This window comes from Oryctolagus cuniculus, chromosome 1, assembly GCF_051225735.1.
Source record: "Oryctolagus cuniculus isolate XC-2025 breed Fujian yellow rabbit chromosome 1, ASM5122573v1, whole genome shotgun sequence".
In the NCBI taxonomy this organism is placed as follows: domain Eukaryota; kingdom Metazoa; phylum Chordata; class Mammalia; order Lagomorpha; family Leporidae; genus Oryctolagus; species Oryctolagus cuniculus.
Window position 1 is genome coordinate 32,622,240 of NC_142867.1, and position 144,179 is coordinate 32,766,418.

General features: G+C 42.4%; 1 protein-coding gene, 1 non-coding gene and 1 pseudogene across 20 annotated transcripts; 2 read left to right on the top strand and 1 right to left on the bottom strand.

Moving 5' to 3' along the window:
* Positions 1 to 2,398: 2,398 nt before the first annotated feature.
* On the bottom strand, positions 2,399 to 93,284 carry HIPK3 (homeodomain interacting protein kinase 3). 19 transcript variants are annotated; one of them, XM_051825509.3, is made up of 18 exons: positions 92,839 to 93,284; positions 58,336 to 59,437; positions 31,320 to 31,443; positions 22,012 to 22,131; positions 20,799 to 20,885; positions 19,813 to 19,997; positions 16,983 to 17,142; positions 16,468 to 16,591; positions 13,601 to 13,696; positions 11,597 to 11,718; positions 11,226 to 11,350; positions 10,972 to 11,133; positions 10,751 to 10,813; positions 10,163 to 10,459; positions 9,708 to 9,848; positions 7,422 to 7,660; positions 7,011 to 7,138; positions 2,399 to 6,333 (listed from the first exon to the last, which is right to left on the bottom strand). In XM_051825509.3, exons 2-18 carry the CDS (start codon positions 59,433 to 59,435, stop codon positions 5,857 to 5,859), a joined length of 3,750 nt encoding a protein of 1,249 aa, XP_051681469.1. In that variant the 5' UTR covers positions 59,436 to 59,437; positions 92,839 to 93,284; the 3' UTR covers positions 2,399 to 5,856. The 19 variants fall into 19 exon arrangements, with proteins under 19 accessions (XP_051681469.1, XP_089183764.1, XP_089183769.1 ...); XM_089327638.1 differs by lacking the exon at positions 92,839 to 93,284 and adding an exon at positions 84,619 to 84,757; XM_089327643.1 differs by lacking the exon at positions 92,839 to 93,284 and adding an exon at positions 84,531 to 84,606.
* On the top strand, positions 63,862 to 63,928 carry LOC127485130 (small nucleolar RNA SNORD42). The gene has a single exon (XR_007912313.1). It is a non-coding gene; the product is annotated as a small nucleolar RNA SNORD42 (small nucleolar RNA).
* An 11,949-nt stretch (positions 93,285 to 105,233) lies between the features above and the next one.
* On the top strand, positions 105,234 to 105,940 carry LOC100347801 (nucleophosmin pseudogene; annotated as a pseudogene).
* The last annotated feature ends 38,239 nt before the right edge of the window (positions 105,941 to 144,179 follow it).

A 144,179-nucleotide genomic window follows, 5' to 3' on the forward strand; every position in this document is an offset into this window, starting at 1 on the left:
TGCCGTCTATGGATTCCAGCTTCCTGTTGATATTAGACCCTGAGAAGCAGCAGGTGATGGCCCAAATAGCTGGGTCCTGGTCACCAGGGCAGGAACCCTGAACTGAGTCCCTGCCCCTGGCTCGAGCCCTGAGGCCAAGCCATGGCCATCACAAGCAACTGAGGAGTAAACTAACAGATGAGGAATCTCTCTTGGAAAAAAATATAAGACACAAAAACCCTATTGAAATCCATGCATAGTTTTTTTCCACAATACGTATTTGTCATGAGCTGTTTTAGGCTCTTTCAACTATGGAATGAAAAGTGTATTTTTTTTTTAGCAAAAGGCATGCTTACCCACCTCTATAATTGCATTTTTTTCTGTCTCTGCACACCACCTACCCACCCACACACATTATACACTTACCTTACTGACCAGCTTCCTGTTTTGCTCGTATTAAAAAATCATTCCTGACTTAAGACTTTTGTGCTTGGCTGCTCTCTTTGCCACAGGTCTTCTACATCTGCATGGCTAACCAGCATGCTGTTCATCACAGCTCGACTGTCACCTTTTCATGGAGGCATTATTTGACAGGCCCCTCGAAGTCACTGTATCACTATATTTTGTTTTCTTCATTTCTCCTACCTGAACTTACTACTTACTGAATTGAGTCTTTCTTACTCACACAAAGTAAGATCTGTGGGGCAGCACTGTGGTGCAGTGGGTTAAAGTCCCGGCCTGTAACACCAGCATCTCATGGATGCCGGTTCAAGTCCCAGCTACTCTACTTCAGATCCATTTCTCTGCTATGGCCTAGGAAAGCAGTGGAAGATGTCCCAAGTGCTTGGGCCCCTGCACCCATATGGGAGACCCAGAAGCTACTCCTGGCTCCTGGCTTCAGATTAGCCCAGCTTCGGCCACTGTGGCCATTTGGGGAGTGAACCAGAGGATGGAAGACCTCTCTCTGTGTCTCTACCTTTCTCTCTAATTCTTTCAAATAAATAAAATCTCAAAAAAAAAAAAAAAAAAAAAAAAAAGGAAAGAAATATCTGTGAAAGTACTTTCTGTTTTGTCCACAGACACATGACCAGTATACAGTGCCTGAAAATAGCTACTTCATAAATATTTTGGAATGACTCATGGCAGGGACTTACTGGCTGAGAAGTTTGCATGTGTTGTTCAAAGACCTTTTTCATCCTATTACATCCTAACCCTAGAAATGACTTTTTAAAGAGTCATTTAAATAGCTGGATAGTACTTAGTATTTCCAGGAGGCCAATTTACTTACTGTCAAGTAAACAGCAAAGTCTGGATTTCATCCATGTGTGTAGCCTAAATGAAAAGGCTTGTATTATTTTGAACAACTCACCTTCACAATGATTAAAACAAAAGAAACAAAAAAATATATATATGCTAGCTAACTAGAATTCTCATACCTGCTGCTGTCAATTAAGCCAACTACTTTGGAATACTGTTTGGCAGTATCTACTAGAATGAAATACATGTATAACCTATAACTTAGCAATTCCACACCTACATATATACCCAAAGAAACACATGCACATGTTTATCACAAGACAGGCACAAACACATTCACAACAACACTATTCCTAACAGCCTAAAGTGGGAACTATTCAAACAACCATCAACAACAAAAAAAAATAGGTAAGCTGTGGTATATGCACATAAAATAATACCATACAGAAATGAACATAAATGAAAAACTGCACACAACATGGATGTAGCATACAAATAAAATGATGAACAAAAAAAGCCAGACACCAAAGACTGCCTATGTGTTATGCATCAAACAAAAGGTGAGGGAGAGAATGGGAATGAGTATATGTTCTCACTGTCGTGTCCTGGTGCAGTACTCCCCGAAGGAATTCCTACTGATATCTCCCTAAAGCCAGATCCTTGAAGCGTGAGCTGGTATTGGAAGACATGACTTCAACTGACCTACTACAGTTACATCTTCTGAAGCCTCACGTTTCATATCTTAAAAATTCACAGGAATTCTCTATTCTTCATCCATGCATTATAAACATGAATATTTCCTCAAAAATATTTGAGCAAACTTAATATTCAAGGAAAATAGACCACTGTTATCGTGTTATTGCAAATACTTCAGGCACAATGGGTCAGACTTCAGATTTAAAAAAAAAAAAAAACCGGTTGGAAGTAGTTTAGTTATGGTTAGATCTCCTAGTTGATTCATACTCACTAACAGTGTGACTTTGAGCATGTTACCAAAACACTTCTGTCCATGCTCTCATTCAAACAAAAATATTAATACCTATCTCACAAAGTTACAGTGAGAGCTAAACGAGATGCCGTTAAGTTAGGTACTCAGTATTATTAACTTTTCCCTTCGCTACCCTGCAAGCAGTACTCAAGTGGAAGAAAAGTCAACAAGCTGTTTGCTGCAATATATATATTTTAATTCAAAGTGAATCGACAGTAATACACCATAAATTCTTATTTTGACACTCACCAAAATAGTCACCTGGAAAACCCGCTTTGTGTGACAAAGTACAGAAGGCTTGGTCACATTTAAATCACTGAGAACTAGAGAGAAATACTATCGCAAACCGTAATAGACATTACATCCATAAAAATTTTCCCAGTCCTTATTGAAATATTGCACAGTGCAATTGCTACATGGCAAACTAGTGTAGCATAGAAGTAAAAGCAAAAACAAACAAACCAAAGAAAGGAAGCCACAAGTCTAAAATTGTTAAACAGTTAACAGTTCAAACTTAGTAATCAAATCTATATCATTGGATTCATTAAAACAAATCTTCCTACACCTTGCAGTGTATGATTTAACTTTTACTTAACACAAACCAAGTTTAAAATTAGCAATAGATATTTTAAAAATGAAAAACTTTTGCAAATATAGTAAAAACATTTAATTAAACACCCTGAAGAAAAGAAAAACAACTAAGTATCATGATATTTGATAACAAACAATTTGCAAATTAAACTAATATGCAAATATGCAACTTGGAAATCATGCAGTGTTTTATTTAAGAAAGCATTAAAAACAAAGAAATCTGACTAAAATGGTCTTAAGTAAGTTCAGATTTTTCTGTTGATAGGCTAAATTTAAACTTCGTAGCAAGTTTTTGAAACTTAAAAATTTTAAACACACTTAAAAGTCCATGATTGTAGTCAGTTAAGAGCAATGTACTTGACTGGGATATGCCGTTATCAAACATTACTATGGTTTTATAAAAATGATGAAGTTTATGACTCGCTGTCAGTTTAACAAGATAACCTCAGCCTTAGAACTTGAATACAGCAAAAACGACGTTTTAAGGTCATAAACATGACCCTGAACAAAAAGAACTGCACGGGTTTTGTACCTGTTGTGATACAAGCACTCTTTTGTATTTGGTGTTTCTGAAACATCCATTGCCAACACTGATTCTTTTCCAAGGAGTGAGCAGATACCAGTAACTTGCTGGACTATAAATAAAATTAGAAGGCTACGGAGGGCAGCAAATGTACTTAAATAGTGACTCCATAAATTTATCATCTGTAAATAATCTTTTAAATTAATCTTAGGCTACTTCTTTATGTGTATTATATATATTTCTATATTATATAAAATGCATAGAATTGATTACTAAAAACACTGAAACTTGTGGGGAAAATTAAGTCCTTCATTTTCAGTGTGACTAAAAATGTACTGCTGGTTTTTGTTTTATGACCTAATACTGTAAATTTTAAAATCAATTTCAGGCACATTTATTTCATTGATGATTATTAAATAAAACACTGCTTGTGTTAATGGAGTAAAGAAAAGTTTATCCATTATTAGCTTATTGTCAATGCTGTACTAGTGGTATGCAATTCATTTATCAAAGAAATGCTATAAATCCAAAACATTTGGAGAGTTTTACACTCAAATGTTTTGTATTATTTATTCCAGTAAATGCTGTAGGATTATATTCCAGATTTTTAAGGAAAAAAGTTAAGTCAAGCCTGCAAGATACAGCTTTCTCAAGTGTCTACAATGCCAGTATGAAAATAAAAAATTAAGTTACACTGATACATCCAAGATTTTATATGCAGTGATGAGCACAAACATTAAGAGATAAAATACTGATGCAAATAACACACCCAAAATAACATATGCAATTATTTTCCATCATTTACAATACAGTAGTTACAATGACACTCCAAACAGAAAAGCAAAGTAAAAAATCAAACCCCAACTTCTATTTCATGTAATTAGACTTATACAGAAATCAGAAGGCTAAATAACAACTAGTTAATCACCTAATTTCACAGCTATCTGAAGTGGCAATCGTTATATAGCAGCTTATCTATGATACATTCAAGATAAATGATACAATTTATTACTTGCCTGTAAGCTAAAACACAGCCTCAGTTTAATACCTTTCCTTAAATTCCACCTCTATACTACAATATACTTGAGGTCTATGCAAAAAGTAGCTACCTTTTATATAGGAAATGGATGATTAAGTCTTTGGTGCTGTAAAAGCAACTTCATTTAAACATCACTACCACCACCAAAAAAAAAAATAAAATAAAATAAAATAAAACAAAACAAAGGGGGGAGAAAAAACGGAAAACCCCAAGACACACCTCCTAGGAAAAAAAAGCATGTAATTTCTGTCCCTGACGGAATGTATTAAATAAGCAAACACCACCAACAAGCCAAACAAATACTACAATGTAAAAATACTTAAAAAAAAAAATCCCTCTCACATGCATAAATGAAAAATTGCACACAAAGAACTCACATCTTTTCAAGCTTCAATAGTAAATATTCTGCTACTAGTTATTAAATACTGCATGGTTTGCCCAAGCTAAGATGAAACCACATCATGAATCAATGAGTATTTTGCATTTTCTTTCATTATCTACTCAAAGTCATGCCTACTGCACCTCTAAACGTTTTAAGTCCAATTATATAGCAAACACTCCCAAAATAAACAGATTGTATTGCAGTTTCACTTAACAGTATATAAAATGCTGTGCTGTGACAGTTATCAACTATCCATTAGATACTGAATCAATTTTTCTTAAGCACTACTAACTGCTTGCTTTTCTTGAAGTTAGATCATTCTGAAAATCAGACAGCAGAATTCAGCTATAGCAAACATGCTGCCCTCTTAATAAGGAAAAGGCAGCTACTACCTGAAATCATACCACACAAAACCAAAAATGAGCATTACTCTACCAAAAGAAAACAAAACAATAGGTCTGAATTTTAAGTGCTGCAGTCCTCAACATTTATATATAGGTAATAACATTAACAACCTCAAATATTTAAGGCACTATGTGTGGGAACGGTTTACAATGCAGCTGAGATTATTAGAACAACGTTTAAGAGCAAAGTCTAGGCAACCTTTTGCCCATGCAAAAGACACATGCAAATGTAAAGAACAATAGCTCAATTTCTTAGGTAAGTGACCCAACATTTATACACTAAGACACAGATAATACAATTCACTTGTATGCTGTAATTCTGATATATGTGCATCATTTGCTCTAAGTCTGTACACAGAATGGCTTCCCAAATGTGGACGTGTCTTGCACTAGTTAGAAGGCAATTTTATAAAAAATATCAGGAGCAAAATTGGACTTCTGCTCCCATTAAGTCACCTGTCTATAGAATTACTACATAAGAAGATAACATGACCAAAGACAAGTTATACCAAATGTGCAAAACACATTAAAAGTGAGTTTTTTTAAAGCTCAAAGTTGTTTAAATTGCACCCAAGTCTACATGATTCAAAAATAATTTTCTTGTGCCATGGCTAATATTTATTAAATACCATGTTTTATTTTTAATCAAATGTTTGTATCATTGAGCTTCCTCAATATACTGTTTTTGAGTTTTCACATATATGGATACTGGCTGAGTTTTGTTGGACTCAATGGAAATCCAGTATATGCAGGTGATGCTGCAATGTAAGAATGTGGTGGGAAGATTGGTTTGTACTGAGTCTGATGAATGGTTGGGGATGGTAACAGACGGGGATTTATGCCCACTGGGACTTGGTGGACTATGCCACTGGGATGGGAGATATTATAAGCTGGATGCTGTAACAAAGGTCTTGAGGTACATGGAGAGGCTAAGAGGTGGGCCACTGGTGCAGCACTACTGAGGGAAGCTGATGATGGGTAAGGAAGTAGCGCAGGCTGTCCTCCGATGTGCGTATTTCCAGCCAGATGGGCGTGCACTGCTGTGTGATTGGGACTTCCGTGAGAAAGAGTGAATGGATTACTGGTAACACTAGCAGGGATATAAGCTTGTTGTCTTCGATGCCCAAAGTTTCCATTCCACTCTTGATGCCCAGATCCGAAGTGCTGAACCTATCCACAAGGAAAAAGTGATTGAATAGCATGTAAGATAAAAGGAAATGGAGAAAGGGCAATTGTGAGCTACTCTCTGTGACTGATAACTTGTACATGGATCTCTCAGAGCTAACTTGTCCTAAGTAGATGAGAGAAAAATACCAATCATATCTAGACAGATAGATATTGATATTAAAATATAATATCTGCTACTACATTTTATAATATTAACACTGCCCCCCACCTCAGGGCAGGCATTGTGGTGTAAAACAGGCAAGTAAAATAGGTAAAGCTTCCACTTGGCAATGCTAGCATCTCATATGGGCACCAGTTTGTGTCCCGGCTGCTCCACTTCTAATCCAGCTCCAAGCTAATGGCCTGGGAAAAGCAGAGGAAGATGGCCCAAGTGTTTGGGCCCCTTCCACCCACATGGGAGACCCAGATGAAATTCCTGACTCTTGGCTTCAGTGTGGCCCAGCACTGGCCATTGTAGCCATTCTCTCATTCTCTATCTCTTTCTCTCTTTCTCTCTCTCTTTCTCCCTCCCTCCCTCTCACTCTGCAATGCTGACTTTCAAATAAATAATCTTTTCTAAAAAATTATGTTAAAAAATAACATTTTCTTCCCTTCAAGTGAAAAACAACTCTGAAATTTGAATCCCAAAAGACTCTTACACTGTTCGCAAATAGACACACCTGGCTGAAGCTCAGATGCGGCTGCTGGAATGCTGAGGGCAACTTTTGCTGACGACTGCCCGCCACAGGAGGCTGGCTCAGCCTTCCCGGGGCACAGCGTCCTTTCACTGACGGCTGGCAGGTAGAATCTGGCAATGAAAAAATATCAAAGTTGATGCTGTTTCTCTAATAAAAATTGGAAATATCTTTAGATATTTCATCCAATAGTGATTTGAGAACCTTAAAATTAAATAGAAAGGAGGGCTCATAGTTCCAAGCATTGGCTCACATTAGAAGATTTCTTCTGTACCACAGATAAAGCCAGGTCAAACTAGACATTCATTCAAAGACAGCTCTCAGCAGTCTAAGACTAATGTTCCTAAGTTAAGACTTTTTAAAAGACAATCTGGGAAACAGAAGAACTCATTTTACCTGTGTTAGCCATATGCTCATCAGTATTTAATCCATTTTCTAGTCCCATCGGTGGCACCACAACAGTACAAACAGCTGGTTTGGTTTCTGGGTCAGCAGAGGTCACCAGTTCTGTGTTTTGATGAGTGTCCTCCACAAAGCTGCTCCCTGCAAATGGACTATCATGCCCCGAAGAGTCTGATGATGTTGGCGAACCATCCACAGTATCACACCCACTTTCTTGCTCTTCATCCGACATACTACAAGGAAGCATTTTTATGAATGATGTTGTTCACAACATTAAATCTAATGTTAATACCTAGACTCCAACAAACTGAGAATCTTATTCAGGTATTTTATATATAATTATACCTTTGTCTTTGTCCAGTAGCCTTTGTTTCAGAAAATCTTTGAGCCCTCAAATTAATTCTCTTTTAAGACTGCAAAATCTAAATCTGTCCCCAGTCAGGAACTTCCTTTTTGCATTTAACTGTCTCTCCTTTCCCTCCCTGTGTAATCCTCAGGGGCAACACAGTTCCCAAGATTCCTTTATAAACTGCAGATAATGTCACTGAGACATAACAAAAGAAACACTGATCTTTGTATAAAACGCACAAGAATAAGCATGTGACTTGGATGTTTCAGTTCAAATTCTGCTGTCAGGATATTTGCCTTTTGTGGTGATCTGAGTCCCTTCAGCTAAGCAGTTACCTGAAAGTCTTCCCCATGTCTCAAAAGGCCTAGACAGAGTCCTATAATTCTCTTTTATTCCTGGTCCCCTGTGGCCCTGACAAGTTCTCTCTCCTTGGGATATCTACAGCATTTTTATCTGCATGAATCATTTATTTCTTAATCTAAAGCATCTTTTTTTTTTTTTTCAAAAATGTTTTGCTATTTATTTATTACCAAGGCAGAGAGAGACCATTTCAAACCACTGGCTTACTCGAAAAATTCCTATAATTGCACCAAGCCAGGGCTAAAGCCAGGAACTCAGTCAAGATCTCGCGCGTGCATAGCAGAAACCCAACTACTTGAGCCGTCACTGCTGCCTTCCAGAGTCTATATCAACAGGAAGCTGGAGTAAGGAGCCAGAGTCAGTATCAAGCCCTGGCACTCCAGTATGGGATACAGTTGTCTTAACCAGCATCTCAATCACTAAGTAAAATGTCTTATTATATGTATATTTTATTTTTATGTATATGTTAATACTTACAAGTATTTTGTATATAGTTTTATGTATACATATATATGTATAATTTTGTGTGCACCTTATATATGTATATGTCAACTTCCAAATCACATTATAAGCAACTTACAAAAAGAAGATGCACTAAAAAAACCTTTATATCTTCTACAACACTTTAGCTAAATGTTTCTGATACCATATTTCCTAAGTTAAAAGAGAAGACAAATGTATAAAATTGAGAACCCAAATTTTTTGAAGGTAAGTGTTCAGCACAGCAGTTAAATCACTGCTTGAGACGCTCACATCCCACATTGAAGTGCCTGGCTCCTCTGCTCCTGACACAATATCCTACTAGTACTTATCAGGGTGGGCAGTGGGTGATGGCTCAAGTACTTAGGTTCCTACCACCCACGCAGAACTCAACCTGAGTTCCCAGCTCCTAGCTTTGGCCTGGCTCAACCTTGGCTGTTGGGGACACTGGGAGAGTGAACCAGTGGATGGAAGATCTATCTCTGTTTCTCTGCCATCCAATGAAACTGAAGGAACATAAATTTTTAAAATTTTGTTGTCACCAAAAAACAATTTCCAAAACCTGAAATCATATTTCATAGAAATTGTTGTGTCCTGTCTCTTAATGTGTTAGTCCATCATGAGTTAGGAAAAATTTACTATAAGTTGCAATGCATATTCCTGACCAAAAGGAAGGCTCAGCAAGGAAATATGGAGGAAACCAAACACATCAATCAACAATGGTTAAACGAAAAAGAATCCTAGATCTATATTAGTGGACCAATCAGTATACTATTATTTAATTTTGCTAAAATAAATGTGCTTACTGCAAACTCAAGTTACAATAGTGATCTATGCAGCTGAAGTTGACCATCCAGCTTTTTTTTTACACTTTCCAAAAACATATGATTCCTTAAAACTCATTTTAGAACCCCAATTTCTCATTTCTACAGCAATAAAGAAAATGATCACTAAAAAGTGAGCTTGTTCAAGTCAGAAGTCATTGTGGCAAACCGGCAGGTATTTATTAAAGTAAACAAAAACAAAAACCAAGTCACAGGCTGCTTAGCAGACCTGAAACTTCTGACAGACTCCTATGGAAATTCTCTTACCTGTTGGGTCTCTTGCAAGGGGATGGGCTGGATTGCCCTGAGGAGCTGGTGCTCAGAGTACTATCAGGACTGCTTAACGAACACATCCGATCAATATTCAAAGTGCTCTGGCAAGCTTCACAATCTAGATTACCTTTACATCTAGTGGAAGAGGGAAGGGGAAAAACAAGCGTCAAAATGAGAAGATACCCTCCGAGCAGCCAAAATTTATATTCTTTAAGGATATGAAACGGGAATAACCTACGTAGATAACAATGCAGAGCATATTATAAGAGCTTATAAATGCAGGGAAAATGCTACAAAAATCATGTTCAATACTATTTAAGAAGTTCCCTCTTTTCTAGAACCCAACTGTCCCCAAAGGACAACTGCAAACAGTAAGTCACAGAAAGTAGTTTTTCGGCACACCAGAGGGCGCCATCGTCATCCACCATGGGAGCACGCCAGGCACTTACTCTCTGAGTGAGTGTCTCTGTGATGTCTCTTCCTCATCGGTGTCACTGCTAATAGTGATGACACTCACTGCAGGACTCGGGGAGTCAGCGATGATGATGGTTTGCCGCTGCTTGTCTGAAACCGATGATTCAGAGTCCTGTCTGGTAGATGTCTCACAGCAATCTCTTGCTTCTCCTTCGGAGTTACGATTGTCTCGTGTTTCTGTACAACTGACTTCCTCAACATCTTTCCCATTTATTATCTTTGGAGAAATGAATGCTGAATGTGGGATATTGGTATTCTGTAATGAATTACTCCTGAAACCAAAGGAATAATTTGAAATTCCTATCATCAAAATATGTACAGTGACATTTTTCTAGGATATATTATATGAACAATGCAAACCTTCATTTGTTCAAGTTCATGTACGTAACACACTAATAGGATGTGAGTTTTTTGATGTATAAAATATCTCAAGAAATAGTGTAGACTGCATTTACATACATTTAATTAGTTATATTTTGGTAAAGGTGATATCTGAGTATCTATAATTGCTACATTTATAGGTAGATAATAATAAATCAAAAGGGCAATAAAGACAATCTTACCAACTGAAAGCATTTATTTCCTCTCTTCCTGGCTCCCATTCCATTAGTTTTACCAAAATACCTCTGAGAAATTGAGAAGGGAGCTGGCTTAGTGTTTGTAACAAAGCTATCGAAAGAGGTCATTTTTGAATACAACAGAGTGACCCTCTAGTGTACATGCAAAATTCATTTTAAAGATTAATTTACAAAATGAAGAGGAAAGTAAAAATACCAACACCAACCTGTTCTGGCACGGTTTATTTTTCTTGGTAGTGGCAGGCTGAGGCCAGACAACATGTGCAATGCCCACACTAATTGGCTGAGGAGCCGATAAAGTTATCTGATTGGTTAGAACAGGTTGCGGCATCACGGAATTGTAATGACTGCTGTGTGAAACCATTTTCCTAAGAGGAGAGTTCAGAAAAATCAAATCCCTTATTTATCAAGAACTATTTTCCAAATTATTCACAATGAAATACCTTTGTCCTCAGCTTACCCCCAGTCTCCAAGCCTCTGTGATCCAGCCACACCGTCAGAGGTCAGTGTAGTAGTAGCAGGAGCCATGGGTGTTACCTGTTGCCAGGCAGGTACCAACATCTGCTGTGTTCTACCAGACCATGTCTGTTACACCAAAACAAAACAAGCTAGTAAGTCAAAAATAATGGGTCTCAAACTCAGAAGTATATTAAAGGAACAACTAACAATTATAAAACTTAAAGTCAGTAACATATACCCAGGAATGAATCCCCAGCCAAAGCACTTCCATTGTTTCTCAAAAATACAAGCTGGTATTTTACAAATATATCATGCTTCTAAATATGTGTAATTAAAATAGCACAAATGCAAAAATAAAGAGTTATGGCAAACCTGAGAAAGAACTCCTGGCCGGATCTGTAGTGGCTGCACAGCTGGGGCCTGAGTTACAAGTGGAACAGTATTATCTACCCTTATTGAGTAACTAGCAGGTTTACCATGTGTTGCAGGAATACCTAGAAAATAGAATAGTTATCAAATATGAGAGAAATGCCTCCTCTGATTTAACTTATAAAATTATTTTAAATGTAAAGAACAGCTTAAATTCTGATTGGTATTAAAACCACTCCATACATCAAATTTTCATAACACTAACAAAGGATTCTACTGGGAAAATAAGGTACTTCTCCATCTACCTTGTGGTAGATCATTCCAAAAGTTATTTTTTTTAAAAGATTTATTTATTTATTTGAAAGTCAGAGTTAGAGAGAGGCAGAGGCAGGGAGAGAGAGGTCTTCCAAGCGCTGGTTCACTCCCTAGATGGCTGCAATGGCCGGAGCTGCACCGATCCAAAGCCAGGAGCCAGGAGCTTCTTCCAGGTCTCCCACGTGGGTACAGGGGCCCAAAGACTTGGGCCATCTTCTACTGCTTTCCAGGGCATAGCAGAGAGCTGTATCGGAAGTGGAGCAGCAGAAACTCAAACCAGCACCCATATAGGACGCCGGCACTGCAGGCAGCAGGCGGCAGCTTTACCCACTACACAACGGTGCTAGCTCCTCCAAAATTATTATAAAGCTACTCTTTAAGTGCAGGCACTGTGGCACAGCAGGTTAAGCTACCATTTGCAATGTGCTCCACTTCTGAATCAGCTTCCTAATAATACACCTGGGAAAAGAGCAGAGGATTGCCCAACTACTTCAGCCCCTGCCACCATGTGGGACACCAGGATGGAGTTCCTGGCTTCTGGATTCAGCCTGGTCCAGATCTAACTGTTGTGGACATTTAGGGAGTGAACCAGCAAATGGAACATATTTTTTCTCTCTCTCTCTTCTTCTTCTTCTCTTCCTCTTTCACTGCCTTTCAAATAAATAATTTTTAATAAAAGCTACCCTTTCTGCATTAAGATGAACACTACAAATTGTATTAACATTTTTCATTAAACTTCTCATATTTCCTTTAAAAGTTTGCTACTATAGCCTTCTTTTCTTTTCAAACATTTCTGTCACTATGATAAAAGGACATGGAAAAGATGAATCTGGCTCAACATCCTGATAATCTAGCAGATAAATGCTTTTCTTGTCATACAAACTTTTAGTTTTGATCAGTATTTTCTTATAACTGTCATAGGAGCTTACTCTCCTGTCATCAAAAGCAAAATGCCACACAACTTCACAATTCAATGAACATGTTGGTTTATATAAAGGAAGAACACTTGAGGACTTCCCAGTGTTTTAATGGCACACTCATTGCAATGTCTAAAGGAAAAGCAAAAACTAACCTACTCTGCTTAATTTCGTGGCATAATGAAGCTTTGCCCAATGTGACTAAATCAACTAGTATTCCTAGTAGAGAGCTGCTGAAACTCCAGAACACATTACCATTTTGCTTACCTACTTGGAAAACTAGAAAACAGTATTCAGCCATGTTAATTATGTGAATTTCAATTTTGTTGTTTTACAAATAAGTCTTACAATACTCAACTTCGAGACAGCAAAACAGCATCACACTTCAACAAGATATTGAAACATACCCAAGATTAGAAAGCACTATTAACTAGAATAAATTCACTACTGGATAATTCCTGCCTACTAGAGCTTTTAATACGGGCTAGTATATTATTTAAATCTAGTTATATTTTAGATAAAGGTGATGCTGGTTCTCTTCAGTCATAAGAAGAAAATGTTACAATTATTTTCTCTTCCAATTGAAAAACAATCTTAAATTTTCACTGCACAAATGTATGTGTTGTGGTAAGAACAAAGCTACTTCTGTTGTTTATTTACTTCACAGAGACTTATATCTTACTGCCAGGGTGTTCTTCTACTCTGTACTCTACCTAAAAAGTAAGGTGTGAACTAAGTTTACAAAAATCTACTTTTTTTAAACTGATCTTCTTACCCCTTCCAAAAAGCATGTCTTGGCCAGCAAATTCTCCAAGAAACAGAATATAAGCACACCCAGGCAGTGTAGATATACTGCAGCAAGAGACAATGTCTTCAAGGAAAAAAAGGAGAATTTAGTTTGACAAGGATGAAAAGAGAGCAAATTCTCAAATCCAAACCAAAAAAAAAAAAAAAAAAAAAGCTTTGCCCTTAATTCTTTCCATAAGCAGTGTCTTGAGATGAGAGGAATTCTCCTGTATCTTCTCTTCATGAGATCCAATTTTTGATCAAATTCAAAAAGGGGTTAGAATCTCAACTTTCTGTAGTTACTAGGTTAGCTAAAATTTTATCTTTGCTTCAATAGATTTTCTTTAGCGCTTGGAGAACTGGGCACAAAAGGTTTATGAAGACTGTGCTAATGCAACAGGGGAGAATTTTGCTAGAATGTACTTAACTCTAAAATAGCAGTTTCTATCTGGAAGAGCAACCTTTCAGGTTGCTAACTAGTTTTTAATGCTTGTTTAAAATGTATGACTTACACTCAGACTTGTTGAAGAAAAGCATGGTTTACATAATCTTCCTACTAAAATAATTCTTAAAGTAAGTACAGATTTATTAATACAGTATTCTATATGCCTATTCCTATATATACATATTACAAAATCTAAAATATATTAAATATGACCTAATCACTATAGCTCTGAAGTAAGGTAAAAATAGTAAGTGAAAGATACAGACATTAAACATCTCAAAATCCAAACCAGAATGGGATCAAAATTACTATACCCAACAGCTGCAAAGTGATTATTTTAAAATGTTTTTTATAAATGGATTGCCGGCCGGCGCCGTGGCTCACTAGGCTAATCCTCCGCCTTGCGGCGCCGGCACACGGGGTTCTGGTCCCGGTCGGGGCACCAGATTCTGTCCCAGTTGCCCCTCTTCCAGGCCAGCTCTCTGCTGTAGCCAGGGAGTGCAGTGGAGGATGGCCCAAGTGCTTGGGCCCTGCACCCCATGGGAGACCAGGAGAAGTACCTGGCTCCTGCCATCGCATCAGTGCGGTGCGCCGGCCGCAGCGCACCGGCCGCAGCGGCCATTGGAGGGTGAATCAACGGCAAAAGGAAGACCTTTCTGTCTCTCTCTCACTGTCCACTCTGCCTATCAAAAAAAATAATAAATAAAATTAAAAAAAAATAAAATATAAATGGATTGCCACATGATGAAGTGGGTAAAAGGCTCAACACTAAGATTTTCTACAGAGATGCTGAGACTGATTGGAGAGAATGCTTTCATTTCTAAGGCAGAAACAACGAAACAGCATAGGTGCAGAACCTGTCTATCCTCTGCTGCAACTGCATCTGTTACACAAGCCAATGCATATTTTCTTTTTAACAGGCAGAGTGGATAGTGAGAGAGAGAGACAGAGAGAAAGGTCTTCCTTTGCCGTTGGTTCACCCTCCAATGGCCGCCGCAGCGCACCGCGCTGATCCGATGGCAGGAGCCAAGTGCTTCTCCTGGTTTCCCATGGGGTGCGGGGCCCAAGCACCTGGGCCATCCTCCACTGCACTTTCAGGCCACAGCAGAGAGCTGGCCTGGAAGAGGCGCAACAGGGACAGAATCCGGCACCCCGACTGGGACTAGAACCCGGTGTGCCGGCGCCGCAAAGCCAAGGATTAGCCTATTGAGCCGTGGTGCCAGCTCATTTTTAATTCTAATTGAAAAGCATTGTTCTTGACATTCAATGGGTTAACCAGCCTGAGACTATTTAAATCTTTTATTTGTTATTCCTGTTACAAGTCACTGTTACAAGTGTTGCCATTATCTACAAAAAGTTACTTTTTATCACGTGTAAGACACATAAAAATATAAAGGTAAGTCCAACTTCCCAGAAATGTTTTCAGAATGACGCTGACGTCTATTTAGAAATGTGCCTCACAGGTCAGGCATTATGGCACAGCGGGTTAAATCTCTGCCTGCAACGCACACATTCCCTTTTGAAATGCCTTGCTCAAGTCCTGGCTGCTTTACTTCAGATCCAGTTTCCTGCTAATGTATTCTGGGATGCATTAGATGATGACCCAAGTACCTGGGTGCCTGCCACTCACATAGGAGACCCAGATGGAGTTCCTGGCTCCTTGCCTCAGCCTGGTCTAGCTCTTGCTAAAGCAGGAATTTGAAGAGTAAACCAGAGGATGAAAGATATCTCTACCTCTGTTTCTCCCTTCCCTTCACTCCTCCCTCCCTTCCTTCCTCCCTGTCACTTAGCCTTTCAAACAAATAAATAAATAAATAAGATTTTGGGGAGATAAAGAAAAAGATACATGTCTCATATATTAAGTTTTTCCTATAAACAGAAGATAGGCTATAACAGGAATTTCTATATTTTTATGAAATATATAACTATATTTGTATATTCAGGTAATCAAAATTCAAGTTGATTTTGGTATACAGAGAGATTGTTAGAACCAAAGAAAAGCTACTCAGTAGTGTAGATTATAAGCTTATTTAATTATAGCAAGTAAAAATGTATTTAAAAAGAACTGATTAAAAATAGCATCAGGGAGCTGAACATACAGAACAGTAACACCCAGTAGAGGACAATCCATACCTTCTATATTCATTCATTTTCATTAAAGTATTTTTATAATGCTAGACTCCCATAGGAAATACAATTACTACATGATTCACTCTGTTAATGATGATTACAATGGAATTTGAATAAAGAAATGAGTGTCCTTGATCTAGAGGCTATTGAATAGCCTAAATTTGAAATGTCACACTAAATACACCAAAACTCTGCAACGTATTTAACAAACAAGTCCCTACATTTGTTTTAAAATAATGGATGCCAAAATTCAAATTTGAATAATCTGAATGGAAGATTACCTTGAATTGCTGGGGGACAGATGATCAGTGTCTGCTGAAAAGCATCGCCACAACCGAACTGAGCAGTTCCTGCCTGTAAGGGTATCCCATGGTGCACAACTGAATGAGCAGATGTGGTTAATGCCTGCAACAATCAATGTACAGCACATCACATAGAGCAGCACACATGCAATCAACACATTTCTTAAAAATGCTAATTCTATCATAAATATTGACTCAGAAGATGAAAACATAAACAAGCTGCTTAAATTAAAATTTAATTCCTTACTCTGCTGAGCTCCACCTTTATTAGAGTTCTAACACAGAAGGGTGGGTGGAAGACACAATGAATTTGAGTAGATGTGTGTTCCAAATGTTGCCTTGAACTTCCAGAGACTTAATAAAATGGTTATAGTGAGATCTCACCACCACTCTACTTTCAAACTGCCGACTCCAAACATCTGTACACTTCAGGAGCAAAATAAGTAACCATAAAATTTAAGACTATAAATAATTAACTATGATAAAGGTCTTACCTGACTTCTTAGCGTTCCAATTTTAGTAAAATTTGCTGTCAGAGTGGCAGTACTGCTTGAAGCAACTGGTCTTAAAAGTGAAGTTTTATTGTGATTGTTTGTGTCACACGAATTTGGGTGGAACTTACAAATATCCATAATATGAAAACAGGACTTCACACTGCAAAAGTGAAAAGTATTATATTATTTTCAATGTCTAGAATAGTTTAATGTACAATAACAAAAAAATTTCCAAAAGAAAAATCCTGATTTATATGCAATCTGCTTATTTTTAAAGAGAAATCCTATAACACTAAATTTCAAACCAAGCAAAAGTATATATTCTATCTGTAATATCTTTTAGTATTCTTAAATGTTTGTTGATTTATGTTTTCATCTATTTGACAGACAGAAAGAAACAGAGATATCCTCTATCTACAGGTTCTCTCCTCCAATGCCCACAAGCCAGAGCTGGACCCGGTCAAAGCCAGGAGCCTGGAATTTCATCTGGGTCACCCAGGTGGGCGGTAGGAGCCCAAGGACTTGAGGTATTATACCTCCCAGGATGCATTAGCCGGAAGCTGGACAGTCTAGTTTGGGCGTCCCCCAATGATACATGTGCTGAGATGTTGGTCTCCAGAGAGAGATATTGATCGGAGGGGCAGAAACCTTAAGAGCCTAGAAGGAAGTCCATAGGACACAAGGGCATGCCCTCAAAAAGGGACTACAGTAGGTTTTCATGCAATCCCTTGGTAGTTCTCGTGACAAGGTTGCTATAGAGACCAGCATCGTGGCACAGGGGGGTCAAGCCACCACCTGCAATGTCAGCATCCCATGTGAGCGCCAGTTCAAGTCCTGGCTGCTCTCCTGATCCAGCTGCCTGCTAATACGCCTGAGAAAGTAGAGGAAAATGGAACTCGGGCCCCTGCCACCCATGGGGGAGACCAAATGGAGTTCTGTGCTACAGGTTTCAGCCTAGTCCAATCCTGCCCCTTGTAGCCATTTGGGGAGTGACCCAGTTTATAAAAGATACCTATATGTGTGTGTGTCCCACTCTCCAACTATACCTTTCAAATAAATATATAAATTGAGGAGGAGGAGGATGCTATTATAAATCAAGCCTGACCCTCACCCTCTCTCTATTTCCTGATTAGAGATGTGATTCTTCTTCTAGTATGTGCTGCCTCAACCAACCATGAAGACATTTCTAAAGCCTACTCTATGTTGCTTTGGGAGGTCGAAAGTCCAAGCAGCAAACTGTGAGCTAAATAAACCTCTTTTTTTATAAATTTAGCTTGTGTCAAGTATTTTGTTATAGTAATTAAAAACTAATGTATCAGCAAAGCAAATGAAAGCATTTTTTGGAAGCACACAATTTTATGACTCCCACTCAGAAGAATTTTCCCTAAACGTCTTGATATCCACACCGCTAAATTAATGACATCAAAAATGTCATTTTCAAAGTGACTATAATGGAAACCATTAAAACATTTCTAAGTATTTGGAAGGGGAAATAATGGACTTTTTAAAATCATCAGTTTGAGGTTCAATCCATGATAATGGGTACGGGTTCATTCCTATCCTTTCTTCATTACTCTTCTTAAAATATTTGCAGAAGCCATTCTAAGTCATTAATTATAACTCTCTTCATATCATAAAAAGAAGTCTCGGGCTCAACAAATTCACAAAATTTGGTTAAGAGACCATTTGGCGGGCCGGTGCCACGGCTCACTAGGCTAACCCTCCACCTTGCAGCGCTGGCACACCGGGTTCTAGTCCCAGTCAGGGCGCCGGATTCTGTCCCGGTTGCCCCTCTTCCAGGCCAGCTCTCTGCTGTGGCCAGGGAGGGCAGTGGAGGATGGCCCAAGTACTTGGGCCCTGCACCCGATGGGAGACCAGGATAAGTACCTGGCTCCTGCCATCGGATTAGCGTGGTGTGCCAGCCACAGCGCGTCAGCCACGGCGGCCATTGGAGGGTGAACCAACGGCAAAGGAAGACCTTTCTCTCTGTCTCTCTCTCTCACTGTCCACTCTGCCTGTCCAAAAAAAAAAAAAAAAATCTGAAGGAAATGTTTTCTCTCTGTCCAGTCTGGTAGACACTGGCTGCATGTGGCTATTGCATGCATGAAATATGACTGGTGTGACTGAGGAATTGAAGCTTAAAGTTTGCTGTGCCCTATATCAGAGACCTAGGTTCATTACCTGGCTCCTGTTCCCAATTCCAGCTTCCTGCTAATGTATGAGAAGTGATAGCTCAGGTAATTGGGTTCCTGCCACCTTCATGGGAAACCTGCTCTGAGTTCCTAGACAGGCATTTGGGAGTAGGCCAGTGGATGGAAACTCTCTTTGGGTCTCTCTGATTCTCAAATTAAAAAAAGAAACAGAGCTGCCTAAGGTAACTGGTAAAGCCTTCAGAGTTCTTTTTCTTCTATCCCAGAAAAAATCCTATTTCTATCAGAATGCGGAGAAGGAAAAGGAAAAAGAGAAAGCAAGAATTCAAAAAAGGATGAACTCTAAGATCTACGAAAACTGAAGTGTAACTTAGAAAAACAGCTATTAACGTTTCCTTTTATATATTCCTACTTACTAAAGTAAAAATTGTGAAATAAAAACAAAACCACTCAGTCTTATTTTCAGTATGATATTGTGGAAAAGAACCACAATCCACACATATATTCAAGTACTCTGCCACTTAGCCAGCTTGAGAACTTGACTAAGTTAGCCTGATTTCTTTTGACTTAGTTTACTTCAATTTAATAAATTAAATCATTTTTATGGCACAGTGAACTTCTACACATATTAGTATTATTATTTTTCCAGATCTATTTTAAAGTATTATAAAGTAACATACTGGTTGCTATGAGGGAAATCTAGAAGATGTTTCATATTAACAAAGGGATGGTTCAGAGTCTCAACTGGAGTAATTCTTAAATCAGCATCAATCAGCAACATTTTCTTCAACAGACTAACAAATTCTCTTCTATCAGCTTTCTCAGCCAAAAGATCACTTCCTTCCAAATCCATCACTGTGTTCACCTAAAAAAATCAAAATTTTAAGCCAGCAAATAAAAGTCAGAGAGAATATTATATATTATAGCTTCATGGTTTAAAAAAATTAACAACACAGGAAAGAACAGAGAATTATAATTATTTAAAACAAAGAAGAACAACTGACATTATAAATACTCAAAATGTTTTAAGGTACCAAATAGGACTCAAAGCAAGAATAATTTTTTTATTAAACAAATATCCATTTATGATAAAATATCAGGGAAAGAAATGTTTGCTAAGATTTCTCCTTTTAAAGAAACCATATTTTACTTTCAAAGGACAAGAAAATTAAAATTTTAATGAAACCAAACACAATTAATGAAGATTGAAATATTAAAATCAATTTCATTTGAGAAATTTAGAACCAACAAGTATTCTAAAGCCCTTAAGAAAACATGGAACATGTTTTGGCACTCAAATCTATCTTAAGCATGTCTGGCCAGCGCCGTGGCTCACTTGGCTAATCCTCCGCCTGCGTCACCAGAACCCGGGGTTCTAGTCCCAGTTGGGGCGCAGGATTCTGTCCTGGTTGCTCCTCTTCCAATCCAGCTCTCTGCTGTGGCCCAGGAAGACAGTGGAGGATGGCCCAAGTGCTTGGGCCCTGCACCTACAAGGGAGACCAGGAGGAAGCACCTGGCTCCTGGCTTCAGATCGGCGCAGCATGCCGGCCTTAGCAGCCATTTGGGGGGTGAACCAATGGAAAGGAAGACCTTTCTCTCTCTCACTAACTCTGCCTGTCAAAAAAAAATAGCATGTCTGAGTAACAAATGTGACTGTGGTACTCACATGCGCTATATCATCCAGACTGTTGAATATGTACTTCCTGGCTTCTTTTGACTTCATTCCTGTCTCTGCCTCATGTTCCTCCAGTGTCTAAATACACATATCAAAGAACAAAAATATATTATTTCCCCCCCATGAATTCCTATGCCTTTAATCCTCACATATTATTCTAATATATTGAATATTCTAATGTAACTATCCATTTCAAAAGAGTAGTTATCAAAAACACACTTTTTAAAAATTAAAACAGCTTGGCTCAAGCCAAGAAAAATACTGTAGTGATTCTGTCAAACTGATAGGAATTAGATACTACTACAGTTTTAATGATCTTATGAGTATTTTATTTAATATTTTTTTCTACAGAGAAACCTTTTATTTAATAAATACAAACGTCATGCATTTCTTAAGTACAACTTTAGGAATATAGTGATTCTTCCCACCTTGCCCACCCTCCCACCCCTCTCCTTCCTACCTCTCTTATTCCCAGTCTTATTTTATATTACGATCTATTTTTTTTAATTAACTTTATGCACAGAAGATTAAGTCTATAGTAAGAGTTCACTGATTTGTATGAATTGTGAGTATTTTAAAGTTTATAGTAGAGTGAAGTTTCATTTGATTATTGCTATAGCCCTTTTATTTTCCTGCTGTACTACGGTCTTTGTAATATTTGTTGAACTCTTTATTTAGTAGAGTTATTAAGCCTTTGACTATAATGTAAATCAAAAATAATTATCAAAAAATAATAAAATATTAAGCTAAAAATTATGAAATAGTCAGAGGCTACATATAAGCTCAGCTTAAAAAAAGAAATTATAACAAAGCCCTTGAACAATGTAACTAATAGTTATAAAAGTTGACCATTAAGAGTATACTGTGTCCACGAAGATCCCAGCCTACGTGGGACATGTAGTGAGTAGTTAAGACTCAGTGCCTATCCTATACAGCTTAATAATGCAGAACTGAGTGGAAAAGATAAACACAACACAAATACACACATATAGGGTTTTAAAAACTTAAGATGAGGTAATAACAATATTGCCACATTAGAGAACAAGCTAAATCATTATGAGGAAGGAATTTCTTCTTAAAGAAGAAAAGGTCAAACATTAAAATTCAAAAGAAATACAGCAGGGTTAAAAATAGGCACAGAAGGTATTATTCATGCATAAGGCATTTAAGAAAACTGTTTTTCTATTTTTTTTTCATGCATTACCTTTAATCTCCAACCAGAATGAGACATATCTGTTTCTCTACAAAAAAATCTTGTGGATTTTGTACCCACATTTAACAACTGTTCTCCTGGTAAACCTTGAGTCTGAGAAATGTATCGAATCTGAAAAATAATTTACAAAAACAAAAGAGTATATTCTTTCATACAGTAAGAAGTAGCTTAACATTTTTTATCACTTACATTAATTAAGTAATTATATACTAGGTTCATTTGATCAGGAATTAAAAGACAAAATCTATATCCTCAAGAAATGCATTATCTAGTGGGGCATACACAAGAATACACTGTTCTGAGTACCACAGTAAAGTAATGTTTTAAAGAAAGACAGCAAAGACCTGAAACTCAATCTAGGTCTCCCATGTGGGTGCAGGGGCCCAAGCACTTGGGTCATCTTTCACGGCTTTCCCAGATGCATTAGCAGAAATTTAGATCATAAGTAAAGCAGCTGAGACTCACACTGGCACCGATATGGGATGTTGCCCTCACAGCAAGCAGTTTAATCCACTGTGCCCAGGAAACCCAAACTGAGGTTCCAGTTCTTGGCTTGCGCCAGGCAGATCCCTGGACATTGTGGGCATTTGGGGAATGAATCAACAAACAGCAGCTCTCTCTCTCAGTGTCACTGCCTCGCAAAGTTTCTTAAAAGTTTTTTTTTTTTTAATGTTTATTTTATTTTTTTATTTTGACATGCAGTTAGACAGAGAGAGAGACAGAGAGAAAGGTCTTTCTTCCTTTGGTTCACCCCCGAAATGACTGCTATGGCCGGCATGCTGTGGCCGGCATGCCGATCCGAAGCCATGAGCCAGGTGCTTATTCCTGGCCTCCCATGCGGGTGCAGGATCCAAGCACTTGGGCCATCCTCCACCGCCTTCCCGAGCCACAGCAGAGAGCTGGACTGCAAGAGGAGGAACCGGGACAAAATCCAGTGCCCCAACCAGGACTAGAACCCAGGGTGCTGGTGTCACAGGTGGAAGATTAGCCTAGTGAGCCATGGCGCCGGCTGTTTTTTAAAAAGGGGGTGGAGGCAGGGAAAAGGGGATGGTGTTGTGGCATAGCATGTAAAGCTGCCTGAGACATTGGCATCCCATTCAGTCGCCAGTTCAAGAGCCAACTGCAATCATTTGGGGAGTGAACCCAGTAGATGGAAGATCAACTGATCTCTCTCTTTCTCTAATTTTGCCTTTCAAATAAATCTTTAAAAAGTGGGGAGAGAACTGGCATTGTGTTATATAACATGTTAAGCTGCCACTCAAGATGCTAGCATCCCATATCCAGGGTGCTCCACTTCCAACCTAGCTTCCTGTTAATGCACCCGGAAAGGCAGTGGAAAATGGTTCAAATGTTTGGGCCTCTGCCACCCATGTGGGAGACCCAGATGGAGTTCCTGGCTCCTGACTTTAGCCAGGAGGCTGCAGTGGCTATTTGGGGAGTGAACCAGCAGATGGAAGATCTCTCTCTCTTTCTCTGTCACTTTGCGTCTCAAATAAATAAATCTTTATTAAAAGTTTTTTTTACACAGCATGTATTATTTACCTTTCCATTCTTATCTCAACACACTGCAACCTGAATGTTACTCTAAGTCAGTCTTATGACACAGATTAAGATAAGTAATGATCTGTTAAAATGAACACACACAATGATTACACGGAAGTCCTTATCTTCTTTTTTTAAAAGATTTATTTATTTATTTGAAAGTCAGAGTTACACACAGAGAAGGAAAGGCAGAAATGTGCTCACTTCGGCAGCACATATACTAAAATTGGAAGGAAAGGCAGAGAGAGAGAGGAATAGAGAGGTCTTTCATCCGCTGGTTCACTCCCCAATTGGCTGCAATCGCCAGAGCTGTGCCAATTCGAAACCAGGAGCCAGGAGCTTCCTCCACGTCTCCCACGTGGGTGCAGAAACCTAAGGACTTGGGCCATCTTCTATTGCTTTCCCAGGCCATAGCAGAGAGCTGGATTGGAAATGGAGCAACTAGGACTCAAACTGGCACCCATAAGGGATGCCAGTGCTGCAGGAGGTGGCTTTACCAGCTACGCCACAGGGCCAGCCCCCTTATCTTACTTTGATACTACCTTAAAAGTTCTGTCTACTCCATTCCCACGACACCATTCTTTTCTGGTTCTCATCCTACATCTTTTATGGCCTTTCTCCATTTGTTCTTTGTAAGACATTGCTTTTGTCTTTCTTGTCTTCACTCCACAGGTATTATCTCTAAATCTGTATCTCTGCCTCTAAAGTTCCTCAACTGCTTACTCAACAGTGTCCATCCACCTGGATTTTTTAAGTTCCTCCATCAATCCAAACAATTCCTTTCAATCTGTTAATCCTCACTAGCTCTTTCGTTCATTAATAGCACTACCACCCAAATAAGAAACAGGACATTTGTACCAGACAAGTACCTCTTCCTCATCTCTACCCAAAATGAAAACCCTAACAATTTTACCATACTAGTATCTTTCACAACTGTCCCCTCTTCTCCTTCCCTACTTCAGGTCTGTGATTCTGAGACAATTTCTCAGCCCTTTCAATTACTCAACCTGCCTCCATGTTCCCCTAATGTCATTATTCACACTGCTACCAAATATTCTAGCAAAATGCAAATCTGATTGTATAATCAGTTAACAACCCTTTACTGCATCCAGGGCAATTTCCAAACCTCTAACCACAGCTCGGAGGCCCTCTGGCTCTCCACCTTCCCTGTCCATTCACGGTCTCCTATGCTCCAGCCTGATCTCGCACTGTGCTCAGCTCTGCCTGGCCAGTTTCTCTTCCCTGGACTGCTCCTCTAATTCCTACTTACTAACAAATCTATTTTCTCCTTCACTAAATCCATATTTAAAACTTTATTCCTTCTTCCAGATCTTCTATAAAGCCATTCCTGACCACCCTAAGCAAAGGAGAGCACTGTCCTTGGTGCTACCATCACACCTGGACCATAACAATTCTAATGTATTTATAAAAGCACTGTATATTCCTTCCCATACGGTGTGTCCCCTGACAACAGAGCCTATGTTTTATCTGTGTTTGTGCCCCAACTTCAAAAAGATGACAACTAGAATCTCCACATTACTAACTAGTCTCATTTCATCATTGTCCCTTCCCTCACCTCCCACCTCTCAAGTACCTAAACACCTTATCTGGAAGAAGCAGAAAATGAAAGGAAAAGGTTCTCAGAGTTTGGTACCAAGATATCAGATATGAAAGCCATCAATAGTTCGATTTCAACAAAAACATATACAGAGCATCTATTATGTGTCAGATGCTGAACACATGCAGATGAATAAAACATTTTACCCATCTTCAAAAGCACATAACTCACTATAACAGATAAATATTTAAGCATATAATTTCTGATTAAGCTAAAAGTGCCACTGTCATAAAGAAAACAACCTGCTGGAAGAGCACAAAGAATAGAGCAATTGATATGCCTAAGGTATTCTAATGGCACTGCGAAAACAAAACACAACACAGCCAAAAAAAAAAAAAAAGTGGCAAGGAAAGCTCTAAGTTGATTTTGGCCTTGAGCTTATTACTGGTCATAATGCCTGCCCAGTCTTTTGAAGATGCTCCATCTATAGCTCCCAATTCATGAACTGACTGCCTCCTTGTCTCCAGTGAATGAAGAGCAGGAACCTAATTCTTAAGCTACTTATTCATGGGCTTGTGAATACAACTAGAAAGAAGCTAAGCAAATCAGATTTACCATTTAGAAATGTGAATGAACAAATACCAATTACTGTTGGGGGATGAGCAGAAAGGTTAATAGATAGAGCTGGATTTTGAAGGCCATGGAACCTAACCAAGGATATAAGTAGGCAGAAACTCTGGGTAGGAAATCAACATCAAAAGAGATAATAGCATTTGTCACACAACTGAGGCACAGCAATGGTCAAGCACCAACCACCAAGTTCAAATAATACCTATCAGTTCCTCTTGTGCTGCCTGATTCTAAAAGCAATTTTCAGCTTCACAAAACCCAGTTGTGTTATAGCTCCATTCTTGGGTGTCTGTGATAATCCACATGTACAAATAATACGTTTGTCAGACAAGTACCTCTCCTTCATCTCTCCCCAAATCGAAAATCCCAACAATTTTACCTCACTGGCATCTTTCATAACCACCTCCCCTACCTTCTCCATTCCTACTTCAGGCCTTCAATTCTGAGCCAGCCTGAGTAGACTTTTTTGCAATCCAAATACCCTAAAAAAAGGTAGAAATCTTGAAAGATGGTCCTGGCAACAGAGCTGAAATGGTGCCCTTCATTTTTCTTACATAATATAAGGCTTGAAATATAAGTTTAGAAGTTTGGGGGCTAGCATTGTGGGATAAAAGATTAAGCCTCCACCTGTTACACCAGCATCCCTTCTGGGCACCCATTAGAGTACCGGCTGCTCCTCTTCCAATCCGGCTCCCTGCTGATACACCTGGGAAAGTGGCGGAAGACAGCTCAAATCCTTGGGCCCCTGCACCCACGTGTGAGACTCAGAAAAAGCTCCAGGCTCCTGACTTGGGCCTGACCCAGCCCGGCCACTCGAGCCACTTAGGGAATGAACCAGCAGATGGAAGACCTCTGTCTCTCCTTCTCCCTCTCTCTAACTTCACTTTTCAAATAAACAAAAAACATGAAATGATAATTTTCAACATTGTGTCTAGTTGTAGAAACTAAAATTCAAAAAGAAATTGCCTTGGAAAAGAGTTAAGAAATGATAAAAGTAATTAAAGGGCTAGAATAGTAACCCAATAAACTGATAAACTGAACATATTTCCTGGGTCCTCAAATCTGTCTTTTAAGTGTATAATACTTATAGTGCTATAATTAAGAACTCTTTTTCAACTCTTTTGTAAGCAGAAAAAAAAATGTTGTACTAGAAGATCAAATACAGATTGGACATCAACAAAAATAAAGCTACAATATATTTCAGAAGCCTTTATTTTAGTAATGCTTCATGTGAATATGAAATGCACATATTCTGCAGTGTGGGGTATAATGTGCTATGACTATGTCATTAGGTCAACTTAATCAATCATGTATTCAAATCTATAGTCCTAATGACTTTTTTTTTCTATTCTATTGATTATGAAGAGAAATAATGCTAAAATCTCTGATTGTGACAATCTATTTTTCCTTTTGGTTCTGTTAATTTTAGATTTAAATCATTTTCAAGCTATTACAACAGGAACAAATGACAGAATTGTTTGTTCATGTTGAATTGAATTTTCCAAACTGGATGATTTTCTCTTCTTTATAAATAATATTGACAGGGGCCACCATTGTGGAGTAGCAGATGAAGCCGATTCCTGCAATACCAGCATCCCATATGGGCACCAGTTCAAGACCAGCTGTTTCACTTACATCACAGCTCTCTACTAATGCGCCTGGGAAAGCAGCAGAAGATGGCCCAAGAATTTGGGCACCTGCACCCACATGGGGAACCCAAAAGAAGCTCCTAGCTCTTGGTTTCTGACTAGCCCAGCCCTGGCCATTGCAGCCATTTGCTAAGTGAACCAGCAGATGGAAGATCTCTCTCCCTATATCTCTCCCTCTCTTTCTAACTCTGCTTTCCAAATAAATAAAGAGACAACAGTCACGGTTCATATAATTGGATCCCTGGTATCAACATGGAAGACGAGGATTCAGCTTGTAATTCTCCGAGCTTTGGACTGGCAAAGGCTCAGTCATCACAGGAATTTGGGAAGTGAACGAGAGAATAGAGATCATTCTATGTACTTCTATTCACCACCCTAACTCAAATAAATAATTTTTAAAAAATATTTATTTATTGAAAGGCAGAGTTACACAGAGGCAAAGGGAGAGAGAAGGGTCTTCCATCTGCTGGTTCACTCCCCAGATGGCCACAATGGCCAGAGCTGCAGCGATCCGAAGCCAGGAGCCAGAAACTTCTTCTAGGTCTCCCACCCTGATGCAGGGGCCCAAGGACTTGGGACATCTTCCATTGCCTTCCCAGGCCATAGCAGAGAGCTGTCATAAGTGGAGCAGCCAGAACTTGAATCAGCGGCCATATGGGATGCCGGCACTGCAGGCGGTGGCTTTACTTGCTATGCCACCGCACCAGCCCCCCACCCTAGATTTTAATCACCTAATTTAGAATGTGAGGGGACTGCCTGTCTGTTTTCTGTCGCTATCCCAGTGATAACTGATAAACCACGACATTGCAGTTAAGGTGTAGGGACTTCTTTCTCATTTTTTTTCCTTACAGTGTAACTCTGATTTCAAGTAAATAAATAAATCTTTACAAGACTGTTAAATCTGGATAATACTTGTCCTATTTTTTTTTAAACTCAGGGCTTTGTCTTTAAAATTACCATTATGACTCGGATGAGTCAGTTCATTTTTCTGGACCTCAGATGTCTCATAAAATGAGAGGGAAGCAATAACTAGATCATCTCTGGGGTCCTTTTCAGTACTAACCGAAGTTGTTCAAGACTAGAATGGAAAAGTTCAAATCAGAATACCACTAGCGTAGTCACTGGAAACTGCCACTAGAGGGCGCCCTGTGTGCAGAGTGCCGCGCATGCCAAACATTGCCATCCACAGAGCCAAAGGTGTATTTCTAGCATCTGACTGGCGCCTCAGCACTGGAGGACTGCCGGCGTCTCTGATTAGATCACCGACCCTTTGGGAGCTGCCAGCATCTGCGCAGTTAAGTAAATTGGCTTAAAAAAAAAAAAAGAGGGAAACCAGCAAGTATGAAAAATTTTTCAGAAACTGTCTTTTTAAGGGTATCCTGCACACGGAGGAGGGAAGGCAGAGAAGACAGAACATGTAACCTGAAAGGGAAGTTTCATGGGGAGAAAGTCATTGGAAGTCAATGATAGGGGCCTGTGCTGTGGCTTAGCAGGTAAAGTCACTGCCTGCAGTGCTGGCATCCCATATGGCAACTGGTTCAAGTCCCAGCTTGCTCCACTTTCAATCCAGCTCTCTGCTATGGTCTGGGAGAGCAGTAGAAGATGGCCCAAGTCTTTGGGCCCCTGCACCCGTGAGGGAGACCTGAAGAAGCTCCTGGCTCCTGGCTTCGGATGGGTGCAGCTCAGACCGTTGTAGCCAACTGGGGATTGAACCAGCAGATGGAGGACCTCTCTCTCTCTCTCCCTCTCCCTCTCCTTCTCTCTCTGTGTAACTTTTTTTTTTTTAAGATTTATTTATTCATTTGAAAGTCAGAGTTACATAGCAGAGAGCTTGATTGGAAGCAGAGCAAGCCTCGACTCGAACTGGTGTTCATATGGGATGCTGGAGCTTCAGGCCAGGGCGTTAACCCACTGTGCCACAGTGCTGACCCTCTGTGTTAACTCTTTCAAATAAACAAATATTTTTTAAAAAGTCAATGATAACATCTAATTTGATAATTAATAATAAATGGCTTTTAGAGATATCGCAGGAACATTTATTCAAATTAATTACCTCTCATATTCCTTTTATTTATTTTTTTGAAGATTTACTTATGTATTTATTTATTTACTTGAAAGGCAGAGTTATAGAGTGAAGGAGAGACAAAAAAGAGAAAGCTCCTTCTTTTAAAAGCTGGTCACCTCCAAAATGGCTGCCACAATCAGGGCTAAGCCAGGCCTAAAAAGCTTCATCTAGGTCTCCTACATGGGTGCAGAGGCCCAAGTACTTGGGTCATCTTCAGCTGCCATCCCAAGCAAATTAGCATGGATCTGAATCAGAAATGGAACATCCAGGATCTGAGTCAGAAATGGAACATCAAGGAACATATGGGATGCCAGCATCACAGGTAGCAGCTTTACCTGCTACACCACAATGTTAGCCCCTCTCCTTTGGATTTAGGAACTTGAGCCCTGTAGGCTTGGCCCCTGCCTGCAATGCCAGCATCCCATATAGGCGCTGGCTCATGTCCCGGCTGCTGCTTTTCCAATCCAGCTCTCTGCCTATGGCCTGGGAAGGCAGTGGAAGAAGGTCAAGTGCTTGGGCCTCTGTACCTATACGGGAGACCCAGAGGAAGCTCCAGGCTCCTGGCTTTAGATCAGCTCTGGTCATTGCAGCCATCTGGGAAGTGAACCAACAGATGGGAAGACCTTTCTCTCTGTCTGCTCTTTCTCTGTGGCTCTACCTCCCAGACAAACAAAAATCTTTAAAAAAAGAAAAGAAACCTAATCCCTGAAAATCAGAATTAAGGCAAAATATGATTACGTTTCCTTTAAAATGTTATATTTCCTATTAAAGTTAATATTAATAATTAAGTTAATATTAAGTTAATATTACTAAATAAAAATATTTATCTCCAGTAAGCCAATTATAGAAAGAAAATATTAATATAACCAATTTGTTGATGTTGACTAACATTCTCTATTAAAATATGACAATATATTTCCTTAATAGAGGAGATGCTAAAGGCACAGTGGGTTAAGCTACCACCTGTGACATTGGTTTTGAATACCAGCTACTCTGTTCTGTTCCAGCTCCCTGCTAATGTGACTGGGAAAACAGTGGAAGATGGCCCAAGTTCTTGGGCCCCTGACACCCATGTGGGAGACCCAGGTGGAGTTCAGGGCTCCTGGCTTCCACCATTGTGGCCATTTAGGGAGTGAACCAGTGGATGATAGCTATCTCTCTCCTTCCCTCTCCCCACCCCTGCACCCATAACTCTCTTTTAAACAAATACATCTTTAAAAGAATAATGAACAAGATGACAATTTCTCCAAAAATGTTGGCACAAAAAATCAAGACCCTAACAACACTCTATTAGCTTAAAGAGGCTAATGAACATACCTGAAAACTTGAGAAAAAATGTGTTTCATGAGGTAATTTATTGAATTCTATTAAGAATTGTGAAATAGTGTTAAACTATACTTTCAGCACCATTCAAAACCGGATGAGAAAACTGAAGAGGGTTCAAATGTCTGGGGAATGAGTGCTTAACACCAACAATAGTTCTTGGTTTAAGATTAAAAATTATAATGCCTTGTAGGATTTTTTGACTCCTTGGGAATAGCTGACATTTCGTACATATTAACAAAGCATTATGAACGAAATGAACACAATCCAGCCCTTTATATTTCTATAGTGCAAAAATGCCATGTAAAAATCTCTTCCAAAAATTTTACAAAAACTGGTTTGGGACCTGTGGATTATAATTTTGCTTATAGAAACTTACTGCAGCATTATAAGAGAGTTTTTAAAACATAGTAGAATTTAAATTACCCCACGTTTTTGTACCTTATTTTAAAAAGATTTCCACAGGTATTGTTTAACTGGCACCATACATTCCTATAAGTCTGTTACTGTTCTACCAACTCTCCCAGATTACCTGATCATACTCCAAGGCTCCTGGGTAGAGCGGCCATCCAAGGAATAATTCTGCAATCACACATCCCAATGACCACATGTCTATGGCTTCACAAAATGGCAACCCCAATATAATCTCCGGAGCTCTGAAATTCAAAAAATAAAAAGAATTAGGGTAAGTACCTGATTTCATATGACATTACAAGAAAAGTTAGTAAAATAGTAGAGGAATAGCCTTCTGTTCACAGAAACTTGTCACTATTTCAGAACTCTTTGAAACCTAACCATAATCTTGAATTAGGCTGAAAAAAGCATGATGGATATAGCATTCCTATGATGAAATCTCTTCACCATATTTCTTTTTCCCATATAGCTTTAATAACATAACATTTTAAGAAAAAAAAAAACAGATTTTGTTTTGAGATTATCACAGACTAGAAATAACATACTAGAAAGAAAACTGATAGACTATTAAATACATGCACTATGACATCAACAGAAATGAAAAGTGCTGTTTAGGGCATCTGCCATTCTATGAGTCTGCTGTATATCCTACTTCCCATTTGGATCATTCTCTCCTTTTTAATTCTATCAGTTATTATTAGCAGACACTAGTCTTGTTATGTGATCCCTTTGACACTTAATCCTATCATTAGGATGGATTATGAACTGAAACTAATCACTCTGACTAGTAAGATGCCATTGGTACCTGTCACCTTGATGGGATCGATTTGGAATCCACTGGCACGTTTCTAGCTCTACCATTAGGGGTAAGTCTGAGTGAGCATGTGCCAAATTGTACATCTCCTCCCTCATTCCCACTCTTATATTTAACAGGGATCACTTTTCAGTTAAATTTAAACACCTAAGAATGATTGTGTGTTAATTAAAGAGTTCAACCAGTGCTATTAAGTAGAACAAAAAAAAAAAAAACTAAACGGAATAAAATAGTAAGTTGTTCCTCGACAGTCAGGACAAGGGCTGATCAAGTGTCCATTTCACTTCTACACGTTTCCTTTTAGCACCTTTTAGGTGCTCAGTTAGTTGTCACAGATCAGGGAGAATTTCAAATTTTTTAGTGTAGGAAATTTCAATATCCTATTAATCAAACTATAAAATCTTAGATACAATAGTTATAGTAACGGAAAACTAACTCAAGTGAACTAGAAACGCATTTTTAACTGTTGTCAGTTCAGAGCCTCTGAGAAAATTACACATGGCAGAAGTTTGTTGAGGGAGATGTTTATGAAGGACACAGGGAGGAGGCAGGTGCAGTTGAGGAGAGTCCTCAGTCTAGAGCAAGTCTGACACCTGAAAAGGTAGGCAAAAAAAGAATTGGAGACAAAGGACCTCTGACAGCAGTATACTTAACTTACACGAAAATACTAGTCCGAATCATAATCTCAAAGCAAACATTAACTGTTACAAGAGCCCCCATCGAGTAAGAAGAGCCCAGTTTCAGTAAACCTCCCAGGTCTGGTCTCTGGCTGTGAGTGGCCTAGAGTTAAGTGTGGCCTCAGCCTGAGCATTGCAGGGTACCTGAGGGTCCAACAGGTGAAAGCTCTCAATCAGCTGCTTCACGTAGAGGCCCTCTAAGGGGGGTGTGAAGGGAACAACTCCATAGTTGCTGCATCTAGTTTCCCACAAGATTTTCATTTCATTTTGCTACACATATATATCATAAAGAAAATACAATAAATCTCTTTACCAAGACCCACAAAAATGTGACCAAATTTCCTCCTGTTAACCCTAGTATGTCATATGTTTTCTATGTCTATCTTCACATGTAAAGATTTGGGAAGCAATACTTTAAAACACTTATGATCTAGATAAAACCATCAGATATGAGGTGTGAGTATTTGGCACAGCCAACAAGACACAGCTGAGATGCCCATATCCCATACCAGGATATCTAAAATGCCTACCTAGTTCGAGTCCCAGGTCCATTCTGGATACACCTTCCTGCTAATGTACACTCTGGCAGGCAGCGGCGATGACTAAAGTACCTGGGTCCCTGCCACCCATCTGAAAGACCAGGATGGAGTTTATGGTCCTTGGCCCAGACCTAGTTGCTGTGCATATTTGGGGAATGACCCAGAAGATGGAAGATTGCTCGCTCGCTCACTCTCTCTGAAGCTCTGTCTTTCAAATAAATAAATATTTAAACAAATTCAAATTTATCAATTTCATTAAGAGCAAATTTTTTTGTTTCTCTAAAACCTTAAAAAAAATTACTGTTGGGTATTGGCATAGCACTTAAGACACTACCTGGGACACTCACATCCCACATAACAGTGCCTGGATTCAGCTCCTGGCTACACTTCCTGATTCCATTTTCCTGCTAATGTGTAGCCTAGAAGGCAACAGGTGATGGCTCAAGTAGCTGTCCCTGTCACACCCACAAAGGAGGCCAAAAGTAAGTTCCTGGCCCCTGACTTCAGCCAGACACAGACCCAGCAGGCATCTGGGGAGTGAAATCAGCAAATGGGAGATCTCTGTCTATAGAAAAGAAAAAATAAAATCATGGGACAATGACATAAAACAGTTAAAATTTTAAGTTGGGTAAACAGGACTCTAATGTTTTATTCTCTGACTTTCATTAGAGCAGTAGAAAAAAATGTTTTCATTCTCTGAATCAAATAAGAAAGTAGGACTGTCACTCAAAAATATGGCTATTCTGGAACATTTTTATTTGTGTTATTCCATTTTTCCATATTTTTCCAAATAGTCAATTATTGGCAGAAAAAAAAACAGTTTTGTTAGGAAAAAAGGGTGTCTGAACTCAGAAACTCAGTATGTCTAGTTCTAGAAAACAACTGTATTCTTAGAGATAGAGATCTTGGTTTACTACCATGAATGCAGATACACTATGAATTTGTGTGCTGATTTCATATTCAAGAAAATATTGGTCATAATATGGGTCGTAATGTAGTTTTCCTACACAGTGAGAACAGTAAGGACAACATGAATATCTAATGTGCTTAATAGATTCATTTGTCAAAGGTAATAAACTAAGCATAATGCTGATATGCTTCAGCTTCGTGAGTTTAGTGACTGAACAACTTAGGTCTGGTTGGATCTGAAATACTGACCAGATAATTCCTAAAAAGACAAAGCTCAGGGTCAGTAGCTGATGATTCTGTCAGGTAACAGCACTCAGTGAAAACGAAAGCACAGTCATCCAGGCCTCACATGAACGCTCCTCTACAACGGTCTTTCTCCGCACTTCTCTCTACTTTAGAAAGTAAGAAGATACCAGAGAAATGTAACACAAACGTGAAGATGAGTAAATGGTAAACTCACACATAAACGACTGAAATAAGAGCAGTTTTCTAGGAGGTAGAGGCAGGTGTGGATGGTACTTCTTTTAACTGTTTCAGAATAGTTTTAAATTCACAAACTAAAAACTGTACAAATATGGAAAGACTGACAGTACACCCCACATCAAGCTCCTTTTATTAACATCTTATATTAGTGTATTTGTCACAATCTATAAACCATATCCAACCTCCCCTATTTTCTAATCCAAACTCCCTATTATCCCTCCCACTCCCTCCATCCTCTAGTAATTAACATTCTCTGCTCATATTGTTTGTTTTCTTAGTTCCCACATACAAGTGTTTCTGTGTTCAACTTATTTCACTTAACAGCATCCTGTAGTTCCACCCACTTTGCTGCAAATGACAGGACTTCATGCTGTCATGGTTGAATAGTATTCCATTCCATATTTCACATTTTCTTTATCCATTCTCCTGATGGACACCTTCATTGATTCCATACTTTGTCTATTGTGAAAAGTGCGATAATAAACATGGTAGTGCAGGTAAGTCTTTGACACAATGATTCCACATCTTTTGGACATATACCCAGGAGTGGGATTGCTCAGTTGTATTGCAGTTCTATTTCTAGTTAAATAACAGACTCCTTTAGATATTATTTATGTACCACACAGTTTATCCAATTACATGCTACAGTTCAATGGGTTTTATTACATTCAAAGAACTGTGCAACCATCACAATGATAGGCTATTTCCTATATCCACTAACATCACTCCCCATCTTTACCAATTGTCCCATCCTTAGGCCACTACAGACCTATTTGCTTTAAATTTCCATGCTCTGAACATTCCATAAGTAGAATAATATGTAGTCTTTTTCTGATTAAATTCAGTTGGCACCATGGTTTCTGTGTGCAGGAGTTTTCAGGAGTTCGTCCATTTTTATTGCTGAATACTATTCCAGCAGATACAAAGCTTTATTCACACGTTCAATAGATGTCAGACATTTAAGTTGTATCCATTTCTCTGCTGTTATGAAAAATAAAAAGCAAACCAAAGAGAGGCCATGGCAGTTCACTAGGCTACTAAGCAAGAATAGACTCCAGCACACAGAAGGTCAGAGCAGAGGGCTTCCATCAAGAACAAGTACTGACTAGGATGAACTGGCCAGTACAGCCAGAAAATGATTTTAATAGAATAGAGGCTAAGAAGGGAAAAGCAGGTACTAGTATTTAAAGAAACTATTGGTTTTTCTTCTGTGTTCAATGTAAATGGACTTATGATTTAGATAACCTTATACTACTTGTTCTTCAAACTTTTCAGACTAAAATAAAACAGTAAGAACTTCTTAGCCATTTACTGGCAATCAAATATTAAAAGAACACAGATCATGAGTACAATTTCCATTAAGTTGTCTTCCATAGGAACTTTATGCTTCAGTGATACTAAAAATTTAGGTATCTATGAAGAAAATCCTGGTAAGACAAATACTGGAGTCTGGTAAGGAAACACTGATTTCATATAGTGAAAATCAACTACTTAAGCTAGATTTAAACACTCACTGAGCAGACACGCAGCTCACCCTCTCAGATCAAGTAAAATTTAGTTTGGACCTTTACTGATCTTACAAAAAGAGGATCAGCTAAAGGAGTAAGTAAAAGAATATATATAAAAGCAATTCAATATACACCTTTCCCTAATCTATTCATACTCCCACTGTTCTAATTCGAATTCCCTTCCTTCTCAGACCTCCACTGCCTCCCCACCCTCATTCCTGACCGAAGTCCCCCAGGCTGCTTTCCCGAAATAAATAAATGCAGTTTAACAGACAGCTTCCACAGTCTCGTCACATCCACTGGCCCACTTGCATCTGTCAGTGTCATGCTTCTTATCTAAGGCATCCATGCTCACTTGATGAGGTAAGCTGCGCTACCAATTTCCCATTCTCTCACCCCCAATAGCCCCCTGTCATAGGACAATTCCACAACACCCTTGATTGCATGCCCTTCAGCCATCATCCCTTTCTCTGTTCTGCAATCCTTCTTGAAAGCACTGTTTGCACAAGCTGCCTCCAATTCTACCCCTATCTTAAACTCACTCTAATCAGGCTTTCCTTACCCATCATTCCACCAAAATCAACCCTGTCAAGATCACCATCAGCCACCACGTTGTCATGTCTTCGTTTACTTGACTTGCACTGTTTCACACAGCTGATTATGCTTTCCTGCTTTAGAAACTGACTGCACTGGTCTTCCAGGACACCAGGAGAATCTTCTGTTCTCTTTAAACCACCCCCTACTCCCAGCATTCTTTTTTTTTTTTTTTTTTTTTTTGGACAGGCAGCGTTAGAGAGAGAGAGAGAGAGACAGAGAAAACCGTCTTCCTTCCGTTGGTTCACCCCCCAAACGGCTGCCACGGCCGGCGCTGCGCCGTTCCGAAGCCAGGAGCCATTTCATGTTCCCAAACTTTAAAGGTGCCCCAAGGATAGATCTTTAGACATCTACCTTCGTCATCTGCATTCACTTCTCTCAGGTGATTTCATCCAACCACAAGGTTTTAAATATCACATCTACTCTTAAGACTCCATCTGCAACTCCAACCCAGGCCTCTCTCCTTAATTCCAGACTTGTGCATCTTGTCTACTCAGCACTTTTCAAAGGTCTGTTAGGTATCTCAAATTGAACATGTCTAAAGAGAGAACTCTAGATTCCCCCTAAACCCAATTCTCCTCCAACCTTTCCCAACTAAGTAAAAACTCTCAAGACTCAAATATGTAGAAATAAATTTGATTCTTGTCTTTCTCTCATTTCCTACAACTATCACCATCTATTCTCAATCCAGCAGCCTGAGTAGTACATTTGATACACAAATCAGACCCAATTGTTGCCCATCTGCGTGAAAGTCAAATGCCTCACAATGTTCCTCAAAATCCAGCCCTTACTATTTCCAGACATCCTCCCAATTTGCTTGTTCTGATCCGCAATGCTATTTGAAACCATATTTCCTATATCAAATTTTTTGCACTTAAAGATCTACCTGAGGGGACCAGTGCTGTGGCATAGCATATAAAGCCACCGCCTGCCATACTGGCATCCCATATGGGCGCCAGTTCAAGTCCTGGCTATTCCACTTATGATCCAGCTCTCTGCTATGGCCTGGGAAAGCAGTAGAAGATGGTCCAAGTCCTTGGGTCCCTGCACCCATGTGGGAGACCTGGAAGAAGCTCCTGGCTCCTGGCTTCAGATCAGTGCAGCTCTGGCTGTCGTGGCCAACTGGAGTGTGAACCAGCAGATGGAGGACCTCTCTGTGTGTGTGTGTGTGTGTGTGTGTGTGTAACTCTTTCAAGTAAATAAATAAATCTTAAAAAATAAAAAGATCTGAGAAGAAAAACTCCTAATCCCTTCATTCTTATTTTGTGTGTATGTTCTAAGGTCATTTTATTAGAATCAGCCCTGACTACCTTAAACACAAAAGTAAGCCAGTGCCGCGGCACAATAGGCTAATCCTCCACCTGTGGCGGTGCCACCCGGGGCGCCAGATTCTGTCCCAGTCGCTCTTCTTCCTGTCCAGCTCTCTGCTGTGGCCTGGGAGTGCAGTGGAGGATGGCCCAGGTCCTTGGGCCACAGCAGCCATTGGGGGGTGAACCAACGGAAAAGGAAGACCTTTCTGTCTCTCTCTCTTACTATCCATTCTGCCTGTCAAAAAAAAAAAAAAAAAAAAAAAAAAAAAAAAGGCAACAGGGGCTAACATTGTGACATAGCAGGCAGAGCCACCACCTGCAGTGCTGGCATCCCATATGGGCGCTGGTTCGCATCCCAGCTGCTCCACTTCCAATCCAGCTCTCTGCTATTGCCTGGGAAAGCAGTACAAGATGGCTAAAATCCTTGGGCCCCTGCACCCGCATGGGAGACCCAGAAGAAGCTCCTGGCTCCTGGCTTCAGATCAATGCAGCTCCAGCTGTTGCAGCCAATTGGGGAGTGAACCAGCAGATGGAAGACCTCTCTCTCTCTCTCTCTCTCTCTCTCTCTCTGCAAAACTCTTTCAAATAAATAAATGGCAACAGGGGTAGTTGTTTGGCCTAGTATTTAAGACCCTGGTTACCCACAGCAGAGTGTTGGCTTCAGCCCATCCTGCACTGGCCCATTGCAGGCATCTGGTTAGTGAACCTGCAGCAGAAGTTCTCTGCCTGCCTGCCCTCCTGCCTCTGGCTCTTAAATAAATCAACTATATATTGGGAAGGAAATGTCCAGAGTTTTCAAATCTTATTATATGTTTCATCTTTTGTTTAGATAGGGAAAAATGTTTACAGCTGTTATAGCAGGGGGGTCTACAACAAGAAATATATATTTTCCAACATTTAAATGATTTAAGTTTTTACAAATCATTTTCAAGCTTCTGTGGCTGTAGATTCTCACTGTGAATTCCTTGCTTGCTCATGCTTAAGTGTAATTGCAATACCAAATATACAAGTTTAGTACTTTTGCCTGTTAGTGATTGTTTCACATTCAACATTTTGATTGTGATGTTAGATGGTGGACAAATACTGTGGATGTGAATGCGGGAAGTAATTTTAATCACGTGTAGTTGGTCACAAGCCCTAACATTCAGTAATTATTGCTGTTTATTTAACAATGCCTTGTTGCTTTCTATGCATTAATGTTTGGGTTTAAAGACTGTATTTAAATTGACCAACCTAATGTTACACTACTTTGAGGTGGCCAAATGTAAACTAAAAGCCTTAATTAAAGTGGTGCAATTTTGCATAACTTAGCATCAATAGTATATTCATTTCCAATTTAATGAGTATCCTTTTCCAACATTCCACAGAATGATGCCTTTTTTACAACCAACAAAACGTCAACAGTCTTAGAAACACAAATAAGGGGCCTGTGCTGTTTGGCACAGTGGATTAAAACCCCAGTCTGCAGCATCGGTATCCCATATAGGTACCGGTTAGAGTCCCAGCTGCTCCAATTCCCATGCAGCTCCCTGCTACTGTGGCTGGGAAAGCAGCAGAGGATGACCCAAAGTCCTGGGGCCCCTGCACCCTCATCGGTGACCCTAAAGAAGCTCCTGGCTCCAGTATGGCCCAACCCTGACCATTGCGACCATTTGGGGAGTGAACCAGCAGATGTAAGAGAGAGTTCTCTTCCTCTCTCTGTAACTCTTTCAAATAATAAATAAATATGTATAAAAAAAAAAAGAAATGAAAAGAAAGGAAGGAAGGAGAGCATTAGACACACCAAGAGTCCCCCATAGCCTGGAATGGGTGGAAGGCCACAGACTTAATCCAAAGGGAATCTCTCTCTGTGTCTCTACCTCTCTCTAACTCTGTCTTTCAAATAAATAAAATAAATCTTTAAAAAAAATAAAAACAATGACTGACCACTTTTATAAATGTTTTTCTTTTTTTATATGTTTTTCTTTCTAAGTTATAAATGTCTTTATATAATATGAGAATTGTTTCCATAAGAAATAACAGCACTATCAAATAAGACATTCACTCATATGGTTTTTAAGACTGTAACTGCAACTATCCAATAACATGATGTAATGTAATCAAAGCACACACTCTTAAAATAGGCACTCATTCAAATGTAGTTTGTGTTGTGGGCTAAAAATATCACAATTAAAAATATCCTTATAGCAAGTCCACTTAATCTTTTAAGTATGCAGGACAATGATCCAGAGCAAAGCACCAAGTACAAAGAACAGCAGCAGTAATAAATACTTTCAAAGCCTATTAAATTTTAAACTTGAGATGTGGAGGAGAGAACATAGTAAAGACTTAATATTCATTACCAAAATGCCAAATATAGTTTATAGCCTAATACCAAAAAAAGCTAGACGCATCAGGAATTTGCATTTTAGTCTACGACTGATCAATAGCTAATATTTTGCAACACAAGAGTGAGAAAGCACTCCAGTACTATTTGCTTCCTGTTTTACCTACAAAGAACAGTGCAAAATCATTAAAAATTCTTGTGGATATGGAAGAACTGAGAAGCTAGGCTAACCTGATAACATCACTAACAAATATGCAGAAAAAAAGCCAAGGAACTAAATTAGTAGGGTAATAGGAAAAGTACATGAAAAACACAAAGAAAGAAACATGGCAATAACTAAAATTGGATATGTCCGTTCTTTACATTGTGGTCTACATTCTAATGGAAATAGAAAACTTAATCTGATTATCACAGCTTACGTATGTGTGCCACTGCATTAACACTGTACTGAAGTTCTGTTTTAAGGTTTTGATTTTTTTTTTTTTTTTTTTTTTTTTTTTTACTTATTTGAAAACCAGAGTTACAAGCAGGAGACACCGAGAGAAAGAGAGATCTTCCTACCAGGGCTGGATCAGGCGGAAGACAGGAGCCAGGAGCTTCTTCCGGGTCTCCCACATGGGAGGCAGGGGCCCAGGGACTTGGGCCATCTTCCAACGAGCTCCCAGGCACATTAGCAGGGAGTTGAATCAGAAGTGGAGCAGCTGGGACCCAAACCAATGCCCATATAGGATGCTGGTGTCATAGATGAAGGCTTAACCCACTGTGTCACAGATGAAGGCTTAACCCACTGTGTCACAGTACAGGCTCCTTTCACCTGCACTTTGCAACACTATCAATATTCCATTCTATGAGGTGACAACAAGATAAATGTACCTGTTTCAAATTTATAGGTAATTAGGAAAGAGGTACAAAACAATGCAATATTCAGTTTGACTACAAAATACACTAAAATTATAATATATCATCAATAACATGCAACAGCGGTCCAGTATTGCAGCAGCACTGCGGGTTAACCAGCCACCTGTGACACTGGCATCCCATATGGGAATGGGTTCAAGTCCTGCCTGAGACACTTCCTATCAAGTGGGGAGACCTCGATAGAGTTCTGAGCTTCTGGCTTCAGTCTGGCCCAGTCCTGCAGTGATGGCCATTTGAGGGGTGAATGAACCAGTGAATGTAAGATATCTCTCTCCCTTCCTCACCCCATCCCCGCTTCCTCTGCTTTTCAATAAAATAAATCTGTAAAAAAAAAAAAAAAAATAATGAAAGGCCAAAAGGAGCTCATTATATATAAATAAGGTATGCTTAGACTAAATTAACTAAAACCATTTAACTGCAATAAATGATTTAATCATCTGGCTTGGTGTTGAGTCCTAAGAGCAAGACAAGACACTGAGTCTTCATATTAGGAGTCAGATTCTGGGTTAAATGTTTTATATTTTTTATCTCATTTAATCCTAACAGAAGCCTCTGAGACACATACTACATTATCCCACTTGAAAGATGAGGAAACTAAAGCCCAGAAGTAACTTTTCAAGATCTCTCACTTAATGGGCATGGCCGGCTTGTAAACAAACAAGCCTATGCAGTCAAAGTACAAGCTTCTCAACACCACATACAGAAATACAGCGGGTAAAGCCCCTGCCTGCAGTGCTGGCATCCCATAAGGGTGCCAGTTCAAGTCCCAGATACTCCACTACCAATCCAGCTCTCTGCTATGGCTTGAGAAAACAGTATAAGATGGCCCAAGTCCTTGGGCCCCTGCACCCATGTGGGAAACCCAGAAGAAGCTCCTGGCTCCTATCTTGGGATTGGCCCATCTCCAGCTATTACAGCCATTAGGGAGTAAACCAGCAGATAGAAGACCATTCTCTCCTCTCTTCCTCTCTCTCTGTAACTCTGCATTTCAAATAAATCTTTAAAAAATAATTTTTACTTTATGAACTATTAAATGTATTATCAATTCCATTATTTAATTATATGACCACAAACCTATGCATTAATGAGGAACCAGCACCATAGAATTTACTATTTCTTAATTGTCGCTAAACAGCCAAACAAATTTTTTCTTATACTTTTATAACTACTGATATTGACATCATTTTAGACTTACAGAAAAGAGTAAAAATTGTACAAAGAATGTCAATAATACCCTCAACCAGATTCCCCAAATATTAAAACTCCATTGGTATTATCCTTTTCTTTTATATGCACACAAATTATAGGGTTTTTTTTTTTAAGATTTATTTATTTATTTGTAAAGGCAGAGTTAAAGAGAGAGACAGAGAGAGGGATAGGGACAGGGACAGAGACACAGAGGTCTTCTATCCATGGGTTCACTCTCCAAATGGCCACAACAGCCAAAAGTTTCTTCTGGATCTCCCTCGTGGGTGCAGGGTCCCAGGCACTTGGGCAATCTTCTGCTGCTTTCCCAGACGCCAATAACAGGTAGCGGATCAGAAGTGGAGCAACCAGAACTTGAACTGGTGCCCATATGGGATGACAGGGTTGCAGGTGGCAGCTTAACCTGTTATGCCACAACACAAGCCCCAACAAATACAATTATTTATTTCTGAGCCAAGCTGGATGTAAGCAGCAGATGTACTACTTATCCACCAAACCACCAAACACTTCATTCAGCGGGTACTTCCTAAAGGCAACACCTTACTTACCCACTGTATATTCATCAAAATCAGGAAATTAACATTAAATACAATATTATCATTCAAATTTTATCCAATGTCCCAATGATGCTTTCCATTACAGTAAAATATAAGTTCAAAAACAAAATAAATCCCAGGCACCCATCTCTTTAGTTTCACTTATCTGAAATAGCTCCTCTGCACATGGTTTTCGGGAAACTGACATTTTTTAATAATATATGTTTTATTAATAATTTTTTAAGAATATCAGTCAACTTATATTTATCTTCCACTTCTTCACAAGAAAATGCCATTTACTTTCAGTAGGAATACCACAGAAGTGATACCATCATACACTTAATATTGAAAATTTAGAAAATATATTCTTACCATCAGTTTTCCAAGGATCACCATTAATGCTTCTCACAACAGACTATTATGTGATGATGTAATCAACTAAGTTCAGCCTTTGGAGTAATAGAACTGAATTCAAAACCCCTCTAGGCAGTTACTTGTGAACTTCATTGCAAGCTCAATTCATTCATTTGCAAATGAGGAATCGACTTGCCTTTCCAGATTATGGTGACAATAAAACCAAGCAAAGCACTTAGCACATAAGTAATCTCTTAACCCAAAAAGTATTTGAAATTAAGAATGCTTGAGTAATTTCCCATGGTCAATATGTGATAGTGGCAATGGAAAACTAAATTTAAACTGTAAACCTTATAAGGAACAAAATACGCCCACTACATACAATCCAGGTGATATTTGCATCAGTTGATTTTCCTAGACCATTATCAGGGAACTGGATGGAAGTAGAGCAGCCAGAAAACAAAATGGTGTCCATTTGGGATGCTGGTGTCATAGGAGACAGTTTTACCAGCTATAGCATAACGCCAGACAAAAAAGTCAATTAGATACAAGGCTCTGCCAAAATAAATTCCCTTTTAATATACATTTTAAATGACATTATCAGACACTTGATAACATACAGAATAGCCAACTTTTTGTCACTTCTTTATCTAGACCAGTGGATTTTATTTATTTATTTTCTTTTATTTGAAAGGCAGAGTCAGAGACAGAGCTCTTCTATATAGAAGAGCTGCACTCACTACCTAAATGCCTGCAACAGCTAGGGCAGAGCCAAGTCTAAGACAGGAGCTTGGAACTCAACCTGGGTCTCCCATATGGGTGACAGAGACCTAAGTGCTTAAACTAGCACCTGCTACCCTCCAGAGTAACTAATGCTGAATTCAGAACAGAGCCAACAGTCAAACCTAGGCACTTCAATATGGAATGCAGGCATCCCAATCAGCATTTATTTTACTGCAATATGCCTGCCCCTAAACCAACAGAATTTAATAATGTGAAAACAAGACTTGGGGCCAACATTATGGCTTAGTAGGTTAAGCTTTCACCTGCAACAAAGGCATCCCATAGGGGCGCCAGTTCTAGTCTCTGCTAAAGGCCTGGGAAAGCAGTGGAAGATGGCCAAGTGCCTGGGACCCTGCACCCACGTGGGAGACCTGGAAGAAGCTCCTGGCTCCTAGCTTTAGATCTGCCCAGCCCCAGCTGCTGCAGCCATTTGAATAGTAAGTGAAGACTGACTCACTCACTCACTCTCTCTCTCCTCTTCCTCCTCCTCTCCCTCTCCCTCCCTCTGTAATTCTGTATCTCAAATAAATTTAAAAAAAAATAATAAAACTCCACATACATAATCTTCAACATTAATAGGAAAAGCATAATTTCCAAACAGAACAAATAATCCAAATAAGTAACAATTCCAAAGAACCACCAGGAACCACTGAGAAGCTTTCAAATATACTGAATTATATTCTAATAAAGATATTGGCAATACACTGAACAACTATAAAAGCTAGAAAAAACACACACAAAAAAAGAGATGAATGTATCATTAGAGTGATAAAAATGTGTCAGTGAAGACACATCACTTGTAACAAATGTACAATTGTGGTACAGGGTGTCCAAAGTGGAGACAGTTATATCTACATAGGAACAGGAACTACAGGAAACTCTCTGTACCTCCTGTTTCAATTTTGCTAAAATTGAACTGGAACTTAAAATTTCTCTAAAAAATAAAGTCTATTAAAAAAAAAAAGTTGTATGGTTATGGGGCCAGTGCTGTGGCACAGCCAGTTAAAACCCCAGACTGCATCAGCATCCCATATAGGCGGCGTTTTGAGCCCCTGCTGCTCCAGTTTAGATAAAGCTCTCTGCTATAGCCTGGGAAAGCAGTACAAGATGGCCCAAGTTCTTCAGCCCCTGCATTTGCACAGGACACCAGGAAGAAGCTCCTGGCTACTGGCTTCAGATCAGTGCAGCTCCAGCTATTGCAACCATCTGAAGAGTGAACCGGCAGATGGAAGACCTTTCTCTCTCTGCCTATGCCTCTCTATAACTCTTTCAAATAAATAAATAAATCTTTAAAAATCAAACAAACAAAAAGAGCCAAATAGCCAGGATTTGATGGAACAAACTCTCAGAGAAAACAGAAAACTTATTATACAGAGCCATACATTTCCCTGGGGTTGTTGCCAATTCACAGTGAGGCGTAAATGCTAGACACAAAGTGTGGCCTATAGCTTAAAGCTTTATCATTGAGCTAGGAAAAACTAGAGTTCAGAACATACCAGAGAAGTGAGGCCTTGGCAGATATCCCAGGGTTTTCAACTAAAGTGATAAAGGGCTACAACCTAGGAACAAGAGCAAACTGAAATACAATAGTGTCTCTTTGAATAAAATTATCTACCCACTCTAACTTTCAGAATAAAACATATTATCAATCAGAGTGCCTGGCGTAATACCATCCAACAGAACTTTCTGCAATGATGGAAATGTTCTCTGTCTGTACTCTCTGGACTATCTGTATGTGTGGCTACTGAGCACTTGAGAGTTGGTTTATACAACTGAGGAAATGAATTTTAAAACTTACTAATATTTAAACAATACTTTATTAGCTACAAGTCATTACTACCTAGTATACTGAATATAGCTCAAGAATTTTTTCATACTCAAAGTTCAGTGTTAGAAAAAATAAAGTTAATTTCCAAACAGGAAATATAATCAAAAGCAAAAAAAAAAAAAATTAACAGAAGCATCCTCACGGTTATCCTGCTACTGAAAAGTATTAAAATGATGAATAAAATTGATAAAGTGAAGTAGGCAGGCATACAGGTTAAAATCCATTAGGTTTGTGAGCTGGAAGACCACGCCTTCACCACGCCCTTGTGTGACCTCACACCCTGATACTTTCACCACGCCCCTGTGTGACCTCATGCCCCTACTTGGCCACACCTGAGTGCCCACTGGCCAATCAGCTTAATTAACCAATCTCCTTTGGGAGTGGGTTAAAAGCCTGGGACGTGGTGTATCCGATCTCTCTCTCTCTCTCTCTCTCTCCCCTCTTTTCCCTGGCCTCTAGCCAGGAGGGGGCTGGCTGTAGCCCTGCACCCCGCCCCCAGGCTGCATGACCTTCAAGCCACCCGCCCTAGGCTTCCTGGACTAGATGCTCCTCCACGTGGCCAGTTCCTGGTGCTCAGTATGAACCCGGATTTACCCCCTCTCTCTCCCTCTCACTCTCCTATGCATCTTTTGCACTAAATAAAAGCTTAAAATGCACCATGCTGCCTTGTTCATTTATGCCGGTATTAAGAACCCTTTCAGGCTTATTAATATTGGGGATTTATTAATAAGCATATGGTGATATCGTATGGCACTCCAAATTCCACTAACATATGTGGCACCCCAAATGGCATGGGAGACCCAGAAAACGCTCCTGGCTCCTGGCTTCAGATAGGCCCAGCTCCGGCTGTTACAGTCATTTAGACAGTGAACCAGCGGATGGAAGACCTCACCCTCTTCCTCACCTCTGCCTCTGCCTCTCTAACTCTGCCTTTCAAATAAATCTTTTAAAAAAAAAAAAATCTTGGAAATAAATGATAAAACAAACATAGCAAACTATTAATGCATGCAAATATCAATGTTTGCTATATAATCCTCTCAAATTCTATTGTATTTTTGGGAATTTCACAGTAATATATGTGTGGGTGGAGAAATCTTAAAATAGGTCAGTATGAAAATACACGTGGGCCAGCACCACGGCTCACTAGGCTAATCCTCCGCCTTGCAGCACCGGCACACCGGGTTCTAGTCCCGGTTGGGGCACCGGATTCTGTCCTGGTTGCCCCTCTTCCAGGCCAGCTGTCTGCTGTGACCAGGGAGTGCAATGGAGGATGGCCCAGGTACTTGGGCCCTGCACCCCACGGGAGACCAGGATAAGTACCTGGCTCCTGCCATCGGATTAGCGTGGTGCGCCAGCCGCAGTGCGGCAGCCGCGGCGGCCATTGGAGGGTGAACCAAAGGCAAAGGAAGACCTTTCTGTCTCTCTCTCTCTCACTGTCCACTCTGCCTGTCAAAAAAAGAAAAAGGAAGGAAGGAAGGAAGGAAGGAAGGAAGGAAGGAAGGAAGGAGGGAGGGAGGGAGGGAGGGAGGGAGGGAAGGAAGGGAAGGAGGAAAGGAAGGAGGAAAGGAAGGAGGAAAGAAAGGGGGAAAGGAAGGATGAAAGAAAGGAAAGAAAGGAGGAAAGGAAGGATGAAAGAAAGAAAGAAAGAGAGAGAGAGAGAGAGAGAGAGAGAGAGAGAGAGAGAGAGAGAAAGAAAGGAGAAAATATACGTACAGAGAAATAGAAGGGAAATACACAGAAGGGGAGCATAAGAAGGGGACAGCATGAGAAATACACAAAACAAATATGTAAAACTGAAACCCCAGACTGAAAGAAGAAAGAAAAATATTGAAAGAAAGATACTGCCTGAGAATTTTCTAAAACTGATAAAGGCAATGAAGTCCCAGATTCATGAGTCTATACAGGGGCAGGTGCTGTGGCGCAGTTGGTTAATCCTCCGTCTGCTGCATCAGCATCCCACATGGGTGCCGGTTCTAGTCCCGGCTGCTCCTCTTCCAATGAGGCTCTCTGCTGTGGCCTGGGAAAGCAGTAGAAGATGGCCCAAGTCCTTGGGCCCCTGCACCCACATGGGATACTTGTAATAAACACCTGGCTCCTGGCTTTGGATCAGCACAGCTCCGGCCGCTGCCGTCATTAGGGGAGTAAACCAACGGATGGAAGACCTTTCTTTCTGTCTCTCCCTCTCACTGTCTGTAACTCTACCTCTCAAATAAATAAATAAAATCTTTAAAAAAAAAAAAAAAAAGAAAAGAAAAGAATCTATACAAACTCCAGCAGAATTTCACACACAAAGCCTAGGCTTATCAGCCATTTGCTTAAACAAAAGACAAAGATAAATCCTCATAAGCAGCCAAAGGGGAAAAAGGACACCTTGCCAAAGAAGTCAAATTTCTATAGAAATAATGAAAGTCAGAATATAACAGAATGTTGTAACTGCAAAAGCATACTTAGGGGAAAATATACTTTGAGAGTGTTTTCTGTAGAAACTTTCAGATTGAAATTCATCTAGAAACGCAAACGACCAGAAACAGACCCTTTAAGTCTAAGCAGCAGGATTTATACTATCAAGTATGATAATGATATTGTGATATTAGCAGAACAGACAAAATGATGAACAGAACAGAAACAAACCCACATGTGTGAGGTCACTTAATTTATAAATAAAATTTTTTTTAAAGATTTATTTATTTTATTTGAAAGCAGAGTTGCAGAGAGAAAGAAGAGTCTTCCATCTGCTGGTTCACTCCCCAAATGGCCACAATGGCCAGAGCTGAGCTGATCTGAAGCCAGGAGCCAGGAGCTTCTTCCAGGTCTCCCACAGAGGTGCAGGGGCCCAAGGAATTGGGCCATCTCTACTGTTTCCTCAGGCCATAGCAGAGAGCTGGATGGGAAGTGGAGCAGCCAGATGCAAACCAGCACCCACATGGGATGCCAGCACTGAAGGCGACGGCTTCACCCACTACGCCACAGCAGCAGCCCCATTTTATAAAAATTTTGCTAATGTCAAATCAGTAGTGCTCAGTCAAGGGACAGCCACATGAAATAAAAATTTCTTAATCACTACCTCAAACTGTACACAAAAATCAATTATAGATGGATGGCATATTGAGTGTGAAAGGCATAACAATAAAGGTTTTAAAGGAAAACAGGGGACCTGCGCTGTGGCTCACTTGGTTAATCCTCTGCCTGTGGCGCCGGCATCCCATATGGGCACTGGGTTCTAGTCCCAGTTGCTCCTCTTCCAGTCCAGCTCTCTGCTGTGGCACGGGAGGGCAGTAGATGATGGCCCAAGTGCTTGAGCCCCTGCATCTGCGTGGGAGACCAGGAGGAGGCACCTCGCTCCTGGCTTCGGATCGGCATAGCTTGGACCGTAGTGGCCATTTGTGGGGGTGAACCAACGGAAGGAAAACCTCTCTCTCTTTCTCTCTCATTGTCTAACTCTGTCAAATTAAAAAAAAAAAAAAAAAAAAGGAAAACAGATAGGGACTTATGTTGTGGCACAGTGACTTGAGCCACTGTCTTCGATGCTGGCATTCCACATGAGCACCGGTTCATGTCCTGGATGCCACACTCCCAATCCAGCTCCCTACTTATGTGCCTGGGAAAGCAGTGGAAGATGGCGCAAGTGCTTGGATCCCTGTCACCCTTATGGGATACCTGGATGAAGCTCCTGCCTTCTGGCTTCATACTGGTCCAGCTCTGGCCATTGTAGCCATCTGGGGAATGAACCAGTGGTTAGCTTTCTGTCTCTGTCTCTAACTCTGCCTTTCAAATAAATAAGTAATTTTTTTATTAAAAATTAAACAGCTTAGTTATCAGAGTAGGTAAAGATTTCTTAAACAAGATACAAACTGCATTCATCATAAAATAAACTTACATAGCTTCTATTTATGAAGTATATACAATGTCCTAAGAATATAGTAAGTGCTTTGTGTGAATTATGGAGTTTAACCTTCACAACAAACTTTGAGGTAGCTATTAATGCTATTACATTACAGAGGAGTAAACTGAAGCTCAGAAAAGTTTAAAAACTTGCTCAAGGTGACACAACCACCTGGCAAAACAAAATTATGAACCTATGAAGAAATAAGTAAAATACTTACACACTTGTCATTATTTAGCACCATCAGATATAAATATATTATTTCTTTTGTTTTATGACTTAAATCCTATCCTTGGTCAAAAACAAACTTCATATTTAATGCCTCATAAAAACCACTGCAAAACATAGTTTCCTTATCCAAAATACTATAGGGTTTAGAACAGTCAATAAATCAATGGTATTCTCTCTAAAGGGTTTATATGCTAATAAAAAGTAATTCAGCGCAAATAAAACCTTTAATAAATGTAAATACATTCTTCAGTCACGTTGCATAGCTTCATCACCACATTATTCAAATATAAATCATCTCAATGAATGTTTCTTCTACTCATTTTTGAAAGTATTTTGTTTGCCAATGGAATACTGCTTTGAGATGACTTTTGTAGACTGCCAATTTCTCCAACTACATTTTACCATTTACAAAGAATATATTATTCTTAGATATAAAAGTGTTATCCTTAGATAGAGAATAATTCTATTTTTATTTTTCTATTACTCAAAATCAAGCACTCATAAAAATATACATAAATGATAAATAAAAGGTTATTTATATATGTCAATATTCCAATTCTCATTTTAGCATATTGGATTTCAGTTACTGCTTCCATAAAGTAAGACTTAATGTCTGTAAATATTTTCCAGCTTATGCATCTCAACAGCCTTGTAATACAAATGCTTCAATCTTTAGGAAATACTGATGACTGATTTAGCTTTGAAACACACACATACACACACACATTTAATGTCAAGCACAGGGGCAACAGACAATCAGAGAGCTGGCAAGGAACAGAGACACAAGATTCATGTCATCAGGGACTGAATGCTACTAAATGCTTCCTGAGCACAGAAGCATACTACTCATACAGTTTTGTAGCACTGAAATCCCATTTGCATTAACTTTTGTGAGTCTTTTTTTTTTTTTGAGATTTATCTTATTTATTTGAAAGACAGAGAGACACACAGAGAGAGAGAGAGAGAGAGAGAGAGAGAGGTCTTCCATCTATTGGTTCACTCCCTAATTGGCCTCAATGGCCCCAGCTGTGCCCATCCAAAGCCAGGAGCTTCTTCCTGGTCCCCCACATGGGTACAGGGACCCAGGACTGGGGCCATCCTCCACCACTTTTCCAAGCACATTAGCAGGGACCTGGATTGAAAGTAGAGCAGCTAAGACTCAACCAGCACCCATATGGGATGCCAGCACTGCAGGCCATGACTTTAACCCACTGCGCCACAACACTGACCCCTAAATTTAAATTTTTTTGAGACATTATCCAGCCCAGGCTGTAGCAGAGCAAGTAAAACTAACGCCTGCAGTGCCAGCATCCCAAATGGGCACCGGTTCGAATCCCAGCTGCTCCACTTCCAATCTAGCTCTCTTCTGTGGCCTGAGAAAGCAGTGGAAGATGGCCCAAGTCCTTGGGCCCCTGCACCCACGTGGGAGACCTATAAGAAGCTCCTGGCTCCTGGCTTCAGATTGGCCCAGGTTGGCCGCTGCAGCCATTTAGGGAGTAAACAGTGGTTGGAAGACCTACTCTGCCACCTCTCTCTGCCTCTGCCTCTGCTAACTCTGCCTTTCAAATAAATAAATAAATCTCTAAAAAACCAAGAGAGACAGTATCAAGAGTGAAAAATTAACCAAACCACAGAATGGGCAAAACATAAGCATATTTGCCAATGATATTTCAGATGAATCTAACATCCTGAAAATATAGAGAACTCCTACAACTGAACAACAAAATAATAAAAACCCAAATATTCGAAATGGTAGTATTCACAAAACCAAAGGTAGACAGGAAATATAACTGAACTCAAATCATAGTTCTGAAACGTATCGGGGCGGGTAAAGCCGCCTATAGGCGCCTATAGCCGGTAAAGCCGCCTATACCACCAGCATCCTGCTTGGGCACCGGTTGGAGTCCTAGTTATTCTACTTCAGATCCAACTCCCTACCAATGCGCTTGGGCAGGCAACAGAGGATGGCTCAAGTCCTTGGGGACCCCTGCACCCACGTGGGAGACCCGGAAGAAGATACTGGCTCCTGGTTTTGGACCCACCTAGCCAAGGGCTTTGCAACCATTTGGGGAATGAACTAGCAGATGGAGGACTTCTCTCTGTCTCTCCCTCTGTCTGTCTGTAATTCTGCCTTTTAAATAAATAAATCTTTTTTTAAAAAAAAGATTCCTTATTTTTAAAAAAATTATCACCAGATATTACTGGGCAAGTTGTTTAACATCTCAAATCTTCACTCCTTATTTGAAAAATGAATACAGTATTGCTAATTATTGTGATTGTTATAATAGTAAAGGAGTAATTACATAAAAAATTTACCTAAAATTTCCAGCACTGTGGCTGGGACTCAGCAGTCAGCAAATGTTATTATTCCATGAACTGTTTTTACTTTTCCATTTTCATCCTCCCACTTAAGAGTTATCTACTAGTATAACACATAACAGAGAAAACAAGCCCTAAAACCTTGTTTAATATAGTACATAGTGGCAAAAAATTAAAATTCAAAGTTGATGGGAGTGGAGGAACACCTGTCATTTCAAGTGCCAGAAATATCCCTATGGTGACAAGAATGTGAAAAACAGAGCATTTTCACATGCTACTTGGTGTGATTATAAATTGGATATTGGACACTTCTAGAAGGAAATATGGCAGTTTTCCATCAGCAAAAGGTACATGCTTTTGATATAACAATTCTCCTTCTAGAAATGTACCTACAGGGGTCCACGGACATACAAAAAGATTCTCTGTGGCTAGAAAACTACATGTACAACATACAGAACTCATTAAATAAAGTATAAAACATACTTTATAAAATCATAAAGTAGAACTATAACATAATGGAAGAAGCTTCCTGTTTCTTTTTTCATGTCCTCTGTTATTGCTTTGGATAGTGAGCCTCTATTAGTTATATAATTTTAAAAATATTAAATCAAATAATTTTTAGCTTAGCATACTGTTTTTTATGTAAGCACACATAAATTTTTATAATTCAATCTTCTCATTAAAAAAACATTTGCTATTTTTAATGTCAAAGTTTAACACATATTAGATTCTCTCTCCTAAGTAATACAATCTCACCACAACAGCTGATATCTAAATTATTCACTGGCCACTGAACTGGCACTCTTCCATGATAGCACACTCACTGTTAATAACATTCAAGGTACCAAATTCCATTCACAGGAAGATGCTGAGACTCAACAACTAATAGGCACATACATTTTGAGGAATGTGAGGTCAGGACTGACATCTAATCCATATCATGACATTCTGTTGTCATAGAATATTCACAATGCTATATGTACATTTAAAACAAGGCTAGGTGGAACAAAGGGAAAATACTGATAAGCTTTAAAATTAAAGAAGGAATAAAAAAAATCACCAAAAGTCTTTTTTTAACCTATGAATAACTTTTACCAGGTATAAACAATGTTAGAACAGTCTTTCAACTTGATGTAAAAAGACACATTAGCCTGGTTTATATGGCATTATAATTATTTCATAGTTTACACCTACAATGTTCATAACTAAACAGACTTACTTTATGACCAAGCTTTTGAAAATGCTTTTATCCCTTGCCTGACTAGCATTATTTAGGAATTATATATTACTATCTAATAACCTAATATCACATCAATAATACACAAGGATAGTAATAACAGCAACTTTAACCCATTAATGTTCAAACATATATAGTCACATACAGTAAGTCAATCAGTGATAATAGATTAAAATTCTGGGTTCTTGGGGCCAGCACTGTGGTGTCACAGGGCACGCACCAATTCAACTCCCAGCCACTCCACTTCCAATCCAGTTCTCTGCTATGGCCTGGGAAAGCAGTGGAGAATGGCCCAAGCCTTTTTTTAAATTTTTTTTAATTTATATAAAAGACAGAGTTACAGAGAGAGAGGTAGAGCCAGAGAGAGAGGTCTTCCGTTCCATTGGTTCACTTCCCAAATGACCACAACGGCTGCAGCTGAGCTGATCCAAAGCCAGGAGACAGCAGCTTCTTCCAGGTCTTCCACACCGGTGCAGGGACCCAAGGTCTTGGGCCATCTTCTACTGCTTTCCCAGGCAATAGCAGAGAGCTGGATCAGAAGAGGAGCAGCAGGGACTCAAACCAGTGCCCATATGGGATGCTGGTGCTGTAGGCTGGGGCTTTAACCCCCTGCACGACAGCACCGGCCCCTGTGCCTTAGCTTTAAAAATGTTATGGGCTGTATTTCACATTCTCTGCTTTAAGAAGTTACACCTAAAATATAACTATTACAGGATTTTCCAGGTTCCTTTGTTTCTTTTTTTCTTTGTTTTTAAATGGATAGCTTTAAAACATGGTAGACACAGATAATACTCTTAAACATGATATTCCTATTTTTACAATTGAGAAGAAAGGTCTGGCCGGCGCCACGGCTCTGTTGGCTAATCCTCCGCCTTGCAGCGCCGGCACACTGGGTTCTAGTCCCAGTCGGGGTGCCGGATTCTGTCCCATTTGCCCCTCTTCCAGGCCAGCTCTCTGCTGTGGCCAGGGAGTGCAGTGGAGGATGGCCCAAGTGCCTGTGCCCTGCACCCCATGGGAGACCAGGAGAAGCACCTGGCTCCTGCCTTCGGATAGGTTCGGTGCGCTGACCGCAGCGTGCCGGCAACGGCGGCCATTGGAGGGTGAACCAACGGCAAAGGAAGACCTTTCTCTCTGTCTCTCTCTCACTGTCCACTCTGCCTGTCAAAAAAAAAAAAAAAAAAAAGAGAGAGAGAGAGAGAGAGAGAGAGAAGAAAGGTCCAAGGAAGTCAGGCGTTTATCTAAATACACATAAAATTTCAGACAAGAAAGATCAACTATAATAAAATATCATTCCCCTCAGTATATTAAAAAATATTCTAGTAAAAGGCACTTGGATATGGAATACAGACATCCCAAACAGCTTAATCCACTGCTCCACAATGCCCACCCTCTACAGGTTCTTTGAAACACGTTTATTATTTGTTTAATAAGGTTCCTGACCAAAAATAACTTTCAGGAAGCAGAGAAGAAATTGCCAGCCTTTTCAGCCCAATACCGAGCTTTTTTGGAGATCAAGGGTGGGTTAGTGATAATGCTCAAGAATAGTCAATTCTGGCTCCTCCTCTACACAGATCAGCTCTCCCCAGGAGACCTTTTTCTGCCCCTCAGGTCAGGGTCAGTGCTCTCCTCTGGGCTCCAAGCAACAGCACACACCCCTACCTTAGTATTTCTTGAAACAAGACTATTTTCCGGATCCATTTCAATGATGGAATCATTAATCATATAAATTAGTGAACACGTGCAAGTCGCATCTGTATCCCTACAACCCACACAGTACCAGCACACAGAAAGAATTCAAGAAAAATTTGTGGGCTTAAAATAGCGTGCATTTAGGTCTATCTAACTTGCACATTTAGGAATGCTACCAACTGTCTTGCCTAATTCACTAAGAAGAGAATTGGAAGAAGCAGGAAACAAAGAAAAGCATCTTGACAAAATGATGCAGTGTATATGCATGGAATTCTACGATAAAGTATCTTATAGAAAAGTTTTAATTCAGTAGTAATTAATGATAAATTACTCAGCAAAGCAGCAGACTCTGTGAAACCAGTTACTTTACACACACACCCCCTCCTCTTTTCCGGCTGCTGTGCTCTGAAATGACTCAAAACCACAGGCCAAAATTCTATATTTTAAAAAAAAGAAAAAGAAATTCATGACCTGAATGTTGTCACCACACCTCATAAATACACTTCTGCTTCTAAAACCTTTTATGCATTCAACAGTCCTATGTGTTCTTGACAGAAACCATACTCAAGCAGCCAAATTTAGAACATGCTGACCTTGAACAAATCAATGTCCTTACCATGTACTCCTGGCTTCTATCACTACAAGAGCAAGACAGCCTCACCATCTATAGTAGTCAACAATTTCTGGCTGCTGTGCCCTGTCTATTTTAAGATATCCCTACTACATTTCTGTGTTGCACAGTTCAAAGAAACAGAATAATACGAGAGCTTGTATTTAAACACAACTCGTTTACCTTGGAAATCAGGGTATGTGTGTTCCTACTGTGCTTAGCTCAAAAATATTTTATTTGGTAAGTTTACACTTCTTTCTTTCATTTCAAAAATACATTTTTAACAAAGAGTGGAAATTAAATGTAAGGCACTGTTCCTTATTTCCTATTCAGATTCAGTAATCTAGGGGAAAACTAAGTCAAAATTAGCAGGGTTCAAAAATAAAGTAAAAACAAATATTAAAAGAGATTGATTTTGCAACTTTCATGCAAAATTATTCTGACTTTTGGAACAGTAACTGAGTAAGAACCACACTATATTTTAGCAATCTACGTTAATATTTACTGAATTCTCTAAGACCTTGATCTAATTAGCATAAAGCCCATTTTTTTGGTATTTACTCCAGCTGCATCAATCAAAAAGCACTACCTTATTGTTTACAAATATTTACTTTTTTTTTACTTCAAACACAGAACCTATAATTTAGCACAGTAATGGTTACCTTCTGTGAGATGACTAAATTGTTTAACTGAAATTTATATACAAACAAAAATCAGAAACTACTAATTACACTTGGCTATTATTCATTGCCTTTTTCTTCATTCTCAAAATGGAGGCTAATATTTGTGCAAAGGCCTAGTGCTAGATACTATCATAAAATATTTAACATTTTAGATCGCTTTTTAAAGGATTTGCTTATTCTCTTGAAAGATTTAACAAGTCAATAAACATTCTCACATATAAAAAATAAATAGGAATTTTTTTTACTCAACTAAAATATGTAAAAACATTTTAAAGGCAGTTAAATATCACATCGAGCTAAATATGATATGCAGAATAATGCAGGACCCAAGAAGACATTTATTAACAAGTGAACTAAACATAGGATCCAGGCAGCTGGAGCTGGGAGTTTACATAATATGCTAGCTGATTACTAAAAACTCTTAAGAGAGAATTCATAGAGAACAAAGGAAGTGGGGGGAGCATTACTCTTCTACCATTGAGTAAGATTTTTAAAATAATTTTACTAGGGGTGGGTGACTGGCATTGCAGCTAAGATGCTGTTTAGGACTCCCACATTCCATACTTGGAGTGTTTAACTTCCAGTCCCAGCTCTACTCCCAACTGCAGCTTCCTGATAATGTGCACCCTGGGAGGCAGGATCCTTGACACTCACAATAAGAAACCTGGATTGAGTTCCCAGCCCCAAGTTTCAGCCTGGTCCAGCCTCGACTGCTGCAGACATTTGGGGACTGAACCTACAAATGAGAGTCTTTCTCTTTTTCTCTCTTCCTCTCTTCATAAAGGCTTCCACCTAAATTAATCTTAATTCTATTTTCCACAAATGTTTTAAAGTATACTCATAAATAAATCAGACAAGATCAGTTTAGTTGAAAATTATTTAAGAGGATGGGCATTTACCACAAGGTAAAGATGCTGCTTGGAACGCCTTCATACCCGTATTGGTTCACTTGGGTTTAAGTCCAAAATCCACTTCCAATTTCAGTTTCCTGCTAAAGCAGACACTGGGAGGCAGCAGTGATAGCCAAGTGCTTGGTCCCTGCCACTTATGTTGGAAACTCAGATTGAGCTCCCATATCCTGGCTTCAGCCTATTCCACCCTGAGGTATTACAGGTATTTGGGAAGTGAACCAGTATCTTTCTTTTTTTCTCTGTCTGCCTTTCAAGTAAATTTTTTAAAAATAAAAATTTTTATATTTAATTAAAAGTTGTTTACTTGGGCATAAAAATTTTTGAACTCCACATGTACAGAGTCCTCATAAAGTTCATATTATAAAAACATTATGCAGGGGCCAGCACTGTGGCATAGGTTAAGCCTCTGCCTTGGGTGCCGGCATCCCATATGGGTGCTGGATCATGTCGCAGCTGCTATTTTTCTGATCCAGCTCTCTGCTTATGGCCTGGGAAAGCAGTGAAGATGATTCAGCCCAGGCCATTGTGGCCATTTGTGGAGTGAACCAGTGGACAGAAGACCTCTCTCTCCCTCTCTCTGTCTCTAACTCTGTTTAAAAGAAAACATGAATGGATTTCAAAATGTTTTGAACCAAGTTAAAATTTTTAATTCTTTTAATTCCATCTTACTGACATTTTTAGGTATTCTTACATTTAACCAAAGCAGAATTTTTTACCACATATACACACATAATTATTTTAGAAGTTAAACATATTTTAAATAATCAAAAAGTAGTTGTCACCTACCTGTAGTACCGAGATTGTAGATATGTTGAACAAACAGTCTTTGATACATGACTGGCTGATCCAAAATCTATTACTTTAACCCTATACGGCAGCCGAACAGGATCCACCAACATAATGTTCTCTGGTTTGAGGTCAGCATGAATTAAACCGAGACTTTTCAATTTTTTCAGTGCAGTAGCCACTTGTTGTAGAATGGGCCGAATCACTTTTAGAGGCAGGGGACTGAATTTATTTTGTTTCAGAAAGTCATACAAGTTTTGTTCCAGCATCTCAAAGACTAAACAAGTATGGTTACGGTGCTGAAAACATTCATAAGCTCGTACAAAGTTATATTCATCCGCATTTTCAGTACTGAGCCTTGCTAATATGCTCACTTCTATTTGACCTTGACGTGCATAAGAAGGGTGATTCTTCAAAATTTTGATTGCTACAATTTCATTTGTCCCTCTTTTCCAGCATTTAACTACCTGGCCAAAAGTGCCTCGACCAAGAAAATCAAGGACTTCGTAAGTGTTTTTCATGGAGCATAAGACTTCATGCTGTACTAACTGATAGTCACCTTCTCCAGTGGTACAATTCTGTTTGGATCCTGTGGGAGCTGTCACGACTGTCACTGGATTTCCCATGTTGGTTTGCAACATTGCAGGAAGTATGGACAATTCATCAACAATCTGCATTGCGCTGCTGTGATTGTCCAACTCCTCACTCTTGCGCTTCAATCCACATCGCTGGGTGCCTTCTAGGAAATTTAACCTGTTCCGCCACACCCCAGGCTGAGGTGCCTCCACTTGAGCTTGCTGCGCCTGAGCTGCTATGACCTTTGTAGCACCTGCAGTGTTTTTTAAAACAACAGCACTTGTCTGCAACGAAAAGTTGTGTCCTCGAGGTCTATTAAAAGACGGTGTCTTTGTCTGAAAAGCACTGCCCTTCGTGGGAGGATGAGAATTTCCACAGTTTCTACCATTCACATAGGTCCGTGGATAGTTTCTTTCCTGGAATACACAACTGCTTGGCTCTACTTTGAGTTTCTTCACACTACAAAAGGCACTTGACTGAGTTTGATAAACATATGGTGGGTAGACCAAGACTTGTGAGGCCATACCTTTAAAAAAAAAAAACAAAAAGAAAGAAACAGAAGAAGAAATATTAACAACAATTTTTTTAATCTCGGGAAGAAAATTAAGGGTCAAATCTATAATCCGCTCAAAAATATAAATTCATTAAGATGCTTTTTCAGCAGGAAAAGATAAACATCTTCGATATCTACACTTCAGTTGATTAGTGTTCCAGTTATTTTGAGTATTGCAAAACGGGTTGGGAATAAAGACTCAAGCGAATTACTTATTCAATAAATGTTTATTAAGAAGCTACAATAGCCAAGATATTTCAGAGAAAATGTGCCGCCCATTTTCCCCCAAAAGGAAAACTACACATTCCTAAGCCGTTCACATTTGGCAAAACTAAAATATTCCAACACCAAATTAAAGTTTAGGAACCAATGACATGCAAGCCGGCGCCGCGGCTCACTAGGCTAATCCTCCGCCTAGCGGCGCCGGCACACCGGGTTCTAGTCCCGGTCGAAGCGCCGGATACTGTCCTGGTTGCCCCTCTTCCAGGCCAGCTGTCTGCTGTGGCCAGGGAGTGCAGTGGAGGATGGCCCAAGTGCTTGGGCCCTGCACCCCATGGGAGACCAGGATAAATACCTGGCTCCTGCCATCAGATCAGTGCGGTGCGCCCGGCCGCAGCGTGCCGGCGGCGACCATTGGAGGGTCAACCAATGGCAAAAAGGAAGACCTTTCTCTCTGTCTCTCTCTCTCACTGTCCACTCTGCCTGTCAAAAAAAAGAAAAAAAAAAAAAAAGGAACCAATGACATGGAAAGAAAACATGGTTTATAGTTATATTCCTTAAACCCGAAGTTCAAGCATTGTCTCAAGGGGAAAAAAAAAAACACCTATGCCTATTTTAAATATATATATATATATATATATACACACACACATAGCGATGTTAAGCAAAATGAGTATGCCCATTTCATGAACAGCTGATCCAATAGTCTACTTACTAAATAAACTATTAATTGACCTTAAAAGGCATTATTACAAATTAATGACTCTACCCAATTACATTCATATTGCCTCTCAAGTTTATTATACGGTTAGATTCCTTTAAATTGCCTACAATCAACTGCCCTTAGTTCATTCAACATTTCAAACTGCAAACCATTTTAAATCATGGTAAGGTTCCCCAAAATAATGACATTCTATGTATTTCACCCCTGCATCCAAAAGACTAAGTTATTGAAAGTAAAATGCCAGACATTCTAATTACACAATCAATATGTGTATAATAAATAATATTTGACTCTGATTTAACTAACATTTTTTACTGCCATATTTCATTTTTTTCCTTATCCCTTTTAGAATTTATAATATGAAATCAATCCAGCAATTTTACATAGCAACTCAAAACACATAACAAAAAATCCTCAGCATCATCTAAATAATGTAAAAATAAGCAGCCAAGCCAGAAACAGGAACTTTCCTTGATGCTCTTTTTATTTAATGCCCTTCTGCACAACCACCCTTGAATGCCTGGTGGACTCCTTTATGTAAAGAACAAAGTAATGCAACACCTTCTTGCTGATGTCCTTCCTAATACACACACACTCACAAATCACCCTCAGGCAGAGCTAAGCAGCTGTGATCTCATAGAAGTACCTGTGCTCTCATTTGCACTCATGATACCACATCACATTGTTACTCTCAGTATATAAAGATGTCTTTCACACTAGATCTGAATCAAAGAACCCAATACATAGAATTGGCATTCAACTACTGTTAGATGGTAGAATTATTTTCAAAATACCTTCATTTTCCATATTTAAAAATATATATTACATTAATAGTGTAGTCTCCTATTATTTTAGAAAATGCCAAACATCAATTGTTTAATTTAGGGGCTAGCATTATGGCAGGTTAAGCCACCACCTGAGACACTGGCATCTCATATGGGTGCCGGATCAAGTCCCAGCTGAACCACTTCTGATCCAGCTTCCTGCCTGTAAAAACAGCAGATCACCCACGTGGAGACCCAGAAGAAGCTCCTGGCTCCTGGTTTCAGCCTGGCCCAGCACCAGCCTTTGCAGTAACTAGAGAGTAAACCAGCACGTGGAAGACTTCCTTCTCTGTCTCTCCCTCTCTGTAACTTTCAAATAAATAAATAAATCTTTTAAAATAAAGTCTTCAGTTTAGAATAGTGACCACCACAATACATAACAGCTACAATGAATATAGTAAGGGTTATTTCTTATTGGGCACTTACCCAAATATTTAACGAAGGTTTTATTTATAATATTTACTCATAGTAATATCCTGTCAATTTTCTGTTCAGTATAGTTCTAAGGAACTAGGTAATACGCTCAAGGTAACATGCTAAGGTGCAGTAATGCCTTCAGATAAAAGGCATTAATTTTTATCTCCTTCAACTTCCTAAAAAGTTTCTTGTGTACCACTGACAATATTTCTAAATGACCCAACATTAAGAATTCAGCTTTGAAATCTTATTGGACAAATTAAGACCTGGTATTCACTGTGTAGAAGACTGTAAATTAAAATCCTTGAGTTCAAAACCTTTTCATCTACATTCTTAAAATGCCATTCACATCTGTTCTACACCATGACACAGAGATGATTTTAAAATTCTAATTTATCGTTGTGTGGAAAAAAAAAACCGCACTGGATACTCGTACTAAATACATCAAACTCATTGTTTAATGTACTTTTTTATCCCCCCAAATTTAATGTTGCCATGATTCTAATTTCCAAACCACTTGCGTAACACATACCCACAGACTTAAACAGATAAATAATGAAACTCATAAGAAATTTGTTAAAAAACTATTATATATACTCATGGATTTAAAGGAAAGCATGTACATAAACAGGAAAAATATGAAAAGTACAGAAGAACTGTGTATATCTTACACAGATGGTAGAAAAGCAAGTTGGTAATATTTAACAAAACTGCAGATGGTCATAGCCTCTCACCTAGAAATTAAGGCTACTCACAAATAGTGCAAAACTATTAATTGCAGGGGCAGGCCTTGTGGCACAACAAGTTAAGCTGCTGCTTGGTATGCCAACATCCCACATTGGAGTGCCATTCCACCTCTGAGCCAGCTTCCTGCTAATGTATCTTGGGAGGCTGACTCAAGTGCTTGGGCTTCTGTCACTCAGCTGGAAGACCCGTATGGACTTCCAGGATCCTGGTTTCAGCATGGCCCAGCCCTGGCTGTTGTGGGCATTCGGGGAGTAAATAAGCAAATAGAAGGGGTGTATGTGTGTGTCTGTGTGTGTGTGTCTCTCTCACACACACAGATGTGTCTCTCTGTGTGTCTCTCTCTCACACACACAGACACACACACACACACACACACTCCATCACTCTAATAAATCTTTGGTGCTGGCATTGTGGCATAGCAGGTAAAATGGGCAGGGTTTCGTGCACCAGCTGCTCCATTTCTAATTCTTGGGCATCTGCCACCCTCATGAGACCGATGAGAAAAAACTTCTGGTTCCTGACTTCAGCCCGGCCCAGCCCCAGTCACTGGGGCCATCTATGGAGTGAACCAGCTGATAAAAGATCTCTTTCCCTCCCTCTAACTCTGCCTTTCAAATAAACATATAAGTATCTTTAAAAAATAAAATATTTTTAATAGAAACAAAAGAAGGGAATCTAGGCTTTGCTTTAAGAAATACAGAAGAGGACAACGTGTATGGGGCTATGGACAATGAGATTTGCCATAAAATGTTATTGATACTTGGTTATGGGTATATAGGGGTTAATAAAGCTATCCTATCTAATTTCAAATATGTTTACATTTTTCCTTAACAAAAATTTAAATATGCACCTAAAATTCCACCCAGAGAGATGTTGATTCAGTAGGTCTGTGGTCTAGGCATCCGCAAGTGTGAAAGCTCCCAGGGATATTTTGGTTCACACCAATATCTGAGAGCCAGGTAACTAACTCATCTGGACAAAAACGAGGTGAGTTCTAGCCCTCGCAATTCAAGCTCTCACATCTTAAAACACAGGAGATGAAGTACTAGGGAACAGAATCAATGCATACCGCTCTAGTCCAATTCATTCCCTGTTAAATCAAGTTATTATGTGAACAACAGCTGAAATTCAAGTAACTGACCCAAAGAAATTAAAGAAACTGCTCCAACTTCTGAATTCTGCTGTTCCTGCCCTTTATTTCCCTTCCCAAGAGCCCCAACCAGGGCCCACTAAAAGAATCTAAGAAGAAGTCATTATCCCTCACTAATTCTCAACCACTGTCTCTATTAGAGCAATCTCAAACAGTAAGACTTTAGAAAATAATGACAGGACTATCAAGAGTAGAGGTGGTGGAGCTGGAGATGGTAATAATAAATCACAAAGAAAGATTACTAACCAATCTGTCCCTGCTATATCCAACCATTAAGTCTTTCCTTTCTCCAATCTCCATCATAAAAAGTTATGAGTTGCATATGATGGAAAAATCTGAATTTCCTGAGACTTACGATGTCTTCAAAGGAACCACTGATACACATGTGGACGAGGCACCTACTGCAGGGCTTGAGGCCAGAAGTGACCGATTTCTGAATCACGCAGCTTCGTTTTCTTCTCTCTTAGCTCCTGCCCCTCCTAAAGTCAAAGCCAAAGCAAAAGCCTTGAAGGCCAAAAAGGCAGTGCCAAAAGGCGCCCACAGCCACAAGAAAAAAAAGATCCACACATCACCCATGTTCCAGCAGCCCAAGACACTACGCCTCGGACGGCAGCCCAAATATCCTCGGAAGAGCGCCCCCAGGAGAAACAAGCTTGACCACTATGCCATCATCAAGTTCCCCTGACCACTGAGTCAACCATGAAGAAGATAGAAGACAACACACTGGTGTTCATTGTGGATGTCAAGGCCAACAGTCACCAGATCAAACAAGCTGTGAAGAAACTCTACGACATTGATGTGGCCAAAGTCAACACCCTGATCAGACCTGACGGAGAGAAGGCATATGTTCAACTGGCTCCTGACTGATGCTTTGGATGCTGCCAACAAAATTGGTATCATCTGAACTGAATCCAGCTGGCTAATTCCAAATATATGTTTTTTCACCATAAAAAAAAAAGTCATGAGCTGACAAGAGTATTTCATATCTGATGTTAATGAATTTTAGAATACTGTGTTCCCAGGAACTGAGGAAACACATGCATTCCAAAATATCATTTGCTACGATACTACTTCCTATTATTTTTCACTGTAACACATACTATGTTTCCTCTGCAGCTACATTATTCACGACTTTGTCATTTGTTCTTATCAGTCGATTACGGAATGAGATTGTTTAAGTATTTATTTGAAAAGCAGAGAGACTGAGAGAGAGGAAGAGTCACAGAGAGACAGAGACCTTCATCTGTTGGTTCACTCCCCAGATAGCCCCAAAAGCCAGGTCTGGGCCAAGCCGAAGCCAGCAGCAAGTAACTCCAGCCAGGTCTTCCTCAGTGGTGGCTGGTGCCCAAGTAAATGGGCTATCTTTTGCTGCCTTCCCTGGCACATTAGCAGGAGACTAGATTGGAAGCAGAATAGCCAGGACTCAAACCAGGACTTGCATATGGGGTGCTGGCATCACAATCTGAGAGAACCTGCTGCACCACAACACAGGCACCAGGAATGAAGTTTTTGAAATTATACTCCTAGTACTCTAGGGCTGCCCATAAAACATAACTCAGAGGTTAGTGAAGACCCTGTTAGAGCAACTATTAAGCTTCTTTCATTGCCTCAGGTTTCATAACCTCCCTTAAACCAGCTATAGCCTGAATATCTGTGCTGCCCTCAAAAGTCTTATGTTGAAATTAACCAATGTTAGAGATGAGGCACTGGGAGGCAATTAGGTCAATGAAGGCTCCTGTTCATGAAAGTGAGTAGTGCCCTTAAAAAATAAAATAAAGGCTTAAGGGAGCTTTTCCACCCCTCCTGTTATTTAAGAACCGAGACAGACAGAAGGTGCTACCTTTGAGGAGAACATACGCCTTCACCAGAGTTCCTGGTCCCTGGATTCCTCCTGGCCCAGCCCTGGCTGTTACAGGCATTTGTGGAGTGCCAGCAGCATCCTGGTTTCGACCCCCCCAGTCTCTCCCTCTCTTCCTGTCACTCTGACTTTCAAATAAATAAATAAATCTTTTTTAAAAATTTAAAAATAGAAGTATTATTGGAGTATTTGGCAAAGCAGTTAAGAGATAGGTTAAGATTCCACATCAAATGCCTTGGTTTCATTCTTGGCTCCAGGTCCAATTCCAGCTTCTTACCAATAGTCCCTGGGAGGCAGCAGGTAACAGCACAAGTGCCTAGGTCCCTGCCACCACGTAAGAGACCCAGAGTGGGTTTCCAGCTTCCCTCTTCAACTGGGCCCAGCCCAAGACATGGCAGACATTGTGAGTATGAATCAGCACGTGAGAACTCTTTGTCTTTGTCTTTTTCTTTCTCTAATAAGTAAATAAAATTTGTCAAAGTGTTACAGGGAAAACAGTGACAAAGACAAAGACCTCAGTTCTGCCTCAAGTAGAAGAATTTCCTTCCCACCAAGGCAGTGAGCAAAGCAAGATTTATTTAAGCTAGAAACTTCCTGCCTAGAAGCCAGGAGCAGGGCTCCGAGAGAGGAAGACCCAAGATACCAGATCATAAACAGAGCAGCAGGGACTGGAACCAGCACTACAACATGGAATGCGGACATCTGAAGAAGCCACTAAACCAGCTATGCCAAATGTGGGACCCAGCCTTTTGACCTTGAAAGGATGGAGAATCATAGTACTAGTCTATACGAGGCAACCTACAAACAGAAAATGTACCATGGAATTACATAACCAGCAATATCCAGTCAATAAAAAAGTAGCTTCTAGTTACAGTTTATCTCATTTCTCAATTACTTGGTTTAACATCCATGTTCGAAGAAGACAAAGTAACATGTTTCCTCAAAAATAAAAAACAGGATACACACACACAAAAAAAAACCAGGTTGGTAATATGCCTTGTAAATGAGTTTAACTATTCAATTAAATGTCAGTATTTAAATACCTATATGATGAACAGGCTCCTTCACCAGTATTCTAGCCAACAAACTACACTAAACCATTTCACATAAGAAACATTTCCACATAGGTGAACCATCACATATTGTAAAACTTCACAAACTAAACCTGTTTTCTGAGGTGGCCACAAAACATTTATTTGAAAATAATAAGGTCTTGGGCATTTTCCAGCAGTATTGTGGACAAAGCATCTAGAGAATGTGTTGACTATAACACAAATTGGCACGTTAAACAACAAGCTTCATCTGACTTAGCAAAACGTTCTAACTTTTGGAACAGAAAATGACCTGCTGGACATTTCAAAGGTGCCAGAACTCACCCTACCAGTATAAATCTGTCTTTTAACAAGTCTAGAAAAGAGTTAAATCCAACAAAATTACATAAGAATCACACATGATCTTTTTAAAACTATATAAAAATGGAAATACGACATGTTGGCTAAAGCAAAAAGTTTACTTACTGCTCTTCCTGGAAGCAAACTTAAGAGAAACATTTCAAATTTAGTTTATAAAGCTTAAGTATAAAAGCAAACTTTTTACTTACATTCTTTATACAAGGACCACTATCCGCCACTAGACTGTCAGGAAAAGCAATACAAAGGTTTTTAAGTTTGGATTACGAAAACTCCCTTACTAGAAAGCCAGATTTTCTACTTTAAAGAGAAATCTGTCAGAAAAGAATCACCATGGAACTTTCATTTCTTATAAAAATGTATATAACTGGGGCCATGTTGTGGTATAGCAGGTAAAGCAACCACCTGCAAAGCCAGCATCCCAAATGGGTACTAGTTCATGTCCTGGCTGCTCTACTTCCAATCCAGTTCCCTGCTAGTGTGCCTGGGAAAGCAGCTAAGGATGGCCCAGGTACTTGGGCCCCTGCACCTGCGTGGGATAGCCAGAGAAGACTCCTGGCTTCAGACTGGCCTAGCTCCAGCCACCGCGGCCATTAAGGGAGTGAACCAGCAGATAGAGGACACCTCCCTCCCTCCTTCCCTCCCTCTCTCTCTCTCTGTCTCTCTCTCTCTCTCACTTTGTCCCTCCCTCTAACTCTGCCTTCCAAATAAATAAATCTATGTAACTAACTTTTAGACAAAGATAAACATAAAATACTGAAGATTAAAAAGGCAAATGTCGATGATCCTTACCAGTGGACTCCCAACCTAATCTAACTCTGAAACAACTGAAATCAACAGATAACGTCAAATTCTAGATTAACATTTTGAGCAAATGCCCACTGCTTATACAGCAATATAAAAGGAAAAATTCTGCTACTAAGATTTCCATCAGAGATAATGATTGGAAACTCTAAATGAACATTTATAGAATAAAAGGTCAAGTTCTATCAAACTTTTCAAATGTTTGATCTACCCTAAACAACTTTAAGATTCTCTTTTTGTATTTCCAATAGTATAACATTCTACTATCACACTAGAATAATGTATACCACAAGGATTAAAATTATCAAAACCAATAAATGAGTGGCTACCGTCTCAAGGAAGGACCTCCACAAATCTTGTGGATGTAGAAATACTGTATTTTATTTCTCAAAGTTTAACTGTCATATGTATCTTGACAACCGAGGATGATCTTACACAAGGGCTTCAGGAAAAGCTCTGGTATCAATTCAGAACAAGAAAGAACAGAAATGAGAATGTGTTAAGAGAAATAAAAATTTCTTTCTTATCCTCATGACAAATTTGAGGAAAGGGACAGGGCAGAGACTTCTAAGTCTCCTTAGGAACGCCAGAAAGAGCTAAAGAAAAATCATGGGGCCGGCGCTGTGGCTCAGTAGGTTGGTCCTCTGCCTGCGATACCGGCATCCCATATGGGCGCCAGTTCGAGTCCCAGCTGCTCCTCATCCAATCCAGCTTTCTGCTATGGCCTGGAAAAGCAGCAGAAAATGGCCCAAGTGCTTGGGCCCCTGCACCCGCATGGGAGACCCAGAGGAAGCTCCTGCCTTTCAGATTGGCACAGCCACGGCCATTGCAGCCATTTGGTGAGTGAACCAACAGAAGGAAGGGCTTTCTCTCTGTCTCTCCCTCTCACTGTAACTCTACCTGTCAAATAAATAAATAAAAATCTTTAAAAAAAAATGTAATTTACACAAACCTAAAGAGGAAAAAAAACAAGCAGCTTCTCAGAACAGGACCCTAAAAGGAAAGGACAGAGGATTCTTAGAAATCTATTAGAACTTCTTTCTGTTCAGCTCTAATCATTAACTTTTTAAAGTGACACATTGTGAACTACCTGTAATAAGCTGTACAACTAAAAGTGCAAATTGATAAGGACTTACTTAGCAAGTCTTTTTCCCTTTAAGCCTCAGAGGAAAACTGAGTTCGCTTTACATTAGTATAAAAAGCCACATAGACCATACATGTTACTAAAAATTGTATATACCAAAATTACAAGAGAAACTTATTTCTTCAAATTTACCTAGTTGAAGGAATTTTAAATACAGTCTATCAACATATAAAAAGTACAGTAAGAAAGTTTAACTCAATTTGAAGTCACACAAGCAACTAATAAGTAACACATCTTAAGCTCAAAATTAAGGTTAACTATTAATCTCATGGAATCAAATACTAAATGCAATCATAGCACTGAAAAGGGCTACAATATAGTTACAGCTTATTGTTAGAGACTTATTTTCAAATAATAACTAAATATCTCCTACTCACCAAAACTAACGTCATGCCATTCTCAGACATTTGTACAGGAAGCTATAAAGTATCCCAAATAGGCAAATAATCATTGCATATTAATTATAAGAACACCAAACTGTTGTCTTATAACAAAGTTCATCATGTTAACACAATGTTATTTACTTATAGAACTTTACAAGCTGGATAAGTAAAAATCACTACTAAGCCACAATCATTATCTGGAATCACACAATGAGAATGGGTATACTAGATTAACATGAAATTCAAAATATTTTACCATAAGAGGTGGTGTTTAGCCTAGCAATTGAGCCTCACGCATCCCACATTGGAAAGCCTGGGTTCTATAACAGACTCCAGCTCCTAACTCCAGCCTCTTGCTATTGCAGACCGTGAGAGGCAGTGGTAATGATTCAAGTAGCTTACCTCTCACCCACATAAAGATCTTGATTGAGTTCCAGGTTTCTGGCTTTAGCCTCAGGAGATGACTGTGGGCATCCCGGGAGTGAACCAGCATGAGAACACTCTGTCCCTCTATATCTATATCTATATCTTTCTGCATCTCAAATAAAAAAGAATTTTGTTAAAAGATCTATTTATTAGAGAGGCAGAGGCAGAGAGAGAGAGGAGACAGAGTCAGAAGTCCTCCATCTGTGGGCTCACTCCCCAAATGGCTGCAATGGCCAGAGCTGTGCCCATCAAAATCCAGGAGAGCCAGGAGCCCCCTCCAGGTCTCCCACGTGGGTGCAGGGGTCCAAGCACCCGGTCATCCTCCACTGCTTTCCCAAGCCTAGCAGAGAGGTGGATCAGAAGTGAAGCAGCCAGGACTCAAACTGGCGCCCGTATGGGATGCTGGCACTGCAGGTGGCGGCCTAGTTTTCTCATTATTCATTAAGATTCTAATGAGCATTTTCATATAGTCTTTGTACATTCTTAATTTTCTTAGTATGGAATTCCAGAAAGGACACTTGATAAATATTGCTAAAATTTATATTGCAAAGTACAATAAGAAATGTAGTTTTCATTAATTACACCCAAAGAGACAAACAGTTTCAGATAAAAGATTCAAACATAAACAGCATTAAAAATGAGGATAGTGGGACCGGCATTGTGATGCAGAGGGTTAAAGCCAAAGCCTGCAGTGCTGGCACCCCATATGAGCACCGGTTCTAATCCCGACTGCTCTACTTCCCATCCAGCTCTCTGCTATTGCCTGGGAAAGCAGTAGAAGATGGCCCAAGTCCTTGGGCCCCTGCACCCCCATCGGTGACCCAGAAGAAGCTCCTGGCTTCTGGCTTCAGATCAGCTCAGCTCTGGCCATTGCAGTCATTTGGGGAGTGAACCAGGGGAATGGAAGACCTCTCTCTCTCTTTCTGTAACTCTTTCAAATAAATAAAATAAATCTTTAAAAAAAGAAAAATGAGAGTAGCACAAAGGGAACACATAGGCACAAATTTGGAAACAAGATAATCAACTCAGTTTGAAGTACCTGTGGGAAAAAAGAGATCCAAAGGCATTCAAAATACAGGCTGAAAATCACAACTGAATAAGGGTTTCTATGAACTCAATCATGTGAGGAATATATAAATGATATAAAAAAGAAAACTGCTGGGAGGCTTAATGAGGGCAATTTCACTAGAGTGGCATAGACAGAACTATACTGACAAGGGCTGAGCAGTGAACAGATATCCAAGAAGAGGCCAGGGTTCACAGTAAAGAGGTTGGGGAACTGGAATTCTAGCATAGTAGGTAAAGTCATTGCCTCTAATAAGAGCACCGGTTCAAGACCCAGCTGCTACACTTTTGATACAGCTCCCTGCTCATGCACCTGGGAAAGCAGTGGAAGATGGTCCAAGTGCTTGGGCCCCACACCCACATGGAAGACCCAAAGAAAGCTCCTGGCTCCATTTGGGGAGTGAACCAGTGAATGGAAGACCTCTCTCTCTCTCTCTCTCTCTCTCTCTCTAACTCAGCCTTTCAAATAAATAAATAAGTCTTTAAAAAAATTAAAAAAAAAAAAAAAAAAAAAACAAGGCACAAGCAGCTACAGTTCCACCCACAGTCTTGCATACCTTGGCCAGCAAGCACTAGTCATGCCTGCTGGGTTCCCTCTGGGTGTGGCTTCCCTCAGGTGGAATTCCCTGCCCCCTGCCCCTTTCCTTCCGCCTGTTCACCCCTTTCTCAACTGCTCCAGTTGGAGGACTCACTTCTCCACCAACCCCTCACCCCCAGAATGTATACAGGGTGCACAATTATGGTTACATCATTATATCCTCAGGCTTTATATCATAGCCAATTCTTTGGATGTCCATTCCCTCCAAAACCACACACCTAATTCCTGGGATAGAGAAGCTGGAGTGGGGAACAGATCCAGAGTCAAACCTAGGCATCAGGATACAGGATGTGGGTACCCCAAGCAACATTTTAACAACTAAGCCACACACCCACTTCCCAGTACACATGCATCAAATATCAAAATGTCACCAGACTGTCAAATTTTCACTTTTACATATTATATACAACAGGGGCAATACAATAAGTACAGTACTTGCCCTTTGAACACCTATGCTTTTAAGGATCAAAGTTAATTATTACATTAAATGTTAAATGTAATTAAATTAAAAATTAATGTTTTTATGTTGCATAAATGAAGTACAAAAATATCTATGTATAGCAGTCACAAATAAGTTAAGCTAGCAATTTCAACATTCTACATAGCACCTCAAGTGTTTTAGGCTTTTAAAGATTTATTTATTTCTATTGCAAGGCAGAGATACAGAGGAGAGTGTCTTCCATCTGCCGATTTACTCTCCAAGTGGCTACAATGGCCGGGGTTGGTTGGCTGAAGCCAGGAACTTCTTCTGGGTCTCCCATGTGGGTGCAGGGGCCCAAGTACTTGGGACATCTTCCACTGCTTTCCTGGCCATAGCAGAGAGCTGGATCAGTAGTGGAGCCACCAGGACTCAAACTGGTGCCCACATGGGATGCCGGCATAGCAGGGGAAGGCTTAATCTTCTAGGCCACAGCACAGACTCCCAAGTGTTTTCATCGTCTCTTCTTTACACGTGCTCGTCTAGAGACCTCTGTATTGTAAATTTAGGAGAAAGGAAATATACCTAGAAAAGGCAAACCTAACAGAATTTTCTCAGGCAATGTGAGAACTGTACATGTCCAGAAGGAATAACCACAGGAGCCCAACAGAGCTAGATTAACAATCATATATGCCAAGAATTAATTTCTCTTGATTTAAATACCCAGTATGTCTCCATAAGATAAACAGAATAAACTAGTAAGTTTTGATGGAAAAGCTTATCAAAAAACTAAAATTGCGGGGCTAGTGTTGTGGCACAGAGGGTAAAGCCACCCTCTGTAGTTTCAGCACTCCATATAGATGCCAGTTCGAGTCCTGACTACTAAACTTCTGATCCAGCTCTCTGCTATGGCTTGGGAAAGCAGCAGAAGATGGCTCAAGTCCTTGGGCCCCTGCAACCTCATAGGAGACCTGGAAGAAGCTCCTGGCTCTGGATCGGCACAGCTCCAGCCGTTGCAGCCAACTGGGGGATGAACCAGCGGATTGAAGACCTCTCACTCTCTCTGCCTCTCCTTCTCTCTCTGTGTAACTCAGGGAAAAAAAAAAAAAAAAAACAAAAACTAAAATTGATAAAATTGTTGCTAATAGTTTTTAAACTTTTTTTCATTTGTTTATTTTTATTTGAAAGGCAGAGAAACTGAGAGACCTCCCACCCAGAGGCTCCCGGCTCCCTACTTTAATAATGCCCACAACTCCCTGACCTGGGCTAGGTCAATGCCAGGAGCCCAGAACTCAATTCAGATTTCCCAGGTGAGTGGCAAGGACACAAATGCTTGGGCCACCACTGCTGCATCCCAGGTTGTGCATGAGCAAGCAGGAAGCTAGAATGAGACCAGAGCCAGGTCCCAGACCCAGGCACTCTGATGAGATGTGGACATCCCAAGCCACATCTTAACCTCTACTCCAAATGCCTGCTTCTGTTCACATTTTTTAAATGACTTTTTCTTTGCTTTTAGCCCTATGAGGACAATGAATATCAATACAACTTTATGATGAATTCTTTCTGATATTAAGGTTCCTTCTGTAAACAGTACATATTCAACAAAATGCAAGAATTCTAGAAGTCTGACTTGCTAGATTTAATTTAGTTATTTTTTTAAGCAGTGTTTTTCAACTCAAGTACATATACACAAATAAAAATTAAAATCTGCAGTACTTGGATAACTTCATTTACAATTTCTCAAATCTGGGCCATGTAGTAGTCTCTTGATTCACTTCATGGTATCCTGCTCTTAGTTGACATTCAAATATATATTGGATAAAACAGTTTACATATAAATATTATATTTGATAGATAGTAATTTTATTTTTTGTGGTGCAAGTCTGTGATCTACTTATAAAGGATATTTAAAGGTTTATTAAACATAGATTATAAATTCAGTATTTTTTAAAGATTTGTTTATTTGAAAGGCAGAGTTACAGAGAGGCAGAGGCAGAGAGAGAGAAGTCTTCCATCTACTGGTTCACTCCCCAGATGGCCGCAATAGCCAGTGCTGCTTCCATTCAAAGCCAGGAGCCAGGAGCTTCTTCTAGGTTTGCCATGCAGCTGGCAGGGGCCCAAGGACTTGGGCCATCTTCTACTGCTTTCCCAGGCCATAGCAGAGAGCTGTATCAGAAGTGGAGCAGCCAGAACTGGAACCAGTGCCCATATGGGATTCCAGCACTGTAGGCAGAAACTTTACTGCTACACCACAACACCGGCCCCAAATTCAGTATATTTGAATCCAGAGGGTTTTTTGTTGTTGTTGTTTTTATTTTTTTAAGACTTACTTATTGGGGCCAGTGCCGTGGCTCACTTGGTTAATCCTCCACCTGCAGCGTCAGCATCCCATGTGGGCGCCGGGTTCTAGTCCCGGTTGCTCCTCTTCTAGTCCAGCTCTCTGCTGTGGCCCAGGAGGGCAGTGGAGGATGGCCCAAGTGCTTGGGCCCCTGCACCTGCATGGGAGGCCGGGAGGAAGCACCTGGCTCCTGGCTTCGGATCGGCGCAGCACCAGCCGTAGCGGCAATTTGGGGAGTGAACCAACAGAGGGAGGACCTTTCTCTCTGTCTCTCTCTCACTGTCTATAACTCCACCTGTTAAATAAATAAATAAAACTTAATATATTGGCCGGCGCCGCGGCTCAATAGGCTAATCCTCCGCCTAGCGGCGCCGGCACACCGGGTTCTAGTCCCGGTCGGGGCGCCGGATTCTGTCCCGGTTGCCCCTCTTCCAGGCCAGCCCTCTGCTGTGGCCAGGGAGTGCAGTGGAGGATGGCCCAGGTGCTTGGGCCCTGCACCCCATGGGAGACCAGGAAAAGCACCTGGCTCCTGGCTCCTGCCATCGGATCAGCGCGGTGCGCCGGCCACAGCGCGCCGGCCGCGGCGGCCATTGGAGGGTGAACCAACGGCAAAAGGAAGACCTTTCTCTCTGTCTCTCTCTCTCACTGTCCACTCTGCCTGTCAAAAATAAAAAAAAATAAATTAAAAAAAAAAAAAACTTAATATATTAACTTGGAAGGCAGAGAGAACTCTTCCATCTGCTGGTTCACTCTCCAAATGTCCACAATAGCCATGGCTGGTCCAGGCCAAAGCCAAAAATCAGGAACTCCGTCTGTGTGTCTCCCAACAGAGGTGGTAGGAGCCCAAGTACTTGAGAGATCATCTGCTGCCTCAGGCACTTTAGCAGGAAGCTGATTAGAAGATCCAGGACTCAACCAAGCACTCCAATACAGGTGTCCCAAGCAGCGGCTTAAATCCGCTGCCCTGCAATGCCAGCCCCTGAATTCAGGATTATTCTTATTTAACGTAAAATTAAAATACACAACTACAACTAATACACTGTAGATGCACTTACACTGTCTCCATTGAAACTGTCTAATTATAATTTGGCCAAAAACACGTTTGCTTTCTTTTGTCTTGAAAATGTTGTGAAGCATAGCATCACAGTAGTAGGTTACATATCAGCACAACCTGTCCGTTTTCTGTGTCACCCTACCCTATTTAATCTCAATAGAATAAGTAAGAAATTACATTATTTAATGCCCTCAAAGTATTAACTTAATTTACTTAGGAACAAATGGCTCTAGAAACTCAGGTTCAATTTTCAGTATGTTATCACTCTATCTGTTATTAGTTATTTAAAACTGTGGCATTATATCTTTAGTCGTATAGCTTTTCCAAACCAACAAGACTTTCTTTGTATTAATAAACAGATAACATATAGCCAAAACACAAAAATGAAATGTTTAGGCTTTTATATATCTTGCTTTATAGCATAGAAAATATTTATTAGCACATGATTTCCTACAAATTTTTTAAAACTTAAATTAACATAAATGTGTTTAGTCAAATTTTTTTTCATTTCTAAAGTAAGATAACTAGCTAGTCAAATACATTCAAATTTTTTATTTCCTATCAAATTTTAAGACAACTTTCTTGGTAGTACTTAAGTATTTCAATATAATTTATGGGGCTGGCACTGTGGCGTAGCAGGTGGAACCGCTGCCTGCAGAGCCGGCATCCCATATGGGCGCCGGTCCATGTCCCAGATGCTCCACTTCTGATCCAGCTCTCTACTATGGCCTCGAAGGGCAGTGGAGTCCTTGGGCTCCTGCACCCATGTGGGAGACCTGGAGGAGGCTCCTGGCTCCAGATCGGCTCAGCTCTGGCCGTTGTGGCCAATTGGGGAGTGAACCAGCAGATGGAAGACACCTCTCTCTCTCTCTCTCTCTCTCTCTGCCTCTCATCTCTCTGTGTAACTCTGACTTTCAAATAAATAAATAAATCTTAATATATGTAATTTATAGTAAACAACTATAAAAATTTTTTTTTTTTTTTTTTTTTTTTTTTTGACAGGCAGAGTGGACAGTGAGAGAGAGAGACAGAGAGAGAAAGGTCTTCCTTTGCCGTTGGTTCACCCTCCAATGGCCGCCGCTGCAGCCGGCGCACCGCGCTGATCCTGGCAGGAGCCAGGAGCCAGGTGCTTTTCCTGGTCTCCCATGGGGTGCAGGGCCCAAGCACCTGGGCCATCCTCCACTGCACTCCCTGGCCATAGCAGAGAGCTGGCCTGGAAGAGGGGCAACCGGGACAGAATCCGGCGCCCCAACCGGGACTAGAACCCGGTGTGCCGGCGCCACAAGGTGGAGGATTAGCCTATTGAGCCACGGCGCCGGCTGAACAACTATAAAAATTTAAAAGAGGAAGTTATATTCTATTCATCTAATTATTGCAATGTCTATCGAGTCTAAACAACTTTTTTCAAATTAGAAAAGGTGCTACACAACAGATAAAGGATTAACAACTAGAATCTATAAAATGATCAAAAAACACCACAGAATCAAAACAAACAACCCAATAAAAAAATGGGCCAAGGACCTTAACAGACATTTTTCAAAAGAGGAAATCCAAATGGCCAACAGACACATGAAAAAATGCTCAGGATCCCTAGCCATCAGGGAAATGCAGATCAAAACCACAATGAGGTTTCACCTCACTCCGGTTAGATTGGCTTACATACAGAAATCAACCAACAACAGATGCTAGTGAGGATGTGGGGAAAAAGGGACACTAATCCACTGTTGGTGGGAATGCAAACTGGTAAAGTCACTATGGAAGACAGTTTGGAGAGTCCTTAGAAACCTGAATATAGCACTACCACAGGACCCAGCCATCCCACTCCTTGGAATTTACCCAAATGGAATTAAAGGGGAGAAAAAAAGAGCCATTTGCACCTCAATATTTGTTGCAGCTCAATTCACAATAGCTAAGACATGGAATCAACCTAAATGTCCATCAACGGATGACTGGATAAAGAAACTATGAGATATGTACTCTATGGAACACTATACAGCAGTAAAAAAAAAAAAAAAATGAAATCGGGCATTTACAACAAAATGGAGGAAGCTGGAAAACATCATGCTGAGTGAAAAAAGCCAGTCCAAAAGGGACAAATATATGTTCTCCCTGATCGATGGCAACTAAACGAGCATCTAAAATGATACCCATTGAAGTGAAATGGACACTATGAGAGACAATGTCATGATCAGCCCTTGTCTAGACTGTTGAGGAACAACTTACTATTTTATTCCTTTTAGTATTTTTGTTGTTGTTGTTGTTGTTGCTCTGTTTGTTCTACATAAGACCACTGGTTGAACTCTGTAATCAATGCACAATCATTCTTAGGCGTTTAAAATTAACAGAAAAGTGATCTCTGTTAAACACAGGAGTGGGAATAAGAGAGGGAGGAGATATATAGGTTGGCACATGCTCACTCGGACTTACCTCCAATGGTGGAACTAGAAATGTGCCAGGGGATTTCAACTCAATCTTACCAAGGAGGCAGGTACCAATGCCAGCGCACTTGGTAAAGTGATAAGTATAAATACACAACTGATCAGAAAGATAGGGTAAGTGTTGAAGAGATTTCACAAATAAGACCAGTGTAAGCAAATAATGAAGGATAGAATTAAAAGGGAAAGAATGATTCTGCGGGGGAAACAGGACACACAGCAGATTCATAGAATGGCAAATGCCCAAAACAGCACTCCTGCCTCAGAATCAACCCTTGGGACATTCGGATCTGGCTAAAAGGTCCATGAGAGTCTCACAGGCATGGAAAGCCATGACACGGTGGCAAAAAATAATCTAAATGAAAGATCCTGGTGAACAAGACCCCAGCAGAAGGAACAGGCCATCAAGGAGAGAGGCACCTTTCTCTGAAGGGAGGAAGGAACCTCCACTGTGATACGGCCTTGACTAAACAAGTTCAGAGTCGGTGAACTCAAGGGGCTTCTATAGCCTAGACAGCTCATGGCAAGAGCCTCGGGTGATTGCTGACGTCATAAATAAGAGTGCCAATTGTTAAATCAACAACGGGAGTCACTGGGTACATGCTCCCCATGTAGGATCTCTGTCCTCAATGTGTTTTACTATGAAACTTAAAAACACTACTAGTCAAACAATACTCTATACCTGTGCGGTTGTGTGAGGACAGCCTGTTGAAATCCTTGCTTAGTGTATACTAAGCTATCTTCTGTATATGAAGGTAACTGAAAATGAAACTTGATGAAGGGCGGGATGGGAGAGAGAGTGGGAGAGGGGAGGGCTGCGGGAGGGAGGGAGGTTGAGGGAAGCCACAATAATACAAAAGTTGCACTTGGTAAATTCACATTTATTAAATTAAAAAAATGCAAAAAAAAAAAAAAAAACAGCAAAAAAAAAAAAAAAAAGGTGCTACAGTACAAACAATTACGGGGGAAAAATTACATCTGACCAGCCATGGTTACCCTTCATTTTCAATGTTATACTGAAGAATCACTCTTTCACAATTTAGACCTTATTCTGAAGGAAAAAAAAATAGAACTCAGAAAATACTACATTTCCCTTTATCACTCTTCCTTAAAGTAAATCTCTACTTAAGGGAAATATTTCTAGTTGAAAAAGACCGGGTGAGCAGCAAAGAAAAGTGCAAAGTGAAGGAGTATCTGAAAACATAATCTTTAAAGAGATCTTTATCTCAGACTAAAGTGTAAGGGACTATAAATGGCAGGTATGAGACAAGTCTGGGCTTTAACTCAGTTTTTTCTAAAAACTAACCAAAAAAAAAAAAAATCCGTTAAATCAAACTCATTTGAACAGCCGTTCAAATATTGACTTCAAATTAATATGTTTGTTAATTAAAGAACTGCATCTTCCTTAAATTCTACATTTAAAAAGCCTTTCTAATTTCATTGAAGAAATGAAGAAATAATACACAAAGAGGAAGGGAGGCAGGGGAACAAAAAGGATCTAAAACACTGAAGTCAAGGGTGACAAACATGCCACTAGTTCACAAAGCTGCTCACTTACCAGACATCACCGGCCTATTCATCTTTCCCTCAAGCTATCACAATTTATCATTTTCTATGCTCAAGTAAACTCTCATCTCTGGCAACCTGGGCATTTAAATCAAACAGATTTTGACCTCCCACATGTAATTTAACCCAAGCTCTCCCTCATCACTACTACCCCAGCCCCCCCACCCAACCTGCTTCACTATCTATCATTCAGTTTCCCACAGGAGGGAAAATGTCTTTCAGAAAATCAGAAAAATCATTTAGTTCAAGGTAACAAAACATTTAAGGTCAAAAATATTCTTCTTTGCTTGTTTCATTTCAAAGATCCTCTGTTGGAGGAAGATAGCTTTCTTAAGACTTGGCATTAATATTACCTATGAAGGGCATGGTAAATCTGCTTAATGACTTAACTGTACCCAAACCACAAATGCTGCCCTAAAAATAAAATATTGTCAATACTCCACCAGTTCTTTTAATTTCCACACAAGTAATAAGAAGGAGGTTCTAGGTCCCTAGCATAATAGTGGTGTTTTAGAGTCAAGACAATAAGGTTGCCTTTGTTTAGTAACCCAAGTATCTACTGAAAAAAGCTCAAGGTCTAATTTGACAAACTTATGGAAAATGTATAACATGTATCTTCTAAGTATCTATTCTACCCTGGTCCTACAGTTACCAAGATAAGGCGACTAAGAAGAGCTACAACAAAGCAAGAGGAGGACACTAATGCTGTTTTCCCTTAAACCACTCTTAATTATACCAAGCCAACCACAAGTGACCTATACTTTCTTGGGTTGCCTTTCCAAAGAACCTACACTGATTCAAGATGTCTACTCCATATATATGTATATACTTATACATATATATTATCCTTACTTTAAGTTATATTAAGTGTTTGAAGATAGGCAGAATATATTTTTTAATCAGCTGGAACCAGAACTGGTAAGGACATTCAAAACAACTCCCTCAGACCTACTGTATGATATACAAAGGGGTGCCCACGACAAAGTTTTCAGTAAGTTAAAAATTGTTCTCCCTATTCCCTGAGAGAGATTATACTATATCCCAGTTAAGGTGTGGGGAAAGGGGTGTACCTTTAAAAAATAAACACACACACTGGCAGATTTCTCCATTGTAAAAAAAAAAAAAAAATCTAGTAGTAGTTTGTCTTCAGAAGTAACTTCCAAGGTAAGCACATCACATTAGAAGTCTAAACTTTGGACCTTAAGAAATTAGGACAGCTGCTACCCAGAAATTTTACAACCTGAGTATTTATTTTGGCAGCAACAATATAATCATCTATCTTGTTATTCTGAGTCCTCTAATAGAAGGGGTAGGGATAACAACTTCTGGAAGGATGTTACATCTAAATAATGCCATGACAGCTTTTGATCTCCAAACTCAAATGCAAAGTTGCAATGAAAACTTCATTTTGATGCCTCTGAATGAACCACCAATGCCTACCTTCATTCTGCAAGGTGAACTGCCATAATTAGAGCAGTATTTAAAAACTTAACCCCTCTCACCTGACAAAACTGTGTAAGTTACCAGAATAAATCATTCTAACATTCCAGTGGAAAATAATATGCAAGTAAGTATTCCATTAAATGGATGTGAATCAGGTTTGGGAAACAATATTTTAGCACTCTGAAGTTACATTTTCCCCTTCCTCTTCCTCTTCTCCATAAGCCTAGAGAGTTCACGTGTCAAATTTTAAAAACAAAAGTTCGATCGAAAAACTTACTCGATCAACTGTTGCTTTTTAAAGTTTTTTAAAATAAGTTTTTTGCAAGAAGCAAAAAAGGCTTCAATATTTTGCCTTCTACAAATACCTGTGTCCATGCCGCACTTGCCTACCTCCAACATCTGCTCCTTATTCTATGGTTTCCCATCACAGACCGTCCAGAAGATTATCGACAGCTTCTTTTCAGGCATGTTTACAAGAATTCTCTCATAGAAACCACCCACTTTAATGTGATTCTAAAACCCCATACCCAGAAGCCAATGCCTGGTTTATAAGCAAGATAATGACTGGTTCAAAGGAAAAAGTATTATGACAATAAACCAAGACTGGCTCACCATGTTAATAATCTGCTTGCCTAATATGTATGTTTAGCTTCTTTAGTCAGCAACGTCCAAACATAAATTTGAAACATTTAATGGCCAGTTCTGCTCTAGATTTCAAGCCCATCCTATGTTTTTAAAACAGTTTAAAAAAAAAAAGGTTCTCCACAAATAATTTTTTCTTAGAAATATTCCCTAGAATAGAGCAAGCAAAGGAAAACATTTTCCATGCAATGAAATGTCCAAAAATCGCTAATTTTAATACATCACCATCTTAACACAAAAAGTTTAAAAAATAAAATAAGCTTTAAACAGGCTAAGCATTATATTTCATATGTAAGAGTTTTCTACACTTTAGGAATACAGTCATAACTACTCCATGAAATGCCTTGTTGATTCGAAAGAATTTTATTTGGTTGGTTAAATTCAGTTAGTTTTAAGTGGCAAGAAGGCATAAGATAATCAATAAAACCATTAAAGCATTTTTAAAGAGTCCGCCGTATTGTTTGTTAAAATACTAAGCTTAATACTGACCTATCTAAACCTTATCATTGCTCATTGCTCATTGTATAAAATTAGCACTGCACTTGCAAACATAAGCAGAATCTAGACTTATCAAACATATGGTGGGTGAGACTTGCCCAGCTTCTGAAATACTAAATGAGAATACAGGATTAAAATATTTCAGTTGGGAAACAAAACCCACCGATCCTGTCGGTAACTTCATCACTAAAAGAAACCTCTTCTAAAAATATTAAGGTGTCACGATTAAGACTTCAAAATTAACTGAAACGGTCTGAATATAACTACTCCTCCTCCAGGAGGTGCAACTTAACAAGCAAATACATAAAAGAGTAAAAAGGAAAGAAAAATCAGCCAACCTTCCAGCTACTAGAAGCTGCGCATTAGCACAAGCACAGGCCGGTTTCCCAACTAAGTTTCCCAGCCCTGGACCACAGGACCATCAAAACACAGCTGACAAGAGAACCAACCGGGAGATTTCCCTGTCAACTGGGCGATCATCTGAAAACCTCTACTACTGCTAACAAAGTTCCTTATCAACAGAAGCAGCGAACCGACAGGTGGAAAAATAAATTCCCTAACCCAGCAGCAAAGAGGTCGGGAAAACACGGCCCAAGGACCGAACGTGTTATGACTGCGCCGTAACAGGTCCAAGGCAATTTACGCACACACCCTGTAGCGCAATTCCTCCCGCCGAGATAAGGCCGGGAAACAACAGGCTTCCCCGAGAGCCACATACCATTTTAAAACAGCCGTCTCCCCCCGGACAGGAAAACAGACATTCTCCTGCGAAGTCTTCGCGCGACTTCCCCCCAGCGCGGCCAAGGCAAGCGGGCGGCCGCCACCGTAACGAGAAGCCGGCAACAGCCTCGCCGCGCGGCCGCCACGCCTTCCTCCCGCCGCCGCTGGGGACGCGGAGCCTCGGATCACATTTCCCCTCCCCGACAGTCCCACGCACGCACGTCCCCAGGGTTGACACCCTCCGAACCGGCTGCTTCGCGACGCTGGGGACGCGGCCACAGAGCCCGGGACGCCGCCATCGGCTGCGGCGCCCAAGTTGCGTGCGTGCGCCTGTTTGTGTTTGTTTCCCGGCCCAAATGAAAGGAAAGGTCTCCGTAGTGACGGCCTATAGGACTGCGCGGGGGGGAAGAGAGGCCCCCTGTGGGACTAAACAAAACTTCGGTTGCTGGGAAGAACCGTTGCGCAACCTTGGCAAGGAGAGGCCAGGGCCGCCCGGCCAGGGCCAAGCGCGGCTTCCCGGAGGCTGCGCCACCGCGCGCAGGAACCACGCGCGGGGGGTCCCCAGCGTCCGGCGGTCCCGGGGGGCTGGCGTGGCGCCGGCCTCGAGGGAGCCGCCCAGCCCCGGCCCCCCAGAGCTGGGGCTGGGGTGGAAACGGGGAGCGCGAGAGCGCTGGGCACAGGGCTGGGACGCAGGACGCGCGACGAGCGCGGGCCGCTGCGAGGGGTTCCGGCCTGGCTGGGGTCGGGCTGAGGGGACCGCTGGCTTCCCCGGCCGCTAGCCCGGCGAACAGAGCCGATCCCCCCACCCCGGGCTGGGGGCGCCCCGCTCCCGCGTCCCTTACCTTCCTAGAGGCCCGCGCTCTCCCCTCTTCGGGCGGCCGCAGCCCTGAGCATGTCCGGGGTGGGGTGCGGGGCCGTGCCGGGGACAGGGAGCCAAGCGCTTCAGCAGGCGGCACCACCCAGCCCGGGCTCAGCCCCTCTCCGCGGCCGCTGCCATCTTGTCCTGGCGGCTGAGAGGAAACGGCGAGACACCCTCCCCCGACCGCTGCTGTTGCTGCTGCTGCTGCTGCTGCTGCTGCTGCTACTCTGCCTGCTAAGCGCCGGGCCCGTCTCCCTCATCTTCCTTCAGGGGGATTCGGGGTGGGGACGTCTTGGCTGTGGCGAGGGGCGGTGAGAGGCCCGCCGGCCGGCCTCCGGCTACTGGGGCCTACGGGCGGCGCAGGATGCGGGGCCCGCGGCGGTTGGGGCCCATTCCTGACGCTCTAGCTGGGAGAGCAGGAAAAGGAAAACAGCCCGAGAGGCGGCGACGGCGGGGCCCGCGACTCGGTCTCCTCAGGTCGCCGCGCCGCCGGCAGTCGTCACCGAGGCAGCTGTCGCCGGCCGCCCCGATCTCGGGCCCCTCCTCCGCGCCCGCCGGCCTCGGCCGCCGCCTCCGCAGCGCCACCGCCCGCCCGGCCGCGCTGAGCGCCGAGCCCGGGCGGCCCCGCTCGGCTCCGGCCGCGGCGCCTCCGCGAAGCCCCTCCCCGGGGTCCGCCCGCAGCCGCGCCCCTGCTCGGAGCCCGCCTGGCGGCCGGGACGGGTCCCACCCCGAGCTCCGTCCCTCCCTCACGGCCGCCCTCCCGCAAAAGCAGCATCCGTCAGCCCCGCTTTGCTGTTCTGAACCTCAATCTAGGCCCACTCCTCCAAAAATATACGTTTTAAAAAAAGAGCCCAGCACCCAAAGAAAGGCTGAAAATGCGGAAGCAGGATTTTGCAGGCCTTTTGAGACCCCGTGATCGTAATTCCCTCTTCCTCCCCCTTTAGGATTCGTGTCTTGGCAGCTGTTTTTTTGGAGTCCAAAAATAAGGAAAGGAGAAATGCTTAGTGAAATGAGTAATTCCATGTAAAATGGGTTCTTCTCGCTCCCCCATCCCCCCATCGTAAAGCCAGGTTTGAGAAAGGAGCCCAGGCCGGCTTGGAAATTTTCCAAGCATCTCTCCAGTCCTAAACCCTGTCACTGGGAAGTTCGCCCACCTCTGCGTTGACAGTTCTCCATCCAGTTAGTCAGTTCCACCCCCCAAAGCCTAGTTTTCACTCTCCTGGAGACTAGGAAATCAACAGAATGGCCTATTTCAACCCACGCAATCTTAGAACCACAGAATCTTAAAGGTGAAAGAACCCCAGCGACCCCTCACCCAAACTCACGCTACGAACTTTAGGTGACCTGACCAAAGTCACACAGCAAAGCCCGGGTCTCCAATCCCTCTCTTCTTATCTCTAGGAAACAACCTACCTTCTCAGCACCTGTCATTCAGAGTTAATTTTCTTTAATACCGGGTTCTTCTGGCTCTTTTTGCTCCGGATTCAGACAGACTCTTTTGGGAACCCGAACACCGTTCTCTCCGAAATGGAAGTGGCCTTTCCTTGTTTCCTTCCTAATCTTTGCTAGGAGGATTGATCTTCCCAATCTGTCTCTATCCCCAGACCTTTTCTATTGCAGTAACAGGGGCAGGGCACAGGGAGTGGCAACTTGGTGCACAGATAATACTATGCATTTCATCGCTGCTGCTTTTCAAACTGAACGAAGAGCTTTTTGGGGAATGCCATTGAAAGAAAAGATAGTATGCCCTGAAGCCCCTGAAAACAGGGGGGCCTATGAGGATGGCTTTCCAGGGAGGGAGCATAATCAGATAAAAAGGCTTGCAAAATACAAAATAGAAAAGCAAAACAAGGACTTTTCTTTCAGATAAAGGGCAGTATGTAAACCGTGCCCTTATTGTTTTGGGGTTTTTTGTTTTGTTTCATTTCTTAATAAGCAGCAGTCAAAGGAAATAGAAAAGGTTAAAATACTTAAAGGAGAACATTGAAATAGAAAATAGTCCACAAGAACTTGAAGTCTTCAAAATTTCTGCAAACATTTCTCTGGACCATCCATCTCTAATTGAAGGCTTCACTTCTCCATATTTGTGGCATTGCTACGTCTACAAAGAAGCTGAAAAGTGAAAGGAAGGAATTTTTTTCTTATAAGTACATTGGCGCACTCACTACACTATAAATTCCTGGATAGGATTTTGTTCCCTTCTTTAACCGTTACATTGCCAAGTGCCTAGCACAGTGGCTGACATATAGTAAGACCTTAGTAAGTGTTGCTAAGCAAGGAAATGAACACTGTGAGTTCTAGCCTTCCTCCGCTTTCTACCTGTTGCCACGTAACCTGATGTCTTTACCACTCTCAAATCTCTTCTCCCTTAAATTGGTTCTCAACAGCATTCACTCTGAACCTGAGCAACCAGAGATGTTCTTCCATCTGCTGTTTCTTCAAAGCCCCTGTTTTTTTTTTTTTTAAAGGTTTATTTATTTATTTGAAAGGTAGAGTTAGAAAGAGAGGGAGAGATCTACTATCCACTGGTTCACTTTCCAGTTGGCCACAACGGCCGGAGCTGAGCCGATCCGAAGCCAGGAGCCAGGAGCTTCTTCTGGATCTCCCATGCCGGTGCAGGGGCCCCAAAGACTTGGGCCATCCTCCATGGCTTTCCCAGGCCATAGCAGAAGCTCGATCAGAAGTGGAGCAGCCAGGACTCAAACTGGTGCCCATATGGGATGCCAACACTACAGACAGATTTACCCACTACACCATAGCACCAAACCCCAAAGCCCCCGATTTTTATGAAGTTTTTTTTTTTTTCTCAGAGTGCTAAGTTCCTTTTTAAAATACAAGCTACTGAATTGCATATGGAAAAAACAATTATACATAAAAATGGAACCACAAAATTTAATAATGTTTTTATTCAAAAATATTACTTAATACTATGTACCAGGCTTCACGCTATGTCCTGAGATACACTGGTGAAAAGGGAGACACTCTGTTCATCTGTGCTCTTTCCGGAAAGTCAGCTATTATACAATTAACTACAGAGTAGAAATAAACAGAACAGTTAGACCTAACCAAATGGAGGGGTGGGTAAGGAAGGCACAAAGAGGTAGGTTCACTTCCTGTCCTCCAGGACCCAACTAAGCCCTGCGGAAGAATCTCCTAACTTATCTAAATCAAATGTCCATATGATTAGTTTCCCTGTGCAGTATTTCTCTAAGTTGGAATTTTACACTTCCTTTGTGGTTATTTGTTTAATGTCTACCTCTTCCTCCATGCAAGGAGGGAGCACATCTTTCTTTGTACTCCCCAGCAGCAAGGCAGCAGCGCCTACATCATCAACAGGACTCAGTGCAAAAAGGAGAGACCCTTGGTCAAAACTGAAGAAGGATTTCAAGATGGTGACTGCAGAATAATCACCCAAGTACAGAAGCCTATTAAGCATAGGACCCTGAGCAAACTGCACAGGGCTGAATGAGTGAATTTATGAATGAAAATCGAGAGCCAAAGGATGTGTAGAAATGAACCCAAAATGAAAGATGGGAAAGAACAGTTGAGGCTACAGAAAAGATATGTACAAAAGCCAGGTGCAAAAAAAGACCATAAAGAACAGAAATTTTGTTAGAGAGAACAAATCGAAGCAGGTGGGGGTGGAGGGCATGGCTTGGACCAGATTGGGATGTAGCAAAGGAAGCTTTGAAGAATTTTAGAAAATGACACAACATGATCAAAACAGCAGCTGTCTTTGAGTGAAAGAACTATGGGTGGAACTATTTATTTTTCTTCTTTCCAATTTTCTATTTTTTTTTTCAAGTTTTCTTTTCAAGGACTGCCAGTCTCACTCAAAGTAAAAGTTAAAAGCTGTACAGTGGCCCAATATGGTGTTCAAAGACCCTGGATTTTACTCCAGCCACTCTCTCCCTCTCAGCACCTGCTAAGAACACTCCCCAAGCATTCGCCCACCTCCTTTACACATACCTGCTCCAGTGTTTCCCCAGCCTAACACCTTCCTTGACAATGAACATCACCCATACTACCCACAAACTTCCTGTTATTGTGTCCCTCCTTGGGCTTACCACCATCTTAGATGGTTGACCCTTATTTTCTGCCTCCAACACCCTCCCCAGGAATTTTCACTTGTTTTGTTGTCGGTCTGATCCCCACAGCACAGAACAGGGCCTGGCATATAAAAGGAATTTAATGAATATTTGTAAAAAGAAAGGATGAATTTTCTTTGTAAGCACCAAGAATCCTCCATAAATCCACTGTGCAAGTGTTAGGGATAAAATGGCAAAAAGACGACTGTGGTTCTTTGTCTCATATGGGAGAAGAATTTCCAATTGGACAAGGCAAAGAGAAAAGCCAGATGTATTTAAAAGCAAGATTTAATTAAGTCAGAGACCTCCAGACAGAGTGGCCTGGAGCAGGGCTCCAAGAGAGGAAAAACCCAAAGGGGCTAGTGGTAGTCGGTTTGTTAATACAACTTTGGGGAAAAAACTGTCAGTACAAGGCAAATCCATCAAAAGACCTGATTTGTAATCTTTTCACTCAGTCAGGCTTGCTCATAAAACAAAAGACCCACCTGAAGGGTGGGAAGGGTGGGATACTTAATTTGTTTTATAGTAAACTGGGAGCTCAGAAGGGTGGAGTCACTACTCTCTTGCTAGTCTCATAAGATGGGAAGCTCCCAAGGAGTGAGGCAGGTGATTTTGACCTTGCTAAAGATAACTTTTGGGGAAGAAAGCATTTTGCACCCTAAATTTCCACTGGGACCAATCTGACTGCCTATTAACCCATCTGACTCCTCACGCAAGCACTGACAACGATTTGAGATCACCCAAACATGAAATCCAAGACCTCTTTTTCTCTCTTATGTCTCCCAAAATCTGCCCCCTCAACTTCATTCCCTAAAATTACTGCAAAGGGGACCTGACTTTCTTGTATCTTGCATTTATGGCTTAACTGATGAGTATACAAGTATCAGTATAGAGAACTGGTCCTCCACAGCCTTGGCGGATGATGCTAGTACTTCTGTCCAAAGCACTGCAGTTTCAAGAAAAGCTTTTGAAACTTTATCCAGATTCAAGGTCAGCATTGTGGCATAGCAGGTAAAGCAGCTGCCTGTGATGCCAGCATCCCCTATGGGCATTGATTCAAGTCCTGGCTGCTCCACTTCTCATCCAGCTCCATGCTAATGGCCTGGGAAATGCAGCAGAGGATAGCCAAGTATACAGTCCCCTGCCACCTATGTCCGAGAACCAGATGAAGCTCCTGGCACCTGGTCCAGCCCTGGTCATTCAAACCATCTAGGGAGCGAACCAGTGGACGGAGAACCTCTCTCTTTGTCTTTCCCTCTCACTCTGTAACCTTATTTTTCAAATAAATAATAAATATCTCTTTTTAAATAAATTTACCTTTAAGGAGAAAAAAAAAGTCTGAGTCACCAACCCACACTCCCCTTCCTCAGAAAGTTGGCTATCTTTTTCCTACAGATTCTAGGTGTCTTTTCTTGCCCATTGGGCTCTGGGGGTACCCAGTCAACCAACAAGAGTTCCCCAAAAAGAAATTGCAAGAACAGTGGTTCACCAGAGGACTTTTGTCACCTCCCTTTCAGCAGATCTTTTCTTCCCAATGCAAATAAATGACCTTCCTCCTGGAGATCACCTTTGTATACCTGGGCCTCAGGGAGGGGCAGCTGGAATGGAAAAAGTTCAAGTGTATGCCACTCCTCGTTATATTTGCGTAACCAAAGAGCCACTCAAGTAACCCTTTTTACAGCCCAAATAGCAGTTTTCACTTTCTTAAAAAGTAAACAACTGAGGTCAGCCTTGTGGCAGAATGAGTTAAACCACAGGCTGCTACACTACGCAGGCATACCATACATGCCAGTCCCAGCTACTCTACTTCCTATCCAGCTTCCTGCTAATGCACCTGGGAAAGCAGCAGAAGATGGCTCCCCTGTATGCAAGTGGGAGAACCAGAAGCTTCTTCTGGCTCCTGGCTTTGGCCTGGACCAACCCCAGCCGTTGAAACCATTTGGGGAGTGAACCATTGAATGGAAGAGTTCGCTCTCCTGCTCTCTCTCTCTCTTTCCCCCCTTCTCCCTATGTATCGCTGCCTTTCAAATAAATCAAGGAAGGAGTGAAGGAAGGAAAAAGAAAAAAGAAAGAAAAGAAAAGAAAAGAAAAGAAAAGAAAAGAAAAGAAAAGAAAAGAAAAGAAAAATTGCCTATGTAGCCAGCACTGTGGCACAGCAGGTTAAGCCGCAGCCTGCAGCACTGGCATCCCATCCGGGCACCAATTCAAATCCTGGTTGTTTCAGTTCCTATCCAGCTCCCTGCTAATGTGCCTGGGAAAGCAATGGAAGATGGCCCAAGTCCTTGGGCCCCTGCACCCAGGTGGGAGATCCAGAAAAGCTCCAGGCTCCTGCTTTGGCATGGCCCAGCCTCAGCCATTGTGGGCCATTTGGAGAGTGAACCAGGGGATGAGAGATCCCTCTCTCTCTCTCTCTCTCTCTCTCTCTCTCTCTCTCTCTCCATATCTCTGTCTTATAAATAAAATAACTAAATCTTAAAAAAGAAAATTACCTAAAATACCCATATAGTTTATATTATTGTGTATATATAATCTAATATAAAAATGTGTATATAATATATAAATATATATTAGTTATATGTTACTTCTAGATAGTCATAAATTTAATTTCCCATGTTTCACCTTTTGGAACACTCCAGACATTTTGTGATGATTATAACTTGTTGGCTTGTTCAATTTCATCAACAGCTCCTTAAATATAGTCTAGCAATCATTCTTTGTCCACATTTTTCTAAAGCCCTCAGGGAATTCTTCAATTCCTTCCTCCAGGATAATGAAGATGCCAGCACACCCCCTCATCTGACAACCAAATGATGGCTCCACTATGGGGAATCCTTACAATCTGACATGTTATTCCCGTGCATTTTACCAAAATGCACCTTTCAAGTCTGGTTGAACGTGCTGCCCACAGACATCAGCTCATTGAGCGGAAAGGCCTGCCAGCGCCCACACCATTCACATTCTTCTCTCCTTCCACAGCACCTGGAGTCTAATTCTGGGGAGTAAAGGCAGTGGTGATACAATAAAATGGACTGATATGTTTTTTATATTTGAAAAAAGTGTTTAAGGTAATACAAATAAGCAAATAAAATAAAACATCCACCTTATTTTGATCCTGACATTTCCTTGTTCTTAAGCCATCAGAATATTATTTCATCTACTAAAAATATCCTTTTTTGTTTGTTTGTTTAAGGTTTATTTATTGGAGATATAGAGTTACAGATAGAGAAAGATCTTCCATCCTCTGGTTCACTCCCTAAATGGCCACAATGGCCAGAGCTGAGCTGATCCAAAGCCAGGAGCTAGGAGCTTCCTCCAGGTCTCCCACATAGGTGCAGAGGCCAAAGCATTTGGGCCATCTTCTACTGCTTTCCCAGGCCATAGCAGAGAGCTGGATCAGAAGCGGAGCATCCGGGACATGAACCAGCGCCCATATGGGATGCTGGCACAGCAGGTGGAGACTTAACCTATGATGCCACAGTCCCGGCTCCAAAATATCCACATTTTTTAGTTTGACTGTTGAGGCACATTATAGTGGGATCCCATAAAACACTTTTTTTTTAAAGATGCATTTATTTAATAAATAAAAGTCAGAGTTAGAGAGAGGCAGAGGCAGAAAGAGAGAGAGGTCTTTCATCTGCTGGTTCACTCCCCAGATGGTGGCAATGGCCAGAGCAGAGCCAACCCGAAGCCAGGAGCCAGAACTTCTTTCCAAGTAGGTGCAGGGGCCCAAGGATTTGGGCCATCTGCTACTGCATTCCCAGGCCTTAGCAGAGAGCTGGATTTGAAGTGGAGCAGCCGGGACTCCAACCAGCGCCCATATGGGATGCCAGCACTGCAGACGGCCACCCATAAAACATTTTTAACCACTTTTTTTTTTTTAAGATTTTATTTATTTATTTGAGAGGCAGAGTTACAGACAATGAGAGGGAGAGACAGAGAGAAAGGTCTTCCTTCTGTTGGTTCACTCCCCAAATGGCCACAACGGCTGGAGCTACACTGATCCGAAGCCAGGAGCCAGGTACTTCTTCCTGGTCTCCCATGCAGGTACAGGGGCTCAAGGACTTGGGCCATCTTCTACTGCTTTCCCAGGCCACAGCAGAGAGCTGAATTGGAAGAGAAGCAGCCAGGACTAGAACCGGCATCCATAAGGGATGCCGGCGCCATAGGCGGAGGATTAACCTACTGCGCCACAGCACAGGCCCAGCCACTTTTCTTGGCTTCCCTAAGGTCCTGCCAGTGTTCTTTTCCCTTCCCCTATCTTTAACCTTTTGTTTCTCCAAGCCCAGGCCATTTCTGCAGCCAGTGGAGCCTTCACAATCAAGTTAAGTGACCACTCCTTCAAAAAGCTTTGTTTGGGGACAGCACTGTGGCGTAGAAGGTTAAGCCTTGTGGTGGTGCGTTCTAGTCCCAGCTGCTCCTCTTCTGATCCAGCTCCCTGATAATGGGCCTGGGAAAAGCAGCAGGAGATGGCCCAAGTGTTTGGGACCTTGCCACCCACATGGAGGACTCAGATGGAGTTCCAGGCTCCTGGCTTCAGCCTGGCCCAGCCCCTGTGGTGGCGACCATTTAGGAAGCAAACCAGCAGATGGAAGACTGATCTCTGTCTATCTCTCCCCTCTCTGTAATGCTGTATTTCAAATAAATAAATAAATCTTGAAGAAAAAGAAGAGCTCTATCCAAGGTTGTACAGGGATTTGTACCCAAGGTGTCTGGCTTTAAGTATCTATCCTGAATTACAGGTTTCTACTTACTGCATTCTTGAAAATGTTTTTATAAAACATTTAGTCAGAGCAGACATTTGGTATAGGGGTTAAGATACCCATGAACAGGTCTGGCATTGTGGCACAGTGGGTTAAGCTGTCTCCTGTGAGTCCAGCATCCCATATGGGTGCTGGTTCAATTCCTAGCTTCTCCACTTCCAGTCCAGCTCCCTGCTAACATGCCTGGGAAAGCAGTGGAGGATGGACCAAATGCTTGGGCCCTTGTACCCATGTGGGAGACCTGGATGAAGCTCCTGGCTTTGGCCTGGTTCAGCCTAACTGTTGCAGCCATTTGGTGAGTGGACCAGCAGATGGAAGATTCTCTCTCTCTCTCTCTCTCTCTCTCTCTCTCTCTCTACCTGTCAAGTAAATAAATAAATGCCTGGGTTCATTGCCCAGTTCTGCTCCTGACTCCACCTTTCTGCTACTCTAGACCCTGGGAGGCAGCTGGGCTGGCTCAGGTGATTGTGTCGGGTTCCCAGCTCCCAGCTTTGGCTGCAAGCAGCCCTGGTATTTGGGAAATGAACCAGTGAATGGAGCTTTCTATTTGTCTCTGCCTCTAGAAGACATTTAAAAAATTTAACAAACAAGCAAATGTATGTCTAAAAAAAAGGAGATTACTATTGCCCTTGAGGATTAAATTGAAAAGGAAAGTAGAATTTGACAGTCCTCTGAAATGGTACGTGGAAGAGTCTTAGAAGTTCATCCAGTCCTCTCCTTTCACAGTTGACAAAGCAGAGTTTCAGTTAAATGAGAACAGAGGCCAAACAGGTTTCATTACTTACCCAAGACCTTCTAGGACCAGTCCTCTTACTTCAGTCATGTCATCCACACGTCAGAGTAACTGTCTGTGTTCCCCAAATAACAACTCCCTAAGATTCATCCCCAAATTCCTTCTTCCCTCTCTAGACCAGCGCTGGGGAAGCAGCCCAGTCCCCCGTATTCAGTGGCTGTCTAGCTCTAGTGAGCTGAAGTGAACTGAACGAGGAAGTGCTCGGGGATCTTCCTGGAGAGGCTGTGCTCATCCAACGGCAGTGGCAAGTTCAGTCACGTACAGCTATGTAGCAACCACAGCAAACCACAACCGCCACAAACCCCCTGTGTGCTAACACAGATTCCTCGGGGTTGGTGAAACATCAGGGAGAAATTCTCGGGGTGAGACTCTCTCCCGGTGCTGCTTCGTAACCTACAAACATATGTGCCAGTTCAGTTCTTGCAGGAGACAGGAAACAGGGAACTGCTCCCGGGTCACTGGTGTGGATGAATCTCAAGGTTGCTGTGCCTTTAAGACTTTCAGGCCAACAGAAAGGGTCTAGATGAAGCTTGGACTGCTGTGCCTTCTGTCTTCCTTGGTGCGTGTTTGAGTGATGTCCCTTCATGATATTGTGAAATATCTATTTGGTCTTCTTCCCTGTTTCCTGGCATACAAAACAACTCCTAAAATCCTTGGAATCTCCCAAGTAATGATATCTTCTATGCTGATGAGTGGGTTTACGGTAACTCAGTTTATCGGATTTATAGCACTAAGACAGAAGCCCAGGTCAAACAACCTGGGGCTTGCAGTTGGCATCTAAGGGAGGAAGGTCCGTCTCCGGGAGTGTGTCCCCTCCTGTGGGATCTGTCCTATCTCCAGGCTGACTGTGTCAGAATGCAACTGGAGGATGCCCAGCTAGAGTTTTGTGCAGGAAGGTTGCTTGCTTGGTGTGTGTGTGGGGGGGGAAATCTCCACATCTCGGGTATCATAACATAGCTGTGTTGTGAGCTGTGTTGTGTGTAGGAGAAACTAAAATAGCAATAGAGTTTGTTTCTCCTTCCATTTCTCTACACCTTACATTTCCCCTACATACCTGGTTTTTCTCCTTCCTTTGTTCACAGGCATCCTTTGAACCTGCTTCAGATTAGTAGCTCTGGCTACTAAAAGTGCCTCCCTGGGACCCTCCTGGTTCCCCTTTAATATGCAGAGATCCTTAATACTGAAATTACTTCTCTCTATCAAAACGCCAATTCCAGAGCTGGTGCTGTAAGCCTCCACCTGCAGCGCCGGCATCCCATATGGGCACCGGTTCAAGTCCCAGCTGCTCCACTCCTGATCCAACTCTCTGCTGTGGCCTAGAAAAGCAGTAGGAGATGGCCCAAGGCCTTGGGTCCCTGCACCCACATGGAAGACCCGGAAGAAGCTCCTGGCTCCTGGTTTCAGATCGGCTCAGCTCTGACTGCTGGCCCTTTGGGGAGTGAACCAGCAGGTAGAAGACTTCTCTCTCTCTCTGCCTTGCCTCTCTATAACTCTGTCTTTCAAATAAATAACTAAATAAATATTTTTAAAAAACCGCCCATTCCTCACGCTTAATCTTAAGAAAAGTATGCTAGTTGGCCCATATTTTATTTGATGTTTTAAAACCGCCAAAGCAAGCAACAGCCCAAACAAAGCCTCTGTTGGAATAAGAAGAAGGTCCTTCTTCTCATGCTGCTTTGGTTTCCATCTGTCAGAAAACTGTCTGCATATACCGTCTTATTAAGGCAACACATTTGCTGCCATCTGTCAGACAAGTGCCATGATGAACACAACCCTGGGACGTCTACAGTGAGACGTGTGGCCACTCCCACACAGCAGTCCTGCCTTCCTCACCCTTCCTCCCCCAGGAACAGTGGAAGGAGACTGGACCAGGAATCTAACTGTGACATACGTCACAGCCTTCATCTTTGAATTTGCCATAATCATGATTTCCCTTATAAGAAGATGACAATTAAATGAGATAGCAAGTGCAACACTGCTATATGAGAGGCGTAATGTAAAGACCTATTAGATCCAAATGTTAAAGACTATTTCGTTGCGAGCTGGTTGCAGAAGGTCACAGTGATCGGAGTCACATTGTTCAACCCATACTCTTGGAGCTCAGCTCCAGGAGTGGGGGACTGTCTCTGCTTCTGCCTTCCTTTCTCTTCCATTTTTTTTTTTAATTTATTTTATTGACAGTTGCAGAGAGAGGTAGACACAGAGAGAAAAAGGGGTCTTCTATATGCTGGTCTTCTATATGCTCCCCATATGGCTGCAACGGCCAGTCTGAAGCCAGAGGCTTTCCCAGGCCAAAGCAGAGAGCAGGACTGGAGGTGGACTTGAACCAGTGCCCATATGAGAAGCTGGCACTGCAGGCCAGGGTTTTAATTTGCTGTGCCACAGAACTGGCCCCCTCCTCTTTCTACAGAGAGGAATTAGTCCCTCTCAAACTGAGTCCTCTCTTCTCAGCTTTGCCACATTCAATTTTTTTAAAAGATTTATTTATTTATAAGTCAGAGTTACACAGAAAGAGAAGGAGAGGCAGAGAGAGATTTTCCATCTGCTGGTTCACTCCCCAGTTGGCTGCAATGGCCGGAGCTGCGCCGATCCAAAGCCAGGACCCAGGAGATTCTTCTGGGTCTCCCACGTGGGTGCAGGGGCCCAAGGACTTGGGCCATCTTCCACTGCTTTCCCAGGCCATAGCAGAGAGCTGGATTGGAAGTGGAGCAGCCAGGACTCGAACCAGCACCCATATGGGATGCCAGCACTGCAGGTGGCAGCTTCACCTGCTACACCACAGCACCGGCCTCTTCCACATTCAATTTTATAACTGGACCATAGTTTTGTTCAACTTTGAAAGGGGTTATTTTTGCCTGAGAGAATAGAATTGTGTTGCCTGAAGGACAGAATCTGAGTGTCTATGCTGGGTTCTGTCCAGCATAGACAGAAAATGTAGGATCCTGGCTGTCTGGATTCCTCCCAGTTAATCATATATGAAATGAAACTTATGCTCAGACCAAGTTCCTGTTTCTCTTACCTCCAATTGAACTCAAAATACCTGGTCTGCCTTCAACAAACATAAATATAGTTTTGTGTGTCATTTGTTTACTATCCATATGGTTAAATTACCATGTAGCCTATGTGTGTTATTAAATCTACATAAGATTAGAGACAGGCACCAGCTCCTGACTCAAACTTCCTGCCAATGTAGACCCTGGGAGGTGGCCGTAATGGCTCAAGTGATAGGGTTCCTACCAGCCATGTGGGAGACCTGGATTGCAGTGCCAGCTCCTAAGTTTGGCCCAGATCAGCCGCAACTGTTGTGGGCATTTGGGAAGTGACCGCTGCATGGCAGCGCTCTCTCTGTATTTCTTTCTGCCTCACAAAGAAATGAATAAAATTTATATATACATATATATAAAAACATGAAATTGCAGTATCTTTTTTAAAAATCCTTACTTATTTATCTATTTTATTTGAAATGAAGAGAAACAAACAGGGATCTGCTAACTGCGGGTTCACTCCCCAGATTCCCATAACAGATGGGACTGGGCCAATCCAAATCCAGAAGCCTAGGACTACATCTAGATCTCCTAGCAGGGCTCCAACTGCTCGAGCCTCTCAGGGTGTGCATTAGCAGGAAGCTGGAATCAGGAGGATAGCCAGGACTCAAACTCAGGTACTCCTATATGACATGTAGGTGTCCCAAGCAGCATCTTAAAAAAGAAAAAAAAAGATTTATTCATTTATTTGAGGGGCAGAGTTAGAGAGAAAGTGATGGAGAGAGAGAGAGAAAGGCTTCCGGGGTTGGTGCTGTGGCATAGAGGGTAAAGCCACCCCCTGCAGTGCCAGCATCCCATATGGGCGCCGGTTCGAATCCTGACTACTAAACTTCTGATCCAGTTCTCTGCTATGGCCTAGGAAAGCAGTAGAAGATGGCCCAAGTCCTTGGGCCTCTGCACCTGTGTGGGAGACCCTGAAGAAGTTCCTGGCTCCTGGCTTTGGATCAGCACAGCTCTGTCAGTTGCGGCCAGCTGGGGAGTGAACCAGTGGATGGAAGACCTCTCCCTCTATCTCTGCCTCTCCTTCTCTCTGTGTAACTCTTTCAAATAAATAAATAAATCTTTAAAAAAAAAATGTCTTCCATCTGCTGATTCACTCTCCAAATGGCCCAAATAGCTGGAGCCTAGCCAATCTGAACTGGCACCCATAGGGGATACTGGTGCCACAGGCAGAGGCTTAGCCCATTACACCACAGCACCAGGCCTCTCGAGCAGCCTCTTTTTTTTTTTTTTTTTAAGTTACACAAGTTTTATATATGAAATATATACAGATTTAGGAGCATAGTAGGACTTTCCCCCCATTCTCCTTCCTGCCCACATTCCGACTCTTTCTCCTCTTCCCTCTAGGAGTCCCATTCTTGATTTTTTTTTTTTTTTGACAGGCAGAGTGGATAGTGAGAGAGAGAGACAGAGAGAAAGGTCTTCCTTTGCCGTTGGTTCACCCTCCAATGGCCGCCACGGCCGGCGCGCTGCGGCCCGCACACCGTGCTGATCCGATGGCAGGAGCCAGGTACTTATCCTGGTCTCCCATGGGGCGCAGGGCCCAAGCACTTGGGCCATCCTCCACTGCACTCCCTGGCCACAGCAGAGAGCTGGCCTGGAAGAGGGGCAACCGGGACAGAATCCAGCGCCCCGACCAGGACTAGAACCCGGTGTGCCAGCGCTGCAAGGCGGAGGATTAGCCTAGTGAGCCACTGCGCTGGCCCTCCATTCTTGATTTTATAATGATCTATTTCCAGTGTTTAATGTTCATATAGTCAACCCTACCCTAAGTAAAGGAGTTTAACAAATAGTATGAAGAGAAAGAGAACAAAACAAAAGAGAACCTTATTCCTCAATGAAAGAGATTAGGGCTATAAACAATCATCTATTCTCAAAATGTGTATTTCACTTCAATATATTACATTTCAGGTATTCTATTAAGCCAGCCTCAAAAAGACAGATATCATATGTTTTCCCTGATCCAATGTAACCAAGCAGCATCTTAACCATGCCAAATGCTTCCTTCATTGTATACTTTCAGCCTTTTTTTTTTTTTTTTGGAAGATTTATTTATTTTGTTTGAAAGGCAGAGTTACAGAGAGGTGGCGGGGGAGAGAGGGAGAGAGAGAGAGAGAGAGAGGTCCTCCATCTGCTGGTTCACTCCCCAGATGGCCACAATGGCCAGAGCTGCACTGATCCGAAGTCAAGAACCAGGAGCTTCTTCCAAGTCTCCCATGCAGGTGCAGGGGCCCAAGGACTTGAGCCATCCTCTATGCTTTCTCAGGCCATAGCAGAGAGCTGGATGCTGGATTGGAAGTGGAGCAGCTGGGACGTGAACCAGCGCACATATGGGATGCCAGCACTGGAGGCAGCAGTTGTACCCACTATGCCACAGTGCCAGACCCATACTTTCAGTCTTAATACATTCTGTGTTTTATGTAGCACAAATACCTGCTCACATTTTCAGAATGACAGAGCAAACATTACTACTAAGATTACTATCGGGATTGATGCACCAATATGCATTTTTTTGTAGTGGAAAGAGAACACATTTGCAGGACAAAAAAAAAAAGAGAGCTGTAAAAAAAATAAAAAAGAGAGAGGGAAAACATTAGAGAGTCTATAAGATTATGGGAAACAATAAAATGTGAAAGCAAGAAATAAAAATGAAGTATTTTCCTACATAGAGTACAATTAGTTCATGTTGCGTTGAAATTAAATGAAACGTACAGCAAAACCTAAACAGGCGTTCTTCTTTCATCAGCACACAGGATATAAAGGTCATTTTTTTATAAAGGTCATTTTTGGTGTGCAAGTAGATAAAGAAAGTTCGTTTAAAATGAGAAAGATAATTCATTTCTCCCCCCCTAATTATTTGCTTACTTATTTACTTTGCTAGCTCATTACCCAAATGCTCACAACAGCCAGAGCTGGGCCAGGCTGAAGTCAGAGCCTAGAACTCAAAGTCTCCTATGTGAGTGGCAGAAGATGAAGCACTCAGCCATCTTCTACCTCCTAGGATGCATTAGCAGAAAACTGGGTGGAGAACAGAGTAAGTGGGGCCTGATTTGGCACTCTGACGTGGGGCATCCCAAGTAGCGCTTAACCCACTCTGCCACAATAACCATCCCAGACAATTCATTCTTATCTTAACAAGCAGGGGAATATTTCAAATCTGTGCAAAGGAAAATTTAAGTGGTTTACATATAATTTGTTGTATTTAAAATATAAACTATATGATGAGCTAAGTAATGATAGGAAAATAAAATTATTGACATAAATTATCTAGATTCGGAAAAAAAGATCAATTCAATTGTTTGACAGTTACATACTAAATTCAGAGACTAAACACATATGAGAGTACTTCAAAAATTTGTGGAAAAATGGAATTATAAGATAAGTTTAAGAGCACGCATGTGGCGTAGTGGTTAGGATGCTGATTGGGACACCCAAATCCAATATCAGAGTGTTCGGGTATGAGTCCTGACTCTGTTCCCAATTCCAGCTTTCTACTAATGTGCACCCCAGAAGGCAGCAGATGATAGCTCAAGTAATTGGGTTCTTGACACACCTGGGGGACCCAGATTGAGTTCCTGGCTCATGGTCTCTGGCTTTGGCCTGAATCAGCCTCAGCTTCTATAGCCCTTTGGGAGTGAACCAGAGGATGGGGAATCTCTGTGTGTCTCTATCTTTCTGCGTCTCATTAAGTAAGTATTTTGGGGGGCTGGTGCTGTGGCATAGAGGGTAAAGTTGCTACCTGCAGCCTGGTATCCCATATGAGTGCCAATTTGAGTCGTGGCTGCTCCATTTCTGATCCAGCTCACTGTTAATGTGCCTGAGAAAGAAACAGAAGATGACCCAAGTACTTGCACCCCTGCACCCACATAGGAGACTCAGAAGCAGCTGCTGGCTCCTGGCTTTAGACTGGCTCAGCTCAGGCTGTTGCGGTCATTTGGGGAGTGAACAAGTAGATAGAAGATCTCTCTATGTCTCTCTCCCTCTCTGTAAAAATAAATATTTTTTTACATTAGAAAAAGTTTATTTTGCTGACAGAATTTTTATGTCTGTGCATATCTTTTTCTTTTTTTAAAAAATTTTTTCTTAATTTATTTATTTGACAGGTAGAGTTACAGACAGTGAGAGAGAGAGAGAGACAGACAGGCTTTCCCATCACCCCCCAGTGGCCACTACGGCCAGAGCTACGCCAATCCCAAGCCAGGAGCCAGATGCCTCTTCCTGGTCTCCCATGCGGGTGCAGGGGCCCAAGCACTTGGGCCATCCTCCACTGCCCTCCTGGGCCACAGCAGAGAGCTGCACTAGAACCTGGCACCCATATGGGATGCCGGCACTGCAGGCGGAGGATTAACCTAGTGAACCACGGTGCCGGCCCCTGTGCATAGCTTTTTCATAATTCACATTCTCCATGAACTCTTTGAAGCATCCTATTTATTCAAATATTTGAAAAGTGGAAGTGGTACAGCTGAGACTCAAAGTGGTGCCTGTATGGGACGCTGAAGCTGCAGGCGGGCGCTTTACCAGCTCTGCCACAGTGCTGGCCCTAATTTAGAGATTCTTGAACTAACTTGTGCTAAGAGGTCTTGTGAGAGGGATCACAAATTAGAGACTGTAGAAGCATTTGAAATCTCCCCAGTCAGAGCAGCTGTCGATCATAGCATCAAATCATCCTTCACAGGCACTCTGCTCATCTTTCTGTGCCTTGGTTTCTTCATCTATAACAAATAGAATCATACACACGTAAGGTTGTCCTGGGGTGCTGGTATTGTGGCATAGCAGGTTAAGCTGCAGCCTGTGTTGCCAGCATCCCCTCTAAGCACCACCAGTTTGAGTCCAGGCTGCTCCACCTTTTATCCAGCTCCCTGCTAATGTGTCCAGGAAACAACATAGGATGGTCTAAGTGTTTAGTCCACTGTGCCCACATAGGAGACCCAAATGAAGCTCCTTGCTCCTGGCTTCAACTTGGCCCATCCCCACCTGTAGCGGGACATTTGGGGAGTGACCCAGCAGATGGAAGATCTCTGTGTGTGTGTGTGTGTTTCTCGGTGTAACTCTGACTTTCAAATAAATAAATAAATCTTTTTTTTTTTTTTAAGATTTTATTTGAGAGTCAAAGTTACAGACAGAGAGAGGGAGAGACAGAGAGGTCTTCCATCCACTGGTTCACTCCCCAAATGGCTACAAAGGCTAGAGCTGAACGGATCCAAACCCAGGAGACAGGAGCTTTTTCTGGGTCTCCCACATGGTTGCAGGGTCCCAAGCACTTGGGCCATCTTTTACTGCTTTTCCAGGCCATAGCAGAGAGCTGGGTTGGAAGAGGAGCAGCTGGGACATGGATCAGTGCTACAGGTGGAGGGGTTAGCCTACTACACTACAGTGCCGGCCCCTGTACATCTGTTTATGGAACAGATGCACTTTAAATACCTATTATTTTATATCACGGTCTGGATCATTAATTTTTTTATTCAAAAAGAAATTCAGACTATACTGTGTTTAATTTCACTTTGTGTAAATCTTCAAAACTTTGAAATTTTTTCCGTCTTTAAAAGTTTAGAGGGGGCTGGCGCCGCGGCTCACTAGGCTAATCCTCCGCCTAGCGGCGCCGGCACACCGGGTTCTAGTCCCGGTCGGGGCGCCGGATTCTGTCCCGGTTGCTCCTCTTCCAGGCCAGCCCTCTGCTGTGGCCAGGGAGTGCAGTGGAGGATGGCCCAAGTGCTTGGGCCCTGCACCTCATGGGAGACCAGGAAAAGCACCTGGCTCCTGGCTCCTGCCATCGGATCAGCGCAGCGGCCATTGGAGGGTGAACCAACGGCAAAGGAAGAACTTTCTCTCTGTCTCTCTCTCTCACTGTCCACTCTGCCTGTCAAAAAAAAAAAAAAAAGTTTAGAGGGGCTGGTGCTGTGGCGCAGTGTGTTAATGCCCTGGCCTGAAGTGCTGGCATCCCATATGGGCGCTGGTTCAAGACCCGGCTGCTCCTTGTCCGATCCAGCTCTCTGCTATGGCCTGGGATAGCAGTAGAAGATGGCCCAAGTCCTTGGGCCCCTGCACCCGTGTATAAATAAATCTTAAAAACAACAACAACATCGCTCTGGAGAGGGCGTTTAGCCTAGCAGTGAACACAATCACACCCCTCATCAGAGTGCTTGAGTCTGATACTTGGCCAATGCAGATCCTGGGAGCAGTGGTGATGCCTCAGGGAGAGGGGTTCCCTGCAACCCACATGGGACACCTGGATTGAGTCCCCAGCACCCAGCTTTGGCCTGCCATTGCAGACATTTGGGAAGTGAATCAAACAATAGGATTCTCTCTCTTCTCTCTCAAATAAATACATGAAAATTTTTTAAAAGATTGTATTTATTTATTTATTTGAAAGACAGAATTACAGAGAGAGGCAGAGACAGAGAGAGATCTGTCATCTGCTGGTTCACTCCCCAAATGGCTGCAATGGCTAGAGCTGAGCAGGTCTGAAGCCAGGAGCCAGGAGCTTTTTCTGGGTCTCCCACTCAGGTGCAATGGCCAAAGGACTTGGTCCGTCTTCCACTGCTTTCCCAGGTGCATTATCAAGGAGCTGGATCAGAAGCACAGCAGCTGGGACTTGAACTGGAGCCCATATGGGATGCTGGTGCTGCAGGTTGGGGCTTTAACCCTCTGTGCCACAGTGCTGGCCCCCAAATAAATAAATGTTTAAATTGACTGTTTTTAGGATTAAATTAGTTCATAGATATAAAGTACTTGCAACAGTTGCTGGCAGAGAACATGTTTTAAAAATACATATTTCATTTGCTTTCATACTAGTCTATTTTATCTCTTCCTATTATAGTATTAGCTCCAGCAGAACAGAGAATCTCATGAAACCTTGTGAAATGAATGAAAGGAATGTCTGCCTTTAAGACGTTGGCAACAAAATCATAGGCTGACATCATGTACTACCAGGACTTGCAGTAACCTTCACACAGAACAGAGCAGCTTCCACAGGAGCATGGAGGAGCCCTGGGCCATAGATGACTAGAATTCTAGTAGTCTGAGTGGACACATGGTGGCCACGCACTCATGCACTCAAAGGCTTGTGAGATTCCCAAGGAATGGGTATTGGGCTCCAGGTAAACACTTTTTCCCCCCTCTTAATTCAAAACAAAGAAATGCATATATCCACTGGATTGTTTGTGGAATCTTTTCCTCCTAAAACAGTGTATAATTTATTACATTTTAAAATATCAGCATTACATATATGAAAAGCTTTCAGCCTGAGCAAAACCCAAATCCCATCACTTATTTCCTATATGACCTTAGGCAAGCGACTTAATCTCTTAAAATCTCAGTCTCATCATCTATAAGTAAGGAGATAGTAATGCCTACCTTGTAGAACTGCTGTAAAAATCCAACTAGATGCCAGGAATTGGGCAGGAAAACAAAACAAAAAACAAGAAAGTCTATACAGAGGAGAGTAGGTTAAAGGGACATAGTAGCCAACAGAAAGAGCTCCCAGTGGCCAAAGCTGGAACAGTTTGAGCAACAAAATAAATGAAACATCACTGGGCTTTAACCCAAGTATAAAATAAATATCCATTAGTTTCTATGGATATAAACAAACAAACAAACAAACACAGGAGCCAGCATTGTGGTGAAGCAGGTTAAGCAGCTGCCTGAGGAGCTGGCATCCCATAGGAATGCTGACTAGAGGCCTAGCTACCCCACTTCTTGCCCAGCTCCCTACTAATGTATCTGGAAAAGCAGTGGAAGATGGCTCAGGTAAATGGGCCCCTGCCATCAGCGTGGGAGACATAAATGGAGTTCTAGGCTCCTGGCTTCAGCTTAGCCCAGCCATGGTTATTTCAGCCATTTGGGGAATGAACCAGAGGAGGATAGAAGATCTCTCTCTCTCTCTCTCTCTCGCTCTCGCTCTCGTTCTCTCTCTCTCTCTGCCTTTCAAATAAATAAATAAATCTTCAAAAATAAAAACAAGGGACCAGCATTGTGGTACAACAGGTTAAGTCACAGCCTGCAAAGCCAGTATTCCAAATGAGCCCCAGTTTAATTCCTGGCTGCTCTACTTCTGATTCAGTTCTCTGTTAATGCACCTGGGAAAGCGGAGGAGGATGGCCCAAGTGTTTGGGATCCTGCCACCCATGTAGGAGACCCAGAAGTTCCTAGTTCCTGATTTCGGCCTAGTCCAGCGTCGATCATTATCACCATTTGGGGAGTGAACCAACAGATGGTAGATCTCTCTATCTCTCCTTCTCATTCTGCTTTTCAAATAAGTAAAATAAGTCTTTTTAAAATATAAAAATAAATGCAAAAGAAAAGACAAATTTCTGTGCAAAAGAATTCCACATAATTTATGTAGATAATTGGCCCTCAAGGAGGGAGACTGTACCTCCTCATTGCAAGTGTTGCTTATACATAGTAGTGACTTCATTCTAAATAGTACAGTATCAAGAGTGGTGAGGAGTTGGGACTTGCATTGTGGCGTAGTGGGCAAAGCCACAGCCTGAGATGCCAGCATCTATATGGATGCCAGTTCATGTCCCAGCTGCTCCACTTCTGATCCAGCTCTCTGCTAAAGCCTGGGAATAGCAGTGGAAGATGGCCTAAGTGTTTGGGCCCCTGCCACCTGTGTAGGAGACCCAGTTGAAGCTCCTGGCTCCTGGCTTTGGTCTGGCCCAGTCCTGGCCCTTGAAGCCATCTGGTGAGTGAACCAGCCGATGAAAGATCTCCCTGTTTCTCTGTCTCTCCCTCTCTTTGTGTAACTCTGACTTTCAAGTAAATAAGTAAATGAAGAAGAAGGGGGGGAGGAAGAGGAAGAAGAAGAAGAGTGAGGGGAGTAACTTTGCAGTGGAAAACCTAGCAAATATCCCTAGCCAGATGATCAGAGTCAATACCACACTATGTCCTCCTGCCTCTGCCCCCCTGTAACTCTGCCTTTCAAATAAATAAATAAATCTTAAAAAAATTTAAAAATAGGTTTTCAGAAAAATAAATAAGGGGAAAAAAGAACCTATGGGAAACTTTTGAATAAAGTTCATAATTATCCACTGGTAGAATTTCTTCATTTAAAAAATATGTTTTTCCTGGTGTGATTCTGCCCTGCACAGCTGTCCTTCCCAGCAGTGGGCATCTCTCTCCATCCATCTGCTCTCCCACGTATGCGTGTCCCACCATCCCATGGAATGCAATGGATGTGGACATGAGCCCCCTGAGGCCCCATAACTATCTTTTCAATTGTGAACCAAAGTCTGACAAAAAGTGAACACAGGAAGTGGACAGATGTGAGTGCCAGTTATCTTTAAGAATGTGCCGTTTTGGTGCTGGTGCAAAGGACGAATCGCACGTGGTTGAAACAGAGACAATGGACTGGGAAGACTGTCCGCTTACAGTAACACTGGCAGCTCTGAAAATGCCTGCAAGGCCCATGGTTTCCCGTGGGGGCTCTGATTTGATGCCTCCTGTGGTCTGCAGCCTGAAGTGGGGGTCAGGGCCTGTGCATGTTAGTGGCCGCACTCAGTAGCCGTGGGGGGAGATGTGGAGTCAGACGATGGCGAGGGGAAGGACGTGAAGCTATTAAATATATCCAGAAACTGATCTGCCCCAGAGGTGGCGGCAAGGTACCGCAAGACAAAGCAAAGCTTGCTGCTGCTGAAGACAACGGAGAAGATGATGAAGATGAAGATGAAGATGAAGATGATGATTTGGATGAGGAGGAGACTGAACAAAAACCTCCAGTGAACAAATCTACGTGAGATACCGCAGGCAAAAAGAGACAAAAATCAAACCAAAATGGAAAAGACTCAAAACCATCAACACCAAGATCAAAAGGTCCAGAACCCTTCAAAGAGCAGGGGAAAAAAAAAAAAAACCTCCTAAAACATCACAAATACCTAGCTTTGTAGTCGACTTTAAAGTAAAAATGCAAGCCAGTATAGGAAGGGGTGGTTCTCTTCCCAAAGTGGAAGCCAAGTTCATCTATTATGTGAAGAACCCTTCTGGATGTCTGAGCAGGAGGCTATTCAGGATCTCTGGCAGTGGAGGAGGAAGTCCTTTCAGGAAATATTTTAGGGGCCAGTGCTGTGGTGTAGCAGATAAAGACGCTACCTGTGAAGCCAGCAACCCACATGGGAGCCTGTTCAAGTCCCAGCTGCTCTACTTCCCACCCAGCTTCCTGTCAATGTGCCTAGGAAAACAGTAGAAGATGGCCCAAGTGCTTGGACCCCTGCACCCATGTGGGAGACCTGGAAGAGGTTCCTGGCTCCTGGATTCAGATCAGGCCAACTGGTTCACTCCCCAAACTGCCAGGGCTGGGCCAGGTTGAAGCCAAGAGCTTGCAACTCCATCTGAATCTTCCATGTGATCCAAGTGCTTGGACCATCTCCCACTACTTTCCCGGGCACATTAGCAGGGTATACTCAGTATTTTAATAAAGTAAAAATGTAGGAGTCAGCACTGTAGTGTAGTAGGCTAAGCCTCTGCCCGTTGCACCAGCATCCCATGTGGGAGCTGGTTCATGTCCCAGATGCTCCTCTTCTGATCTTGCTCTCTGCTTCTGGCCTGGGAAAGTAGTGGAAGATGGCCCAAGTGCTTGGGCCCCAGCACTCATGTGGGAGACCTGGAAGAAGCTCCTGTCTCTGTCTCTTCCTCTCTCTATCTGTAACTCTCAAATAAACAAAGAAAATCTTTAAAAAAAAAATAAAGTTGGATTGTTACTGGCTTTATTAAATATTTTTATTTACTTGAGAGGCAGAGTTACAGAGAGTGAGAAGGAGAGACAGAAAGAGAGGCCTTCCATCCACTGGTTCACTCCCCAAATGGCCACAACGGCCAGGACTTGGCCAGGTGGAAGCCAGGAGTCAGGAGCTTCTTCCAGGTCTCCAACACGGGTGCAGGGGCCCAAGCACTTGGGCCATCTTCTGCTACTTTCCCAGGCACATTAGCAGAGAGCTGGATCAGAACTGGAGCAGCTAGGACTGGAACTGGTACCCATATGGGATGCCAGCACTGTAGGAGGTAGAGGCTTAACTTACTACACCACAGCACTGGTCCCAGGACTATTTCTCTCTCTCTCTCTCTCTCTCTCTCTCTCTCTCTCTCTCTCTCTCTTTAACTTTTAAGGATTTTATTCAGTGAGAGAAATGCATAGGAGAGTGAGGGTTATATCTAAGGGAGAAAGGGAAGTCTAGATCCATACCAAGCAGAGAGCAGGCCAGGAGCCACATGCAGCAAGGGTTTGTTAGAACTGTTACTCTTGCCGGCGCCGTGGCTCAATAGGCTAATCCTCTGCCTTGCAGTGCTGGCACACCGCGTTCTAGTCCCGGTTGGGGCACCGGATTCTGTCCCGGTTCCCCTCTTGCAGGCCAGCTCTCTGCTGTGGCCAGGGAGTGCAGTGGAGGATGGCCCAAGTCTTTGGGCCCTGCACCCGCATGGGAGACCAGGAAAAGCACCTGGCTCCTGGCTTCAGATCAGCGCAATGGGCCGGCCACAGTGTGCCGGCCGCAGCAGCCATTTGGGGGTGAACCAACAGAAAGGGAAGACCTTTCTCTTTGTCTCTCTCACTGTCAAAAAAAAAAAAAAAAAAAAAAACTGTTACTCTTAACATATACAAATATTTATATTTTAAAGTGTAAATTATCCTAGAAACAGTTCTATGGGGACTGCGTTGTGGCACAGCAGGTTAAGCTGACTCCTGGGACAACAGCATCCCATATGAATGGGGGTTCTATTTGAGAGGTAGAATTACAGACAGAGAGAGGGCAAGACAGAGGAGAGGTCTTCCATCCACTGGCTCACTCCACAAATGGCCACAATGGCCAGAGCTGTGCCAAAGCCAGGAGCCAGGAGCTTCCTCTGGGTCTCACTGGCAGATGCTGGAGCCCAAGCACGTAGGCCATCTTCCACTGCTTTCCCAGGCCATAGCAAAGAGCTGGATCAGAAGTGGAGCAGCAGGGACTAGAACTGGTACCCATATGGGATGGTGGTGCCACAGGCAGAGAATTAACCTACTGCACCATAGTGCTGGCCCCTGCTCCACTTCTGGTCCAACTCCCTGCTAATGTGCCTATGAAAGCAGCAGAAGATGGCCCAAGTGCTTTGGCCTCTGCAACCCACATAGGAGACCCAAATGGAGTTGGGGTTCCTGGCTTGCAGCCTTTTGGGGAGTGAGCCAGCAGGTGAAAGATTTCACTCTCTATCTCTTCCTCTCTCTATAACTGACTTTCAAATAAATAAATAAATAAGTTCTAAGTGTTTTTTCAGTCATTATATTTAAAAAATATATATTTATTTACATTTCATTTGAAAAGGAGAGAGAGAGAATCTTCCATTTGCTGATTCACACCCCAAATGCCTGCAATGGCCAGCGCTGGGCCAGGCTGAAGCTATTAGCTTAGAACTCCATTTCAGCTCTCACGTGGGTGGCAGGGACCCAAATACTTGAGACGTCACTAGCTGCTTACAGAGTGTTCATTAACAGGAAGTTGGATAGAAATTGGAGGAGCACTCTACTATAGGATGCAGGCGTCACAAGCAGCAAGTTTACCAATTTAACCCCTGTGCCAAAGGTCCACCCTGATAGGTAACAGGTGTTCTTTTAACTAAGAACAACAAAAGGAAACTGCTTACCAAAGATAAGGGAAATTCCTGCACAAGTAGAACTTTTGCTAGGACTCTCTTGCATTTTTTTAAGTAGTTAGGATATAAATTACACTAAATAGCTATTAAGTATCTGAAAGATTATACTAGTGTGTAAACCGTCTTAAAATATCATTTCTGCTAGAAAAATTAATGAATCTGAACTCAAGGTTTCAAATAGAAAAACACTATCCCTTCTTTCCAAAAGGGAAATAAGTTAATCAATGACCAACGGAGAGGAAATGTTCTTGGCTGAACCAGGCATGTGCTTTTTAGTTCAGTCTCTCTCTGTTGATCACAAATGTTTAAAGAACAAATTGACTTTCGTACTAATTCTCTGCTAAAACATTACAAAGACACACAGACATTCACATGCTTACACACCCTGGACCTGCTTGTTCTCATTGTTGTGCTAGTAGGGCTGATAGTATTTCACATTCTGTGGGCACCAGTCTTAAGCAAATGAGGAAGTCTGGCTTTTCCTCCATTTGCAAAACAAAGCCAACATTTTAAAAACACAGCCTACCACTGTTTCATCTGTGGAAGTGAGGAAACAGATGACTAGTTTAAGGAAATCCTACACTAGATATTTCTAAGTTCCAAAGATATCACAGTTGTTGGGCTTCTTTTTAAAACAAGGTTTTTTGTTTTTTTTTTTTTTTTAATAAGGTAGAATTATGACTAGTTAAATGTTAGTGCATGAGCACAGCCAGGAAATTTGATAAAAAATTTAACAAATTAGGGCATAGTCCAGGAAATCGCTTGGGGGTTATGTTCCTTGCTATAGATAAACATCTTCTGAAGGTTACTGGTTTTTAAAGAGTTCTCCAAAACTGGATCACAGGAAGATGGCACCATGCAGTACGTGACATTTTTGTTATTCTTTTCTTGTGCAAAGAGAAAAATATTCTGAAAACTAAGGAAATTAATTTGTAAACACCGAGTCAAGAAGGATTTAACATTTTTTTTCCTGAATCACAGAATCAAAAATATACTTGGATATTATTTAGTTTGCTACTACAAAAGTTTGCTTAAAGACTTTGTAGATCACAACTGCTAGGATGCCAAGAAAAGCATCTACAGATCCGTAGAGTTGAACCTCTTATCAAATGCAACAGAATAGTTCCCTGTGCTGTTGAAACACTGGGTTGTATTACAGCTTTGCATCTGTCTCTAGAAAAGGATTATGTTACAAAAGATCCAACTTTACTTACGTTTCACTTTGTTTCTGTGCTTTTTAGGTTTTTTTCTTTACAAAAGATTTATTAATTTATAAGGCAGAGTTACAGAAAGAGGAGAGAGAGAGAGAGAGAGAGAGATCTTCCATCTTCTGATTCAGTCTCCAGATGGCCACAGTGGCTGGGGCTGGGCCAGGCTGAAGCCAGGAGCCTGGAACTCCATCCAGGTTTTCCACATGGGTGCAGGGACCAAGCATCTGGGCCATCCTCTGCTGCTCTCCCAGGTGCCTTAGTAGGAAACTGGATCAGAAGTGGAGCAGCTGGGACTCAAACTGTTGCTCACATGGGATGCAAGCGATGCAGGCAGTAGCTTAACCAGCTGTGCCACAGTGGAAGTCCCTGTGTTTTCTAGTTCTCAGTGTAGCATGCTACTAAGATAGAAAATTCATAAAAAAAAAAAAAATCACTGAAAATAATGTATCTTGTAAAAGAGCAGTTTGCTCGTGTGCTGGACAAGTATTTAAAGGATTATTTTATTTTATAGGACCATCACTATAAATGTTTTAGTATATTCTTTATAGATAATAATTCATTCTAGGGGCTGGATCTGTAGCACAGTGGGTTAAGCTGCTATGGCAGCATCTCATATTGGAGTGCTAGCTCGAGTCCTGGCTGCTCACTTCTGATCCAGCTCTCTGCCATGGGCTGGGAAAACAGCAGAAGATAGTTCAGGTCCTTGGGCCCTTGTATCTACATGGGAGACCTGGAAAAAGCTCCTGCCCCTGGCTTTGGATTGGCACAGCTCAGGCCATTGCAGCCATCTGAGGAGTGAACCAGTGGATAGAACATTTCTCTCTCTCTCTCTCTCTCTCTCTCTCTCCTTCTGCCTCTGCCTCCCTGTAACTCTGCTTTCAAATAAATAAATAAATCTTTTAAAAAAATTCATTCTATTGTAAAGGAAAAAAATCTCACTAAATAAACTCAACTGATCATTCTTATCTCATAGCTACACAATTTCCTTTATATGAGGATTTTCAAAAAGTTGAGGGAGGGCCAGGTATTGTAGTGTAGGAGTTAAATTGTCATATCCTATACTGATGTCAGTTGGAATCCTGGCTGCTCTGCTTCTGATCCTTATCTATGCTAATGTGCCTGGGAAGTAGCAGGTAATGGCCTACATAGTTGAATCCCTGCCACCCACATGGCAGACCCAGATGGAGTTCAGGGCTACTGGCTTTGGCCTGGCCCAGGCCTAGCCATTATGGGCATTTGGGGAGTGAACCAGCATATGGAAGATCTCTTTCTCCATCTGTCATCCTGCCTTTCAAATACAAATGTAAATCTTTTGTTGTTGTGTTTAAAGATTTATTTCTATTTACTTGAAAGGCAGGGTTACAGAAAGGGGGGCGGGGGAGACAGAGAGAGAAAGTTCACTCCCCGAATGGCCTCAATGGCCAGAGCTAAGCCGATCCAAAGCCAGGAGCCAGGAGCTTCTTCCAGGCCTCCCACATAGATGCAGGGGCCCAAGCACTTGAGGCATCTTTTGCTGTTTTCCCAGGCCATCAGTAGAGAGCTGGATTGGAAGTGGAGCAGCTGGGACCTGAACTGGTATCCATATAGATGCTGGCACTGCAGGCAGATGCTTAACCTACCATGCCACAGCACTGGCCCAAAAATGTAAATCTTAAAAGAAAAAAAATTTCATGGAAAGGGGAGGCATCCTGGAACAGCAAGTTAAGCCACTTCTGGCAATACCTACAGCCCATATCACAGAGCTGATTTGAATCCTGTCTACTGTTGGTTTCCAATCCAGTGCCTGGAAGGCAATAGATGCTGGCCAAAGTGTCTGGGATCCTGCCATCCATGTGGGAGACCTGAATGGTGTTCCTGGCTCCTGCCTTCTACCTGACCTAGCCCTGGTTGTGGTGGGCATTTGGGGGATTGAATCAGCAGGTGGTAGATACCTCTGTCTTTCTTTCTCTCTCTCTTTCTCTATGTATCTTTCAAATAAATTTTTAAAATTTTAAAATATCATGGGGAATACATGTTATACAAAAACCAATAATGGATTTCAACTTTTTGCACCCACTAAACTTATCTTTTCATTGCATTTCTATGAACTCTTTGAAGTGTTCTTGTATTAGGTATATTCACAATAAGAAATTGAAAACTTAATATAGAAATCTTCCAAATCACTTTTGACATGAAATTTCTAAAAAATACTTTATTTATGGAGCCAGCATTGTGGCAAAGCAGGTTAAGCTGCCACCTGCAGTGCTGGCATCCCATATGGGTGCCAGTTTTAGTCCTGGCTGCTCCACTTCTGATCCAGCTCCCTGCTAATGCACCTGGAAAAACAGCAGAAGAGAGTCCAAGTGCTTGGACCCTTGCACCCTGTGGGAGACCTGGAAGAAGCTCCTGGCTCCTGGCTTCAGCCTGGCTCGGCCCCAGCCATTGCAGTCATTTGGGTAGTGAATCAGTGGATGGGAGACTCTCTCTCTCTCTCCTCTCTCTCTCTATAACTCTGCTTTCAAATAAATATTTTTCCCATGTACTGGTTCACTACCCAGATATCTTTTTTTTAAATGATTTATTTATTTGAAAGGCAGTTACAGAGAGGGAGAGGCAGAAAGAGAGAGAGAGAGATCTTCTGTTTTGGTTCATTCCCTCAAATGGATGCAATGGCTAGGACTAGCCAAAGCCAGGAGACTGGAACTCTATCCAGGTCTCCCACATGGATAGCAGGGGTCCAAGCATTTGGGCCATCCTCCACTGCTTTCCCAGATACATTAGCAGGGAGCTGGATCAGAAGCAAAGCAACCAGTTGAATTGACTCTCACATGGGATGCCAGCATTATAAGTGGCAGCCTAACCTACTAAGCCATGATTTAGGCCCCAAAATGAACTTTTAAAAACTAGAGACATACATAAAAGGCCAACTTCTTTATGTAAATATATGGGTCCTACAAATCATTAAGAAAAAGTATACCTCGATTCAAAAATGGGCAAAACTATTTATCTTACCTATACTCATATACTTGTGAAATAGTAGATACAAATGTATTCTCTGTACCATTTTTTTATGTTAGGAGAAGAGACAACCCAAACTTCCATCAATAGAAACCCAGTTGTAGGCATTAAAATAAAATGAAGCAGCTTACTGTGTACTAATATGGAACAACCACCAAGCCACATTTTGAAGAAAGCAAAGTCTATGCAATGTGGATAATACATTCCTAATAGTGTGGAAAGTAAAGACTCACAGACATATGCATACAGATCTGCAGTATCTCTGAAAGAACACATTAAAAGTCTAAAAGTTGTGCTGGTGCCGCAGCTCAATAGGCTAATCCTCCGCCTGCGGCGCTGGCACCCCAGGTTCTAGTCCCGGTTGGGGTGCTGGATTCTGTCCCGGTTGCCCCTCTTCCAGGCCAGCTCTCTGCTGTGGCCAGGGAGTGCAGTGGAGGATGGCCCAAGTCCTTGGACCCTGCACCCCATGGGAGACCAGGAGAAGCACCTGGCTCCTGGCTTCAGATCAGCGCAGTGCGGCGGCCTCAGCGCGCCGGCCGCGGTGGCCATTGGAGGGTGAACCAACGGCAAAAGGAAGACCTTTGTCTCTCTCTCTCACTGTCCACTCTGCCTGTCAAAAAAATAATAAAAAAAGTCTAATAATTGTGCACTCCCCAAGAAATGGAATGGCAAGCAGGATCCCTGGGAAGAAGGAAAATTCACTACTCACTGTGTATTCTTTTCCACCTTTTGAGGAAATCACTCATGAGGACAAGTCTTTGAGTTCCCACAGGACTTGCAGGATCTGAGGATTGTGGAGGAGGTTGACAGCTACAATTCCCACTCAGTGAGAGTCCCACTGAGTTACAAAGATGGGTGACAGCTGACAGCTTGGAGATGGACCAGGCAAAGCTTCAAGAAACCAGCCAATGTCTTTTGTGGAGTCATTTTTATCTTCAGCATTTCTGTTTTGCTTTAAGATTTATTTATTTGAAAGGCACAGCACCAGAGAGAGACAGAGACAGAGATTTTCCATGTGCTGGTTTACACCCCAAATGACCATGACAGCCAGGTCTGGGCCAGGCTGAAGCCTGGAGCCAAGAACTCCATCCAGGTCTCCCACATTGGCTGCCTTCCTGGGTACTTTAACAAGAAGCTGAATTGGAAGTGGAATAGCTGGGATGGAAACCTGCTCTCTGATATGCGATGCTGCCTAGCAAGCAGTGGCTTAGCCCATTGAGCCACAGTGGTGGCCCCTATCTTTAGTACTTTTTATTTCTTCAAAAAAGTTCCTACTTGGGACAGGTTAAGCCACAATCTGCAGCAGTGGCATCCCATATGGGCATGTGTTCGAGTTCCAGCTGCTCCACTTCCAATTCAGCTCCCTGCTAATTCTCCTGGGAAAGCAGTGAAGGATGGCCCAAGTGCTTGGGCTTCCGAACCTGCATGGGAGACCTGGATGAAGGTCCTGGCTCCTGGCTTTGGGCTGGCCTGATCAGCCCTGGCCATTGCAGCCATTTGGGAAGTGAATCAGTGGATGGAAGATATCTCTCTCTCTGTAATTATGACTTTTAAATAAATAAATAAATCTTTAAAAAAAGTTCCTGGAGTTGGTGCTGTGGCATAGCGGGTAAAGCTGCCGCCTGCAGTGCCAGCATCCAGCTGCTGCTCTACTTTTTTTTTTTTTTTTTTTTTTTTTTTTTTTACAGGCAGAGTGGACAGTGAGAAAGAGAGAGACAGAGAGAAAGGTCTTCCTTTGCCGTTGGTTCACCCTCCAATGGCCGACGCGGCCAGCGCTCTGCAGCCAGCGCACTGCGCTGATCCGATGGCAGGAGCCAGGTGCTTCTCCTGGTCTCCCATGGGGTGCAGGGCCCAAGCACCTGGGCCATCCTCCACTGCACTCCCTGGCCACAGCAGAGAGCTGGCCTGGAAGAGGGGCAACCGGGACAGAATCCGGCGCCCCGACTGGCACTAGAACCCAGTGTGCCAGCGCCGCAAGGCGGAAGATTAGCCTAGTGAGCTGCGGCGCCGGCCCCTGCTCTATTTCTGATCCGGCTCTCTGCTAATGGCCTGAGAAAACAGTAGAAGATGGTTCAAGTGTTTGGGCCTCTGCACCCATGTGAGAGACCTAGGAGAAGCTCCTGGCTCCTTGCTTTGGATCATCCTAGCTCTGGCCATTGTGGCCATCTGGGGAGTGAGCCAGCAGATGCAAGACCTCTCTCTGTCTCTTCCTTTCTCTACCTGTAACTCTACCTCTCAAATAAATAAATATTTAAAAATTGCAATATCCATCTTAAGTCAATGTTTTATGGAGAATACATAAACTACTACATACTTTTTGAAAATAAGTTTATCTATATTTACAGTATTTACTTAAATTGGCCAGGAAAAAAATAAGCATCTTGATGAATGTAAAAAAGTTGTATGCATGTATAATTACTTGTCTTATATCTACACCTGCCTCCAAATCATTTAGTAGGTTTTTTTTTTTAAATGTTTGCTTAATCTTTTTATTTATTTGAAAGAGAATGACAGAGAGAGAGAGGGATGGGGCATCTATTGGTTCATTCCCCAAATGCCCATAATAGCCTGGGCTGGGCCAGGCGAAAATCAGCAGCCAGGAACTCCATCCTGGTTTCCCACATGGGTGTAACGAGCCCAAATGTTTGGGTCATCTTCTGCTGTTTTCCCAGGTGTATTAGCAGGGAGCTAAATTAGAAAGAAAGCACCTGAAACTTGAATTCACTCTGACCTGGAATGCCTGTACTCCAAGCAGAAGCTTAAACTGCTATGCCACTCTGCTGGTACCTATGAAGCTTTTTTTTTTTTTTTTTTTTTTTTTTTTTTTTTTTTTTTTGGACAGGCAGAGTGAACAGTGAGAAAGAGAGAGACTGAGAGAAAGGTCTTCCTTTGCCATTGGTTCACCCTCCAATGGCCGCCACGGCCGGCGTGCTGCGGCTGGCGCACCGCGCTGATCCGAAGGCAGGAGCCAGGTGCTTCTCCTGGTCTCCCATGGGGTGCAGGGCCCAAGCACCTGGGCCATCCTCCACTGCACTCCCTGGCCACAGCAGAGAGCTGGCCTGGAAGAGGGGCAACCGGGACAGAATCCGGTGCCCTGACCGGGGCTAGAACCCCCGGGTGCCGGCGCTGCATGTGGAAGATTAGCCTAGTGAGCCACGGCGCCGGCCATCTATGAAGCATTTAAATTCATTGACCTCAAACACATAATCTTCATTTATCTCTTTTTTTTATTTTCTTATTTGGACCTTGCAAATTATGTGACTTATACAGCCATGGGAATACATATGTTCCTCTTTTGCCAGTTAATTTATTAAAATATTCTACTTGTAAGCATTTGTAATTGGAAAGATCATTTCTCTAACAGTCCATTACATGTTAGCATTATCCTGTAGTCCATTTTTTGGCAAAAGGTAGCTGAAATTCTACACCATTTTTCATGAAAGTGATAAAGCCAAGACATCCAATTAGCAAAAAGCTTCTTCCCATTTGAGACAGCAGCCCAATTTGTTGATACAAGTGCTTACTGTAAATTGAAAATGCTTATTGTTGATTCAAAATGATAAAGAAATTTACAAGGATGGCATTTGTATTTGTTGGCTGTGAGTTCCATACTCAGTCAGATATTTAAGAATCAACTCAAGCAGAATATGAAAACCAGCGGTAATTAAACAAATTTAGTAAACATTTGTCAGGACTTCTTACCAACTCTCCAGTAAAATGGGAATTTCCAGCTGTTGTGGGAAACTGACCATTCTCAGCCATTGAGGCATCCCTGAGATCCGCCTGTACGTTCACGGTGACTGAAGGACGCATCTCCCGGAGAACGCCCTGCAGAGCTTTAAAAGTGCGAGAAAGGAAACGTGACCTCATCCTTTCAGTTACACCTACCAAAATCTCCAAGATAAGTTTTATTTGAGTTTGTTTTCCTGACTGTTGAAAATAGGCTGCTTGCAACAGAGAGGTGTCAGATTGCTTCCTTATGTCAAGTTCAAGTTCAAATTTAGGAAGTCATTCTGCCATTAGAACATAGTGTACAAATTAACAATAGATCTCAAAGCCATGAACTCCTTTTAACATTTCTAAAATTTGCCCAGGTTATTCTTTTTCCCACTGCATTATAGGTATTTTATAAAAGAAATGGTTACTCCCATGATTAATTGGGGATAAAATAATTGACTGGAGTCAAGATTTGTGAGCAAATTTTTCAAGAACAGCAGGGACTTCTGGGCTCTTGGTGTTATGGCTACTACTAGAAACAGGGGGTCTTTTCAACAGAACCCTGAAGGAAAGCGGTTGTTGATATCCTCCCACAACTGTCTTCTTACATTCAAGAACTGTTGCCTTGCAAGAGCCCAAGCAAATGGGTCAGATCAGTTTTGATGGATAGGAATGCATAGAGCATGAAGTACTGCTAGTGGAAGAACAAGTCGGAAGAACGAAGAGGAAGTCTTGGAGTCCCAGTGGCTCTGGAGGGTATATTACTCCCTGCTGAACACAAACAGAGCAAAGTGTGGTTTCCAAAAGTTAGGGCTTTTGGATGGAGGCTATGTACTTGACCTATTTCTCACCTTGTTTAGGCCCAGTCCTAGGAGTCACATTTGATAGACATATCTCTAGAGAGTCCTGCCTATTATTGTCCTACATTGTAGGTGATTAGGTAATTAAGAAGGCTTGGACATCAAATGATCCCCCAAGGGGTGTGGAAGGATAACGTACCTTCCCAGATTACTTCAGTTCTTGGCAGAATCTTAGTTCCCTTACCTAAACACAAAGAAGGCCCAAATCATCCCAGATGGGTATGAGAGGTCTTTTTCGGCTTCAGGTTCCTATGCCTCTGTGAGAAAAGACAATGACTTATGAAGTATGTTACTGCCTGCCAAACACTAGATGGGATTTTTTTTTTTTTTTTTTTGACAGGCAGAGTGGACAGTGAGAGAGAGAGACAGAGAGAAAGGTCTTCCTTTTGCCGTTGGTTCACCCTCCAATGGCTGCCGCGGCCGGCGCGCTGCGCCGGCGCACGGCGCTGATCCGATGGCAGGAGCCAGGAGCCAGGTGCTTTTCCTGGTCTCCCATGGGGTGCAGGGCCCAAGCACTTGGGCCATCCTCCACTGCACTCCCGGGCCACAGCAGAGAGCTGGCCTGGAAGAGGGGCAACCGGGACAGAATCCGGCGCCCCAACCGGGACTAGAACCCGATGTGCCGGCGCTGCTAGGCGGAGGATTAGCCTAGTGAGCCGCGGTGCCGGCCTAGATGGGACTTTCTAACAATATCATCCATGATTTTGAACACCTGTCATTTTGATGGGAAACCTGGTACTAGCAGATCAGTTACACTTTCTTCAAGCGGGTACCAGAGAGATTTCCAAAGATGAATGAAGAAAGGTACATCCATGCTGGGAAGTCATCAATAGCTCGTATACTAGTTTGTTCTTCAGTTCTGAAAGAACTGTAATTAAGTACTTCCGATCTAATTGGATTTTCCCTAAAGAGATGATAAGCATTATGACTTATAAAGACCTTAATAATTTTAAATGAAGAGAAATATTTCATGTAAACAAAATGACTAAAATACACTTATGTTAATGACTCTCAAGAAATCCTCAAATGAAAGTCTTTGAACAAAGTTGCTTCTACTTAACAAAAACTTGTAAAACACTAACTTACTCATTCTTCCAGGCCCAGGACAGCTTCTACTCCCCATAGAATCTCCTTCAAGGACCGCAGTTGAAAAGATTTCTCCCTTGGGGCTGATGCTGTGGCACATCGGGTTAAAGCCCTGGCCTGCAGTGCCGGCATCCCATATGGGTGCCGGTTCGAGACATGGCTGCTCCACTTCCGTTCCAGCTCTCAGCTATGGCCTGGGAAAGCAGTAGAAGATGGCCCAAGTCCTTGGGCCCCTGCACCCACGTGGGAGACCCAGAAGAAGCTCCTGGCTCCTGGCTTCGGATAAGCTCAGCTCTGGCCGTTGTGGCCATCTGGGGAGTGAACCAGTGGATGGAAGACTTCTCTCTGTAACTCTGACTTTCAAATAAATAAAATAAATCTTAAAAAAAAAATAAATAAAGGTTTCTTCCAAGACAGTCGTTTGACCCAGTGGTTAATTTCCTACCTGGGACCTTGGATCTGGTTATCAGAGGGCCTGGGTTTCAGACCCAGCTCCACTTGCATTTCCAGCTTCTGGCTAATGTGCACCTTGGGGGGCAGCGAGTGATGGCTCAAGCATTTGAGTCCCTGCCTGCCATGAGAGATCTAAATTGAGTCCCTGGTCCCTGGCTTTGGCCTGGTCCAGCCCCAGCTACTGCAGGCATCTGGGGAATAAATCAGCAGATGGAAAAATCTCTCTCTATATATATATCTCTACATTTCAAATAAATAAAAATTGTTCAAAAGATTTCATCCTACTCTATTCATTCTGAACACAGAGATGTTATCTTTTAGTTTAGCACTTAATTATTCTACTTCAAGTTGTTTAAGATTTCAAACTCTTTGGAAGCATTTTTCCTGAAACCTCAGTTAAGCTTAATACAATATTAAACACATTTTTTTAAGATTTATTTATTTATTTATTTATTTGAAAGTCAGAGTTAACAGAGAGAGGCAGAGGCAGAGAGAAAGAGGTCTTCCATCCACTGGTTCACTCCCTAGATGACCACAACAGTCAGAGCTGCGCCCATCCAAAGCCAGGAGCCAGGAGCTTCATCCTGGTCTCCCACCAGGGTGCAGGGGCCCAAGGACTTGGGTGATTTTCTATTGCTTTCCCAGGCCATAGCTGAGAGCTGGATCGGAAGTGGAGCAGCCAGGTCTCGAACAAGTGCCCATATGGGACGCCAGCACTACAGGTGGCAGCTTTACCTGCTACGCTACAGCACCGGCCCCAACGTTAAGCACATTTTAACAGTAGTTGCTGTTAGCATTTAACACAGGAACACTGCACTAAAAATTATGTAATATGATCCTCATAATCACCCTATAACCATGGATTTAACTCTCCATTTTTAGAAGGAAACTGAGGCCCAGGAATTAAATTCACCACATAGTGAGCAAGTTGTGAAGTCAGAGCTTGAAACAAATGGTCTGAAGCCAGAGCCCAGTCTATTAACCATATTGCTATAGAAATACAAAGTGGTCTGGAGAGAAAAAAAGAAACAAATGACATTTTGTTCTGTGCTGAATAAAAATGCCCAAACTAGGAAGTTTTTAAAAAATTACATATTTGAGTAATGAATATAAATGCAAAAAATTTTCAAAATCAGTGTGTAATCATTTTATAGAGTTTTACTGAAGAGGATATACAAAACTGTGACTAATTATGTCTTTGGAAAGCTTATGTTTATTAATACTGGTAGAAGTTAAATGTCAAGTCTTGAACTCTATGGAATACTTTTTTGTGAGAGAGAAATAATCCTTATTTTCAAAGACTAGAAAATTTATTTATTTATTTATTTATTTTAACTTTTATTTAATGAACATAAATTTCCAAAGTACAGCTTACGGATTACAATGGCTTCCCCCCCATAACGTCCCTCCCACCTGCAACCCTCCCCTTTCCCACTCCCTCTCCCCTTCTATTCACATCAAGATTCATTTTCGATTCTCTTTATATACAGAAGATCAGTTTAGCATACATTAAGTAAAGATTTCAACAGTTTGCTCCCACACAGAAACATAAAGTGAAAAATACTGTTTGAGTACTAGTTATAGCATTAAATCTCAATGTACAGCACACTAAGGACAAAGATCCTACATGAGGAGTAAGTGCACAGTGACTCCTGTTGTTGACTTAACAAATTGACACTCTTGTTTATGGCATCAGTAATCACCCTAGGCTCTTGTCATGAGCTGCCAAGGCTATGGAAGCCTCCTGAGTTCACTGACTCTGATCATATTTAGACAAGGCCATGGTCAAAGTGGAAGTTCTCTCCTCCCTTCAGAGAAAGGTACCTCCTTCTTTGATGAAATGCCTAAGCTAGTTCTTCATTTCCGGACTGTTAGTGAAAACTTAAAGAAGGTGAACTTGCCATTCCATGTATGTAGTTATACTGTGGTGATTGGTAGAAAGGGCATAAAAGCATGACCCATTATTTCATATTTCCAGAAGTTTGTTTCTACAACACATTTCAGTCATGATCTATTTTTATATGAGCCTCAGGGAATCGTGACCGGGAAATATGTCTCTAAGGACATATATCAGAGTAAGTTTTTAAAAAGTCAACAAATACTTACTGAGTCTTTTGTGAGCCAAGCACTGGATAGGCACTTGAGGCATTGTAAGAGCAGCCTGAAGCCTAGATTCGGGTTGGAAAAAGACAGAAACATAATCATCCCCCAAATTCAAGTTCTCTTCATAAGCTGCCTATCATGTTGTAGGTTTGACCCAAGTGTATATATTTCTTGCTTTTTCCATTAAACTTGAATATTACATAGCCTTATGTGGCAGTCACTTGAGATCAGTGGAAAAAAAATGGGGCTGGAAATCAAGTCCTAGACTTCTCAGTTAACTGTGATTTTACTGTGTGTGGAGACTCACCTAAAATTTAAATATTTGCCAGGTGTAACTTTAAAACAATTCAGCTAACAAATTCCACTAAATGTTACTCAAGAACATTAAGTGGTTATGCCTACACACTGTCAAAATATCTTAAAAAAAAAACAGCAAAAGATAATTGTGCCAGCGCAGTGGCATAGCGGGTAAAGCTGCCACCTGCAGTGCCGGCATCCCATATAGGCAGCTGTTCGAGACCTAGCTGCTCCACCTCCAATCCAGCTCTCTGCTATGGCCTGGGAAAGCAGTAGACGATGGTCCAGGTCCTTGGGACCCTGCACCCGCGTGGGAGACCCAGAAGAAGCCCCCAGCTCCTGGCCTCGGATCGGAACACCTCCAGCCGTTGCGGCCAATTGGAGAGTAAACCAGTGGATAGAAGACCTCTCTCTCTCTCTGCCTCTCCTTCTCTCTGTGTGTAACTCTGCCTTTCAAATGAATGAAGAAATCTTAAAAAAAAAAAAAAAGTAATTGTACAATTTTGTTTTTGAAGAAAACATTATTGCATGGTTTGTAGCACCCTCTTTTCTTTTTTCTTTCTTTACATTTATAATATCTGTTCAGAAAAACTGAACAAGGCAATTTAAATTCTAATCTGGCAATAACGGGAAGTTCAGCCTGCAAGTCATCCCTCAAACAATTGTTAAACTCTGCAGACTCATCAGGCGTTAGAGAAAGTTCATGCTTTCATTTAAACTTAGTGTTTGTAACAGAAAGCCTTCCCAACAGCATACTCATTCATTTTTGTTTCTTTGTTAAATATTTACCCATTGCTTTATGCTTCTGAATATATTAACACAATACAAGAAAGCAAGTTCTGTTGAATCAATACCTTAAAATATCTCACACATCTGTGAAGGAAAGGGTAGAGAAAGTAAACAAATTAAAAAAAAAAAAAAGGTAGCTAAATTTAGCCATAAGAAGGATGGCTGGCTCTTTCAAAACTGGCTGTAAAGACAGCAGTAATATTGCAACAGATAAGTCTCTGGTGGGAGCTAAATTAAATAACTTTTAAAAATCTCTCAAAGGGGCAGGAGTTTGGGCTAGTAGTTAAGACACCAGTTAGGACAAACACTCAAGTCCTACATCAGAATGTCTGGGTTTGATTCCCATCTCCAACTCCTGACTATCTTCCTACCAAATCGGGCTCTGGGAGGCAGCAGGTGATGGCTCGGTAACTGGGTCTTCACTACCCACGTGGGAGACCTGGATAAGTTCTCACTGCCAGGTTCAGCCTCAGCCCTTGCCCCAACTGTTGTGGGCACTGGGGAGTGAATCAGCAGACGGGAGCTCTCTGTCTTCTTGCCTATCTCTCTGCCTCTCAAATAAATAAAATGACTTTTCAAAATCTGCATTCTTTGACATGTCCCTTGTATCTTTTGTGTACTGTCTTACTTTACGACGCAATAAGATGTCCCAAACTCATGCTGTGTTTTCCCTGTTCAAGACCCAGAAACATCACTTCTCTGAAGAGCTGTGATTTCTTTTGGAGGAGAATGACATTTACGCTTTTTTTTTTTTTTTTTTTTTTTTTTGACAGGCAGAGTGGAGAGTGAGAGAGAGAGACAGAGAGAAAGGTCTTCCTTTGCCGTTGGTTCACCCTCCAATGGCCGACGCGGCTGGCGCGCTGCAGCCGGCACACCACACTGATCCGATGGCAGGAGCCAGGTGCTTCTCCTGGTCTCCCATGGGGTGCAGAGCCCAAGCACTTGGGCCATCCTCCACTGCACTCCCTGGCCACAGCAGAGAGCTGGACTGGAAGAGGGGCAACCGGGACAGAATCCGGCGCCCCGACCAGGACTAGAACCCGGTGTGCCGGCGCCACAAGGCGGAGGATTAGCCTAGTGAGCCGCGGCGCCGGCCTCATTTACACCTTTTTTAAAAAAAATTGTTTATTTATTTGAAAGGCAGAGTTACAGAGAGGCAGAGGCAAAAAGAGAAAGAGAGCAAGAGAAATCTTCCATCTGTTGATTCACTCTCCAGAGGGCCGCAATGGCCAGAGCTGGGCCAATCCAAAACCAGAAGTCAGGAGCTTCTTCCCAGACTCCTACATGGGTGCAGGGGCCCAAGTCCTTGGGCCGTCTTCCATTGCTTTCCCAGCCCATAGCAGAGAGCTGGATCTTAAGTGGAGCAGCTGGGATTTGAACTGGCACCCATATGGGATGCCGGCACTGCAGGCAGCATCTTTACCTGCTACACCACAGCACAGGCCCTGGCATTTAATCAAGGTGCAGATCTTGTTGTGGTGGTTAAGATTCTACTTGGGATGTCTGCATCCCATGTTAGACTGCCTGGGTTCAAGCCCTGGCTCTGTGTCTGAATCCAGCTTTCTATTCATGCACTCCACAGCAGGCAGCAGGTGGTGGCTCAAATACCTCAGCCCCTACCACCCCTACGGGAGACCCAAATTGAGTTCCAGGCTCCTGGTTTGGCTTGGGCCAACTCAGATTGTTGTGGGCATTTGAGGAATGAACAAATCAAAGTTCTCTCTCTACCTATATGTTCCCTCTACCTGTCAAATAAATATATGTAAATAATTGAAAGTTTAACCTGGTGTTTGACCTACTGGTGAAGACCCTGATTGGGACCCCATATCCCATATCAGAGCACCTGGGTTCAAGTCCCAGCCTCACTTTGATTCCAACTTCCTGCTAACATACACCCTGAGAAGCAGCAGGGATGACTCAAATAGGTAAGTTCCTGCCAGGTAGGTGGGAGAACTGGATTGAATTATTGGATCTGACTCTGGCTCAACCAACCCTTGGCTGTTGCTGGTATTTGGAGAGTGAATCAGTGAGTGGGGGCTCTTTCTATCTCTGTCTCTCCATCTCTTGAATAAATAATTTTTAAAAATTTCAATGCAGATTCACTAGCTTTCAGTGTACTTATTCTGTTGTGTAGCCATTGTCATGCAATCTAATTCTGAAATGAATAACATTCAAATCTATGAGTTCACATTGGTATTTCCAGTTCCAGTTCAACAGGATCTCTTCTAGTTTTCTTCTATTCCATAAATTTCCCTCCCTTTTCCTTTTTAAAAAGTACTTATTTATATTATATGAAAGGCAGACAGAGTCACAGATCTCCTATTTACCTATTCAGTCCCCCAATGTCCACAACAGCCAGAGCTGGGCCAGGCTGAAGTCGGGAGCCAGGAACTCAATCAAGTTCTCCCATGTGGGTGGCAGAAATCCAAGCACTTAAGCCATCACTGCTGCCTCCCAGAATGCACATCAGCAGGGAACTGTGTTCAGAAGTGGAGCCAGGACTCAAACCCAGGCACTCTGCTATGGGACACAGGCATCCCAAGTGACAACTTCTGTACCAAACACAGGCCCTGTTCCTAATTTTTCTAATGACAAGGAACCGTTCTCCAATTCCCCTCAATAACTGTATTATGTTTTGAACCGCCCATGTATAAGCAACCTCCCATCTCTGCCATTCCCCCTTCCCTATGCCTATGCACCCTGACTCCACCCAGGCTCCGATCTGGCTCCCCAACCTGGCAGCACACCAGGCAGAAACCCTCTTCCTCCACTTAGGTTCCAGCACTCAACTTGTTCAGAGGCTGTTCTAGCTGCCCCAAGCCCTCAAACTCACTCAGGCATAGAAGCTTACCTTGCTCAGCCCCACTCTACGCGTCAGCTTTTTGTTATTTGAACCAAGACACCTGAGAGGAGCTGAAGGGAGGTTCCTTTTGGTTACAGTTTGGAGGTTCGTGGTCCAAGACTGGGTGGCTTCATTGGTTCAGGTGTCTAGGGAGGCTGGAGAATGGTGGAACTAGGATCCCACAGTGACCCAGGAGGAGAGACACAGGGAGCCACTTCATCCACCCTGTAGGTGGTATCTCCTTATAAGACCACCATGATCCCATCTTGGGGCCCTTCCCTAGCAACCTAATCCAATCTAATCATTTCCCAAAGGGCCCTGACTTCAGACACCATAACTGGAGCAAGCCTCCGTCCTAATCCATCAACCATTTCCATAAGACTTTGAAACATCTGCATGAGCCTGGGGAGCCAGATACTACTCAAATCATAGCACCCACCTAGTAACTTTCTGATTGAAAGGATCAGGAAAAGTTGAGACAGGAAAGGAAGAGAAGGGAAGAGGAAGAGCAATGATGGAGGGGGGATGGTTAACTAGCGTATTTTTGTGGCCTAACTTAATTGATACACTCACTTGTGCTATTCCTGCTCTGGCAGTGTTACCATGAGGCATGATCAACCCAATGAGAACCAGCTTGTCTGGTTTTCTTCAACATCCCACCCTGGACCTGCCTCTCTTCACCCTTAAAGAGGCCGTGGAGGTATAAATATCAGCTTATCACCAAAACCAGCTAATTCTACCTCTTAAATATCTTTGAATCACTAATCTAGGCCAGGGCAGTGTAGTTGAGCCAAAGTAAATCATTGGGGGCCGGCAAGGTGGCGAAGCAGGTAAAGCCGACGCCTGCCGTGCCAGCATCCCATATGGATATGGTTCAAGTCCTGGCTGCTCCACTTCCAATCCAGCTCTCTGCATGACCTGGGAAAGCAGTAGAGGATGGCCCAAGTGCTTGGGCCCCTGCACCCATGTGAGAGATCTGGAAGAGGCTCCAGGCTCCTGGCTTTTGATCAGCCCAGCTGCAGCCATTGCAGCCATTTGGGGAGTGAATCTGCAGATAGAAAACATTTTTCTCTCTTTCTCTTCCTCTGCCCCTCTGTAACTCTGCCTTTCAAATAAATATCTTTAAAAAAAATGTAGCTTCTATTGAGGAACAAGGTTTAAAAAAAAAAGTAAACCATTGGTTACCCCTGGTACAATAAAAGGGCTAGTGTCAGTGATAAAACTAAAATATTTCAATAAGAAAGTAATGAATAAAAAGGAAATTATGGGTCTTATTACAAATGATTTTTTAAATTATTTACTTATTTATTTAATGTGAAAGGCAGATGAACAGAGACAGAGAGAGGTTTTCCATTTGCTGGTCTACTCCCTAAGTGCCCTCGATAGCTGGAGTTGGGCCAGGTGGAATTCAGGGGCCTGGAACCCAATCTGGGTCTCCCACATGGATGGAAGGGACCCAAGCACTTGAGCCATCACCTGCTGCATCTCAGAAAGTGCATTAGCAGGAAGTTGATACCAGAAGCAGAGCCAGAACCCAAGTTCAGGCACTCTGATAGTAAGATTCCAAGCAGTGTCTTAACCCCTGCACCACACACCCACTGCTACACATGACTTTCAAAATCATTTCTCTGGAGAAGTTAAAAAAAAAGATTACCTAAGAGTGTTCACCATACCTAGGAGCAAGTTAGTCCATATTTAAGCAAAGATTTTAGCATGACATAAAGACCAAGTAGGCTAGAGAAATGAACTGAGGCTGTGTAGCTTTGGTAAAAACATCTTTGGGTAGTTTCATTAAAATGGAATTAGGAGATCTATTTGTAAATTAGTCTAGTATGATTGTACTCTCTGTTTTCTTTTTTCTTATGAAAATATCCAACCTTTGGCACTGTAAATTGGTGTAGACCTTTTCACAATTTGGCATTATGTATTGAGAGTTATAAAAATGTTCATACCCTTTGAGCCAGTAATCCTCCTCTTGGCAATATATCCCAGGAGAGAAAAAAATTGTAAATGCAGGAGATTGCAGCCCTGGCTATAGTAGTAATAGGTTAAAAACAGTCTAAATGGGTAACAAGAGCAAAGGGGACAAGTAAATATGGATTATTTTGCAGCTACTAAAAATTATAATTATGGAAACTATGTAGTTAACTTGGAAAATAGTTTACGGGATAATATTACGTGAAGTAACCAGGATAAATATGTATACATGCACCATGATTCAACTATTTTAAATGTTGTTTCAAAGTGAGAGGACAAAAGGAAACACACAGAAAAATAAAAACAGGATGGTTAGATAGTGAGATTATGGAGCTTTTATTTCAGCTTCAGATTTGGTCTAACATTGTGCTTTTATCATTTTGCTATGAATAAAAATCAAGGCGGAGTAATGGAAAACCCAACTTGTTTTAGCTGAATTAAAGAGACTCCTAGGATGAATTAAATGGCTAATTCCAGAGTGCCCTTGGAGGTGAGAGGTGAGAATTATCATCACCATCACCATTGTCTTTGCAATTCACATTACTGAACATTTCATTTTCCAGGTATGGAATTGAAGGCTTTTTCATGCAATGTGTGTCCTTAGTTGAGACTATGTACTATGTAAACTTTAGAGCCACAGAGCCATTTAGCTGGATGACGTCTCTTGTAGGGGCGGGCGCTGTGCGTAGCAGGTAAAGCTGCCGCCTGCAGTGCCGGCATCCCATATGGGTGCCAGTTAGAGTCCAGGCTGCTCCACTTCCCATCCAGCTCTCTACTATGGCCTGGGAAATCAGTGGAAGATGGCCCAAGTCCCTGGGCCCCTGCACCCACATGGGAGACCTGGAAGAAGCTCCTGGCTCCTGGCTTTGGATTGGCACAGCTCTGGCCGTTGCGACCAATTGGGGAGTGAATCAGCAGATGGAAGATCTCTCTCTCTTTCTCTCTGTCTCTTCTTCTCTCTCTAACTCTGACTTTCAAATAAATAAATAAAAATTTTTTTAAGAACACAGTCTTATAGGCATCTTAACCTTAACATCTGTTCTCCCCATATGTCTGTCAATGTCATTCCTGACCTTCCAGTTGCCCAAGCCGAAACTGCTAGAATCATGCATCAAGCCTGTGGGGCTGAGCTGCCAATTCTATGTCAAGTGTTTCCAAATTCTGAACACTTTGTATGGTCTCCATTGCTAGCACACTGGTGAGGAGCGTCTTATCCTGCCCGGATGACTTTGGTGGCCACCTAACAGACCTCCTGCTTCCACTCTTGGCCCTCCTCCAGGCTCTTGTCGACATGTGGAAAGCTAAGGCAGATCATGTCTCTCCTCGTCTCAAACCAGCCAAGGACTGCGCACCATACTCAGAATAAAAAGCAAAGTCCCAACAATGGCCAACAAGTGTATACAGTCCGCGTTTCCTTGAGTTCTATGACCTCACTTCCTACTGTCCTGTCTTGCAGTCACTTCATCCAATCATGCTAGCATTCCTTAGTGTTCCAAAAAAGTGTCAATTGTTCTCCTGCCTTTTCCTTAGGATCTACCTGTGCCTCTGCCTGGAACCTCTCACCCACACGTACACGTGGCTCACACCTTCACGTGTCACGTTTTCAGTAATGCCACGCTAACCATCCTGCAACACAGCAGCCAGCCCTCAGCCTCCCCTATAGCAAGCAGATCTCCCTTCCTCTCTATTTCTATAGCAATCATTGCTGAAGGTCAGAGATGGTAAATGCCCCTCTCTGGGGGGGAACAGTCCTGCTCGAATGCTAAATAGGGCATTCAGCAACACCACAGTAAGCACAGTTTGGTTAGGGATTTTGCTATCTGCAGATGAAAATGTCCTAACTGACATCATTTCTCACATTTAAAGTTTATCACAAGACAGGCATTTGGCCTACAGGAAGATGCTGGTTAAAACGCCATGTCCCATATCACAGTGCCTGGGTTCCACTCACAGTCCCAACTTCCAATTCCAGCTTCCTGCTAATGAACACCCTGAGAAGCAGTGGCGATGGCTCAAGTTGTTGGGTTCCTGCCACTCACATGGGGAAACCTGGACTGAATTCCCAGCTCCTGGCTTCCTCCTTGGCCCAGCCCAGGCCATTACAGGCATCCGGGGAGTGACCCAGGCCAGGGCAGTGCTTGTGCCTTCTCTCTCTCTGTTTCCCTCCCTTCTTCTCTCCCTCCCTCTCTGTCCCTCTTCCTCTCAAATAATAAAAGAAAATAAATAAATGAATATTTACTTTGTTAAAAAGGTCTTATCTGGAGCAGATGCTATGACACAGTGGGTTAAGCTGGCATCTCATATGTGTGCCAGCTCGAATCCCAGCTGCTCCAATCAGCAGCCTGCTAGTGCACCTGGGACAGCAGCAGAAGATGGCCCAAGTACTTGGACCTCTGACTATTGTGGCTATTGTGGCCACTTGGGAGGTGAGCCAACAGAAGGAAGATCTCTCTGTTTCTCCTTCTCTCTATATAACTCTGCCTTTCCAATAAATAAAATAAATTATCTTTTCTAAGAAAAGAAGCAACATGAATCCAGTGAACATGAAATGATCCTCAACCTTCATGGTAATTAGGAAAATGAGAAATAAACAATCAGAGGAAAATATTTCAAAAAACCTTCATATGTTGAAATGGCTGAGAAAATACTGTGGACCAATGAGAATTATAATAAATTGATTGTTTCCAAAATAAACATGAACACACCCAAATGTACTTCATGGGCACACCCAAATAAACTTTGTTTTTGTAAAGGTTTATTTGCTTATTTGAAAAGCAGAGTTACAAAGAAAGAGAAACACACACACACACACACACAGGGGTGGAGGGGGAAGATCGTCCATCTGCTAGCTCACTACTCGCTAAATGCCAGTAACAGCCAGACCTAGGCCAGTCTGAAGCCAGGAGCCAAGCACTCCACCCGGGTCTCCCACGTGAGGGTAAGGGGCCTAAGTACATGGGCCAGCATCTGCTGCTTTCCAAGCACATTAGCAAGAAGCTGAATCAGAAGCACAGAGTGGCCAAAACTCAAATGAGGCACTCCAACATGAATGCAGGTATCCCAAACAGTGGCCACAATGTCCGCCCCCAAAATGTATTTTACTTTATTTTTAAAGATTCTATTAATTTATTTGAGAGGTAGAGTTACAGAGAATGAGAGGGAGAGACAGAAAGAAAGTTCTTCCATCCACTGGTTCACTCCCCAAATGGCCACAGTAGCCAGGGTTAAGTCGATGTGAAGCTAGGAGTCAGGAGGTTCTTCCAGGTCTCCAATCTGGGTGCAGGGGCCATAGCACTTGGCCCATCTTCCACTGCTTTCCAGGCCATAGCATTATAAAAGCAGTCATTTCAGGGCCGGCGCTGTGGCACAGTGGATTAAAGCCCTGGCTTGCAGTGCTGGCATCCCATGTGGGCACAGGTTCAAATCCTGGCTACTTCACTTCCAATCCAACTACCAATGTGCCTGGGAAAGCAGCAAAAGATGACCCAAGTCCTTGGGTCCCTGAACCCATGTGGGAGTCCCGGAGGAAGCTCCTGGCTCCTGGCTTCAGATCAACTCCGGCCATTGTGGCCATTTGGGAAGTGAACCAGCAAGATCTCTCTCTCTCTCTAACTCTGTCAAATAGATAAAATAAATCTTTACAAAAATAAAAGCACTCACTTTTTTAGACGTGAGAGAAAATGAAAAAAGAAATTTTTGTTCCCAGCCCTACCATATGTCATCAGACCATTTTGTTCCCAGAATACTGCCTTTAGAAAAGTTATTGCTTTAAAGAAATCAATCTCCCCTCCTAGAGTCATTCATTGATTTCTTTGGTTTAAAAAATATCTTTATTGTGGGGCCGGCGCTGTGGCATAGCAGGTTAAAGCCCTGGCCTGAAGCGCCGGCATCCCATTTGGGCACCGGTTCAAGACCTGGCTGCTCCACTTCTGATCCAGCTTTCTGCTATGGCCTGGGACAGCAGCAGAAAATGGCCCAAGTCCTTGGGCCCCTGTACCTACGTGGGAGACCCGGAAGAAGCTCCTGGCTCCTGGCTTCGGATTGGCACAGTACCGGCCGTTGAGGCCAACTGGGGAGTGAACCATCGGATGGAAGATCTCTCTCTCTCTCTCTCTGCTTCTCCTCTCTCTGTGTAACTCTGACTTTCAAGTAAAATAGATAAAGCTTTTTAAAAAAAGAATCTCTTTATCATCTAAAATATTTTATCTTTATTTATAAACACATATTCTCACAGATATTACAGAAACAGATTGTTATTGTTTTTAGTTCATTCTTATTTTATTAACATATTATTATTGTAAAAGATGCAAACAGTAGAAAAATATACAGAGTAAAACATAAAAATCGCTCTTCATCTACCTCCAATTCCCTCTTTCCTCTCTGGAAAATAGCTTCTGCTGAGACTTTGGTGTGAGTTCTAGATATGTGGTGGAATGCATACATATATTCAAATATTTGTTCCTTGGGGCAGGTGTTGTAGGGCAGCAGATTAAGCCACTTCTTGGGATGTCTGCATCCCTTATCAGAGTGCTGGTTTGAGTTCCAGCTACTCTACTTCTGATCCAGTTGCCATATATTTAAATACTTACTAATAGTTGACATTATTGATTGTTTCAATTTTTGCCAATTTGATTAATTAAAATATTTTGTTATTATTATAGTTCACATTTCCTTGATTGCTAGTGAGAATAAATATCTATTCATTATCTATTCTTTTTTTTCTTCTGTGAATTAACTATTTGTACCAAAAGACCTTTTTTTTTTTTTTACAGGCAGACAGTGAGAGAGAGAGAGAGACAGAGAGAGTCTTCGTTCCGTTGGTTCACCCCCAAAATGGCCGCCACAGCTGGTGCCCTGCGCCGATCCGAAGCTAGGAGCCAGGTGCTTCCTCCTGGTCTCCCATGCAGGTGCAGGGCCCAAGGACTTGGGCCATCCTCCACTGCGCTCCTGGGCCACAGCAGAGAGCTGGACTGGAAGAGGAGCAACTGGGACAGAATCCGGCGCCCCAACTGGGACTAGAACCCGGGGTGCCGGCGCCGTAGGCAAAGGATTAGCCTAGTGAGCCGCGGCACCGGCCAAGACCTGTATTTTTAATTTAATTTAATCTTTATTCATTTAAGAAACTGTGGGGTAGTGGGTAAAACCGCCACCTGCAGTGTTGGCATCCCATATGGGCAACAGTTTGAGTCTGGCTGCTCCACTTCTTTCTTTCTTTCTTTTCTTTTCTTTCTTTTTTTTTTTTTTTTTTTTTTTTTTTGAAGATTTATTTGAAAGTCAGAGTTACACACAGAGAGAAGGAGAGGCAGAAGGAGGGAGAGAGAGAGAGAGGGAGAGAGGTCTTCCATCCGTTGGTTCACTCCCCAATTGGCTGCAACAGCCAGAGCTGTGCTGATCCAAAGCCAGGATCCAGGAGCTTCCTCTGGGTCTCCCATGCGGGTGCAGGGGCCCAAGGACTTGGGCCATCTTCTACTGCTTTCTCAGGCCACAGCAGAGATCTGGATGGGAAGTGGAGCAGCCAGGACTTGGACCGGCGCCCATATGGGATGCAGACACTGCAGGCGGCTGCTTTACTGGCTATGCCACAGTGTCGGCCCCTGCTCCACTTCTGATCCCACTCTGCTGTGGCCTGGAAAAGCAGTGGAAGATGGTCCAAGTGCTTAGGGCCCTACTCCCACATGGGAGACCCAGAAGAAACTGCTGGCTTCTGGCTTCAGATTGGGGCCATCTGGAGAGTGAACCAGCAGATGGAAGATCGCTCTCTCTCTCTCTGCCCTTGCCTCTCTGTAACTCTGCCTTTCAAATAAATAAATAAATAAATCTTTAAAAACAAAAAATAATGCCTGTGTTTGGAATGAGAATGAAGTTGGGGAAAGATCCACAGGTTGCTAACATAAAAGTCTGATAAGCAATAGAGGAGGCCCTAAACCATTGCTGATCTAGCTTTTAGTCCCCAAGACAGAGAAAACTGAGTGTATACCTCTGATGATCTGAGGATGCGGAGTGAAAGGACAGGCTGCAGAACAGCCAAACGCTAGAAATATCCCTGGGTCACAAGCTTCACCACAAATATTCATGCTCTTTTGTATTCTGTTCCATGACTTCTGCACATCTGTTATGAAGCTGAGGTATTTTAACGCAGTTAAAGTTAATATATTTAAATGGGGATTTCTGGAAGGTATGCCCTCTTTATCCTGTCACTTGTCGGTCACACCACTGCCTGCTAGGAGGGCTATGAGTGCTAATGGCCAGCTGACTCCAGTCTGAGAAGCATGAGCCTCATTTTAAGCCACAGAGAGAGCACCCTGAGCAGCTGGTGAACAATGGGACACTTACGTTTGCACACAAAGGGCTGGAGCAAGGACTCACTTGGAAGAAAAACAAGCTGAGCACCTTGACTGGGATACACAAGGAAGAGGCACGGTTGGGCAAGAGCTGACAGTCCTGCAGGCCGGCCCCAGGAGCCCATGTCAGGCTCCCACAGAGAGGATCTGGCATGAAACCCAAATCAAATCAAACAGCTGCTGCTCCCTTTTGGGGGCCTGCAGGAAACTGGACGCTTTCCTAAAGAGCTGCCGTGGCCATGGAAATGAGGCAGGGAGAGTGGGTGAGAGAGGCTGCAGGGAGGGGCAGAGGCGCACCAACACCAGCAAGGCGGCTCAGCAGGCCCCGGAAGCAGAACACAGGCACTTCCGGGGGACGGAGGTGAGGGTGCGGGCTGCGACAGGCGCGAGCAATGTCACTGCTGGGCTTTGAGCCCGAGGCACATTGCGTTCCCGGACGCTCTCAGCGGGAGCACACGGTGAACTGGGTGGGGCAGGGCCAAGAGCCGTTCAGATCCGCCACTTACTGGCCGTATGACCTAGGACAAGTGACTTGCGTCTCGGCCTGTCTCCTTAGGTGTAAAATAGTAGTAAGTGGTGTAAAACAGTTTACTGTGGAGGCAAAGAAACTTTTACAGGGCCAAGGGTGAGGGTGGGGAGAGGACAGCATTAAGAGCGGCCTGGGATGCCCGCATCGCAAATCAGATCAGCGGTGTTCCAGTCTTGGCGCCCTTCTAACCCTCAGCTTCCTGCTAGTGCTCACCAAGCAGCCTGCGATGACTCAAGTACTTGAGCTCCTGGCACGCACACCCACATGGGGCATCCAGATTGAGTTTTGAGCTCCTGGTTTCAGCCTGGCCTAACCCTGGTTGCTATGGGCAACTGGGAGTAAACCAGCAGATCAGGGGTCTCCTTCTCTTTCAGCCTTTTAAGTAAATAAAATAAAATTGTATAAAGGAAGAAGCCATTTTGCTTAGCTATATACATACAAATATGCACATATACACATATAAATAACATTGCCTCTAAAGCGGTGACTCCAGGCAGGTGGAACTTCTTCAGAGGCACTTTGGGTTCTGAGGGAGCACCTTTAGACATCGACATCACAGTGCTGCTGGGAGTAGTGGGCAGAGACTGGGGATGCCACCCACACCCAAGAATCATCCTAGGTCTCTCATAACTTGTGCTCTCCCCAGATCTTCGTATCAGTGAAAAATCTGTTCCCAATCCTCTCGATTTAAAACCTACTCTCATTGTTCTTATTGATGCAAAGTTTTCTCCCAATTTTAATATACAACAGAATGTCCTGTAAATATACGTTTTAGGTAAAATGAGAAAAGATTGTGTTTTGTTTGGAATTTTGCGAAGAGTTTTTCTCTTTTTTCAGAAAAAAAAAATCATGACAATCCTCCTTTTCAAGACATCCAGGTCACCAGTTCAGCACATCTGTAGCAGTCTATATTTATAGTGTTACATACGCAGTGCTTCTCGGTAAAGGTGCAAACATCTGGCTGCCTCATTGTCTCATAATGTAGTCATGCCTGAGCTTTGATGTCTGGAAATACGCCTTCTGTTATCAAAGCTTTCTTTTTATTTCTCTTTTATATTCCAGTTAGTACTTTGTATCAGTCAGGGTTATTACCTTATGCCTCAAGTGGTATGGCTGTCAGTGACTTCTTTTTTTCTTCTTGAAAAGAAGAAAAACTGTAAAATTCCAATCAAAACAAAATACATGTTCTCATTTTGCCTAAAAAACATATTTCTAGAAAACTCCGTGTATCCTAAAATTGGGGGGAAATTTTGCATTTATATGAAAAATGAAAGTAAATTCTAGGCTCAATAGAAATGATAAGAGGGGCCAGCATAGTGGCACAGTGGGTTAAAACCTAGCCTGCAGCACCAGCATCCCATATCCCAACTACTGCACTTCCAATCCAGCTCCCGGCTAAAAAGCCTGGGAGGCCGGTGCCATGGCTCACTTGGCTAATCCTCCACTTGCAGTGCCAGCACCCCGGGTTCTAGTCCCGGTCGGGGCACTGGATTCTGTCCCGGTTGCCCCTCTTCCAGTCCAGCTCTCTGCTGTGGCCCAGGAGTGCAGTGGAGGATGGCCCAAGTCCTTGGGCCCTGCACCTGCATGGGAGACCAGGAGAAGCACCTGGCTCCTGGCTTCAGATCAGTGCAGCATAGCGGCCATTTATGGGGTGAACCAACGGAAGGAAGACATTTCTCTCTGTCTCTCTCTCTCTCTCACTGTCTAACTCTGCCTGTCAAAAAAAAAAAAAAAAAAAAGTCTGGGAAAGCAACGGAGGATGGCCCAAGTCCTCAGGTCCCTCCCATGTGGGAGACCCAGAAGAAGCTCCTGGCTCTGGCTTCCAATCAGCTCAGCTCTAGCCGTTTCAGTGTTTTGGGAAGTGAAACAGTGGATGGAAGACCTCTCTGTCTTTCAAATAAATAATTTTTTTAAAAAAAGAAACAATAAGAGATATAGATAGATAGAGAGATAGATAGCTATAAAGACAGACAGAAGATTTCTCATGAGAATTTCCCGCTGCAATTATGGAGGCAGAGTATGAGTAGGGCAAACGCAGGAAAGACAGTGTTGTAATCCAGTCTGAGTCCAAAGCCCTGAGCGGGTAGGGGTGGTGCGGTGGTATAAAATGGCAAATTCATGTAAGTCCAGAGACCCAGGAGCAGGGAAGTCCAAGGGCAAGAGACACGGATGCACCAGCTCAGAGAGAGTGAACGTGCCCTTCCTCCACCTTTTTGCTCTCTATGTGTCCTGAACCAATTGGATGATGCCTGCCTACATTGTGAGGGTGATCTTGATTCCGTCTGTCTCTTTCAGAAACAATTTCTTGGAAACCCCCAGTGAAAATGTGTTGTTGTGTTAACATATTTTATTTCAGGGCAATAAAGAAGAGGTTAAAAAATTGTAAAAGTGAATTTAGTAGTTCTATCAGAACTACTGTCTTCAAAGAAAACTATACACAAATGGTCCTGCATTTTATGTAGCTTTGGGTACAGTTACTTTGTATGCATGTTGAATACCTCTGAAACTCAAGAAAATCTATGTGATATAAAAACCAGGGCAAATAAGTTTTCTCCCTTCCACTTAACATTCAGAGCTTGAGTAATCAAATTAACAGGAATTCTCAGGATCAAGGACCCCAGTTCAATTGGAGAAGAGACAAAGAGGGAACCTCCCTAGATCTCCGGAAGCCAGGCTAAAAGAAATAATAATAACGTCATTTAATATTACCTACTGGCTTATGTACCAGGGTTTTATCTCGTATACTAAATATCATATCACTTAATCTTTACATTAACCCCATAAAACAGATACTATCCTTTCTCTTATTTATATGAGTGGAAACTAAAACTCAGAAGAGGGAAAGAAATACTTACAAATGTCAGTCTGCCTTTAAGTGTTAGAAACAGGTTTGCCTAACTCCCTAGCCCAAGCTCTTAACCATTACATTAGATGAACCACTAAGATTGGAGAATAAAAGGTATCAGAAATATAGACATGTAGTCAGTGAAGAGAGTGCAGGAAAAAGAGCACTGACTGGTGCTGGTGTTGTGGGGCAGTGGGTTAAGCCCCAGCATTCCATGTGGGCATCTGTTTGAGTTCCAGCTGCTCTGTTTCCAATCTAGCTGCCTGCTAATGTGTCTGGGAGAGTAGTGGAAGATGGCCTGAGTACTTGGACTCCTGATATCATGTGGAATACCTGGATGGAGTCCCAGGCACCTGGCCTCAGCCTGGCCCAGCCTGGCCATTTGGGGAATGAACAAATGGATAAGATTTCTCTCCCTCCCTCTCTCTTTTTCTTTTTCTCTCTCTCTCTCCCCCTCTCTGCTTTTCTTGCTCTCTCTGTAACTCTACCTTGCAAATAAATAAAACTTTATTATTTTTTATTAAAAAGGGCACTAACCTGGCATTCAGGAAACTCAAGGTTGTTATTTTTTTTACAGATTTATTTATTTATTTATTTGAAAGTCAGAGTTATACAGAGAGAAAAGAAGCAGGGAGAGAAAGAGAGGTCTTCCACCCACTGGTTCACTCCCCAGATGGCCGCAATGGCCAGAGCTGTGCTGATCCAGTTCTCCCACGTGGGTGCAGGGGCCCAAGGACTTGGCCCATCTTCTCCTGCTTTCCCAGGCCATAGCAGAGAGCTGGGTTGGAAGTGGAGCAGCCTGGACTCGAACCAGCACCCATATGGGATGCCAGCACTGCAGGCAGCGGTTTTACCTACTACACCACAGCAACAGCCCCTCAAGGTTGGTTTTTGCCATTGACTTTGCTGTGTGACCTATCACACAATGACTTAAGAGTACGAGCACTGGGGGCTGGAATAAGCTCCTGGCTCCTGGCTTCAGATCGGCTCAGCTCCAGCCATTGCAGCCACATGGGGAGTGAACTAGCAAATGGAAGACCTTTCTGTCTCTCTCTACCTCTCTCTCTAATTCTGTCTTTCAAATAAATAAAATAAATCTTAAAAAAAAAAAAAAAAAGAGCCGGCGCCGTGGCTCAATAGGCTAATCCTCCACCTTGCGGCGCCGGCACACCGGGTTCTAGTCCCGGTTGGGGCGCCGGATTCTGTCCCGGTTGCCCCTCTTCCAGGCCAGCTCTCTGCTATGGCCAGGGAGTGCAGTGGAGGATGGCCCAGGTGCTTGGGCCCTGCACCCCATGGGAGACCAGGAAAAGCACCTGGCTCCTGGCTCCTGCCATCGGATCAGCGCGGTGCGCCGGCTGCAGCGGCAGCCATTGGAGGGTGAACCAACGGCAAAGGAAGACCTTTCTCTCTCTGTCTCTCTCTCTCACTGTCCACTCTGCCTGTCAAAAAAAAAAAAAAAAAAAAGAAAGAAAGGCTTGCACTTTCACCAGCCACGTGGGAGACCCAGATGGAGTTCTTGGCTCCTGGCTACAGTCAAATTCAGCCCAGTCTGTTGTGACCATTTGGCAGTGAAAATCTTATGGAAGATTCCCCCTCTCTCTCTTTCTCTCTCTCTCTCTTTCTCTGTAGCTCTGCCTTTCAAAAAAGTCTGAAAAAAAAGGTTGAAAGACTCACACATTATCTGGTATCAATACTTTAAACTACATTAGCTGAGACTGAATGGCATAATTTCACTTACATGTAGAATCTAAGAAAAAAGTTGAACTCATAATAACAGAACAGAAAAATGGATATGGAGATCTAGGGGTTGGGGGAAAGGAAAGAGTTAATCAAAGAGTAAAACTTTCAGTTATGGGACTGGGCACTGTAGCGTAGCCACTGCCTGCAGTGCCAGCATCCTATATGGGCACCAGTTTGAGTCCCAGTTGCTCCACCTCCAATCCAGCTTTCTGCTAACAGCCTGGGAAAGTAGTGGAAGGTGGCCCAAATGCTTGGGCCCCTGCACCCATGTGGACTACTGGCTTTGGAATGGCCCAGCTCCAGCCATTGGAGCCATTTGGGGAATGAACTGGCAGATGAAAGACCTTTCAACCTCTCACTCTCTCTCTGCTTCTGCCTCCCAGTAACTCTGCCTTTCAAATAATAAATAAATAAATAAATAAATCTTTTTTATTTATTTATTTGACAGGCAGAGTGGACAGTGAGAGAGAGAGACAGAGAGGAAGGTCTTCCTTTACCGTTGGTTCACCCACCAATGGCCGCTGCGGCCGGCGCACTGCGGCCGGTGCACCACGCTGATCTGATGGCAGGAGCCAGGTGCTTCTCCTGGTCTCCCATGGGGTGCAGGGCCCAAGGACTTGGGCCATCCTTCACTGCACTCCCAGGCCAGCAGAGAGCTGGCCTGGAAGAGGAGCAACCGGGACAGAATCTGGCGCCCCGACGGGGACTAGAACCCGGTATGCCAGTGCCACAAGGTGGAAGATTAGCCTATTGAGCCACGGCGCCAGCCTTAAATAAATAAATCTTTAAAAAACATTTCAGTTGGCCGGCGCCGCGGCTCACTAGGCTAATCCTCCGCCTATAAGTTATAAGGTGAATAAATTCGAGAGACTTAATGTTTACCATAGTTAATAATAATGTGTTGCTCACCATAGTTAATATAATATATTAATAATTTGCTGAGCAAGTAGAATTTGAGTTCTTACCACACAAAATAACTAGATTAGATGAAGGCTATATTAGACTGATTACAGTAATAATTTTATAATGTATGCCTGTATGAAAGCATCACACTGTGCACTTTAAATATATACAAATTCTACCTATCAATCATATCTCAATAAAGCAAGAGGGAATGAAAGATTTTTGCATGGTAGTGGCAAAAGAATAGAAACCGAGATCAATTAAAGAGAACAGAAAGCCCAGGAACGCAAATATAGACAACTGTACTTTGGCAAAGGAAGGAAAGCAACTCAGTGTAAGAAGATGGTGAGGGAATAATTGAGTGTGCCTATGTTAAAAAAAAAAAAGGCCACTGCTGTGGCCTAGCAGGTAAAGCTGCCTATGATGCCAGCATCCAGCATCCCATATGGGTTCCAGTTCGAGTCCTAGCTGTTTCACTTCTGATCCAGCTCCCTGCTAATGGCCTGAGAAAAGCAGCAGAAGATGACCCAAGTACTTGGGCCCCTGCTACCCACATGGGAGACCCAGATGAAGCTCCTGGCTCCTGGCTTTGGCCTGGCTCAGCCCTGCCCATTGCAATCATCTGGAAAGTAAGTAGTAGATGGGAGACTGAGATCTCTCTCTCTTTCTCTCTCTCTCTCTCTCTGTAACTCTGACTTGCTAATAAATAAATAAATCTTTTTTTAAAATTTATACACAGACCTGACACCTTTCACAAAAATTAACTCAAAGTGAAGCATAAAACTCAATGTAAAATGCAAGCTGGAAGGTGTGCATTATGCTGCAGCAGGGTAAGCTGCTGCCTGGGACTCACATTCCCAATCAGAATGCCTGGTTTGAGGCCTGCCTATTCTGGGCTTCTGATCCAGCTTCATCTAATGTGCCTTGGAGGCATCAGGTGATGGCTCAGGCACTTGAGTCCCAGTTACTCAAGTGGGAGACCTGGATGGAGTTCCAGGCTCCTGGCTTCAGCCTGGCCCAGCCCTGACTATTACGGGCATTTGGGAATGAACCAGAACACAGATGTCTCCCTCTCTCTTTCTCTCTCCTCTTTATTTGTCTTTTACTCACCCTGTCACTCTGCCTTTCAAACAAATAAATCTTTTTTTATATATGCAAGCCTATAAAATTTCTAGAAGAAAAGTTTCCCAGGTGACCTTGGATTTGGCAATGAGTTTTTAATTATGCCACTATAATCACAATCCATGAAAGAAAAAGAATTGTTGAGTTTTATTAGAATTAAAACTGTGAAGAACACTGCTAACGAACAAAAAACAAGCCACAGATTGGGAGCAAATATTTGCAAAATATGTTGGATGAGGGACTTATATCCGAAATACACAAATAATTCTTAAAACTTAGTGAGAAAACAAAACTAGGCAAATGAACTGAACAGACCCTTTATCAAAGAAGATGAAACAGATGGAGAATAGCACATGAAAAGAAGTCCAACTTAGTCAATCACCAAAGAAACACAACTTAGAAATACGATGAGATACCACTGCCACAATTGTTACAATTGTAAAAAACAGAACAAAAACAACAAAGCAAAAAAAAAAATAAGTTAAAATCCTTTAAAAAAAAAAGAACTGAGAGTCAAAGAGACAGAGGGAGAGAGAGAAAAACAGACAGATCAAGAGAACTCCCATCTATTGGTTCACTCCCTAAATGCTTGCAATGGCTGGAGCTGGGCCCTGCAGAAGCTGGGAGATACAAACTCAATCCAGGTCCCCCACATGAGTGGTGGCAGGAACCCAATTACTCGAGTTATCACCTGCTGTTTCCCAGGTTGCACATTAGCAGAAAGCCTGAATTTGAAGTGGAGCCAAGACTCAAACCCAAGCACTCAAATATGCAATGCAGGCGTCCCTGGCAGCCTAACTGCTAAGCAAACACTCACCCCTGTGATGTGGGACAGCTTAGACAGATAATTGTAAGTTCATGAGCTGGAATCCGTGTGTCCTTTGCTCTGTGTTGTCATGTTCGTCTACCTATCATCAGGGGACCCTCACCCAGGAAGTACCTCCTCTTACCTGGGACGTGTGGGTGGTACCGCGTAAACACTTCTGTTTTTCTAAAGCTCATCAAAAGCTGGGATGAGCAGAAGTGCGAGCAGAGCCGGGTATAATTCCCCTTCTTTGGCCCATTCACCCTTAATAAAATCCTAATGAGCTTGTGTATTTTTCTCACTTTGTAAATAAATAAAGTTTATTACACTGCATGCTGTGTTTGGGCCTGTATGCAGAATTCTTCTCTAAGTAAAAGGTGAGAACCTGGAAAATTAATTTAGGCCCAAACCTAGCCCATCACACCTGGAACTTTTTTTTTCTTCGAAGATTTATTTTTGTGTTTGAAAGGCAGAGTTACAGAGACAAAGGCAGAGCGAGAGGTCTTCCATCTGCTGGTTCACTACCCAATTGGCCGCAATGGCCAGAGCTGGGCCAATCTGAATCCAGGAGCTTTCTCCAGGTGTCCCACGGGGGTGCAGGGACCCAAGAACTTGGCCATCTTCCACTGCTTTCCCAGGCCATAGCAGAGAGCTGGTTCGGAAGTAGAGCAGCCCAGACTTGAACTGGTACCCATATGGGATGCTGACGTTGCAGGCATTGGCTTGATCCAGCATGCTGCAGCACTGGTCCCCCCTCTCTCTCTCTCTTTTTTATTTTAATAAAAAAATTGCTTTAAAGATTTTTGTTTATTTACTTATTTGAAAGGCAGTTACAAAGATAGAGACAGAAACAGAAACATAGAGAAGACAGTAAGATCTTCTATCCACTGATTGAATCAGCAAATGGTTGCAATGGCCAGAACTGGGCCAGGCTGAAGCCAGGAGCCAGGAACTTCTTCCAGGTCTCCCATGCAGGTGCAGGGGCCCAAGAACTTGGGCCATCCTCTGCTGTTTTTCCAGGCACATCAGCAGGGAGCTGGTTCATAAATGGAGCAGCCAGGACTCGAACTGGTGCCCACAGCACTGGCCCCCTCCCTGGAACTCTTAAATATTACTGATGAGAATGAGAAATGATACTGCCACTTTGAAAGACATATTGACAGTTTCTCAGAAATAGAGATGTCTGGCCGGTGCCGCAGTTCACTAGGCTAATCCTCCGCCTTGCGGTGCAGGCACAACGGGTTCTAGTCCTGGTTGGGGCTCCAAATTCTGTCCCAGTTGCCCCTCTTCCAGGCCAGCTCTCTGCTGTGGCCCGGGAAGGCAGTGGAGGATGGCCCAAGTGCTTGGGCCCTGCACCCCATGGGAGACCAGGAGAAGCACCTGGCTCCTGCCATCGGATCAGCGCGGTGCACCGGCCGCAGCACGCCGGCCATGGCGGCCACTGGAGGGTGAACCAACGGCAAAGGAAGACCTTTCTCTCTGTCTCTCTCTCTCACTGTCCACTCTGCCTGTCAAAAAAGTTAAAAAAAAAAAAAAAAAGAAAGAAATAGTGATGTCACTAATCTCTGTCTTTATCCCCCAGAAAGTAAAATTATTTTTGGTTTCATGTCTTGGTCAGTTGGGGCTGGGAAAAGGGAAAGATTGAGGGGAAAGGAGAGTTTGAGAGCATGACTTTCTCTGCTCTGAGAGCTCTTTCTGGGGAGTAGTCATCAACCCTGTGGAGGAGTAAAGGAAGCGGAGTTAGGCAGAGGGGATTCTGAACTGTGACGCAATCGCGATATCTCAAGGGAGGCTCTGTATTTAGACCCGACTGTTAGAGGTCTCCCGGATTGGGGCAAGGGGACCAGTACTTGCACTGACCTCTGTCATCCATTGGCTGACCCTGGAAATACTTTTGGGAGGTATCGCTCGTCAGCCAAGGGCAATTTCTGTCACCTTCGAACACCCTTAGCAGCTGAGGAAATGAGTGTTTCCGTCCTAAAGGAGAGGAATTTGAGCATACATACCGAAGCACAGTGGCTTCAATAAGAAGTTTCTTTCTCTCTCTTAACAGTCCAAATGTAGCTGGATCCAGCAGAAGTAGGATGGTTAGGGAGAGGAGAGCGAAACTTCCTGTGTAATCTGTGTCTTTGAATGTGTGACACTGTGTCAGTTTTACAAGATGAACAGAGTTCCGGGGATGGATGGAAGTGATGGTTGCACAATAAAATGAATATATATAATTATATGAAACACTTATAAATGGCTATGGTGGCCTATTTTATGTTTTGTGTAGTTTATGACAATTAGGAAAGAGAAAGTGGGTGGATCCAGCTGTCAGTGTAATTCCGATCTTGGCAATCAGGACGTCTTGCTCACTCCTCCCATCATACAGCTCTGCTACGTAGCAGGTCAGTTCTTCTCAAACTTTAACATTAAAACAAGTCGCATGGGCATCCTGTTAAGCAGCAGACCCTGGCTCAGCATATCTGGAGTGGGGCCTATGATTCTGCCTTTCTAACAAATCCTTAGGTGATGCTGATGCCACTGACCCGTGGACCACTCTCAGAACAGTGAGAGGCTGGAGTGTTTGTCTGAATGGTCTGAGTCACTTGGTTATCAAGCCTGGTTTCTTGCTCAAGAGAAGAGGGAAGGGCCAGCACGGTGGCTCACTTGGTTAATCCTCTGCCTGCGGTGCCAGCTTCCCATATGGGCGCCGGGTTCTAGTCCCGGTTGCTCCTCTTCCAGCCCAGCTCTCTGCTGTGGCCCGGGAGGGCAGTGGAGGATGGCCCAGGTGCTTGGGCCCCTGCACCTGCCTGAGAGACCAGGAGGAAACACCTGGCTCCTGGCTTCCAATCAGCACAGCGCTGGCCATGGCGGCCATTTGGGGAGTGAACCAACAGAAGGAAGACCTTTCTCTCTGTCTCTCTTTCACTGTTTATAACTCTACCTGTCAAATTAAAAAGAGAGAGAGAGAGAGAGAGAAGGGGGAAAGAGAAGAGGTGAAGAACAAGCAATTTCCTTCTAAGCAAGTGACTTGGAAGCTGCACAGATCACCTCTGTTCCCATGCCACTGGT

Bases quoted from the DNA above. Each gene is read 5' to 3' on its own strand.
- HIPK3 (XM_089327618.1), bottom strand. From the start codon at position 69,636: ATGCTGGTTCACTCCCGGGATGCCCACAGTCATCTCCTGAGGCTAAAG. The intron at 31,444-58,335 runs GTAGGTGACAAC...TTTGAATTTCAG, and splicing joins CTACAATCTCGGTACTACAG to AGCTCCGGAGATTATATTGG. The intron at 11,719-13,600 runs GTAAGAAGATCA...TCTATTTTCTAG, and splicing joins AGACATGCTTTTTGGAAGGG to GTATTCCTGCAACACATGGT.